Source organism: Marmota monax, unplaced genomic scaffold (assembly GCF_021218885.2).
Source record: "Marmota monax isolate L192 unplaced genomic scaffold, Marmota_monax_Labrador192_F-V1.1 WCK01_AAM20220418_F8-fsc00523, whole genome shotgun sequence".
In the NCBI taxonomy this organism is placed as follows: Eukaryota; Metazoa; Chordata; class Mammalia; order Rodentia; family Sciuridae; genus Marmota; species Marmota monax.
The window spans coordinates 8,526-140,837 of NW_026694161.1; the positions used below are offsets into that span (position 1 = coordinate 8,526).

The window sequence follows — 132,312 nt, forward strand, 5'->3', positions numbered from 1 at the left end:
ATGAATATGAAGGGAATAAAATATGAAACACAGATAAAGATCGAGTGGAGTTATTTATAAAAGAGAAAGTAAAGAAGAAAAACAGTCAACAAAAGGGATTATTTAAAAGTTATGATATATCCATATGATGGCATATTATAAAACAGCTTTTAAAAAAAGAAAATCGGGAAATGCTCATAATATATTATTTAGAGGAATACACTGGATATATGATGAGAGAAATAGTATGATGCTCTCTAAAAGGCATAAATATTCATGTTGACTGCCTTCCTCCACACCCTGGGCTCTTAAGGTGATGGCAGTCAGGGGGAGCAGCAAATCGCTTCTGTTATCCTGAATGCTTACCCAGACATAGTCAGTCTGAAGACTTACTTTTCTTGGGTCTGGCTTTCCCATTTCTGGTGATACTTTCCAAGCATGGGGCTGGAATATCCTGGGCAAGACAACATAATATGTAACTAAAAGATTTACTACTGAGCAATGTCTTGGACCAGAGTCAGCTGGGAAAGTGATAGGTCAGCAGAACCTCACAGCTCTTTTACCTGGTGTAAGTCATCATTTCCACTCACCACATCATCCTTGGAGCACAACACCCCTTTCAAATCCCTCCAAAACCCTCCCCATGGGAAAGCTCCCTGGACCAAATACCCTCCCATTGCTTACAATTGTTTTTCTCACTTGTGGTGGGTTTTTCTCATTATAATTATATAATATGAGACACTGGTTTCGAAAGTGTAGTTTCCTGGATCCACAGCATCATCTGGGAATTTAAATATTTGGAAAATTTTAGTAGTTGCTATGTTTTGGATGCAGTTTGTCTCTGAAGTGTTCATGGGTTGGAGGCTAGATCCCCAATGTAGCAGTATTAAGAGGTCATAGAGTCTTCAAGACGTAAGGCCTTGTGGAAGGTCTGTCAGTCATAAAGATATCAACTTTGGAAAGGATTAAGGTCTTCTTGAGTAGTGAGTTGTTTATTGAGAGATAAAGGAAAAGTTGTCACAAAGTGAAGACATCCTAGGTACTTGTCTTCTTGCGATTCCCCTTCCACTATGATGTTGTGATATAGTCAAGGGCAGCCCTCACTGAGGCCAAACAGATAGGGTTCTCTGATCTTGGACTTTCAGCCTCTGTGAGCTAAATAAGCTACTTTTCTATAAAACTACTCAGCCTCAGGTATTTTGCTGTACAACAAAAAGAAGACTTACATAGAAAATTGGTACTAAAGAATGGGGTGATAATGGAAACTTTGTATATAAAAATGTGGAGGTGGCTTTGGAACTGGGTAATGGGTGGAAGTTGGGAGAATTCTGAGAAGCAAGGTAGAGAAAGCCTGTATTTTTATAAGTAGAAATTCTGGGTCATTCTGTGAAGGGCTGAGAAGACAAGAGACTAGGGAACTAGTCTTGGATGGAAACAAGGATAAGCCACCCTTGTTAGATTGTTGTAAAGAACTTACTGCAATATGTACATGTCCTAGTGATTAGAAGGCCGAATTTAGGAGAGATGCTATGTGGCTGAGGCAACTTCTGAACAACAATGCATTCAGGCTGCTGCATGGTTATTATCGGCCACTTTTAATGAGCTTCACAGTAAGACTCAGTAGCAAAGGGAAACAGACTAAGAATTTGGAAAAGTCATATAGCTTGCTTATATAAATTAGAGTGAGAAAGCATGTTTGGGGAAGGATAATATGGCCAAATGACTAAATAAAAGGGATCCCTGTGCAATTGTTAAGATAATAGAAAAAAAAAAGGCTTCAATGGCATCTCAGGAACCTTTGAGGCTGCCCCTCCCACCAAAAGCCCACCCTCCCCAGGAAACGCTGAGGCATGCTGCATAGGCCTCTGCCCCATGACACCTCAGGATCATGTTTTCTGGAGTAGTGCTCTGAAGTTCCCAGGCATGGCTTATACCATTGCTGAAGGGAGGAAGTACCAGATAGTAGTGTCCATGTGTGCTAATTGTGCATCTGTGTAGAATGTAAGAGGTATGGGGTTCTGGTGTCTTCCACTGAGATTTCAAAGGAAAACCTGGGAAGCCAGGGAGAAATTGCCACAGAGGTGGAGCCACCACAGAGTCTCCATGGGGACAATGCCTAGTGGATCCATGGGGATCTCTGCAGCAGAGATACCAGAGAAAGAGCAGCCATGTGGGCTGTGACCAGCAAAGCCATGGGGGTGGGGCTGCTTGAACCCTTGGGGGCTCACCCCTACCACAATGTGGAGCTTCAAGATTTATTAGCTGGCTGTGGTGGCACTAGCCTGTAATCCCAGCGACTCAGGAAGCTGGAGCAGGAGGATTGCAAGTTCAAGGTCAGCCTCAGCAATTGAGTGAGACCCTCAGCCTCTTAGAGAGACCCTGTCTCAAAATAAAAAATAAAAGAGGACTGAGATGGAGCTCTGTGGGTAAAGTGCCTCCAGGTTCAATCCCCTAGTAGTACCCGCCCCCCCCCCCAAAAAAAAATTAATGTCTGCCCTGCTGGGTTTCAGTCTTTCTTTGGGCCAGTTTTTCCTTTCTACTTCTCTATTTCTTCCTTTTCACATAGGGATTTCGATCCTATCCTTGTCCCCCCACAGTATCTTGGAGTAGATAACTTGTTTTTGATTTTTATAGGCTCACAGCTGATAGGAGATCTCATTGAATCCCAGATGAGACTTTGAACTTTTAAATGATGCTGGAAGAAATTAAGATTTGGGGACTATTGGAGATGAAATGTTTTGTATTTTGCACTGTTTTAGGACATGAACCTTGGAAGCCAGGAGAGGAATGCTACAGAATGAATGTTTTGGGTGTGTGGTCTACACAGTTGCACAATTAGCACACCTGGACACTACTATCTGCCACTTCCTCCCTTCAGCAATGGCATGAGCCATGCCTGGGAACTCCAAGAGTTCATATACTGGAGACATAATGCCTCATGTAGCAGAATTAAGAAGAGATGAGGTCTCACAGGAGGTAGTTAGCAGTGCCCTCAGAAGGTATTTATTAATGTTTGTCTAACAGACTGGGGTTAGCTTTTAAGAGTGGGTTGTTATGAAGTGAGGCCACCTCATACATTTGGCTTCTTCTGCATATTGCTGGTTCCTTTTCCACTATGTTATAACCCAAGAGAGCCCTTAGCAGAAGCCAAACAAACAGAGCTGTACATTCTTACACTTTCAGCTTCCCAAACCGTTAGTCAAATAAGCATCTTTTTAAAAAGAGTACCTACCTTGCCCTAGGTACTTTATTATAGCAATGGAAAACAGTCTAATATATTAATTAACTATCTTTCTTTCCTTTGGAATCCCCCTCAATGCTATTTCTCACTCAATAATTTATAAAATTATGATTGATAAATTATACATTGCTTTTAATTGTATTGGAGACTTCTCTATGTGCTTTCCAAATAATTATATAGTCTTCAAAATCACCTTATGAAGTAGGTACTATTCTCTATTTTACAGAGGAGAAAATTATACACAGGGAAGATAAATAACTCACCCAAAGTCACACAAAATCCTTTAAGGAGAAATACTAGAAGTAAATATAAAGTTAACAGTGGTTATTTCTGGGTGTAGGATTACAGGTGGTGTCTATGTTCTTTTCTATATTTTCTAGAATGTGTATATATGTATATATAATATTTGTTATCAGAAAAAACATCCAAAATATTAGTGGAAAGAACTAAGGCAGCCAGGTGCAGTGGCTCATGCCTGAAATCCCAGAGGCCTGCGAGGCTGAGGCAGGAGGATCGTGAGTTCAAAACCAGCCTCAGCAAAAGTGAAGCTCTAAACAACTCAGTGAGACCCTGTCTCAAAATAAAATGCAAAATAGGGCTGGGATGTGGTTCATTGGTTGAGTACCCCTGATTTAATCCCCAGTAACCCCCCTCTCCTACCAAAACAAAACAAAACAAAACCCCCAAAACCCTAAGGCAGACATTTCAGAGAAGACCCTGAGTAAGGGTATGACAGAACAGAAAAATGAGGAATTATTATTTAAAAAACCTTCTCCTTCAGGTTTGGATCCTAGAAGCTCCTGAGTAAGTGAGGAAATAAAGGACCTCAGGTGTGAGCTCTATGAACATCAGAACTGGAAATCCAGGGAGAGCATGGCACTGAGCAATCTGATCTTTCAAATGCTGTAACAGGTTTTGAAACTTATTATCTTTGTAGGTAAGCACTGGGTAAGTGCATTTTATCACAGTCTGTACAGGTGACATTTGATGGAGCATAACCTAGCTCCCTGCATCCATGGTACAAGTGAAATTCAGCCATAAAATAATTCCCTGACTCATCTTTAATTAAGTGTACAATGCAGGAAAGGAATTAGTGTCTTCCAGTATATGGGAGGTATAGAGAAACAGCCCTACATTTTCAAAATAGCCCATTATTAACAATCTGTACCAAATCGATTGGTACCCACAACTCAGTCCTTAAATAAGCCAGACAAAAGCTGAAGTAATTATTTGGGGGTAAATTATTGCCATTTGGGAAATGTAATCAATGTTTTATTACAGAAAAAAAGGAGAATTTTTTTCTTAATTTCTCTCTTCACTCTACCTCTCCTCAGACCAATCTCCCTGCCAGAGGTCTAGAAGAATAATTTTTGTTTTTTGTTTTGTTTCCTCCCCTACCTTGGCCAGAGAGTTTCAGTCATTTGAATGCAGAAAGACAGGACACATCTTGTAAAGGTTTTACATTTTAATATCCTTTAATGACCAATAATGAATTCTTTATAGTTAATCTGCTGTTCTCGTGAAAACAATCTAGATGGTTAAAAAAATCAATCATTAATGAGCAGTAAATGACAGCTCCCCAACAACACAGCTGTATTTTTGTAAAAGTGATTAAACATTGTCTGCATTCATAATTGCATGGTTAATAAGAATGTTGAGCACCAAGTCAAGCATTGTTGCTAATGATGACAGATTATGATGCTACAAATGCTTTGGAGTTATGGGGCTAAATTTTCAAAGGCAGTCCTTGGAACAGAATGCACGCAGACCCACTAAGTATTCAATTTGCATGGACCATTACCAGGTTTGTGCATGGCATTTGGGAGCTTTGCAGTTGAGACTCTTTTGAAATTCTCGCCCATTATGACAGAAAGCATCTGTAATTAACAGTAACTGATCTCCCTCTGCCCAGCTTTGGTGAAAGGTGTAAAATGCTCTGTGTGCAGCCTGATGGAGCCCAAAGTCCCTTTGATGAAGAGGTCTGAAACCTGAAAGGAAGGTAAAAACAGCCCCTTGCGATGTAATACAGCCTTGAAGATAGGTGTAAATATCAGAGGCTTGCAAATGGGTGGGAGAGAGGACAAGTCATTCAGAAGGAGACTTGGTAAAGTCTCATCTCTGAGTTCCTATTGTAGATATTTGCTTTTCTCATTTGGGTCATATAATTAAATCACTAAATCTCAGGAATGCATTTACAGATCTATCTATTTGAGATTTTACATTGTCCTGTGGTTCACTGGGGATTGGTAACTGTGCTGAGGTGTGAGTTTTTGTTTTTAGTAACTATGGGCAGAGTGAGTCACTTGAGGATTGAGCAAGCCCTGCTTGTCTGTTCCTCAGTCTGTCTGTACTCTGATCAGATATGAAGCAATACTATTTATGAGGCTATACAGAGTCACAATTTATAAGGAAAACTATATTCTAAAAAGAAATTTATGAATTGTGTATTCTTGGAAATCTATCTCTCTAGAATGTTGAGGGTCTGTGGAATACGTGGAGATATTATATCTTGTGTTATTATTTGCTTATTCTACTCTTTATGGATATCATATTGAATTAGAATTCTCTAGAAAAACAGAACCAACAGGATATCTATGTAGGTATGATTATAAAAGGGGGATTTATTAGATCCATTTATACTACCAGAAAGTGGAAAGTCCTTTAATGACTGTCTGCAGGGTGGAAAGCTGGAGGAACCAGTAGCTGCTCAGTCCAAGAAGCTGGAGCCTCAGAACAAGAAGGATCAATGATGAAGCCCCAGTCTGGGACCAAACACCTGGAAACCTCCTGGAGAGTTGTTGGTGAGAGTCCTCAGTGGAAGAGTGAAGAAACTGGAGCCCCATGCCCTCAGGTGATCGCAGCAGCAATTGAAGCACCCACTTAAGGAGAATTGAGCTTGTGTCTGCTACTGATTCCTTGTTCTTCTACCTTTTTGCTCCATCCAGGCCCTCAACCTATTGGAAAGTGCTGCCCACATTTAGGTTGGGTATCCACCCTCAGCTTGTTGGCCTACATGCCAATCATTCCTAGAAACACCTCCTTGACACACCCACAAGCCTCTTAATCTTAGGCATCTCTTAATGCAGTCAAGTTGACAATTCAGATTTGCCATAACACTTAACCATGACTTGGCCTATAGAACAGAGAAAAATGTATATTATTTCTTTGATGTCTTCACAACACCTCTCAGCGTTTTTTTTTTTTTTTTTCTTTTTTCTTTTTTCTGCTTCATTCAGCCTTTGTCTGAGCAAGGGGTTATCGATGCTCATATTCTGCATAGAGTTAAACACATGGTTATAAGATGCCTGGATTTGAAATGACACCCTATCATCCATGGGTGACACTGTACATCTCCTGGGGCCTTGCTTTCCCATTTGCAAAACAGGAATAATATTAGTAAGACTTTGTTAGGATTACTGTGAGAATTCAGTGACGTATACAGAACTTCATATGTGCCAGATAAAAGTCGATTGTTCCTATCTCTGTCACTGCTGAGGCCATAGGTCTAGAGCTGGAGCACTTAAGTACTATAGCTGGGATCAGAATCTCTTTTACTGGGCTGGGTCATTTTGCAGAGATCTAAGGCAACAGGCATTGCCCTTAGTCCATGTGTGAAGTGGCTGTATCTGACAGTTACTTACATATTACAGGCTAAAATGTATTCCTCTTCCTACCCCTAGGAAGGCATAGTGTAGTCCAGGGAAAGAGGAAACATTCTGTCAGCATGGCAGCTGTCTCAATTAGAGGGTCTCATAAGAAGTGAAGTAGAGAAACACCATGCTGTATGTTGCATGCTGTGTGTTACTTGTGGATATTGCTGCACTGAACAAAACTTAGGATTTGCTGCAGCCCTATGGTAAGCTTCCTCTCTGGGTAGCCTCGGCAATGCCCTTCTCTAACCACTGCTGCTGCCCCCCGTACTCTCCTGTTTCCTGCCACTTACTCTTGTTAATATTGACTCCCAAGCTAAGAACAGGCTCTTTGGTCTCAGTCATGGCAAATCTCTACACAGAGAATCCACCTTCAAACCCAGTTCAATTCAGCACTACTTCTTGTAGTGTCACAGCAAGATTGATATGAATAGAATGGTACCAAGGGCTTAGTTTTAATTTTTTTTTTAACAACTTTGGTTCTGAGCTTCATGATCTACAAAAACAAGGAATGTGAAATTTACTGCTCAGGATTGTTGCAAGATTAAATGAGATAATGTAAGCTGTGGGAATTAGTAAATTTAGTTCTACAATATGGTACTCTTTTTGCTCACATGTTTTTGAATTTCTACATTTGCAAGACTTCATTCTGTGACATACCCACAGATGCCTGAACAAGAATGGTTTTGCATTGTCTTCTTGTTATGTTGCATGTGTAAAAAACCCACATCCCATGTTTCTCAGGTTGCCTCCTGGAGGCCAAGTGTTGATTGAATAAATACTGAGAAGCTAAATGAAGCTTAGACTCAGCTTTTTGGAGTGGCAAGAAATGTGGGGGTGTGACATATTGTATGTTCTGGGAAAGCTACCCAACAATACCTATCCTTCACAGCATGGCCTTGCCATTCTCTCCATCAAGAGAGAATAATAATTCTTTTCTTTTGAATCTGATCAAGCTCACAACTCCTTCAGCCAGCAGAGCGGAGGGTACACTGTGTGACTTTCAAGATCAGGTCATGTGACTTATTGAGGAGGGTCATCATCATCACATTTTGGAGTTTCCAAGTCACCAGGTAAGAAGTCCGGCAACCTTAAGGTTGCCATGGTGTGAGAAAGTCCAGGCCACACAGAGAGGTCATCAGACATGAACAAAGACACTGTCTTGAAAGTGGATTTTCTAGCCCCTGTTGTTCTCGCCTCAGCTGTCTGAGTCTCCTCATGGAAGCCCCAAGTATCATGGAATAGAAAAGAGCTTTTCTACTGTGTCCTGTCCAGATTCCTGATCCTCAGAACCCATGAGCATAATAAAATGGTGCCTATTTTGTGTCACTGAATTTAGGGTAGCTTGTTATGCAGCAAAGATAATTTGAACAAGGGATCACAATTTGACTACCAATCTTTTGAAGGTGACATAGACGAGGAGGGATTAAATGAATTATTTTCAAGCAAGAATTTAGTGGTAAGGCCATTCTTAAGCACTGGCTTTCTGGATTGAAGCTGTGCATACTCCTCTCTCTATTCACAGACCTTCCTAGACCTTGACATCAGCCCCGTTTGTATGGTTAAGACTTGGATTTCAGGCCTCTGGATTCAATAGGTGCACAATCTAAAAAGTATTCTATGCATACAGTTAGTTGTAAGGAAGTTAATTACATTGTAAGCCTGGAAGATAAAATTCTGTTGCAAACCTCAGGTTTTAGAAAGTTAATGAAAGCTCCTCCAGAAGGGACAGGGATGAAGAAATGGAAACGGAGAGAAATGAGACAGCTCTGCGGAGATTTGTAGCTTTGCAGGGGACAAGTTGGGAAATGGCCCGAGGGGGTGATAAAAATCAAGAGACACTGTGGTGAAGAGTTGAACGTGCTTCAGTTCTTTTAGTCAAACTGTGCTGACAAGAAGAGGGTTGATGAGCAACTTGAGCTCAAGTCTTACTTTCTACAGCTGGAGGGGAAGTAAGAGGGGGCAGCATATGGAGCAAAGGAGCAGAGGGAGTCAGCACGAGAGGAAGCTTGAGGAGACACGGGGAGCCCACGCAAAGAAACAGGGGAACAGTTGGCCTTAAGTGTCCAAAATAAAATCAGGAAAAATTGAAGACAGTGGGAGACGTCGAGAAGAATACAATAAAAGCCCGAACAAAAACTTCAAAGAGAACATTTGAGATGCAAGTTAAAGCAGTAAGGAGTATTTGGAAGAGCTGGGTCAAAATGAGGGTTGAAACATGTAGCATGTAAAAGTAGTGTATTGAGTAATTTTTTGATTGAGAGAAGATAATTTTAGTGAGAGTTTAAGCAACATGGCAAATTCTGAGTAACCCTCTTACAAGAAAACTATATTGTATTTCTAAGATTCCTAAAAATGCAGCTCAATATTTTTTTTATTTTTAGAGAAATTATATGTATGTAAACTTTAAAAAATGAGTTAAAAATTGGATTTTCTTGGATTCCTAGTAGAGAGAGATAACATAAAGTTTTAAAAGTCTATAATTATAAGAAAACAATAGAAATTTAGTAGAAGAGTAGGTATTGTGTTACTAATGCCTGTATTTGAAATCAAAGAAAGCCAGAAATACCAGGTGAACATTTGTCTATTCATAGACTGAAGCTCCTTCCCATATGTAAAGATTTTTCTGGGCTTTATATTTTGACTTATTAATGCTTTAAGTCTGAAGTCCTGATGAAGATGAAGGTGGTGATAATGATGATGATGGTGCTGTTGATGGTGGTGGTGATGGTGGTGATGGTGGTGATAGTGGTGGGGATGATGATATTCCCATATGCCACAGTTTTAAGTGTTCTACATACATTGACTAAGTTAATTCTCTGACAATAATTTGGAATTAGTTAAGTACCTTTAATGATGTCCTTTTGATGAATGAAGCACAGTTTGCTTTATTTCTCTTCCTTGTATCCCTGTCTATCTATTTCTATCTAATTGGGAAGATTGGAAAGAAAGCCTGTATCATGACCAGTAATAGAAAGCAGCCATCTGGATGGTCTTATTCATCCTTAAAGCCTTGTCAGCCCCACTCACTGAGGCTCTGCCAAAGAGTGAGTCAGCAGCATGTCTCCAGGCCCCGCACTCCCTGTGCACTTGCTTATTAACGGAATGATTGCTATTGTTAATGAAATGGTCGTTACTGAAGGAGAAAAGAACAGTATAAACCCATCTATGAATAGAGTTTTATTCTTTTGTTTAAGTTTTTACTTTGAAACAATTATAGATTCACAAGAACTTGCAAAATGTTACAGAGAAATCCTTCTGTATCCTTCACCAACAGTTCAGATCAATGCAGTTCTGAAAAGTTGCTTCCCCCAAAGGTAACATCATATATAACCATAGCACATTATGAAAACCAGGAAATGTGATTATATAGGTTGGGACATGCTCACTAGCATCACTAAAGTTATCTCTGAATGGTGGCCCACATAAGACACTAGCAATTATACTTGACTTAAATACATATCACTATTGAAACGCTAACACATCAACTCTTAAAATCTTGATATTGGGTAAAATTTAAGAAAGATTTTGTAATCAAGCTGCCTGAATTATGCCAGTATCAATTTCCTGGTTTGGCCCTCCATTCTCTGTTCCATTCTTTCATGCCCCTCTGCAAATACATTCTGTTCACCAACAACAGTAACACAATGTTTTATAATGTCACTCCTTTGTTGTTTCCTAGGCTTCATTCTCCCTACATATGAATTTTTGCCTGGATTTTCCATGTTCATTCTTCTAGACCAACCATTATCTCCTCTGAAGCTGTCACAGATAGGTTTCCATGGAAAGTCAAGACTAAGAGGGAACTAGGAATGGGAAAGCTTTATTGGGTAGCGCAAGTGAAAGGAGATGGGGAAGAAGCAGGATGGGGTTGGGGGGTCATTAGGGATCAATGCAGTTCTGAAAAGTTGCTGCCAGCACAGAGGGAACACTGAACAGAGTGCCCACCAGAGGGACTCTGCAGTGAGTATTAAGGGCTGATCCCAAGTACTGTGTCCCTGATCAACCATACACTAGGGATTACCATAAGAAGACTGCTTTGCTTAGTGATTGACTTGTGCTTCCCCAAGAATATTATGAAGTCGGTGATCAAGCTGAAGCAGATTCTGAAGAAAATCATAGCTAGAGGCTTTCAGCTAATTGTACTCCTCATATCTGAGTGGAATCTCTTTTGCTTGTTTGGTTTTTGGTACTGGTATTGAACCCAGGTGTGCTTTACCACTATTGAGCCACATCTTCGGTCCCTCTTATTATTTATTTAATTTTTGAGACAGGGTCTTGCAAAGTTGCTGAGGTTGGCCTCAAAATTGTGATCCTCTTGCCTCAGTCTCTCAAGTTGTTGGGATTACAGGTGTGCACCACCATGCCAGGCTAAGCAGAGTCCTTTTTTGAAGGGGGATATGAATAGCACATCCCCAGGGTTGGCATCATGGGCATGTGACCTATGCAGTCATACATGGTCAGAAGGGCCTTGCCCTTGGCTTAATTCCCTACTATCACTGCCTTGAAATTCTTAATAATTTTATTTTTGAACTTGCATTTTGTGGCTGGAGCTCCCTTGAGACTCCATTAGCAAATGTAGTATGTGTGTGAGCTGATAAGATAGGTGTAACATGCATGTACTCTGCTTCTTGTCACCTGAAGGGTGCCTCATTTACATGTAATATTACCAATGCCCTCTTTGAATGAGGGTTTTACATCTTTATTTTGCATGAGACATGCAAATTATATATCTGTCTATAACTGAACTCTTCTTGATCTAGTTCTGAATTGATGCCCATTCCCTGGTCTCACAATAGGTGTTCCATCTTCTATTGCATAATATATTACTGCATTTAATATGTTAATACAAATGTATTAAAATTATCATTCATATGCCTGTTCCATATGTGGTACTGATTTTATTTAGTATAATTCCAATCTTAAAAAGCATAAATGCCACTTTGAGTTGATTTTTGTACAGGGTGAGAAATATGGATATTCTGTCATTCTTTTACATATGGTTATCTAATTTTTCTAGCACCATTTGTAAAAAAAAAATAGTCTGTCTTTTCTCCAACATGTGTTTTTGGTACAATTTTCAAATGAGATTACTATGCCTATGCAAATTTGTCTGTGTCTTCCTTCTATTTCATTAGTCTTCATGTCTGAGTTTTTGTTTTATTGTTTGCTGCTGCTGCTCTTCCAAGTCCTCTTCCTCCTTCTTCAGTAGTGTAGAATGAACTCATGGGTGCTTAACCACTGAGCAACATCACCAGCCCTTTTTGTTTTTTTATTTCAAGACAGGTATAAGTTGCAGAGGGCTTTGTAAAATTGCTGAGGTTGGCCTTCAACTTGTGAACCTCCTGTCTCAGCCTCCAGAGTCACAGGGATTATAGGCAGGTGCCACTATTCTCAGTTTCATGTTTGTTTTTATGCCAATACCATGCTATTTTTGTTACTATAGCTCTGTAGTACAATTTGAGTTTGGGTATTATGATGCCACCAGCATTATTCTTATTGATCAGTATTGTTTTGGCTATTCTGGCTTTCTTATTCTTCCATATGAATTTTACAACTATCTTTTTTCTAGTTCTGTGAAGAATGTCATTGGTATTTTGATGGGAATTGTTTTGCATCTTTAGATCACTTTTGGTAAAACAGCCATTTTGACAAGATCAATTCTGCTATTCTAAGAACATGGGAGGTTGTTCTATTTTCTAAGGTGTTCATCAATTTTTTTTCTTTAGTATTCTATAATTTTCATTGGAAAAGTGTTTTACCTCCTTGGTTATATTTATTCTTAAGTATTATATTTTAATCTTGTGAGCTATTATAGATGGGCCAAAGACCTAGGAATTAGACCAGAAAATTGCAACTGCTAGAAGAAAATATAGGGCTAAACACTTCAATATATTGAGACTTCTAAAACTCAAGGAAGAAAACAAAGACTCAATAGTGGGAGAGCATAAAATTAAATAGCTTCTGAAAAGCACAGGAAACAATTAAGAGCATGAAGAGAAAGCCTATAGAACAGGAGAAAAATCTTTGCCAACTACTCTTCTGACCCAGGATTAATATTAAGAATATATAAAGAGCTAAAAAAGAGCAACAACAAATAGCCCAATCAATAAATGGTCAAATGATCTAAAGAGGTATTTCTTGAAAGAACAAATACAAGTGGTTAAAAATACATGAAAACATGTTCAGAATCATTAGCAACAGGGAAATGGAAACCAAAACCACACTGAGATTTTATCTCACTCAGAATGGCAAGCATAATACAAATAACAATAATTGCTAATAAGGATGTGGTGAATAAGGTATAATTATACATTGTTGGTGGGATTGCAAATTAATACAACCACTTTGGAAGGCAATATGGAAATTCCTTAAAAGGCTAGAAATGGACCCACCACATGACCCAGCTATACCATTCCTTGGTATATATACTCAAAGGATTTAAAATCAGCATACTATAGTAACACGGGCCCATAAATGTTTATAGCAACTCAATTCACAATAGCTAAGCTATGAAACCAACCTAGGTGCCCTTCAACAGATGAATGGATAAGGAAAATGTGGTATATATACACAATGGAATATTACTCCACAATAAAGAAAAATGAAGTAATGGCATTTGCCAGTAAATGGATGGAACTGGAGTCTATTATGCTAAGCAAAAAAAGCCAATCCCCCAAAACCAAAGGTAAAATGTTCTCTCTGATATGTAGATGCTAACATACAATAAAGTGGGGAGAGGGAAGAATAAGAATACATTCGATTAGACAAAGGGGAATGAAGGGAAGTGGAGAGGAGGTGGTATGAGAATAGGAAAGACAGTAGAATGAATTGGACATAACTTTCCTAGGTTCATATATGAATACACAACCAATATAACTCCATATCATGTACATCCACAGAATGAGAAATTAAACTCCATGTATGCATAATATATCAAAATACATTATATTGTCACATATAAGTAAAAATAACAAATAAAAAATTTGAAAAAATAACTATATCAGTAGGATTAAGTTTAGATATTTGTAAATAATACCCACAAATAATAGTGACTTTAACACAATGAAGTGCATCCCTCATGTAAAAGACGTCAGCAAATGCATATACTCTTTCTAATCACTCTGCCAGCCTCCTTCCATCTCATGGTCTCAGACAGCAATATGAGTTCTAGCATTCCCATCTAATACTCCAGGTCTCAGGGAGGAGGAAGGAAGGAAGATGGGACAATCCTTCCCTTTAAGAAAACTTCCTGAGAGATTCATGTGACATTTCTAGTTAGATCTGTCAAACAGGATTTAGTTATGTTTGACTGCAAAGGGAGGCAGAGAAATTATAGTATGTACTTTGAGAAGCAAAAACTATGAGCTCTATTTCTAAAGAAGAAAGGGAAAAGGGATATTGGAGGATAAGTAAGTGTCTGGTAATCACAATGAACTTCATTTACAGTAGAGTAGGAGATGGGTAGATTAGAGGAAGAAAGATAAAAGAACAGAAATGATGCATAAGTTCTTGGTATTTATGCTTTTTAAATTAGTGCATTACAATTATGCATGATAATGGAATTCACTGTGCCATATTTGCATATGAACATAATTTGATCAATCACATTCCTCAGGACCTTCCGGTTCCCTTCCCTTCTTCCTCCCACTGGTACTCTTACTCTATTCTACTGATCTTCCTTCTATTATTATTATTAGATTAATTATTACTTTACAATTGTGTATAGGAGCGGGATTCATTGTGGCATATTCATACAAGGACATAGCATAATTTGGTAAGTTTCATTCACTAGTGCTTTCCCTTGCCCTCTCCTCCTCCCTCCCTCTTGATCACCTTCCTCTATTCTTTTAGTCTCCATTCTATTTTTGTGAGATCCCTTTTCTTATTCCATTTTTTTTTCTCTAGCTGCCACATATGAGAGAAAACATTTGACCCTTGACTTTCTGAGTCTGGCTTATTTCAGTTAGCATGATGTAATTCTAGTTCCATCCATTTACTGGCAAACACCATTATTTTATTCTTTGTTATGGCTGAGTAAACTCCATTGTGTATACACACTACGTTTTCTTTATTCATTCATCTGTTGACAGATGCCAAGCCTGGTTCTATAACTTGGCTTTTGTGACTTGTGCTGGTATTAACACCGATGTGCTTATCTTACTACAGTACACTGATTTTAGTTCTTTTGGATATATAGCAAGGTTTTATTCTTTAGTGGCTGCGTTGTATAAAGGAAAGAATATAAATCTAAAGTTGCTCAGGGCTTAAATCTTAGCTCCACTTCTTACTATCTAATTTTCGACTACTTATTTGTCATTGTTTAATTCATTAGTAAAGTGGGCATAATGCTGTCCCCATTGCAGGGTCCTTGTTTAAATTAAGTAAACTGATATGCATACCTGGAAACTTCTTGAGAAGTAGTAGAGGTTCAGTACTTGTTCTGTTTTTTTATAGAACCAACAGTTCATATTTACAGATATTTGATATCAATCAAGTCATATGCTCTTAAAAGTTTTTCAGGTGAAGGTGAAATATTTTCCTGTGCATATAGAATGCACAGCTCTATTATGAAATGATCACAAGATGACAAGTTGGAAAACTAATTAAGAGATTTAGGCAAATGAGAGAGGGAAAAGTATCTGAAAGAGAAGCTTCTATAAAAATTTAAATTCCTAGACTCCCTCTGCAATACTCAGAATAATGACTTCCCAAAGATGCTCAAATCCCTGGAATGTTTAAATATGTTACCTTACACAGCAAGAAACGACTTTACCATATGGGATTAAGTTAAGGTCCTTGAGATGAGAAAATGATTCTGGAAAATTCAATGGGCCCAATCTAATCACAGGTCCTTGAAGATGGGGAACTTTTCAGATTGTAGCCAGGGAGGGAGATATGATGATGGAAACATGGTCAGAGAGAAAGAGCTATGAGCCAAGCAATGCTGGTACCTTGTAGAAGCTGGAGGAGGCAAGGAAATATATTCTCCCCTCCTATTTGCAGAAAGGAGCACAAACCTGCTCACACCTTGATTATAATCAGGAAACACAGAATTTTAAATTTAAAACACAAATTTTAAATTTGTCTTGTTTGAGCCACTGAGTTTGTGGTAATTTTGTTATAATAGCTTTCAAAAGGTGGAAAGTTATCCTTCTCCATTCTTTGCCTCCTGCCTTGAAAGTCAGATGCTCAGCATGGCCATGATTCGGCAGCTACATGAACTTGAAATGGTGAGATGTAACCAAACTCCCATTGGCTGTATTGCCTTCTATATTTTGAATAATGACTATAGACTGTTGGAGGAATCACAGCCATGGTCTTCAGACACCAGTTGGCAACTCTGGCAATTTCTTATGATAAGGGACTCTAATAGAGTCCCTTTGAAGACCAGCTATGGTAGGCTCCATTTGGAGTGTCTAACACTGACTTATTTTCCCATGGGTACCCCTCTTAATGCACTGATGAGCCCCTCACAGTCACATTCATATTGTAGAATTGCTCACTAGTCCACAGATGATTTAACCAGGGGAGCTTACTTGGCCCATCTGGACTGATCAGAATCTAAACTCTTGGGCTAGTTTAGATTGGATCAAAGGAGAGTCTCTCTCACCCTGGACCTAAACCTCCAAAAACTTATCCACTTGTGAAATCAGATCTGCCTCAATATCCTTTGGATCCTCCAGCACTCCCAGAGTCACTGTGTGGTCGGGGGCACAGCTATGGCTGATCCCTACTGTCGACCTGGTCTATAGGTGGTCTTTTATTTGGGTCCTGGGTTTTGAGGAAAAAAACCACTGAGGATGATTGGGAGTTGTTCCTGGTGAGACTACCTCTCGGCCTTGGGTTAATCTCTATGGGCTTTTGCCTCTCTATGGGCTTCTGCCCCTATTATGTATTCTCCAACCAATGCCCAAGTCTACAGACCCTGCCCCTGATGCTTACCCAGCAGTGGTGACGACCCCTTGAGTGTAACCATCCTCTCAGCTGGGTGATACTAGACACTGGGGGACGCCCCACCTCTAAACTCACCTCTTACATCACACCATGGGTGGGTCCTCATCCATGAAGCCACCACAGCTTGATTTCAGCCTTTGCATGTGGCTTGAACTGGGGTGAGGGTGGGGCTGAATGGTTTCTTCAATGGGGGAGCTATATTACAAGTACAGGAACAGGTCTGAGGAATAAGAATCTGAGGTAGATACACAGAGCTGAGCAGAGATGAGAGTGTGAGAGAAAGACCCAGAGGTTGGTGGACTTGATCATTCAGGTTTTAGTCAACGTTTTGACCTTTATCATGCCCCAGATTTCACGATTATAAAAACTGTCTTTTTTTTTTTTTTTAAAAAAAAGCCTTTTGGCTCACCGATGGAAATTCCTGCCGTCCAGCCGCACTACCACCCAGCACTGAGGGAGGCAAGTGTCGTCAGCCTCGAAGTCCCAGTGTATTTAGAGAGGAAGATGGCGGCGAGGGGAGTGCATTACCCCCGTGTGCTGCTTCACTGTGTGGGAGTATGACAAGTCAGGACGGCTAAAGGATATCTTGTTAGGAATTTCCAGCAATAGTGGGGTGCGCCGGAACCTGGAGGAAGGATTTCCATCGCATGAGGATCGGCTACGGGGACTCAAACGCGAGAGGTTTGTCGCACGGAGGGTAACACTGCTTATTCAGCAAATCGCCCCGCGGCTAGAGTCTGCAAGGCGCGCTGGGATAGAGACGCAGGGTTACAGCGCTGCAGTTTCTGCCAGACGCGCAAGCACCGCACTCAGGGCTGAATTCTGGGTTCGAGACGGGGAAGGAAGCGGTCCATCTCGGTTCTCCACACCGGTCAGACCACAGAGGAGGCCAGCAGCCACCATGTTGGTAAACTGACGTCACCACACCTGTTTTTGACTGACCGCAGCTCATTCAGCCATAGAACAGGTAATTTCAGGCTGCAATTCGCCTGCGGCTTGCAGACAGATTGCTAGGGTTCAGCGCCTGGGGGCTTCTTAAAATCTGATCTTATCGGAGTGAACACGGAGCGCGGGGCGGCCGAGTCCCGGCTCCCGGAACCGTCCCGGAACCGCCCTGGCTCCGGGCTGCGGAGCCTGCGGAGGCTGCTTCTTGGACCCTGCTAATATCAGAGCAAACACGAAACACCAAGAGGCCGAGTTCCGGCTCCCGGAACTGAGCCCGCGGGGACTGCTTCTTGGAGCTTACACTTATAGGAGCTTACACCGAGCACAGAGCGGCCGAGTTCCGGCTCCCGGAACCGTCCCGGAACCGCCCTGGCTCAGGGCTGCGGAGCCCGCGGAGGCTGCTTCTTGGACCCTGCTACTATCAGAGCATACACCAAACACTAAGCGGCCGAATTCCGGCTCCCGGAACTGAGCCCGCGGGGGCTGCTTCTTGGAGCCTACACTTATAGGAGCTTACACCGAGCACGGAGCGGCCGAGTTCCGGCTCCCGGAACTTCCCTGGACCGGGGCTAGGAGCCCGCGGAAACTGTGTCTCGGTCCGGGTCCTGCTGAGGGCAGGTCAGGACTCACCCATTGCTTGGGTTGCCTGGCAAGGGGAACGAAATGCTGCCATTCGCATAGGATACCAACATGGCAGAGATCTGATGTCAGCAGAAAGCGGTGGAGGAGAGATCTTCATCAATACCAGCGGTGACATAAGCAGTTGGTCTCCTGGTAAGGGGGGTGAGGCTCAGTCACCCGAGTCTCCTCAATTTGTCCTCGAGCCAGAGGGAAGGAGCCGGGCCGCCGCCAGCCCCCGGAGCAGGCCCAGCGGCTCGCCAGCGTGGTGACCGCGTGACCCCAATTGGAGAGGGGGCGGAGCGGAGCCGCCACCCACACCCGCCAGGTGGGCAGACCCACGACCCAGTAGTACATGGGCGTGGTAGGAGGGGCAGGGCAGAGCCGCCCTTCGCGCTTGCAAGGTAAACAGACCTGTGACAGCCTGGCGGGTCAGGCCCAGTGGCCTGCCAGTGTGGTACACACGTCACCCCAACTCGAGTAGGGGCAGAGCAGATCCTTATCCCACGCCCGGATCAGGCCCTGCCGGGGTGGTGGTCACGTGACCCCAATTGGAGTGGGGGTGGAGCGGAACCGCCACCCGTGCCCGCAGGGTGAGCAGACCAGTGATCAACCTGCAGATCAGGCCCAGGGGTCCGCAGGCGTGGTAGGAGGGGCAGGGCAGATCCGCCGCCCGCGCCTTCAAGGTAGGCAGACCTACAACAGACCGGCGGATCAGGCCCAGGAGCCTGCCGGCGGGGTACAAACACCACCCTAATTGGAGTAGTGACAGAGCAGAGTCGCCTCCCTTGCCAGGAACAGACCCAGCATCCTGCAGGCGGGGTAGTCACGACACCCCAATTGGAGTAGGGGCAAAGCAGAGCCTCCACTCGTGCCCGAAAGGTGGGCAGATCTGCGACCGACCAGCAGGACAGGCCCAGTGGCCTGCTGGTACGACAGACACATCACCCCAATTAGAGTAGGGGCAGAACAGAGCCGCCACCAGCTCCCAGAACAGGCCCAGTGACCTGCCGGCGTGGTAGCCACGACACCCCAATTGGAATAAGGAGAGAGCAGAGCCGCCGCCCGCACCTGCAGGAAAGATACGCAAGCAGTATGAAAAGACAAGGAAAGAAAGGACCACAAGCAATGCAGGTCAACGCAACTTTAGAAGAGGTAACAGCTGCAGCAGATGGAATGTCAGATAAAGAATTCAGGATATACATGCTTCAGATGATCTGGAGTATCAAGGAAGACATTAAACAGCAAAATCAGACAATGAAAGATCACTTCGACAACGAATTACGCAAACAAATCCAGGAAGCAAAGGATCAACTATACAGGGAGATAGAGGTTATAAAAAACAAGCAATCAGAAATCCTAGAAATGCAGGAAGCAATAAACCAACTTAAAAACTCAATGGAGAATACTACCAACAGAGTAGAACACTTAGAAGATAGAACATCAGACAATGAAGACAAAGTATTTCAACTGGAAAAGAACATAGACAGCTCAGCAAGACTGTTAAGAAACCATGAGCAGAACATCCAAGAAATATGGGATAACATTAAGAGACCAAACTTAAGAGTCATTGGGATACAGGAAGGTACAGAGCTCCAAACCAAAGGAATGAGCAGTCTATTCAATGAAATAATACAAGAAAACTTCCCAGACTTGAAGAATGAGACAGAATCCCAAATCCTAGAAGCCTACAGGACGCCGAATGTGCAAAATCATAAGAGATCCACACCTAGACACATTATAATGAAGATGCCCAACATACAGAATAAGGAGAGAATTTTAAAAGCTACAAGAGAAAGGAAGCAGATTACATTTAGGGGCAAGCCAATCAGGATAACAGCTGATCTTTCAACACAGACTCTGAAAGCTAGAAGATCCTGGAATAACATATTTCAAACACTGAAAGATAATGGGTTCCAACCAAGAATTGTGTATCCAGCGAAATTAAGCTTCAGGATGGAGAATGAAATTAAAACCTTCCACGATAAACAAAAGTTTAAAGAATTCGCAGCTAGAAAACCATCTCTTCAAAACATCCTAGCCAAAGTATTACAGGAAGAGGAAATGGAAAATAACAATGAAAACCAACAGTGGGAGGTAGGACAGTAAAGGGGGGGGGAAACAATCAAAGAGGAAAACAAACAATGTTTAGTAACAGAAATAAACAAATATGGCTGGAAGAACAACCCATATCTCAATAATAACCCTAAATGTTAATGGCTTAAACTCACCAATTAAGAGACACAGGCTAGTAGAATGGATCACAAAACAAGACCCAACAATATGCTGCCTACAGGAGACGCATTTGATAGGAAAAGACATACATAGGCTGAAGGTGAAAGGTTGGGAAAAATCATATCACTCATATGGACTTCGGAAACAAGCAGGCGTGTCCATACTCATATCAAATAAAATAGATTTCAAGCCAAAGTTAATCAAAAGAGATAAAGAGGGACACTACATACTGCTTAAGGGAACCATACACCAACAAGACATAACAATCATAAATATTTATGCCCCAAACAATGGTGCAGCTATGTTCGTCAAACAAACTCTTCTCAAGTTCAAGAGTCTAATAGACCACCACACCATAATCATGGGAGACTTCAACACACCTCTCTCGCCACTGGACAGATCTTCCAAACAAAAGTTGAATAAGGAAACTATAGAACTCAATAACACTATTAATAACCTAGACCTAATTGACATATATAGAGTATACCACCCAACATCAAGCAGTTACACTTTTTTCTCAGCAGCACATGGATCCTTCTCAAAAATAGATCATATATTATGTCACAGGGCAACTCTTAGACAATATAAAGGAGTAGAGATATTACCATGCATCTTATCTGATCATAATGGAATGAAACTGAAAATCAACGATAAAAGAAGGAAGGAAAAAGCATACATCAATTGGAGAATGAACAATAGGTTACTGAATGATCAATGGGTTATAGAAGACATCAAGGAGGAAATTAAAAAATTCTTAGAGATAAATGAAAACACAGACACAACATATCGGAATCTATGGGACACATTGAAAGCAGTTCTAAGAGGAAAATTCATTGCTTGGAGTTCATTCCTTAAAAAAAGAAAAAACCAACAAATAAATGATCTCATACTTCATCTCAAAATCCTTGAAAAAGAAGAGCAAAACAACAGCAAAAGAAGTAGAAGGCAAGAAATAATTAAAATCAGAGCTGAAATTAATGAAATCGAAACAAAAGAAACAATTGAAAAAATTGACAAAACTAAAAGTTGGTTCTTTGAAAAAATAAACAAAATCGACAGACCCTTAGCGATGCTAGTGAAGAGAAGAAGAGAGAGAACTCAAATTACTAGCATACGGGATGAAAAAGGCAATATCACAACAGACACTTCAGAAATACAGAAGATAATCAAAAACTATTTTGAATCCTTATACTCCAATAAATTAGAAGATAGTGAAGGCATAGATAAATTTCTTAAGTCATATGATCTGCCCAGATTGAGTCAGGAGGATATAGAAAACCTAAACAGACCAATATCAATTGAGGAGATAGAAGAAACCATCAAAAGACTACCAACTAAGAAAAGCCCAGGTCCCGATGGGTATACAGCAGAATTTTACAAAACCTTTAAAGAAGAACTAATACCAATACTTTTCAAGCTACTTCAGGAAATAGAAAAGGAGGGAGAACTTCCAAATTCATTCTATGAGGCCAACATCACCCTGATACCTAAACCAGACAAAGACACTTCAAAGAAAGAAAACTACAGACCAATATCTCTAATGAACCTAGATGCAAAAATCCTCAATAAAATTCTGGCGAATCGGATACAAAAACATATCAAAAAAATTGTACACCATGATCAAGTAGGATTCATCCCTGGGATGCAAGGCTGGTTCAATATACGGAAATCAATAAATGTTATTCACCACATCAATAGACTTAAAAATAAGAACCATATGATCATCTCGATAGATGCGGAAAAAGCATTTGACAAAGTACAGCATCCCTTTATGTTCAAAACTCTAGAAAAACTAGGGATAACAGGAACATACCTCAATATTGTAAAAGCAATCTATGCTAAGCCTCAGGCTAGCATTATTCTGAATGGAGAAAAACTGAAGGCATTCCCTCTAAAATCTGGAACAAGACAGGGATGCCCTCTCTCTCCACTTCTCTTCAACATAGTTCTCGAAACACTGGCCAGAGCAATTAGACAGACGAAAGAAATTAAAGGCATAAAAATAGGAAAAGAAGAAATTAAATTATCACTATTTGCAGATGATATGATTCTATATCTAGCAGACCCAAAAGGCTCTACAAAGAAACTATTAGAGCTAATAAATGAATTCAGCAAAGTGGCAGGATTTAAAATCAACACGCATAAATCAAAGGCATTCCTGTATATCAGCGACAAATCCTCTGAAATGGAAATGAGGACAACCACTCCATTCAAAATATCTTCAAAAAAAATAAAATACTTGGGAATCAACCTAACAAAAGAGGTGAAAGACTTATACAATGAAAACTACAGAACCCTAAAGAGAGAAATAGAAGAAGATCTTAGAAGATGGAAAAATATACCGTTCATGGATAGGCAGAACTAACATCATCAAAATGGCGATATTACCAAAAGTTCTCTATAGGTTTAATGCAATGCCAATCAAAATCCCAATGGCATTTCTTGTAGAAATAGAGAAAGCAATCATGAAATTCATATGGAAAAATAAAAGACCCAGAATAGCAAAAACAATGCTAAGCAAGAAGTGTGAATCAGGCGGTATAGCGATACCAGACTTCAAACTATACTACAGAGCAATAGTAACAAAAACAGCATGGTACTGGTACCAAAACAGGCGGGTGGACCAATGGTACAGAATAGAGGACACAGAAACCAATCCACAAAACTACAACTATCTTATATTTGATAAAGGGGCTAAAAGCATGCAATGGAGGAAGGATAGCATCTTCAACAAATGGTGCTGGGAAAACTGGAAATCCATATGCAACAAAATGAAACTGAATCCCTTTCTCTCGCCATGCACAAAAGTGAATTCAAAATGGATCAAGGAACTTGATATCAAATCAGAGACGCGCCGTCTGATAGAAGAAAAAGTTGGCTACGATCTACAGTCGGTGGGGTCGGGCTCCAAATTCCTCAATAGGACACCCATAGCACAAAAGTTAATAACTAGAATCAACAAATGGGACTTACTCAAACTAAGAAGTTTTTTCTCAGCAAAAGAAACAATAAGAGAGGTAAATAGGGAGCCTACATCCTGGGAACAAATCTTTACTCCTCACACTTCAGATAGAGCCCTAATATCCAGAGTATACAAAGAACTCAAAAAATTAGACAATAAGAGAACAAACAACCCAATCAACAAATGGGCCAAGGACCTGAACAGACACTTCACAGAGGAGGACATACAGTCAATCAACAAGTACATGAAAAAATGCTCAACATCTCTAGCTGTCAGAGAAATGCAAATCAAAACCACCCTAAGATACCATCTCACTCCAGTAAGATTGGCAGCCATTAGGAAGTCAAACAACAACAAGTGCTGGCGAGGATGTGGGGAAAAGGGTACACTTGTACATTGCTGGTGGGACTGCAGATTGGTGCAGCCAATTTGGAAAGCAGTATGGAGATTTCTTGGAAAGCTGGGAATGGAGCCACCATTTGACCCAGCTATTCCCCTTCTTGGTCTATTCCCTAAAGACCTAAAAAGAGCATGCTACAGGGACACTGCTACATCGATGTTCATAGCAGCACAGTTCACAATAGCAAGACTGTGGAACCAACCTAGATGCCCTTCAATAGACGAATGGATAAAAAAAATGTGGCATTTATACACAATGGAGTATTACTCTGCATTAAAAAATGACAAAATCATAGAATTTACAGGGAAATGGATGGCATTAGAGCAGATTATGCTAAGTGAAGCTAGCCAATCCCTAAAAAACAAATGCCAAATGTCTTCTTTGATATAAGGAAAGTAACTAAGAACAGAGTAGGGACGAAGAACAGGAGAAGAAGATTAACATTTAACAGGGATGAGAGGTGGGAGGGAAAGGGAGAGAGAAGGTAAATTGCACGGTAATGGAAGGAGACCCTCAGGGTTATACAGTGGAGGGGGTAGAGAGAGAGGAGGGGAGGGGAGGGGAGAGGTGGGGAGGGGGGAGGGTGGATGATGGGAAAGGCAGCGGAGCACAACAGACACTAGTATGGCAATTTGTAAATCAATGGATGTGTAACTGATGTGAATCTGCAATCTGTGTATGGGGTGAAGGTGGGAGTTCATAACCCACTAGAATCAAAGTGTGGAATATGATATGTCAAGAAATTTGTAATGTTTTGAACAACCCACAATAAAAAATTAAAAAAAAAAAAAAAAAAAAAAGAACAAAAGGATAAACTAGTTTTATAGAGCTAAATGGTTTAAGAAAAAACAAAAACTGCTGTGTAGAATTCCATTTATAGAATGAAGAAAACAGCATAAATATAAGATTGGATTATTTTTAGGCTAACTACCACCACATGTGGCAGATATTTGCTCTTAAATAGATGCCAACTGAACATATAGGTAGCAATTCAAGTTTAATATTTACAATTAAACTTGAACCTCATTCCAGATCTTCTCAAGTGAACAGTTATGAATGAAATAAATATTGTTTATTTAGAGGTAGAAATGAAGCAGTAAGTGATACCCTGAGCATAATGAAGAGTTAATGCAATTTTAGATAAACACTAAAAGCAATATAGTACAGTAGCTAGTGTGCTTGAGTTCTAGTACTATAATTTCAGTTTCATTCACTATGGTGTCTCTAAAGCATTGCTCCCCAATCTTCATGTCATCTACCTGGCACACACAGAGGAGGTTACTTGAGGCTAGAAGCTGACTTAGGCGCCCTTGCTACCCAGACAGTGATGGGATCAACATCTCAGTGTGCCTGTGATCCATCTGTGGCAACGCTCTTATGTCTTGGCCCAGTTTGGGGAGCTGTGACCTCGATACTCAAATTGTGATCTGTGGACTAGTCGTATGGGCACTCCTGGGAGCTAGTTAAAAATGCACAATCTTGAGCTCTATCCCAGACTTACTAAATCAGAATCTGTATTTTAACAAGATCCCTAGCAGATTCATAAGCACATTAAAGTTTAAGAAGTACTGCTCTAAGAAACTTTCAGTACTAAAATTCATGAACCTAAGAATGAATCTGTTTCACAGAAGTATAACCAAGAGCATATTTCATAATCTTATTAAATTTCATATTTCAGAGTAAAATTTAAGTTTATTAAAGCAGTTTGTTCATAATTTTTGAAAATAGACAAATGTTTGCTTCTTAATTAGAAGTGGGGAAATATATTTACCTGTTTGTATACCTGTCATAGATACATGATCTCCTCCACAGTTCCAAAGGATATCAGCCTAAGCACTTTAACCTCTCTGCACTGTCTGATCCTGTATGCTCTGCAAAAGATTAAAAACAAAACCAAAAAAAATCACATGAAGCAACTTTGGGTTCAAGAGATAGTTTTGGATATAAAAATGGAGTTTTATTAAAATTTTAATTAATTAAAAATAAATATTTTGTGTTTAGGGATGTTATATTATCCAGTAATAATGCAAAAACATAAATTCATAAAAAGTCTAGTTATTAAGGAGAAAAGTATGGTAGGAAAATATACATATCAACTTCATTTTTGTCATACATACTATCATCTAGTGTCTAAGAACTTCACAAATTCAACATTTTCTTTTATGGCAATTTTTATGAATGGATTGTTCTCAAATTATTTCATTTCTATGAAACTCCTCAAAATGTAAACTAATCCATAGTGACAGAAAGCTGATTACTGGTTACCTGGGGACAAAGGGATAGGGAGGGACAGAAAGGATTAATTCCAAAAGGATACAAGGGAAATTCTGATGGATATGTTTATTATCTTGATTGTCCTTGTGGTTCACAGGTGCAGATGCATCAAAACTTACCAATTATGTATGTTCAATAAGTCCAGTTTATTGTATGTCAAGTATGCCTTAATAAAACTGTTTAAAAGCAAAAACCATACAAAACAAAATATTACCTTGGGGAAAAACAGTGAATGAGCTGAAAAGTAGACAAGTGCAGATCTGGAGACCACATCCATAGAGGTATTTGTTCAGAGAAGATTCAGCCCTCTGTTGACTGGTACCCCAAGTAATCAGATATGGACCACAGTACACTAATTCAGCTCTAACCTGGCTGACTATGGTGATTAAAACTGTGGTCTGTTCCCTGAAGTGCTTCATAGCAGGCTTTACCAGATGTTCTGAATGAGGTCACCTGTTCCCAAATCCCTTTTATAATTGCTAAGTGAAACAGGGGCAAATCTCTACTGCCTATGTGCTTGAAAATGCTACTTTTGGGGGGAAATTAATTTTTGAATTTGTAAGGTTACTGTATCTATTATTATATTTGATGTTCCCTCTGTCTCCTTCACTCATTTCTCCTCACAGGGAGAAGATATGAAAAGATTATGAGAAGATATGAGAAGATACTAGACAGTATCTTGCGTCTTGCAAATCTCATGTTCCCAGAAGGAAACAAAGGCTCCTGCTTCCTCACAGCTGGGAGAAGGTGCCTCAACCTGCACAACTGTTAATTCTGGTAACTGGACTGGTCAGTAAGGGGATGAGGAAAAGACAGTCACAGAAATTGAGATGAAGCTGAGTCTCAGTGGTTCACTAAACCTTGATAGGGAAATAGTGACCATGAACCAGCTCAGCATGTTGATCCCTCTAGGTTTTATCATTAAAAGGGTTGTTGTGAGGAAATTTCTTCAAAGCAAGCCAAACCAATGTCATAAGCCCGATTATGATTACCAGCTTGTGCCCATAACTTTCTACCCTCAAGCAGCTGTCTGAACCTCAAGGTAAAGAACTAATAGCTCCTTAAGAACAGAGCTTCATCATAACAACTGAGTGGTTGCCATGGGTGCCTTGGAGAGGCATCGCCTCTGTTACAGGACAGATCAAAGACCTTGATTCAGACATTGCTCCTGCTGCTCGGAACAAGAGGATCTCTCCCATCCTGCAGCCTGGAGAAGAGGAGGGTGTCTCATAATCCCTCCTAACCTCCCCACAATGTATGTGAGCTCCAAAGAAATCAGAAGCGGATCTAAGATGTCTCTTGGATGTGTGCTTAGCCAGCTGTTGGTTAATGAGACAGATTCTGTTGGAATGCATGTCCTTTGATCTTTTGTACAGATAAAACTTTTATGCCTATTACTTTGTACCTATGCTTCATCAATTTCTTGGTTCAAAAAACAAGGATTTGTAAGTGATGGGTTATGCTTTTCTGCATTTTCTGACTCAATAACACATTGTGGGAAATTTTTTTTTGAGTTACCAAGTATGGTTCTATTGTATAGTGGCTATGTAACATTCCACTATGAAAGTGCACCATTATTTTCTTCTTTTTCCTACTGAAGGTAATTACCTTATCTCTACTTTTTCCCAGTACAAATATTTGCATATGTGTTTGCAGATACTGAGGCTTTTATTTTGATGGGAATTTTCAGGAGTGGAATTTCTTAGCCAAAAGGTTTTTTACCACTACACTTTCCTAATATCCTCCTTTACTGTATTTGCAGGGAAATGTGTTGTTCTCCTGTTCACATCCTCAAATAGTCCCTGTGACTTTTCTGAGCTCCAGGAGTTATTTCGCTGCACACCTCTAGAGAGGATTCAGTGGTCATCAGTTTCCAATTTCAAAGGTGGAACAGAGCAGGGCTATTGCTGACAAGTCAGTTTCTACATTGGGGCTCTTGTCCTTGTTCTTACTGATGGGAAACTCAAACTGAGCCTGTGCCCGCCTGGCCATCCAGTGAGAGCCATCACAGCAGGTGAGAAATCACAGGTGCCTCTGTATGGTCATCAGTGTCCTTACTCATAAGTCTGAAAGCAGTCATCTTTGAAATAAATTTATAAAATGAATCAATGAGATATTTATAATCCCACTAGAACTAACTATAGATCCTGTTTCCTTGTAAATAAGAAGTTCTAGGTTGCTTGTGGTGATTCAGCATGACATAAGTCTGTCTACATGAAAGTATGGTTGTCACAGAATTTAAAATGTGACTCCTATCTGAAGTTGAGGGTTGGTAACCAGAAGTAAACTTGAAACACTAGAATACATTAGCCTGATCCTGGGTAGTCTTGAGAAAAATAGATGTGTCTCTTTTTACCTGACTTTCAAACCTACATACTCACAGATTATCAAAATACCAGACAGTCTGGGACTTAGAATAGTTTGACTTATGATTTTTTTCAGCTTTATGATGATGCAAAAACCATATACATTTGGTAGAAATCATACTTTGAAATTTTAATTTTGATCTTCTCCTTGCCATGCAGGTTTATTGCAAATGCTGTCTTAGTACAAGGCAGCAGCAGCCAGCTTTGTCTCCTAGTCAGCCCTGTGATCACAGGGGAAACAACAAACACTAACACCTTGCAGTGTTCTGTGAGTTCAGTGGGTTTTTTGGATACAGGCATTTGATAAATTAAATGAGATATTCAATGCTTTATTATAAAATGGGTTTTATACTAAAGGCTAAGGTACATGTTCTGAGCATGCTTAACTTAGGTGAGGGTAAGTTATAATGTTCTGTAGATAAATTAGGTTTGTTAAACAAATTTTCAACTGTGATATTTTCAACTTATGGCAGGTTTACTGGGAGGTAATATCATTGTAATTTGAGGAATACCTATAATTTAAGATATATTTCTCCCCCTTCTGTCAGAGCAAGTACCTCAGATGGAGTCTACTTGTTTTAGATGCAACCTCCTATACCTGTAGAGTATATCTTTGAACATTGGGGATAATTTTTCATTTGAGCATTAATGACAATTTGAACTCAACTTGAACCAGGGCATGTCACTCCATGAATGTTAAATATGGAAGGAATGTCTTGCTTATTGGTCTGAAAAGCTGGGAGTGAAAATAAATTTTCTTTTTCCTTTTATAAACCAAAAGTTCTTGACCACCAGCATGCTGAGTTCCCTTGTGAACTGAACTGAAGGCACTAATTCAGTCAGTGTTTTGCCTATATCTTGATTCATTTAGCATTACAATCTGTATGCAATATTAGCTGGAACTGTTGTTTTCTCATGGATACAGGTTACCATGTGTGTGTGTGCACGCGCGCATGCATTCGTGTATGTGTATACACACATATTTATATATTTGTGTATACATATGAATATATACATATATGTGTGTGTGCGCATATATATATATATATATATATATATATATATATATAGCTTTTTTGTTGGCCATCACTATTATTAAACACTTTTTTTCTTTTGTTTTGGGAGGGTGGCACTGTAGACTGTGAACCCAGGGCCTTGCACATGCCAAGAAAGTGCTCTGTACTGAGCTACACTTCCATCCAGGTTGAATGGCTTTTAAACTTCTACAATGCAATATGTACTATTTTCTCCAATTAAACAAAATAAAAGCAAATCTCTCCTGATATTTGATGCTTAAATTTGATATAGATGAAAAATAAGACTGATTACAAAATTTTTACCACATTTTTAAGTTAGAAGCATTACATGGAAAGACTACAAGAAATTTTTTTTTCCATTTAGAGTTCTTCTCCTAGCTCTAGGGTTACACAGTTTCTTTCTGAATTCTATTTCAGAGTTAATGTCATCAAATATATTTTAAACATCTAACCTAAATACTCTTATTCTTGTTTTAGCTCTTCTAACTCTCTAGAGCAGGATCTATGATTTTGGGGGGGGGTCACATTAGAAATATGACGTACATAAGAGAATTATGAGTCCCCCAAACCAAGTCACTAGTGAGAGATCAAGCAGAAAGGAGAAAGCTGGTTTGAAGGTCATTTGTAGGACTTTATGTGCTCATTGGACAAGGAATACTAAAATATGATAATTAGATGTAAATTGAACTTCAACAGGAAGTAAGACCATATTTTATTTGGAGATTATCTCTCCACTGGGCTATTAAATGACATCTGGCTGGGCATGGTGGTGCATGCCTATAATCCTAGCAACTTGGGAGGCTGAGGTAGGAGGACATGAATTCAAAGCCAACTTCAGCAAAAGTAAGGTATTAAGCAACTCAATGAGAGCATAACTCTAAATAAAAATAATACAAAATAAAGCTGGGATGTGGCTCAGTGGTTGAGTGCCCCTGAGTTCAATCCCTAACCCCTGCCCCAAAAAATAAAAAATAAAAGATAAATAACTTCTGTTCCTATCCTTATAAAACTGTAACCAAGGAGTGAGATAGCTGGGTCAAATGGTGGTTTCATTCCAAATTTTCTAAGGAATCTCCATATTGCTTTCCAGAGTGGTTGCACCCATTTGCATTCAGTCCCGCAAGCAATGTATGAGTGTACCTTTTTCCCACTTCCTCACCGACACTTATTGTTTGTATTCTTGATAATTGCCATTCTGACTAGAGTGAGATGAAATCTTAGAGGAGTTTTGATTTGCATTTCTCTAGTTACTAGAGGTGTTGAACATTTCTTCATATATTTGTTGATCGACTATATATCAGCTCCTTAGCCCATTTATTATTGGGTTATTTGTTTATTTTTTTGGTGTTGAGTTCTTTATATATCTTTATATATCCTGGAGATTAGTGCTCTATCTCATGTGTGTGGCAAAGACTTTCTCCCACTCTGTAGGCTTTCTCTTCAGATTATTGATTGTTTCCTTTGCTGAGAGGAAGCTTTATAGTTTGACTCTGTCCTATGTATTGATACTTGATTTACATTATTGTGCTTTTAGGCAAAAAAAAAAAACCTTCATTCTTCATACATACCAGAAACATATTTGAGGTTTACAAAAGAGAACTGTCCTTTTTTGTGCCTGATTACTAAATATTGTGCTGTTGTTAAAATGTCCTTTGGCGGAAGTTGGTCACATGCTCAACTTAGATTCAAAGCCGAGATGTAGTCTGTGCCTGTGTATGGAAAGATCTGCAGTGTCACATCACAAGGGTGTGAAAGGATGGAGTGGAAATGTGTATCTGCCTATGGTCATTGTAAGCAGTTTATATCCTGGTCATGTATGAAATCAATCTTATGATTTTGTGAGAAGCAAAACATTTTTCTGATAAAGAGAAGCATTGAAAATGTACCTGTCACGAATGCATGAGAATTGGTAGCATGTACTGCACTTACTGACTTGTGGTTGAAAGTTAGTTGACCTTGAGAATAGACTCCACAGTCTTTGGTCCTGTTGAAATGTTTCTGTTGACTGTTATCCTTCATCTTTTCCTTTACTATACTAATGTGAGATGGACATTTTATTATGACTGAATGTGGAAACAGAAGTGTGTCTATACTTCTTTAGGTGTTTGCCAAGCTACTGTGAACATGGGGGTAAATGTTCCCAGTCTTGGGACACTTACTTGCACCTACACTCACATTCGCTATGTGGGAACCACCTGCCATTCCTGTAAGTTCCACTACCCACTGCCTCTCCTTTCTGTTCTAATGTCCCATTCATTATTTGGTACATATGTGTTTGTGTCTGTGCACCTATGTACCAGAAAATAAGAAGCAATAGTTTTTCACAGACTCATTTTTGGCTGGTTTAATTTGATCAATTTTATTTCCCAATGATATTAAAGTAGCTTCAAAAATTAATAGTATCAAATACAACAGCATAGGGAGAAAAAAAGTTAAAAAAAAAAGAACCAGCAAATGGAAAATAAGTGTAGTAAAATAAAATATAATGGGAAGTTAAAAATAAATAAACTGCAACCAGAACACACAGTGGGATATCTTGTTCTATTCCTCAATCTGAGCACACAGACAAGGTGTGGCCAGGATGTCAACATGAAGTTGAATGAGGAACACCTCAGAAGTACCAGATAGGGTGCAAATGTGGCAGTAGCTCTTGATGATGAAGAGAAAACAGGTAAACTTTCAGATCCTGTCCAGTATTGCTCTTGTTTGATGGCGAAGGAGATGGAAAGAATTAACACATCTGCAGAATTTACCGTATGCCTGCCCAGTTTTAGTCCTCTGCATATTTTAACTCCTTGAATCCTCAAAACAAGCATAGGAGGTAAAGTCATTATTACTTACACTTTGCACATGAGGGAGGAAGGAGGCTGAAGAGATTGACAGCAACTCATAGATCTGAACCTGGAGCCAGGGCTGCCATCCTGGCTGCCACCCATCTTCTTCCTCAAGAATTATTCTGTCAGTTTTCAAGCTAACAAAACTTTATTGACCACTAGGGGTTATTAGCTTCTAGAAGCATATGACAGAGCCCCTGAAATACTCATGTTTTTCTAATTATTGACTTTTATTCTGTTCGCTTTAGAATTTTTTTTTATTTCTTTGTTTTAAATTTGTGTATCAGTCCTGATGTTTGGAGTCCTGTCTCTACAGCACTTCCCCTCTTCTTTGGTCTTTAGAGGAGGAGCATGACATTTCAAGACTGTCTCCTTCAGTTCCTCCTGCTGGGGGAATACCACCATTGTACCATTAAAAACCCTTCCATGGACCTGGTGCATTAGTACATACCTGTAAGACAAGATGACACTAAGTTCAAGGCCAGCCTTGGCAACTGAACAAGAGCCACAACAACTTAGTGAGATCCTATCTCAAAATAAAACTATACAGGACTGGAGATATAGCTTAGTGGTGGAACACTTTTCTAGTATGTATAAGGCCCTGGGTTTAATACCCAGAACTGGGGGGAGAAACCGAACTATCCCATGTGAATGAATTCTATTCCCATATAAACTGTGAGATGTAATGCAGAGAATGTATCATCATAAATCTAACTTTGTAGGAACTGAATCCCAGGAATCTAGTGTCAGTTTGGAATGAGACCCCTGGGTTTCCAAATGTGGGAGTTCCACAGAGAAGCAAAAGAAGGTGACTCACCCCACTACATATCCAGTGATCAGTTCCATTTGTATGTCCACTTACTTTTACTTTTCTAGGTAAGAATTTGCTAAGGAAATCCTCACTTAAAAGGGACTGGACATCTGATCTCGGAAACTTTGGGCTAAGGATATGGCCACAGTCGCAGAGTTAGAACTAAGATGGTTTCTTTTACTCACAGCCTCTCCCATCACAGTAGAAAAGTGTCTTAGACAAAGCAGATACCTACTAAATGTGTTTGTTATCAGTAGCTGATCTAAACATAATTCCATGTAACACTGAGGAAAAATGAAAACTTGACTGATAAATGTGAAGGATCTTCCCTCTATGGCCCATGATTTGGTTTGTTAACTGATTCAATTGTGATTCTTCTAATGGTATACCAAAATAAAGTTGGATAATGCCAAATCAAAACCAAGTGATCATGGAGCCATTATTTTTTGGTGGAGTACAGGACAGGGATTGGAGTTCCAAGTATAAAATTAATGCATACATAAATTCCCATTTAGATTATTTTTTCCCAATCATTCTTCCTCTCCCTTTGTTCTTATAGGCAATTTGAACCCCAGCCCAAATGTGTGCATGCATCACTCTGGGCTATTTTCCTAGGTGGTTATTAGCATGTTTCTTTATTCATAGAATGTAAGTGGCCAAAATTCAAGCATGATGGGGGAGAATCCATGTTTTCTGTACTTCCATCAGTTGGAGATGGTATTAGTTGGACTCCTGATTTGGAGTTCTCTGATTTGACACATTGGATCATTCCTTTGTCCTCCTTATTCTGTGAGATAAAGAGAAAAGTAATTTCTATACTCATCCCTGGGTCATTCTTAACTATTTGAAATGAGGGGAATATATATAATGTTAAACTATATATATGTTATATATGTGTACATATATAATATATGCAGATACATATATTTATGCATATATAAATACACAGTACTAAATAAATACATACTATGTGTGTGTGTGGATGTATGTTTATATTGTATATATACACATCTGCATAAACATACAGAGAGACAGGGAGAGCAGTCACTGTGGAATGGCCTAAGTTTGTATTCTAGTCCTACTAGGATCTCTTGTCTTGATGTCACTTGCATAACCACTGCCCAAGTCTGTCTGTGTGGACACCTCATCTGATGCTTTTGGCAGCTATGGCCTGCATTTGAGGTTTTCCAAAGTGTTTCCTGGCAGCTATGGCCTGCATTTGAGGTTTTCCAAAGTGTTTTCCCATCAAGGCAATGTGTGACCCATACAGGAAATGTCATAGGTTGACTATTCATTTAAAATTATGCTAAATATTAATTAGGTTCACCATCTGGAGATTTTAATCACTTGCCTTGTACATAGCAAAACATTTATTGGTTGTGAATCAGGATAAATTAAAATGAAAAAGAGACAAAAATATTTTTTATTTCATTTTTTGATAATCATTTGCAAAGCATTTAAGAAAGTATCATTTTAAAATGAACTTAAAAATGGCATGAAGAGTTGCTGATGTGTACAGTTCAACTCATTGGAAAATTTGTTTTAACATATAAATTGTTTTAAGTAAGCAAAAGGTGTAATTACTGAGTAAAGTGTAAAAAAAATCAATCATCATTAGATAATAACAGTATTTAGGCAGGTTAAGCCAATGCACTTGAGATCCTTGGACTAGACTAGAATAAGTCTAATTTGCTTGATTTTGAAAATAAGGATGTGTAGGATTCTGATCACAGTGATACCCCAAATCTTTCACTCTGTGCCTCTGAATCTTCCTGCTGCATAATTGAGATGAAAGGACACTGTCCTAGAGAAGATGTGACCAAGAATAATGCAGGATGAGTCTTGTAGGAGAAAAGTTCCACTCCATGAGCAACATGGAGGGGCCCATTTTCTCAAAGCCCTCTGTAACACTGTGTCTTCTTTGTGTCCCTGTACAAGTGGTCATCTGAAGTCTACAAGCACAGCAGAAATTCTTCAGGCCTCTACTACATTGATTCAGATGGAAGTGGCCCTCTGGGACCAGCTCTTGTGACAGGTATGTTAAGCTCTTCTGTAGTAGTTAAATTCCTATGAGTGTTTGGTGTGTGCAAAACCAAAATTAAGAAAGTCAAGCATTTACTTAGTTGACATGCTTGTTTAGATGTGCATTGTGATTACAATGTAATGGCCAAGAAATATTAAGAAAATGTTGGAAAACAGTTAAAATGTGGTATTGAAGGACAGTTTGGGTGGGTATTTTATTATTGGTCAGAAAGTTTACTTTTGTTACTGTTGTTTTGATGCCAACACTTTGAATGCTTTGGTTAATAATCCACTAATATTCCTTTAAATATTACCTTGTATTTGATGTTCTCCTTTTAAAGTTTTTTCTTTGCCTCTGAGAGTTGACAATTTGATTGCCATCTGTTTTTGTTTGTATTTCTTTGGATTCATGATATCATGACACATTGAATTTTTTGAATTTCAATATTCATTTTCTCCCCCATATTTAGGAAGTTTATAACCACTATTTCTTTTTTTTAAGAGAGAGAAAGAGAGAATTTTTTAATATTTATTTTTTAGTTTTTTGGTGGACACAACATCTTTATTTTATTTGTATATGGTGCTGAGGATCGAACTCAGTGCCACGCGCATGCCAGGCGAGCGCACTACCACTTGAGCCACATCCCCAGCCCACCATTATTTCTCTAAATAAAAAAAAAATGTGGTGTTCAAAAGGTTGTGTCCTTATTTTCTGCAAATGTCCTTTCCTTGTAAAATAATAACTGATACATCTTTGCTTACTAGTCTAAAAGGAAAAAGGATAAATGAGTTTATTACATCAATAAATGTGAAAGACTTCAGTGAATCTTTACTATTTTTTTTTCTATAGTGATGGAATGGAGATGGAGCTTGCAGCTTCACATGTGCTAGGCAAATGCTTTACAGCTGAACTTCATTCTGAGCCCTCTATTCACTTTCTAGATTAATGAAAATGTCCTCTTTACTTTCTTTTGAACCTTTCTAAAATATTTTATTTCATTCTCTGGATTTATTGAGGTATAACTGACAAATAAAGTGATATGTACTTAAAATATACAACCAGACATTTTGAAATGTGTAAACATGGTGAAATGCTTGCCCTTGTTAAGCAATTAGCATAGTTATCACCTTATACCTTTTATAATTCTTTATTTCATTCTTTCTTTTCTTTGGTGAGACAATTGAGAATTACTCTCTTAGTAAATAGCATCTAAACACTACAATGCTGTTATTATAGTCACCATACTGCATATTACATTATCAGAGCTAATTTATTCTTCATATCTGAAACTTTGTACTCTTTGACCAACATCTCTCCATTTCCCCCTTGCTCACGCCTGGAAACTGCCACTCTACTCTGAGTGTCTTATTTAGATTCACATAAGCACATGAATTTTTCTGGAAGATAATAAATGTTTCTAAATCATACATACTTCATGTAACCATGTATTCATGTGCAACAATAAGTAATACCTAGAGAACCAGTTATAAAATAATTGTGTGGTAGAGAGCAATAAATATATGTTGTACAAAAATTCTTCACTCTTCCTATTTGACATCTGCTTCTATAAGTACAGGAGCTCAGAAGGACTAGTGGATGACAACTAACCTAACTTAATTGGTGTGAGCCATTGCCTCTTTGAACGTACAGTTCTTGTCCATTCCTCTGTAACTGTATCTGTGTGTTCTTCTCCTCCTCAAAATTCTTTTTTTAAAGAGAGAGAGAGAGAGAGAGAGAGAGAGAGAGAGAGAGAGATTTTTTAATATTTAATTTTTATTTTATTTTATTTTTTAAAATTTTTTTTAATATTTTTTTTTTAGTTTTTGGTGAACCCAACATCTTTATTTTATTTTTTATGTGGTGCTGAGGATCGAACTCAGTACCCTGCACACACCAGGCGAGCGCGTTACCGCTTGAGCCACATCCCCAGCCCCTAATATTTAATTTTTAGTTTTCAGAGGACAGAACATCTTTATTTGTATGTGGTGCTGAGGATCGAACCCAGTGCTGCACACATGCCAGGCGAGCGCGCTACCACTTGAGCCACATCCCCAGCCCCTCAAAATTCTTTCACCAACCAAAAAGGAACAACCCTTCTTTGGGGAGATGTTTCTGTACTACCCTAGTGGTATAGAAACAGGTATTTTAACCTCTGCAGAATTTGACACTGCACATTCTGAGATAATGTTCAGAAAAATATCAACCCTAGGTGATACTAAGGTAATTATAAGTTAGCTATAATTTGGTATTCCTGTTATTACTACTATTTACTGCCCTGATAAAGTTGCAATTTTGTTTTGCTGTTCTTTCTTCCAACAACAACAAAAAAAAAATGCCACAGCCTTACCATGAAATGAGACTGTTGAACAACAAAGTACAAATGCTCAGAACCTGGCTAGGTTGCCTTAATAGTATAACATGTCTAGAATGATAACTTTGGATCTTTAGGTGCCTCTTGACCCAGTCTCTTCATTTACTAAACATGGAAATTGAGGCTCAGAGAAATTCATATTTTCTTTTCTAAGATTATAGATAATAAGCCATACTTTTCTATTGACAAAGACATGGTGTTCTGTCCATATCTAATTTTATAAGTGTATACACAGTATTCTCTATCAACAAATGGTTTTGCTATAATGCCATATGGAAAGTTGAAATTCAAAGGGTGACACTAATAATAATACCATCTGATGTTAACTGAGAATTTGGGATATGCCAGGCCTGGAAAGAGATCAAGCACATATGAGACTGTCTCAAGAAAGCAGAAATCCTTCTAAGTGTAAAAGTAGACAATCACATGTATGAATGAGCAGACCCTCATAATTTTTTTCAAAGTGAAATGACTAACCTTTGAATGTCCATGGAAATGAGGCTGTACTGAACAGAAAGCTTTTCAGGAGAGAGCTGATGAGTGATAGTGATATCTAGGTGCATCTCATAGCATCTACCTGTGCTGAAAATATTCAGGTAAATCATGGAAAATCTCAAGACTCCAGAATTATGACAATAAGGGCAGTCCTTGAATGGCCCTAATATAAATACTAATTTAGAAGGACCCCACGTGTGGGGACATGACAGGTGTCACCCCTGTGCTTTCCCAGGGCTCTGGGGTCAGAGCTGGGATCTGAAGGCTATCACTTAGAGCCTGAAAGCTATCACTAATTGCTGATACCCTTCAACTCAGTAAGGCACAGATACCAAATCATTCTTGGCTTTGATAAATGGACAATGTGGTGGGGCCCAGTAGCTCTGAGATTTAGGACAGAGACAGGAGTGGGTTGACCAGTGTCTTTATGTGAACATGAATGTACATGATCTAGTTCAATTTTCTGTTTCCTCCTGGAGTTTTGTCATATGAAATATAGGATAGGGCTTAGTTGGAGAAGGTACCTAGGAAGTCCTCAGACCTCTGCCATCTTTGAACATCTTTACTAATTCAGAAAGCTCAGTGACTAGCCCTAGGTTGCCCAGAAATGTGTGGTGGAGTTGAATTATTTTGTTAAATTGGGTGAGTAAATTTTTCTAGGCCTCCATTTTCTCATCTGTAGAGTAAGAGTTAAGCTGAATAAAGGATAGCAGCTGGTGTGGGGCTGTATTTCTCAAAGGCACAATACTGGGACCAACTTTTCCTTATAGATACAGGATAGCTGCTAGTGATTTTATTATCGAGTCTCTGTTAATGATTCTGAGCGCAAGTTTTTGACCAGTTCTTCATCTTAAGATAGAATATGACAAGTTACATCATCTGAACACACTGCTGTCCTAGCCTTCTCTAAACTTGTACACACCTTCTCCATCAGAGGAAATGTAGGCAGGTGGCTTCATTTCCAAAGAGGTAATGTGTAGAAATATATTGGGCTTCTTTTTTATATACCTTTTTTTGAATCAATTCCCAAAGTGACAGAATCAATTTCCAAGATTGACAGATCCATCAATTTTAAAGACATCGTATTTTTTTAATGAAATATTTCTTCTTTCTTTTGTGGGAGGTGTACATGAGCATAGCAGGTATGCTTTGAATGTATGTTTGTCTGAATGCATAAAATAAACATGTTTCTTTGTCATCAAGCCACTTTTTTTCCTGTAAATGTTCCTTACATAACTCGAAGGTTTATTACTCGGTGTAGAAAGTTTCAAAAATTGGAAAGCAGACATACTTTAGCAGAATAAACAGAAACCAATGGATGTTGTATGATACAGGATCAGTGTTGTTATTTATATCTGGCTTAATCAAACCAAACCATCAAGTTAAATTAGCTGCAAGTTTATTTGCCTGAACTTTAGAGAGTGGATTAGGAGCCGCCAGTGGTCATCCTGTATGAGTGCAGATGAAAGGGGCTTCAGTGAGTTGGAGGAACATGTTTTCATGTGGTGGGATTTGAGGATAGTTCAAAAATCCTTTAAAAATTTGTTCACAGTTACAATCAGTTTCTTCAGTCTTAATTTGCTATTCAGACTACAGAGCAGCTATTTGTTGTTCTAAGGTGTTTTTCTCTTTAATTATTTGGTCTGTTTGCTCATCCTTGAAAACTAAGAACAAATTATGTGATCTCAAAGTTCTCTGATAGGTAATATTTTTTTGAGATTTGTGAAAGTAATGTGTTGTGGAAATGGTGTGTCTTACTTGGGGTCTTTTAAATAATATCACTAGAAAGGGCAATCATTTAAATTATGATTTTTTTCAGAAGAATAGTTTGAGAGATTATTATCAGTCTTCTCCTCTTCTGTATGAAGGTATTTTTAACATTTTAACCATGCAAGATCATAAATCTTTCGCACTGACCACTAGTCTGTATGATATGTTTAGGCACATCATTTTTTATATGTCAAAAACCATGCAACTAAATGACAGTATGGCATTGTAATTGATGAGCTCCTAAGCCTCACACAGTCTTCTCCCTATTTTCTTTTACACTGGTAAATCCTTCTGCAGGTGGGGTAGGTAATCACAGAAACTAAATGCCTAGCTCACTTAATACAAATTTTCCAGTGAAAATATGATTAAAGGGGAAAAAAGTAACTATGGAATTCAAGTGGCTATGGGAATGTTCACAGCCTCCTTTAGCCAAGAGAGAGAGAGAGAGTGAGATAACCTCTTAAGTCTTTTTTCTAATGCAATTGAATATAAAATGGACATTAGTCCTGCTAAGTTCAGTTTATTCCAGTTCTTACTAGTTTTGGGATATTTTGTAACCTTGCTCTTCACAGGCTTTGAGCCAAAGCTCTTTGCCCTGGCCATTGGAGTTCTTGGATTTCTGATTGTATCTGCTGCATTTTAGGCCTGTGTAAACAGCAGTGTTGCTGAAAGATTTGTCCCTTGCTACATGGTATGGAAGATGAGCCAGGCATTGGGTCTCCACAGCAGGGGCAGTGTCCTGTGGGGACTTATCAGAGGGATCCTTGCAATATTGTTTTGGTGTTTTAATCTTGTTCATGTAGAAGTGATAGCATTACATTTGTTCATATAGCAGCACAAACTCTGCACAGCTATTTTGTGTCTTCAGTAACTTGGAATGTTTCTATACAGAGAAAAACTCATCATTTTACCAAGTTCACATTACACAGAGGTGGTCATGTGACTTGGTATTATAGACAAGAGTTAAGGCAACTTCAAGTCTCCTTTATACCACTGAAATATAGTCCCTTTATACTGTGTAAGCTTTTATAGGTTTATGATATAAGATGAATTGGGGGGAAAGTGAGAGAAGTCAAAAGTTTTTTCTTCTGTAAATATTTTGGAAGGCATTTTAATTTTTTCTAATTGTTTTCATTAAGAAACAAGAAATATACAGGTAATATAACAGAAATCTGTCAGAACTTTGCAGCTGACATTTGTGTCCCTATGGTTATTACCAGGAATAGATATATTAGATGTTCAAATGTCTCATGTATTTTAGTGTTGGCCACAGAATGAGTTGCTGATAGCTTTTTGGTCAGTTTTAGTCAAAAATATTTATTTTAGGGCTGGAGCTGTAGCTAAGTGGTAGAACACTTTCCTAGTATCCACAAGACCCTGAGATTAATTCAGCACCTCAAAATAATTACTTTATATTGTGTTTCATGATCATATAGCCTTTTTGTTCCTTAGATGTATCTGTTATACATATATTTAATTATTCCAGAAAAAAAGATACTCACTTCAGAAAGGACTATGATTATTCAAAAGATAAATATTCATAATTTGTGGTATTAGATCACAGAAATTCAGAAATGGACCCTTTTGTAATGTTGACTAAATTGTCAAACAGATTTCACCAAAGATAATTACTGCAAATATATGGTAATGTAAATTTCAAATTTTAATATTGGTATCTTAAGAATTCCAGTTATGTTGATCTTAATCTCAAAGAGATCTGGTGATTAAAAAACCTTAATTAGGATAAGAGATGCCTCTGATGTTTATACTCATTTCATCCTAGTCATGTTCTGCTTCCTCCCTCCCCACCCCTTTCTGCCCACAAGACCCTGAATGGACTTGAGTGCAGCATAATGGCTCCCTCCTGAGTCAAAATCTCTCATGGGAGAAAGCCCACAGCCTGTGATTTTCAATTACATGGCTTGCAGGGACCAACTCCAGGCTGTAATTAACCAGGTGGAGCACTGCCAACAGGAGCTGGTTTTCCACTGCAGGAAATCAAGACTTTCAGCTCACCTTGGTAAGTCATCAGCCATTGCAGACTTTACTTCCCAGGAGCTTTCAGGAAGCAGCTGTAGATTCATGAGACTCCTGTATCCACAGCACGAAGGTCACAGCCTGGAAAGAGCAAAAATGCTTTTGCCTGGGGACAAAGAGCCAGGGCAATAGTTGCTCCTCTTTTCTGAAAGCTGTGAGTGGTCTGAAGTTTCTTCCCAGCCTCATTTGGGGAACTGAGTAATAAAGACCTTCTGATAAGGCCCTTGGTATGCAGTGTTCATGCACTATGAGGGGCAGTGTTGCCTCTCTTGTGTTTTATCTCAGAAAATATTGCTTACAGAATGGCTTAGTTATTTGAAGGTGATTATTCCATGAGATTCTCTCTCAGACTGAATGCAATTAGTGTTCTGGATACTTGGTAATTAGAGCACAGAGTTAGTGTTGTATAGTTCTTTCAGGACTCCAGGTAATTCTGTGGGTGCCTGATTATTTATTTTTAGTCTAGCCTGTAAAATTCTATTATGAGTTTTATATCTTCTTTCTTTGAAGCCATCCAATTTGTGAATATGTCAAACTCTGCTGCCTTGATGAAACCTCATTGGTTTTCTGGAGGCTGGTCTGTGTTCTCTGAGGTCATATTTAAAGTCTGTTACTCAGCAGCTTGAGTTTGGTGTATCCTAGGATCTTTATGAATTTTTAGAAGTAAGATACCCATCTCTCTAAGATTTAGTAGTGTAGCATCTATAAAGCATGTGAAGTAAATGCTGCTTATTCACAGCTCTGCAGTGTGTTGGATTTATAGTTACTGCTGGGAGTCTTAGTACTTATTGTTAGTTCTGAGAGGCTTAGTACTTATTGTTAGTCAATTGCTACCACATAGATCACTGAACTAAGATTGTATATTCCCAGAAGAATGAGAAAGTTGGCTCCTCGAGAATAAATCAATGCTATAGAACAATCAAAGTTGGGTCACTTAAACAGAGAAAATGAGGTAAATTGAGTAGTTTTTTTTTCTGACTATTAGTTAACAAATAACAGTCAAAAAGAAAAAAATCACCCAGTGAGTCAGGGAGTCAAATTCATGTGTCTCCCACATGTAATCTATTCCATAAGTGGAGCAGTGCCCAGATAGGTAAAGAATTACTGCATGAAGGACCAGTGTGTTCCTAGTGATTTGCAAGTGTTTGTTTGATTGTTATCATTTCTATGTACATATTTAAAACAACAAGAGTGACAACCAAGTATTTTGTTGGGCTTAGGAGAAAATATAGACAGAGAAAAGAATTTTAAATTTGTTAAAGAAAATAAAGGCAGTACATTATACACACTCAAAATATATGAATTTTTTACATGCTGTCTTTGGAGAATTTTTAATAGACACTTAATTCAAACAAATTCAGTTACAGACCCATGTATCTCCAGAAGCTCTAAACTAGAGATAAGATAGGCAGCTACTATAGCCTAAAATTCCTTCAAATCCCTGCACTAATTGGCTTTGTATCATCAATCAATGTAAATAGGTGTGCAGAACATTGGATGCTACTCTTGTTCAGAAGGAGTAATGTCAACCAAAGTCTCCAACTGGAGCCTTCCTTAGAATGCTGCAGAGTGAGAACACCACAGGATGACTGTGATATAGGGAGCAAATAATGTCAGGATAGATGGGCAGATGACATTCAAAATATAGTTCCATTTTATTTCCAGAAATTTTTATGAAACAAATTCTCAGGAAGTATTGGAAAAACAATACCTTGAATAATCACAAGAGGAGACTCAGGAACAGCAAGACTAGAGCCATAATTTAGCGATTTTTTTTTTTTTTTTTTTTTTTTTTTGCGCAACTGGCCTAGAGAGGAAAGGTTGGGCACCAAGAAGGTGAATCTTTATTAAGATTCCAAATAAAGAGCCAAGCCATGCCATAAAGGAAAAAGAATTAAAAAGAAAAAAAAATGTGTCTCTATGCAATTTTTATCACACAATAGGGAATGTCAGTGTTATAAAGATGCTTTTTGTCTTCCAGCATCTTCCAGGTCTCTGTTTTAGAGTTTCAGGGGCACAACCATGGGTGGCTGAAGAGGAAGTGTGACAGTGTTGACACAGTGGAATAGTATTTAATCGCCACATTGTGAAGAGAATCAACTCAGGGCCAACATACTTGAGGAAGTAGAGCAGTATTCCTTGTCCATTGATACCTTTCCTATTTCTCTTCATTTCAGCCTCTGATTCCTTTTGATATCTTTTTAAATTATTCTCCATAGAAATCCTCTTGGTGAAATAAATCTTGAATGGAGTCAAAGGCATTCTGTACCTTTAAAAACATTCATTAATTCTTAATTTATAAATAAAATGATGAACTCCAATATAAACACAAAATTGTTCATTTGTATATAAGGATTTCTTTGCTGTTCAATCTATGAAAGAATAAATATGGAATAATTATGTTTTTAAAATAGAACTTTAGAACATATATACCAAATATGTGTTAAAATATCTGCTCCCTAGGGATAAGTTTGCAGCACATTTTAAAAAAGGAAAAAGGTGGTTGGTACTGATTCTTTGCACATGCTTCAGCCACTGGTCCACAACAAAGATGTTGTGTCTGCCAAAAACTAAAAAATAAATATTAAAAAAATTCTGTCTCTCTCTCTCTTTAAAAAAAAATTGACTAAAAAAAATAAAAATAAAGGTATTTTGTCCATCTACAACTACAATATTAAAAATAAAAAAATAAATGCTATCATACTTAACATATTTGCATATGTTAAAGGCCACACTATACATATTAAGTTATTTCATGATAATACACTATTAATATAACATTAATAACTAAATACCACAGGTATATAACATGGATTTTGTTATGTACAGTATAAAAAACCACAAGGCAGCCACATTATCCATTTTTTAAGCTATAATATGGATATTATATCAGTATTGAGGGCCACAAGGCAGCAAGCTTTAATGTTTTTGATGCTGTATTGTGGATTTCATATGAGTATAAAGTCCATAGGGCAGCTATGATGTCATTTTTATGTGCTATAATTTGGATAACATCTCAGTATGAAAGGCCACAATGCAGCTATTTTATTGGTTTTTGATGCTAATTTAATTTGATGCTAGTACTGAAGAGCACAGTCCTGTAAACAAATTGTTATTTTAGTACGAATGTCTACAAAACATCTCTTTTCTTAAATTTGGATGCTATAACATGAATATTATATTAACATTAAAGGCCTAAGGGAAGCTATAGTATTAATTTAACTTGCTTCATATTGATAACAAAGTACTACTAAAACCAGGATAAGTTATTAAATTATTTTTATTTGCTAAAATATGAATATTTCATCAATATCAAAGCCATAGAGAAGGTATTGTATTAGTTTAGATTCTGTAGTTTGGATACTATATTAATATTAAAGACCACAGGAGATCCATAATAATATATTTAGAGGTCACAGTATGAATATTATATTAATACTATAGCCATATTCTAGCAGTTACATTAGTTTATAGTACTATAGTATGGATATCATGTTAGTATTAAGGTCCACAGGCAGGTATTACATTAATTTTATATACCACAATATGGATTTAATATTATATAATATGAAAGGCCAAGAGTACATGTTATATTAGTGTTAGATGCTACTACATGAATATTACACAAGTACTACAGGTCACCATGTGGTTATTATATTAGTATTAGTGGCCAAAGTGTGGACATTATATTAATCTCAAAGTGAACAAGGAAGCTATTAAACTAGTGTTAGATGCTTCAGTATGGATATTGTATTAGCATTAGAGGCCACAGTGTGGACATTATATTAACATTAAAGACCATATGGCAGCTGTTATATTAGTGCTCAAGGTCATCTATGGACATTGTACTAGTATCACAGGCCACCTATGGACACATTAGCATCAAAGTTCACTAGAGATAATGCATTAGCATTAGAGACTGCATATGGATGACACATTGGCATTATATCACCACCATATCCATATTATTACACAGCCAAGTCTGGGAAGGTGGTGTGCACCTTCTGGTAGTCACTGGAGCTCAGCACAGGATGCTGCAGTTCAGTGGTACACATGAACTCCATTCTAGCATTCCTGAGAAATGAATGATATTCAATACTGTATTTGGTTTATTTAAGACCATGATTTTGTAAATTCAAACTGAAATGAAATGTATTACCCATGATTTTTCAAATAGTGGTGTTTGAACAAGTTTTTGAAAACTAGATTAAATGAATTAATGTATACACAAACTGAAATTCCTACAAAAATTGACTCATAATAGCCCAAAAGTAAAATTTGAGAAAACTGAAAAATTTCTAGAAGAAAATCTATGTAATCTTAGACTTAGTGATGAAGGTGTTCTGGTACTAAGGATCAAATACAGGCCCACATACATGCTGGACAAGCTCTCTAATACTGAGCTACATCCCCAGCACTTGGTGATGAGTTTCAAGTCACAATACCAAAAGAAAATGGATAGAAGAAAAATATTGATAATATGGACTTTATAAAAGTATTTACTATTAAATATTTATTTAAGTGGGGGTGTTGCGTGCCTATAATACCAAGTTCTCAAAAGGCTGAGGTAGGAGTATTGAAAATTTGAGGCCAGACTGGGATGGATTGTAGCTCAGTGGTAGAACATGTGCCTAGCATGTTTGAGGACCTGGATTAAATCCCCAGCACTACAAACAAAAAATTAAACTTTTTATATTCCATGAGAAAGAGAACAAAAAGAAAAGTCATGCAGGGACATAGCCATATCAATGTTTATAGCAGCACAATTCACAATAGCTAAACTGTGGAAACAACCTAGATGCCCTTCAGTAGATGAATGGATTTTAAAAATGTGGCATATTTACACAATGGAATATTACTCATCAATAAAAGAGAATAAAATCATGGCATTTGCAGGTAAATGGATGCAGTTGGAGAAGATAATGCTAAGTGAAGTTAGCCAATCCCAAAAAAATAAATGATGAATGTTTTCTGATATAAGGTGACTGAATCATAGTTGGGTGGGGAGAAGGAGCATGGGAGGAATAGACCAACTCTAGACATGGCAGAGGGGTGGGAGGTGAAGGGAGGGGGCAGGGGGTTAGCAATGATGGTGGAATGTGATGAACATCATTATCCAAAGTACATGTATGAAGACATGAATTGGTGTGAACATACTTTATATACAGAGATATGAAAAATTATGTTCTATATATATAATAAGAATTCTGATGCATTCTGCTGTCATGTATTTAAAAAATAAAAGCAATTTTAAAAAAGATTAAAGGGGCTGGGGATGTGGCTCAAGCAGTAACGTGCTTGCCTGGCATGTGCGGGGTGCTGGGTTCGATCCTCAGCACAACATTAAAAATAAAATAAAGATGGTGTGTCCACCAAAAACTGAAAAATAAATATTAAAAAAATTCTCTCTCTCTCTCTCTCTCTCTCTCTCTCTCTCTCTCTCTCTCAATAAAAACAAGTCACAGATATATTATTTACAAAACACATTTCTGAAATGGAATTTTTATTCAAAATACACAAAGAATTGTTAAAAGCCAACAACTAAAAACCCAAATAAAATTGGCAAATATCTGAACAGACACATGACTAAAGAAAATACAAAGATGGCAATAGTTATTCAAAATGATGTTCAGCATTACATATCATTAGAGAATTACAAATTAAAATAATATGGAGTAGCATGGCATAGCTATTAGAATAGCTACACTCCAAGAAATGGCAGTGCATCAACAGCTGCAGGATGCAGGACACCAGCACTTTCAGGCATTTCTGGGAGAATATGTGGAACAGCCACTTTGGAGGGCAGTGTACCAGGTCTTTCCAAAGCAAAAGAATTCTAATCTATGACCCAAAATTTTGCCGATAAATTATCTGCATTTAAATAAGTACTCTGAAAAATCATGTCCAAAAAAAAAAAAACAGGATGTCATTATGCACAGCAGCTCTGCTGATGCCAATCAGATCAAAAATCAGAATGTCCCTCCATAGCTGAATGCACAATCAACATAGAATGTAAAGAATGAACCGTGAACCTACACAGAGACACATATGAATCCTAGCTGGTGTGCTACTAAGTGAAATAAATCAGGCTGAAGAGGTATGACCCACCTTTTTTGACATTCTAGAAAAGTCAGAATTACAGTCAGGATATGCACAGAATGAGGCCCAAGAGGGTTCCTAGTACAGGAGCCTCTGTCCACATGGAGTTGGGGCACACAACCTTCCCTGTGCATGGAAGTGTTCAGCAACTCAAAAACTCCATAAGTCACTTTTTTTATAGAGAATTTGGTGAAAAAAATGAATTAAATCATATAGATATGATGTATTATTAACTTAATCTCCAGATTCTTTCCCCAAAGGATGGGGCAGGGGACTGAAAGTTCCAAGCTTTTAATCATTGCTTGGTCTTTCTCATGACCATCCTACAACCTGAAGCTGCCCTAGATCTCAATAAGAATCCTTATTAGAGCAGAAGATCCTTCTCCCACCCAGGAGATTCTAGGCAGTTTAGGAGTTTTGTGTAAGGAACCAAAGTCAAAGTACAAATGTTAAGACAAAAGATTATTTTCATACCCTTATTACTTGGGGAATATGAAGGTTTTAGGAGCTCTGCACCAAGAACTGAGGACAGAAACCAAATGTGTGTTTCTTATTATGTCAAAATAGTACATATAAGTCATAAAAACTATAATATAATAACCTATAGTATGGAACAATAATGAATTAATTGCTCGTAACTGAACGATGAATTAATTAAATGGCAGAAGCTAGGAGCCAGGTTTCTCACAGCTGGAGTGAAAAGTTACAGATAAGCAAGGAGTGAAGGCACAGTGATCTATATCATAATGGATAAAAATCCACTTACTGCAGATAAGTATAAACTCATGTTTATCTTAGTACAAACACAGATGGTTCCATATAAACAAATTTATAATGGGGGGGGGTATAGATTATAACACACATACACTTCCTTGCATTGTCAGTTGTGAGGGTCAAGATACAATGAGCACATTCAGCTGCCAGATCAAAGCTTTTAATATCACTTTCTAATACAAGGAGCCAGGGCTCTTTACAGAAGTGGCTGATACTAGAGCTGAGACAGTAATACATGAGTCAGGGTAATCTTCAAGTATAAGAGAGGAATTTGGGTCAAAAACAGAAAATATGTTAAAAGACAACAGGAGGCAATGTAAAAAACTCCCAATGGCTAAAGCAGGAATGAATTGAGCAACAAAATACTAAAGAATTTGATAATAAACAACAGCTTAAAGTAACTATCCAGACATCTACACTGGACTGAACACATAAACAAATGGGGTCACCTAGAAACCTCTTGTGCAAAAGAATTCCAAATGATTGAGGTAGATGCTTATCCATCGAAGAGGTGGAGCTAACTCCCTATTCCATAAGTATGGGCACTGCATAGTGATTTCCTCCAGAAAACACAGATAATGAGGAATGTAGAGAACAGTACCTTCACAGTGAGAAACTAGTGAAAGATACAACCTCAGCCAATTGAGACAATCAGAGCTAACATGACATTCACCTTGAGGGCATGAGATAACAAAGCAGTTCTCCACCTCTCTGACCTGCTTCCCCCAACCCACAAGCCCAGTCTAAATATAAAAAAATAAGGAAACCCCAATGGAGAACAATCTTAAAAAATACCTGACAGGTTTTCCTCAACACTAGCAAGGTCATTAGAACAAGGAAGGTGAGAGAAACCGTCACCCAAGAAGAGTTATGGAGACATGATGTCATGTGAGGTCCTGGATGGGGTCCTGGAACAGGAAGCAGCAGAACTGAGAATCCAAAGGAAATACAACTTCAGTTAGCAGTAACATACCAGTATTTGTTCTTCAGGAAAAATCATCTAAGATGTTAACACATCCAAGATAGTACACATAAGTCATAAAAAGGGAAAAACCAGTTGAAGCTACTGGGGAAATCTCTGCACTTTGAATTTCTGTATAAAGACAAAACCACTCTACGGGCTGGGGTTGTGGCTCAGTGGGAGAGCTCTTGCTCAGCACAGGAGAAGCCCTGGGTTTGATCCTCAGCACCACATAAAAATAAATAAGTAAAATAAAAGTATATTTTAAAAAAAGATAAAACTACTCTAAAATAAAACCTTAAGACATGGTCATATTTTTTCAAACATCTACTTGTTTGATTATTTATACAGTTAATTACAGGTAACTGACACTCAGCCAGTTCTATATTTTATTACGAACACAAAATTAAATAATTTATGATGACACAAAATTAAATGATTCAAATATTTAATTCAAGATATGTGCCTGTTTTATATGTTTTATGTTGAACTAATAACACAAACTTATTGAAGTAATGTGCAAACTTATTATATTTTTATACTTCCACTAGGTCCTGGGTGTGCCTTCTAAAAACCTGATCATTTTAGAGAAAAAAAAATAACATTTTAGACACTATTTCAACTTATGGCTAAACTTTCTCAAAAGAATGACTGTTTAAAAAAAAAGTTCCAAGGGCTGGGGATATAGCTCAGTTGGTAGAGTGCTTGCCTTGCATGTACAAGGCCCTGGGTTCAATCCCCAGCACCTCCAAAAAAAAAATTGGGGGCTGGGGATGTGGCCCGGGTTCAATCCTCAACACCACATACAAACAAAAATGTTGTGTCCGCTGAAAACCAAAATAAATAAATAAATATTAAAAATTCTCTCTCTCTCTCTCTCTGTCTCTCTCTCTCTCTGTCACTTTCTCTTTTAAAAAAAAAAAGTTCCAATGATAAATTGCCTCACTGTGACTTTGGATCCCTTATCCCAAAGAATCCTTGTCTTTATTTTGTTTCTATTCATACTCTTGGGCATAATAGAATCAAATAATTGCCACTGGGACAAATAGTCAAAGAAAAGAAAAAGGCAAATGGAAATTGCAACCACCACTAGTGATGCCTCCCAAGCAGAAGAGTTTAAAAGGACACCAGCATCCATCTCTTCCATGATGTTCTGCAGGAAGTGGTGAGCCCAGAGGAGGAGCCCAGGAGTGACCTTAGATGCTGCTATGCTGTGGGAAAACACTGTACCTTCTAGAAGCCCCAAACTCTTGTATGATTCCAAATTTAGTTTAATTTCTAAGTGATTTTATCATCTCTATATCCTATCATGAAGCTAATGATAATTAAGCTTTGGGGCTTAGTAAAAGACTGCTTGCCCAGCATGTAGGAGACCCTGGGTTCAACCCCTAGCACCACCAAAAAAAAAAAAAAATGAATGAATGAATTTTTGCCTCATTTGTATACAAATAAAAAATGAATAATCACTGCTCCTTGGAAACATGTTGACCTAAAACACAGTTCAGACTATCAGAATCAAAATACTCTTCTTACTATTGTGAACTAGCACAGATAGCACAGCTAGACTATCATGAACAGCAGTGTCACATAGTAAAGTATGTTCACATTAAGCAAAGCATCAAAACAAAATAAAAGCTTTATTAATATTGAAAAAAGAAAAATGAACATAGTTTAGCTTATGAAATTATTAATACTTTGGAAACTTATTATACTAATATCAAAATCCTCCAAGACAAGCCAAACACTTTGACACACACCTGGAACCCTGGGTACTTGGGACACTAAGGCAGAAGGATCACAAATTTGAGGCCCTCCTGGGCAATTTAGCAAGAAAAAGGGCTTGGAATGTATGTAGCTAAATGCTTGCCTAACATGTGCAAGGCCCTGGGTTCAATCCCCAGTGTCAAAAAATTCTCAAGACAGACATCTGATCACAGACAATCATAGCAGGTGTAGAACAGAGCAGAAACCATTATGTCAATCTCCTCAAAATAATTAAACTAAATTAAATTAAACTGGGAAGACATGGAGGATTTCCTCCTAACTAAAGACATTGCAAAATGATACTAAAATAAGAAAATTACAAATCAATCAATTAGAATAAAAAAGCTTGGACTGGTACTTAGAGATCTCCAGATGGAAAAGACCCCAGTATCACCAGGGTTTACAGCTAAGTGTTACTTGACCTTCAGCAAATTCTGATTTTATTTCGAATGTTTATGATCTAGAGAAAAGAGAAAGAGGTGACTTTCCTAAATTAAGTTTATAGTATATCAAAGCCTGATACAATCAAGACATTTCATTCAATGTAAGATGTCAAAAATGTTTATACAACAGACATTACAAACATACTGCCAATTAGTTCACTGAGGGTGGCAGCAAGGGTAGGGGTGGCAGCGGGGGTGCCCCCTTGTCTTGGCCCAACAGAGCTGGGCCTAGAGGAGGGGTGGGGTCTAAATGAGGGGAAGATTATAGGGGGGTGGGGTCAAGAGAAGAGGTGGGCCTGGAAGAGGGCAGGACCTGAAGGAGGGGTGGGAGGGTCAGGTCCTAGAGAAGGGGTGGAGTCTGGAGGAGGGTGAGGCCTGGAAAAGTGAAGGGTCTGGCAAAGTGCCAGGGGCCTGAATAACAGCAGAGCCTGGAAGAGGGACAGGGTCTGGAGGCAGTGGGTCTGGAGGGATTCTGTAAGAGGAGGCTGGAGGAGGGTCAGAGGGACCACAGATGGTGAGGAGCAGCGGCCTTGATGGTTCCTAGCTCAGAGCCCTTCAATCTACAGCCTTCCATCACCACATCCCACCAAAGGGAAACAAGCTGGAGCTGGGTGGAGGCAGTGACAGCCTGCCTGACCAGCCACCCACCATCACACTAGTCACCAGCAGCCACCCTGAATCTGGAGACAGTAGACCCTGGGCCATCCACCACCTCTACCTGCTCTGTACCAGCTGGTCTAAAAGTGCTATGGAAGTGTCAGGTATTCATTACATAATGCTAAGAGGAGAGGAGCCAGATATGGTGGCCCATCTATAATACCAGCTGCTAGGGAAGCTGAGGAAGGAGGATTGCAAATTTGAGCCAGCCTGAGCAATTTACCAAGATCATGTCTCAAAGAAGAATCAGGGATATTCACTGGTAGAGCATTTACCTAGGATACATGAAATCCTGGGCCCAATTCTCAATACTGCAAAAGAAAGAGAATGCATTGTTTTTTAAGCCCATTTCCTTTTATTCTACCTTCTATGTCATTTTAATATGTTTTTAAACTATTTTATTTATTTACTGTTTTAATGTGGTGCTAAGGATTGAACCCAGTGCCTCACACATGCTAGGCAAGTGTTTGCCACTGAGCTACAGCCCCAGCCCATGTTAATGCAGTTTCATGTTCATGAACAATGAACTATTTGGAAAAAGCTATAGAGCTCTTAAAAACTAAAATGTAAAGTACTATTTGTTATAGATCAATCAATCCAACATAAAGAATTTATAAAATTAAGGTGTAAGTCAGTGGAAAAGCTTGATTGGGCTCACAGAAAGCTGACTTTGGCACAGACACCAAGTTCCTTAACAAGACCCATAAAGTTCAAAAAAATAAAACTGACAGTAAGTGGGAAAACTTCAAATTATAAAGCTGCTGCCCAGCAAAGGAAACAGGAGCAAGAAGAGAGCCCTTTGGAATAGAATAAAATCTCTGCCAGCTACTCTTCAATAAGGGATTACTATTCAGAATGGATAAAGAACCCAACACACTTAATAAAAAATTAATAACTCAATAAATGGGCAAAAGAACTAAACAGACACTTCTCAAAAGAATAGCCAACAAATATATGCATTTTTGTTCTAACCAAAAATAAAAATTGTTCTAACCAAAAATTCACTGAGATTTCATCTCACTCCAGTTATAATGGCAAACATCAAGACTACTAATAATAAGTGCTGGTGAGGATGTAGGGGAAAAGTACACTCACATGTTCGTGGGACTGTAGACTAGTGCAACAACTCTGGAAAGCAATATTGAGATTCCTCAAAACACTAGGAATAGAACCACAATATGACCCAGCTATCCCACTCCTAAGTATTTATCCAAAAGAACTAAAATCAGCATACTATAGTGATATGGGCACATTAATGCTTATAGTAGCACAATTCACAATAGCCAAGTTATGGAACCAGCCCAGGTAGGTGTTCATCAACACAGGAACAGATAAATAAAATGTAGTGTATATACACAATGGAGTTTACTTAGACATAATGAATTAAATTACAGCATTTGCTGGTAAATGGATGGAACTGAAAAACATCATGCTCAGTGAAATAAGCCAGACTCAGAAAGGGTCAAATGTGTTGTCTCATATGCAGAAACTAGAGAGAAATAAGGAAATATAAAAGGGTATGATCCCATGAAGATAGAAGATAGGTCAGTGGAGTAGACAAAGGGGATAGAGGAGGAGGAAGAAGGAGGGATGGGAAAGGGAGGAACTGAGGAACAAAATTAATCAAATGATTCTATGTACATGTATAAACAGACCACAATGAATTTCACCTTCATGTATATCTATATAGCACCAATCTAACAAAACAATAAATATATAGAATGAATACCAGTAAAGGAGGGGGAAAGGAGAGGGAGAAAGAGAAGAAAGTAGAAGTATTAGGGATGAAATGGAGCAAATTATAGTTCATGCATGTATGCATACATCAAAATGAACCCCACTATTATGTATAACTAAAATCTGCTAATAAAAACATTTTTACAAGAGGGAAAATATACAATTAAACTGACTTTATCAACCAAAAAAAAAAATGTGGTGTTTGGTTCCATGAAAGCCTTGAAATAAATTTTTAATAAATTCTGACTGTGTTAGAAATAATATATTTACTTAAATAACTTTGTGGGCTTAATATATTTACTTTTATATTTTTTCAATATTTTTTCCTGCTACTTTAATACTGCAAGACAAAAAGAACCATTAAACCATTAAGAAAACAAGTAATGCAGTGTGCTGGGGCCCCCCCTCTCATCAAGATCAGGACCCTCCCTGAGAGTTCCTCCTTCCTCCCTGCCAGGTTCCCCAGAAACCACCCCTGGATCACTATGTTAAGATGATGAGGGTAACAGCCTGAGGAAGGAGCACTTCTGCACAGTGAGCCTGGATGAAATAGTGAAGGAAAAAGTGAGTTTAACAGACAGGGTGCCCTTAGGTCTCAGGCCCAGGACAAAGCTCTCTCCACATCCTCTCTACCTTTACATAACCTGCCACCTGTTCATCCAGAAGCTTCTAGAACATATCCCTGAGGCTGGTCTGAGGAGAAAGGAGCTCTCTGTGGCAGGGAAAGAGGCATTCTTAGAGACATGACCAAGGAGGCTCCTGAAGCAAGGTGTCTCCCTCAGGTTGCTCTGAGAAGAAAACCCTGGACATCCTAGAAACAGGTCACACAGGGGTCCTGAAGCCAGGTACCTCTCTAAGACTGCTCTGAAAATAGGGGAGCTCCAGGCATCCTTAGAGACAGGACCCACAAGGGTCCCCAAACCAGGAACCTCCCTAAAACTGCTCTGAGCATAGAGGAGCCTTAGATGTTCCTAGAAACATGACCCATGACCCACCAGGGTCCCAAGGCTAGGTGCCTCCCTCAGGCTTCTCTGAGCAGAGGGGAGCTCTGGGTGTCCCTACAGACATGATCCACAAGAGTCTCCGGGCCAAGCACCTCTCTCAGGCTGCTCCAAGGAGAGGGGAGATCCAGGCATCACTACAGACAGGATCCACAAGGGTCCCCAGGCTAGGCAGTTCCCTCAGGCTGTTCTGAGGAGAAGGGAGCTCCAGGCATCCCTAGAGACATGACCCATGAGGGTCCCCAGGCCAGGCATCTGCCTCAAGCTGCTCTGAGGAGAGGGGAGCTCCAGGAGTCCCTAGGGACAGGACCCATGAGGGTCCCCAGGCCAGTCGCCTCCCTCAGGCTAATCTGAGGGGAGGGGAGCTACAAGCATCCCTAGAGACAGGACCCACAAGGGTAACCAGGCCGGGCATCTCCCCCAGGCAGCTCTGAGGAGAGGGCAGCTTCAGACATCCCTAGAGACAGGATCCATGAGGGTCCCCAGGCCAGGTGTCTGCCTCAGGCTGCTCTGAGGAGAGGGGAGCTCCTGGTGTCCCTAGAGACAGGACCCACGAGGGTCCCCAGGCTGGGTGTCTCCCTCAGGCTGCTCTGAGAAGGGAGTTTGCCCCTCCGTGTGGGGTGACGCATCATGTCAATGAGCCGGGGCTCTCCAGGGTTGGTCCTTAGGAGGGAGCCAGATCTTGACCCAGAAGGAAGGGGATCAAAGATGGCAGTGTGGCCACGCCCCGTCGGCCATGCCCAATGCAGCGCGCTGCTCACTGCTCATTGGCATTTCTGCTCCTGGCTCCAGGGTGAATCTCAGCTCCCTCTTCCACCCTCAGCTATTACTAAATAAAATTTGTTTCCACTGCTGTAATTAGGTCTGGCTGTGTTATCTGTGGCCCACGAGGAGTGGAATCTCAGGAGAGGAGAAAAGAGTATTGTAAGGACAAACGAGGCAAGGCACTGAAGACAGCAGGAAATAGTTTTATTTGGCTGCAGCCAGGGTCAGAGGGCACAGCTTTTGCTATAATCAATAAATCCCCTGAACCCTGAGTTCAGGAAGTTTCAGAGTTTTATACCCAGCGTGTAAGGGGAGGGGCTCAGAAGTTCACAGTCTGCAGAAGTTCACATAAAAGCAGCTTTTTCTTTCACTGTTCTTGGCAAGTTAACTCTTCAAGGACAACACTTGAGAAGGGGAGAGCTTTTTCTTGAAAGAATTCCCCACGCAAAGACACTTGGCCGGGAGAATTCCAATTTTATTGCAAAAAGCTGTGTGCTTATATAGAACTAAGGGGGAGATGATAGGGCTTAGATAAATGGCAGGCAACCCGTTTATTGGCAAGTTCTTTCAGATATCAGCTCCGGAGCCCAGGAATTAGTTCTCATTGGGGCTAAGGTTCCCTGCCAGCAAGATTTGAAATTGGCGCCGGCGGGAGAGTTCACACGGGCGGGAACTTTTCGCGCCACTGCAGAAAAGAAGAAGGTAGGAAGAAGAGGTCCTTTAGGCGCCATGTTGGGGTTTTTCTCTGGGGTATGGCTGCCATTTATACTTTTCCCAACACTTCTCCCCTTTCTTTCCTCCCCCTGCCAGCTGTTACCATGGAGCCCATTTGTAACTTATCTTAAAAATGTAGACATCTTTTGAAGCCCCAGCTAAAGGCCAGAGGCCTTGATTGCACATTTCTTCAAAGTACTATACTGGATATGTTTGTGAAAATCTAGTAAGGGGGTGTCCAGCACCTGAAGTTCTGGTATCTTCTTGGCCAGTGGCCAAGTAAACAGGGCGACATGAAAATAGGAAGTTTATCTACAATGGACTCTTTTGCAGGGACTCTTTTGCTGACAGTCTTAAAATCAGCCATGGTGAAGAGGGCTTTTCTGAGGAGAAAGGGGGTGCCACTTCAAGAGAGTCCGGAGAGGCCCTCTCCACACCCCAGCCCTGCACTCCACCAGGCCAAGCACTGCTGCAGCCAGCAACCAGGCCTGCAGTGGTGCTGACAGATGCAGGTGACACTTCACTCATGTGCCCAAGGACAGAAGGCCAGAAACACACCACCACAGAGGTTCTTGGGAAGTGTAGTCTTTGAGACAGAGGAACATAGCCAGAGACTGTCCCATTTTAGAATCAGAGGTTTTAAGAAAAGCTGTTACATCCCAGCCCAGGGTGACCATTGTAGGGGGTTAGGAGAACCTAAACTCAGACCAAGCCCCCAGAAGCTTCTGGGAGCTGCAGGCAGCATCCACCTGCTCTGGAACATTCTAGATAATTCAGTCTATCTTGCTTTCCCAGGTCTCACCATGGATGCCTCCGGGAGCTGCAGTCTACACATTCAGAGTTCCCAGGGATTCTGGACAGTATAATCTAGTGCTCTGCCCACCCAGTCTTTGTCCTGCAGGACCATGGAAGCTGTGTGCCTCATGCTGGCCCAGGCAGTGGTGGTAGAGTCTGGTGTTCTACCCATGCAGTCCTCACCCCAGAAGCCTAGGGGCTGCAAGTAGCACATTCACCCTCATACACCCAGAATTCTGGGTCTTCCAATTGTAGTTCTCATTGCTCTGAGGCTTTTTTTTTAAGCACATGTTTTTTTTCTTTTCTCCCTTCTCCTCCTCCCTAACAAGATTAGGGAAACAATGTTATCTTTTTCTTCCCCTAGTTAATTGCCCTTGAACACACCCACTATAGGAAGGAGATGCCTGCTAAGGATCTGGGAAGTGAACAGCTCCGAAATTAACAAGTGAATCCTAACAAGCCATCAGGGTGGCCACTCCCCATAGGAGCACAGAGGCTGAGAAGGGCTTCCTGCTTCCATCCAATCTCTTGCCATTACCAGGAGGTCCAGTTGAGCCAAGACTCAGCTCCAGGGACTTTAGTCCATTTCCCCCAAAATGAACATGATGTAGCTAGTGTAGTCATAGTTCTAGAACTTTCATGACTGAGCCTGTGGCGTGCCGGGAATAGAAGAGTGCTCCTCATGCAGTTCGTGCCTCTGACCATGACCAGCTGTTAGGATGGCCTTAGGCCTGAGCCTAAGCAACTCCATTTTAAAAACACCAGTTTGAAACCTGCAGTCTCACCAGGCAGCACCCACAGATCCCTCCAGCATGGCCTCAAACAAGTTACTTCCCTTCACCTGATAAACAGAGTGAAGCCCCTGGCTTCTGATCAGGCTGTTCTGCCTGATCAGAGAGAAAGGCGAGAAGATCAGGGTGGAGACCACCAGACCAGATGTTTCTGACCCCAGGGTAAATGATGTCACTGAGAAATCTAGTGGTAGCTGATAAGAATTAAAAGGGGGATCAAAAGCCCCCAAATTTAATATAAAAGATAGAGCAAATGAACAGGGATTCAGCCAGCCAAAACAAGGATGCACTCAAGTTGGAGAGTCACTTGGTCTGGACCCTGGTGAGAGCCACAACTTCTCCCTATGACCCTCTCCTCAACTGGTCATCCACGCCAGGAAAAGCCTGTCTTGGTTCCGGACCTGGTCACCGCGGTCTGAGTGAGTGTGCATTTGCTGGACTTAAAGCCTAAGGTTTAAGACATTTGAACTTAGCATGCTGAGGAAATGTCTGTCATTAGCTTATCATGATTAAGTGTGTTTTGCAGTGCTCAGAATTAATCTAGAATTGTTTGCTGTGAATTAATTAATCTAGAATTGTTTGCCGTGAATTGATTATTGCAGTGCTTAGCATTAAGGATTGTCATTTTCTTGATTAAGAACCTATAGAGTAAAATTATATTGAGTAATTTGAGTGAATAAAGCATTGAAAGGGGCAGAAGCGCATGGACATTCTTTATTTCTCCCCTCAACTGCATAAGTTGCAATTTTGCCCCCTCGTGACACCAGCTCCCTCAAAGGTATCTCCCTGCTGGGACTCTGCACCCTGCTGGCTGCAGGAAGGTCCACAGGCCAAAGCTGGGATGTGCCACAGACTTTGTGTGTTTTCTGAGAGGGCCGAGGGCTGGCACCTCCTGTTAGCAGCCCAAGGCACAGTAGTCACTGCCTTCACCCTGGGAGTCTGGGGGAGCTGGCCTGGTGGGGTACCCAAAGGCCCAATCCTCCTATTACAGGCAGGCAGTTGACTGTTCTCCTAACTCCACACATCCTGCTAGTTGCACACCCACTGAGCCCAAGGCTTCTGAGAGGCTAGGACCAATGCCCTCCTCCCTCCCCCAGGCTTGAGGATTGCCTGAAGCATGCAAAGTCATAGGTGAGCAGTGTGATGGCCATCCAGATACTGGACTGTGAGGCTTCTTGCAGGTGTTGACACAGTCCTGAATCAGCTGTGAGCTGGCTCCCTGGGTCCCTATCCAGGTCTGGAGAAAGAGTATAGGGAGGAGGGAAGGGCTTAGGCAGCAGGTTCAGAGCTCACTCTGGGGCAGCTACTTTATCCTGGGCAGGCCCAGCCTTCCTCCTTCTCCAGGAAGCTCTCCTGCCATCCACATCCATAGGCCAAGAGCACCTGTGCCCAGAACATACATCAGCTTGGCATTGGCACAAGACCTTGAGTGCTCCCTCAGTGCTCCCCAACCTTGAGCCCTGTGCTCACAGCAGCCTGAACCAGGGTAAAGATGATGATAGGTGCTATGGACAAAGCTAACCTCTGAGAGCACACTGTAGTGCTTTCCAGAAGCTACAGAACCTAGGCACCCCCTACTGAACCCCACTTACACACAAGGCAGGAAATGCAGTCAAGATCCTCTCTGGGACCACTGGAAGCCCTTACCTCCAAAATGAATCTGTTCCCTCAGTAGAACAAGGAGCTTCCACCAAATGCACCACACACTACACACCACACCCTCCATCTGCTTCCTGGAGATCTGACTTGTAGCACCATACCTATACCCCCACCCCACCCCTGGAGTCTGAATAATGCCTGGCAACTGCTATGGTTCTGCAGTGAAGGGGTCAGTGCCTGTCACTGGGATGGCACAGTCCAAGGGCCAAACACTTCTGCCTATTCAGCCTGTCCTCTTGACAGGACAGCTCCCTGAGCTCTTGACAGTCACATCCACTGGCTTGGGGAAGAGAAGGATTCCCTCCAGAGCCAAGTGCCCAGTTTTGAGCTACAACTTATACTCTTGGACAACAGAAAACTGGACTCCCTATTGAGAGGAAAGGGGGTGTTTTTGCATACTAAGCTGGAGACAGTGTGAAGGGGACATCCCTGTCCACAGGGTGGAGCAAGACCCTGGCACATCAGGAGGAGAGACCCTGAGGAAGAGCAGGATCAGCTTGGCCTGGACCCTGGGGAAGGAAAATAACACTGAGAGGGAAAGACAGAGACCACCATGGGAGGTTTTCCTCTCCCCACCTCCTCTTAGGGAGCATGAGCTGCCAACCCATCAGCGATGGGGGGGTGGGGGGCTACAAAGATGATCTGACGTGGCCCTCCAGGTTGCTCTCACCTCCCTATGGCCTGTGGGAGCCCAACAGGCCCACAGCGGAAAAATACACGGTACAATCATGTGCAGTGGTACCAGGGAGTTACCCAGGGGCCCAGAAGGGGCCAGGCACTTCATGGTGTCCACCAAAGAAGGAGTCAGGGGTCCTGTTAGGGCCACATAGGGAGTACAAGACCCTTCCCCAGAGCCACAGGACAAAGACCTTTGGGAGGGAGGAGGTGAAAAGAAGGAAAGAGATGGGTGAGTGCAGACAGCCCACAATATGCACCTTGAACTGAACATTTCCCTCAGTAGCAGAGCAGACAGATTAGTCCAGAGAAAGTTTAGTAAAGTTTAGTTTTCCCCTCAAGAATGGAACTGGAGCTGGGGCTGGGCTAGGGCTCAGCTCACCTTCCCTGACCTACCAGGGCCTAGCCCCTGGGTTTCACCTCAGGTGTCACCACTCAAGTCCCAGCCTCTCTGCCTAAGACACTGGCAACTCCCTCCATGGTGTTCTGTCTCCTCACCCTCGCTCAGTCAAATTACCCATATCTCAGTGGTCCATTCTAAACACATGAATCAATTGGCATGGCATCACATGCTGCGCTTTTCCAGTGCTCTAAGGAGAAGCTGACATCCTCTCCATCCCCTTCTGCCCTTTGTAAAACCCTCTCATTCTTTCCACCATTTGTCTGCAGCTGGACAGTCTCCTCCCCAGTCCCAGATAAGTCTCCTGTGACCTCATAACCTTATATGTGATACATAAGGTGTGGGGGCTTATCTTGCTCTCTGAGGCATTTGCCAGGACTGAGAAGAGGGTCCTGTGCAGCTCAGTTGCCCAAAATAGCACTTCCATACAACATGTGAACAGATGAGAAAACCAAGGAAAATCCCCAGTGCCAGGAGACAAGGACCTCAGGTTCCTGAGTTTCAGGGACTCTGTGTCTCTCCACAGTTGGTGGAGACTAAGCTGGCTACATGTTCAGCTTTACCACAGCACCCCCTTTTCTCTTCTCCCCTGTCAACACAATGGCCCAGTATGGACACTTGAAAATCCTACTACATTAAGGACCAGACAGTGGAGAGGGAAGGAAAGGAGTAGGGGGGTTGGCCCTGTGTCCCAGACACCGCATACCTACACATGCACAGACTGATATGCCCACACACATACACACACACTAAAACATGCATACACTAAGACATTCACATGTACGTACTCACGTGCACATGCTAAGACATTGTGTGTGCATGCACTGATAGACAGTGTAAAGGCTCATGCACACACAGTAGCCACCTACCTGGGTGACAGCTTGAACAGGAGGTAGGTCAGGCCAGTCAGAAGGAGAAAGCAGGCACAGCAATAAAAGTGCTGTCTAGCCAGCTCAGGATAGGACCAGGAGGCCTGTAGGCAGGAAAGAAGAGATTCCCCCCAAGCCCACCTGACAAAGGGCCCCTATTAGTTCCCTGGGCCAGAGGAAAGAATTTGGGATGGCCTCAGAGGTTAGTGCAAAGCCTGCTGAAGTCCCTGGGATGAGTCTCACTCTCAGCCCACCCCTCCATCTGCCACATCGCTGGTGGTCAGGTCGTTGAGCCTTCCCAGCACCACTGTGCACAAGGGTCAGCCTCACCCTCACTAAGGAGACTGAGTACTAGCCTGGCTTAGAGTTCCAGATCACACTCACTCCCAGTGGTAGCCACTAGATGCAGGCTCATGCTCAGGGTACGTTTCCCCTTGCACATCTCAGACTGCAGGAGAAGGGGCCTCGGGGTGGAGTGGAGAGGTGGGATGGACAGAAGAGTGGAGGTCAAGGCTGTGGAGGAGCAGCAGCCATGTGGACCCACCTCCTCACTGGGGCAAGGGGAAGCACATAGATTGGCTCCACTCACCCCACTGGCCCCCATGATGCTCCTCCTCAGTCACGTCGTCCTCCAGCATGGCCATCCACACACGCAGCCTGGCCACACACGTAGACCCAGGGTCCAACTTGTTGGCTTCAAGGATGAGCCAAGTCATCCCCACAATGCAGTCCTTGTGCCAGGCCAGTTGCAGAGCCAGAGGCAGTGAGCAGGCACTTAGGTGTGGGGCTGGGTCCAGCTGGAGAGTACACACAGCAGGCCAATCACACACACACACACACACACATGTGAACACTCACACACAGACACACACCTGCTCACAAAACACAGGCACACACACAACTACAGGCACATTTCACACTCACATGCTCAGACACCCACCGCAGTGCACACACACATGTAGACACAAAGCACAGGCACACTCATGTACAGTCACAAACACACAAACACATCCACACATATGCATTCTCATGCCCTATTGTGAGTGTGTGTGTGTGCGTGTGCATACACACACACACACTGGCATACTTGTGTACATAGGGATGATGCATATACACACACTTCAGCTTCTGACCCCCTCCCCATCTCACTATTCACTGCAGTCACTCTGGGAGAGAAAAGACCCTGGTAACCAGCCAAAGTGTTACCTCCCAGGCCTCTTCCTGTCTCTTGAGGGTCAGCTTATAGCTGAGAAGCATGGTCATATGCCCCAGGGCAGGACTGATGGTCCAGGTCAGAACACAGGAGCAAGAGCTGATGTTGCTGTGCAGGTTAGAGGGAGGGTCCAGCTTCATTGAAACACAATGGATATGTGAGGCCTTCAGGACACTGAGATCTGGAGCACTAAGATTCCTGAGATGCATGGTGAAGCCTCTCTCAGACCAGGGGAGTCACCGGAAGACAGGGATAGAACAACTATCCTAGCCCCTGTAGCAAGGTGGTTTCCCAATGCTGCTCCTCTTTCCTGCATACTCTGCTTCTAGACTCCTTCCTGCTCTGACTGGAGTGCATTCCTAGTGATGTGAACCCAACTCAGCCCCCACCTCAGCTGGCTCTGCATCTTCATCCTCTGCCCAAACCCTGGCCCTGCAGTAAGTAGCCCATGGCCATCCCCTCCCAGGATCATCTGCTTCCATCCCCAGGTCTCCCTTGGCAAGGATTCAAGACCACAGGGGTCACAGGCTGAGGGTCTTGCCCTCACCCACCAAGCAGCAAGACTGGCCCTGGGAAGGCACCCCTGCTCACCATGTCTCCTAGGCAGGTACTGTGGGTCCACCAGGCTGACCTGCTCCTTGCCAGAGACACAGCAGTGGGGAGTGATGGTGAAGTTGTCAGAGGGCAAGAGCACCTCCTCAGGGGGCAGCTCCAAGGTGCAGGCACTGCCCTGGAAGATGCATTTGTGCTTGCTTCCAGGTGCCGGGTTGCTGGGAAGGCCAGGCATCAACACCAGGGTGAGCTGCTTCCAGGGGGGCTCTACTTCCACCCCAACCTTCCCACTCAACTGGTGAAGAGGAGCCAGGGGCCCGAGCCAAGGCACATGTGTGGGAAGACAAGTGGCAATTGATCCTGAAGATGTTATTGGTGAGGCAGGTGAAGGTTCCAATCCATGACCCTGGGGATGGGACCATTGGAGCCTGCACCAGGTGCTTCAGGGCAGAGCTGAGGCAGGGGCAAGGGAGGGTCTGACAGCTGAATCCTAACAAGGCAGTCTCCAGAGAATGACAAAGGAGAATCTGTCAAAGGCATGTCTGGGGGACCTGTGGGCAATGGTCTCAGTCCATGCACACAGGGAAATCAAGACCAAGATTAGGGCACAAGAAGCCTAGGGTCAATGGGACCCCAGATGACAGGTCCTAGCAATCTGGGCCCTCACTATTCCCCAGGAATTCTCCCACTTCCAGCCCCTAGATCTCCAGCTGCCCCACCAGACACCAGTGCCCAGTACTCACTTCCTCCTTCATCAGGGACAGAAACTCCCCAGCAGGCACAGGTACATAGCAGGAGCCAGTTTCCCAGATCTCAAATCAGGGCCTCACTCTCCAAGGTCCAACCTGCAGGGGACTAGACTGAGAGGCCTTTTCTAGGCACCCCGCTCTGGGTGGGAAGTTCCATGGGAATCTACCTAGCAGAGGCACTGAATGGAACACTACCTTCACCATCACCATTTCCCATGAAAGAGACCAGGCACCTGTAAAGAATAACAATAGCAAAGAGGAAACAGAGACAAGATGCAGAGGCAGGGAAGGTGGCAGAGTGGCTGGGAGACCAAGCAGCCAAACTTTCTTTATAATCAATAGGTTATATTAGGTCATTAGTACCATAACCACATTATTGTTTAGAGTATCAGTAAGGTTGCTTATTTTGTAATTACACTTCACAGTTATAATATGCAATGTTAGGAGCTTTGTGCAGTTCTCAAGAAAGTCTATTGTCTGAAGTTACTGTTAGGCAGGCAGATCCAGGAGCACCAGAGCTTGGTGAAACATTGTAGTTATCAAGCAAGTAAATGTCTTTATTCCCAGGAGTTATGTGCCTAAGATTAAGGTAGAACTGATAAGACTCCAGCATAGAGGGCATTACTATAGCAACTCGGCATACTATGCCTTTGCACAGAAACTTTCCTAGGCACCAAGCATGCCACAGCCCTGAAGTCATCAGGGACCCCAATCCTAAACACAGGACTCCTACAGCTCCCTTTTTTTTGTTTTTTAAGGCCTTTTTGGATTAATAATATTTGTTTTTTGCTTAATGCTGGTGGAGTCAAAAAATAATAAGGTAGACATTGAGAACAGCAAGCACAACATAACAATCCCAGCATTAGTAAATATCCACCTATGAATAATTGTTTGACCCAAGTAAAGTTGGGTAACCATGAAGTAAGCCAATCTAATAAATCTAAATCTCCATTATCTTGTCAGACTTCAGCAATGATATCTTTAAAGTAATCTAACTTCTTTGAAATAGAATTACTGTTATCACTTAAATTAAAGCAACACATATTATTGAATTCCTGACATCCTTATAATGTAATAATAAAAAATAATCAATTGTAGCCTGATTATCAAGTATGGTTTGATGGTGTTGTTTTGTTCTACATTAAGCATATTAATTGCCATAGAGATATGCTTTTTTATCATAGCACAGGCCAGTTTTTTAGTTGTTTTGGAAGCCCTAACAGCTAGTCCAGGGATACTCACTAAGGAAAATGTTAAGTTTTGCCTTAGAGAGAAGGTTTACTGAATTATCACAGTTTTTTCAAGGGGAATAGACCTTTATAGATACATTGCACTGGATGGTGGCCTATTAAATCCTATGGGGATAGTAAGAACACAGTCTGCTAAGACAACAATGAATACCATGAGATATTTTTGTAGGTATATAACAATTTTAGCCAAGTAAACCCAGATATTATTGAATTTTGGAAGTCAAGGAGTCTGACTGTACTGAATTTCCACAGCTGGGGTACAACAACAGAACAATGTTATCATAAGACTAAAGCATTTACAGAATTTTGTTTGAGTTTAGCAATCAAAGAAGTAATAAGTCTTCTGGAGTACATTTTAACCCCATTTGAACCAACAACTGTGGAGCTGATGTTAGACCAGGATGCAAAGAAAAGACTCCAGTTAAAATCAAATTAAAGCAAGCTTATTATTTCCACTGGCTGGGCTGCCTCTCTCACCAAAAACCATGGGAACAAGACAGCACTGCAGCTTTCTTCCAGCCCAGCTTTATACTCTACTCACTTCCTCCCTCATCAGGGACAGAAATTCCCCAGGAGGCACAGATACTCAGCAGGAGCCAGTTGCCCAGAAAGTTACACAAAGGGGGTTACAGATAACAAAACTCTAAAGAGCATAATACAAAGGCTAGTTTACATTTTTGCTGGCCCTGAGATCAGAATTTATGAAGGTCATTATAGCCTCAGAGAGGGTCATTATCTGGCTAGGGAAGGCCAAGATTTGTGAGGCATCACTAAAGTTTAGAGAGAGCTGCTATCTGGTCAGAGAGAGCCAGGCATGGGTGAGTTCAAGGCACAGGCAGGCATTCCAAGCAAGTTCGGAATTTGTAGTAATTTATAGTAAAGCCAAAATTAGCTTTTCATGGCTTTGTGGCAAGATGTCTCCCAATTTTAAGAGGGAATCAGGCTGGGTCTATCACTGATGTTGTTAATGATTTTATATCCCCCCAAGTCACTGGAAGTCTAGTATCTTGGGATCCTCTTTCAGTATATTGTTTATTTTGAGGAGAGTGATCATGTGGGATTCTCCTCATCCACAATCAAACAGAACTTGGGAATCAGGTTCCTGATCTCCATTTATAATTGATAAATCTCACACATCAAGCTAGAATCCAAACTGGTCCTGTTGGTGTAAGCATAGCAGTCTATCCTTTCCCCTGTGTGATCAGAGGCATAGGATCTTGTTGTCCTTTGTCTGGTAGAAACCTATATATTACATAAATTTTTGGTGATGGCTGTTTGGGAATAAAATGTCTATCTAAAACAGATAACCAATTGTGATAACCAATATAAACTTTGTATTGCATGTTGAGTGCATTAACTATAAATAAAACAACATCTAAAGCATTATTAATATGAGAGAGGCTAGATCCCCTTTCTTTCCTTTTTTTAAGGCAAGTTTTAAGAGTACGATGTGTTTGTTTAACCAAAGCCTGTCTGGTAGGATTATGACAAATTTTATGATTTAAAATTATATTTTATTGATTACAAAATTATGTAAAAGCATGAGATATACATGTAGGGCATATCCATTTTTAAATGAATAGGCTTGTCCATGGTGGCAAAACAAAGTAATAAATGATAAATGTAAATAGATACCTCATTAGACTTTTGGGCACCAGCCCAGATGAACTTAGAAAGAGCATCAATAAAAATGTGAGGAAAGGAGTAAGGAGTCTGTGGTTGTGGCTCAGTGGTAGAGTGCTTGCCTAGCACATGCAGGGTACTGGGTTCTATCCTCAACACCACATAAAAATAAAATAAAGATATTGTATCCAACACAACTAAAGTAAAATATTTTTTTAAAAAAGAAAGAAAGAAAGAAGTAAGAATGAAAAAGAGGGAAATGGGTAAAATTCATTTGTCAAAGTGTATTAGAACATAGGACTTGTGTATTTACAGAGTTTTACATGGGGTCCCGAAAAGTGGGGACAGTTGTTGACTGTAGCATGAACTGTTAAGAAGAGATGGAAAACATTTTTATTAGTGATCAAGCATTTTGATGAAGAAATCCATAGGATTTTACAGTATCTGAAGATAAAGGACAAAGGGATTTTACAGCTTTATCTGTATGAGCATTACCTTCCATCAAATGTCCAGGAATCGTGGTGTGGCTGTGTATATGAGAGAGGAAGATAGAAGGCATATGACACTGTAAAATAGTTTAAAGGGTTAAAAAAAGAGATAGTAAGTTGGAATCCAAATGAGGGCATAATATAGATATACAAATACGAGGAACAATTTTAGTTATAGAATGAGAATCTGTAATAATGTTTAAAGTAGTAGAAAATAGTCTCAGTGCCAGGACAATTGTAGCTAACTCAACCTGCTGTGGAGAGATTTGAGGTAGGGTATAATAATTAGTCAATTTATCATTAATACGAACAGATATTACTTTTCTTTGTTTACTTTTATCTGTATACACCTTTAATCCATCTACAAGAGGAATGTAGAAATTAAGGAAGAAAAGAAATGTATAACCTTGTTGTAGGTACAGATGAGGCAAGGCACCGAAGATAGCATGAAACAGTTTTATTTAGCTGCAGCCAGGTTCAGAGGGCACAGCTGCTGCTGTAATCAATCACTCCCCTGAACCCCAAGTTTAGGTAGTTTTAGAATTTTATACCCAGCATATAAGGGGAGGGGCTCAGAAGTTTACAGTCTGCAGAAGTTCACATAAAAGCAGTTTTTTCCTTTCTTTCACTATTTGTGCAAGTTTCAAGAACAACACCTGAGAAGGGGAGAGCTTCTTCTCTATATTTCTTCCCAGCCAGTGGCAAGTAAAACAGGGCAAAACGAAAATTGGAAGTTTACCTACATTAAACCCTTTAAAGAGACTCTTTTCCTGACAGTCCTAAAATCAGCCATGGTGAAGATTTCTGGAGAAGCCCAGTTAAGACTTTTCTATGGAGAAAGGGTGTGCCACTACAACCTGATATAACAAAGATAATTGTCCATCATGAAGCATGTGGAAATCAATTGGTGCTAAAAAATGTGTTAATACAAGGGCTGGGGTTGTGGCTCAGCAGTAGCATGCTTGCCTAGCATGTGTGAGGCACTGGGTTAGATTCTCAGCACCACTTACAAATAAGTGATTATAAAAGTCCATCAACAACGAAAAAAAAATTTTAAAAATGTGTAAATACAACTTGATAGTAGAGAAAAAATTTAAGTATTGGAGATATAATGTGTTTTCATAAGTAAGGAATAAAACATGAATGTCCATGTCTATTAAGTATAAAATTTAGTATGGTCATCATACTAAATTAATTGAGTATACATGTCAGTAAAAGTCAAAATATCATAGACACCATTTGACCCAGCTATCCCACTCCTTGGTCTGTACTCAAAGAACTTAAAATCAGCATACTATTACAGCCACATCAATGTTCATAGCAGCTCAATTCACAATAACTAAACTGTGGAAGCAAATTAGATGCCCCTCAATAGATGAATGGATAAAGAAACTGTGGTATGCATACACAATGGAACATTCTCAACATTCAAAGAGAATAAAATTATGGCATTTGCAGGTTAACGGATGGAGTTGGAGAATATCATGCTAAGCAAAGTAAGCCAATCTCAAAAAACCAAAGGCTGAATGTTCTCTCTAATAAATGAATGCTGATCCATAATGGGGTCAGGGGAGGCATGAGAAAAATGGAGGAACTGTGATTGGGCAAAGGGGAGGGAAGGTGGTGAGGGTGCATGGGGGCAGAAAAAAATGGTGGAATGAGTGGACATCATTACCCTAGGTACATGTATGACTGTATATATGGTATGATGCTACATCATGTACAACCAGAGAAATAAAAAGTTGTACTGTAATTGTGTACAATGAATCAAAATGCATTCTTCTGCCATATATACCTAATTGAAATAAATTAATTAATTAAAAAATTGGCTAAGAGTTACAAGTGTGGATTATGACTGCATGAGCCTTAGAAAATAAGAGTGTACAGCAGCCAACACATGAGCTGTCAAACAGTGTTAGGCGTGTGTTCATATGTACAGAGTTATGTATAGCAATCGCTTTACTTAAGTGGACATGTAATTGACTCACCTTTTCATTATTTAGCAATTTTGTACAAAAATAGTAATTAATTTGTAAACCCTACCAGAATATTTCCTAGCTGGTTTGTAGTTTTTTTAAGAATGTCACCTTGTTTTTGTATTTCATGTGGTTCTTGTTTTCATATGTGTGGATCTATAAATAGAATTGTAGTGTTTAAAGCTTTAGCTTTTGGGAAAGAGGAAGGAAGAACTCTGCATGCCAGGGCCAAGAGGGGGTGCAGAGCATCTGGAGGAAGGGGCCGTACGGAGCAGGTCAGGTGGTATGTGTCAGGGTGAGGGGGTTTCTTCATATGGGGTATGCCATTTTGTAAAAAAGGAAGTATTTCTCCCAAGACTTGGAGTAGGCAAATTACAATCAGTTTAGCTTTGTGTTCTACACTAGTTTACAAAAGAAAACATGTAATATAATGTTAAAAAGAAAACACCAACAACACAAAAGCTTTTATGATGGATTTTGTAAATAGATTCAATACGGGTGACCTGTTCTCTAGCTGTGATCTTACCACTTCAAATAGATGTAATTTGAATAAATTTTGTATGGTAGAGGATCATTAAAATGATTTTTTTAAGAGTTCAAAAAAAGAGAGCACCCTAAGAAGACCCATCTCTGACAGCCACCTGGGAGCTCTCCTCTGCACTAAGCTCTGTTCTTGGACCATTCAGCTCTTACTAATTCAATCCTTTTCACCCCATGAGCAGGGAAGTGACTTGCATAGTCATCTAGCTTTGTCCTGAAGCCTGAGCTCTTCAAAAGAATCAAATGTTTTATATTGAGGTAATTTCAGTTACACACCAAGTTAGAAATGGCGATGAGAGACCTCTGTGCCCTTTACCCAGCCTTCCCTGTTGACCTCTTGAAACCCTGTGTTGTGGCCTCATCAGGTGCTCACAGCTGCAGTCAGGATGCAGAAGGCCTCCAGTGCTGAGGGCCACTCCTGTCTTCCTCTTGTTGTCACCTTTGCCCCTCACCAGCCTTGCCACATCCTTAACCGCTGACAGCCTTGATGCTGCCCTCCGCTGTATCATCTGATCATCTCACCGGTGTTGCTTGACTAGACTCAGGCAGTGTGTAAGCTTTTGTATTTTTTAGTGTGAATTTCTGAGGAATCATCCAAACTCCTGTGTGGTGAGCTGCTTCTGCCGTTTCTGCAGATTATGGTCGCCATTACAAGATGACGCTGGCTCCGCTGTGGTCTGTGACAAACAACTCCTTATCTGGGAGAGTTGGCACATGATTTTTCACCACCCTGTACACCACCCTGTGAGAAAGCTCCACGCGGCAGCTTTGCATTGGGGCTTGGGATGCTTTATTAAGGCTGGGAGGGGCATCCGGGAGAGAGAAGAAGAAATATCCAGGGCCTGAATAAACTGTTGAAAGAAGATTCCCGAGTTGCGTCTTCCTTGCGGGCAAGGGGTCGCGACACTCCTGTGTGTTGACAATTTATTTTTCTTTGCTAAGTGTTGTCCTGGGCCTTGGATGCACTAGTCTCTTGGCTTGACCATTTGCTCACTCATCTTAGTTCAGGAATCCCCAGGATGTTGAATGACCTCCCTTTATATTATATTCTCTTTAATCAAGTCTTCTCAATTCTTTTGCCATTCTCTGAAAGGACTGTCTGTTTTCATCATTGTAGAGTTTTAAGAATACCTTAAACACTCAAGGTAGTAGTCCTTTGCTCAAAGTGTGGTTTGCATTTTCTTTTTCTTTCTTTTTAATGTGGAGATACTGTGGATTAAACCTGGGGCACTTTATCACTGATCTACATCCCAGTCCTTTATATTTATTATTATTATTTTTTTGAGACGGGGAGTCTCACTAAGAGCTGAGGCTGAGGTGATCCTCCTGTCTTAGCCTCCTGAGTAGCTGGGAAGACAGGCATGGCCACTTGCTTGCATTTTCTCTCATTCTCTAACTTGTCTTTTTATTTTTATTTATTTTATATATTTATTTATTTATTTATTTATTTTTGGTATTGGGGATGGAACCCAGGGGCACTTAACCACTAGCCATATTCCAAGCCTCCTTTTTTAGTATTTTATTTTGAAACAGGGTCTCAATAAATTTCTTAGTGTCTCACTAACTTGCTGAGGCTGGCTTTGAACTCATGATCCTCCTGTCTCAGTTTTCAGAGCCACTGGGATTACAGGCAAGCATCACCACGCCCAGCTGTAACTTGTCTTTTTATCCACTGAACTGGTTGAGCAGAAGTTTACCAGTTTATTAATTTTTCCTAAGTAGACACAGACCATCTAACAAGTCTGTGGCTTCTAGAAAGTGGCAGAGAGGACAGGGATTCTCCGTGAGCTGAGACAGCCCTCAGGTTCTCTTTGGAGGGAGAGCAGGTACCAGCTGAAACCAGATGTCAGGAGAACCTTTTGCCCTCCCTGTGCTCAAAAAGGAAACAAAGAAATGTGGATCACAATGAAGCAAAAGGTGTTCAGTGATATCTCCTCAGACTCTTCGATCCCACCTCCACTTCCCAGGGCACCACCTTCTTCCTCCCTCAGCCCTCACACTTGCTTCCTGTGGGCCATCCTCAGGGAAACCCTCCTGGGTCCTCCTCTGTCCAGCCTCTGTAGTTAGTCTTGGCCCTCTTTCCTCTGTGATGACTGTTGATGTACATTCCAGGGCTCCTCTACACCCACCTAACAGAAGACAGGTGTGGGGGGAGTGGTGATTCATATTTGGGTTTTGATAATAGGTTTCTTTAAGGAATGTTAAGACCACTAGGCTCCTCTCCAGCCTGCACCTCCTCAGGCTCACTAGGGAGAAGCTCCTTCTACCACACATCAAGCCCCTCTGGCCCACTCTTTGGAGCTAGACTTGAAACCTGCTTTGAGCTCAAATTAAACCTTGTTCCTAATGTGAACTTCTCCTCAGTTGAGGTGCTGCTGTTGGGGAGTCCAATTTGCCAGAAATGTCTCTCTTGCTTTTCCTGGCTTGTCTCATTCAGACCATTCACTTTCTGTTCATCTAAAATTATATACAAATCACCATATTCATTAACAACACGTGAAACTTTCTTACAGAATTCTAAAACAAAGGTAAAGAAGCTCCTTATCCTGATGACACAAGATTGCAAAATAATTATATTGAATTGTGGGACTTTGTCCTTACTGAAGGAATGGCAAAAAAAAGTAACTTAATAAATAATAACATATGATGTTTGCCTTTGTTGCTCTAAGTTGTTCTATTCTTTAAAAGATGCAGATACACTTAGTTAAAACATTAACCTACTGTTTAGCTGTGAGTTTTAACAGAGTTCTTTTCATCTACCATTTCTTTTGTCTATTTGTTTGCTTTAGTTTTTTCTTATGATGACAACAGAGGTGATCTCCTCTACTTCACTGCTTTTTCAGATATGGAATGGAAGAATTCCAGGATTACCTGCTGTTGGGATGCATGCACAGTTCACTTGTCTGCCATCTGACCACAAAAGGATTGGTATCTGTGTTTGTTTAGTCTTTATTCCTCCAGGGGAAAGGGGATAGACATCTAGGGGGCTGTACAAGCACAAATTGCCTTCTTCCCTACTCTAGAAGATTGCTTCCTCCAAAGACCTAATTTTACCTGAATTAACCATAAAGGGTACAGAAATCTGCAGTATGTTTCCTGATGGAACTAAACGACTTGGTTCTACAATCCACGCTGTGCCCTTCATCTTTGAAATGTATGTCTTTCTGGTACTTCAGATCAGTAGCCCTGGAACTTCCCCCTTAGTTTCAGGCACATGCACCCAGCTTGGTAACTCACTGCTTTGGCAGACTTCTTTTGTGCTTAAAGGTTCAACTGCCTCTAATTGATAGAAAATGGAATGTCCTATACAAATTAATTGTGTTCATTATTCTAGGATTATATCCACAAAGAGAAAGGCAAATGGCTAACTAGAAATAAAACTCCCACACAAAATCTGAGCCTTTAGCCACCTGGCCTCTAGTTGTCAACTTGAGCCAAGGGCCAGCCCTTTGCATGCTCTTGTGCCAGCTCTCCTCAGTCACGTGGGTTCTGATGCCACCTGAGGCTTGATTCTTGGTCTCTCTTTGCAGTTCCATATCAATTCTCTAAGTCCTTGTAATGACCATTATTTAAATATTTGTTTTAAGCTGCTGATTTCCAAATTTGTTTCTTCAATACAATGACCATTCTCAAGTCTAGATTTTATATCCATCTATTGTAGCATGTATCACATTTAGAAAATAGTTATCTCAAAATTAAACTAAAGCAAACAAATAATTATCTCCTTAAAACTGTCTTCTCCTTAGACCTTTCCTAAAATAACACCTTAGAAAATAGTCATCTCAAAAAAGCTCAAGTAAATAAATAATAACCCCCTTGAAGCTGCCTTCTTTTTAGACCTTTCCTATTTTTTTTTCTTTTTCTTATCCAGGTAAAATATTATTTGTGTTCTTAATACCAAATATAAATGTATTTAATTTCAGTCTCAACAAAATGTAAGCTCTATTGAGAGATTCATTTGTTTAATTTACTACTGTTGTTCCCACAATTATAAAAAGGATGGTGTTTATGAGAGATCAACAACAAGTACTGAAAAATTCAGCACATAAATGAATGCTTGAAAAAGAGGCTATGAAGATGGAGGAAAAAAGAAAAAGTGAGAATTTACAAAAAGTACCTAACCAATCAAAATGTCAAGAAGATCCATATGGGGGGTGGGGGTTTGGGAAAATTGAATGAAGTATACATTATGAGAACATAAACATGGGTGTACATGAGAGAGTACTCCTTGGAGACTGTACAAAGGAAGGGGCTGACACACAAGCCCCGCTTCCTTAGGATTGGGACCTGAGGAAACACAGATGAAAACAGCTCAACGTGGCACCCTGCGCAGCATGCACTGACTGACCTGGGAGGCACTGGTGCGGGGCTTCGCCTACTGTCCACGGCCCAGCACCTTGCTCCAGCTTGAAGATCACCTCAGGTTTTGCAACGCAGTGCCCTGTTAACAGAAAACAGTGAAAGATTTGTGCCAGGCTGCTTGTCAGGTGCACTTAGGGATGACACAGCCTCTCAGGAGCTGTGCAACGATGAGTGTCTCACTCACATTCTTATGGTCTGGAACAGTGTACTGGGGCAGAATTAAACAGCTGGAGAAATAATTCAAGGGATGATTTTTAAGAAAACTGAGGAGACAGAAGAATACAGATGGACAATAAAAGAAGTTAGAAACACACGTTATGATATGTAGAAGAAATTGGACAAAGACATAGATGAAATAAAAAAGAACCAATCAGAAATCAGAGGAAATAAAGAAAGAATTCAGTTAATTAAATACAAAATTACAGTTCAAAGTTTCAATAACAGAACTAGAATCAGAAGAAAGAATTTCTAGGGATGAAGACAGGTTTTGATATAATCTTGTCAGCTAAAAAGAATATAAATTTAAAAGAATGAAGAAAGCCTTTAAAATTTAGGGGACATCATAAAGCAAGGAAACATTTTCATTATAGGTGTTTCCAAAGAGAAAGGAAAAGATATTTTCTAAACTTATTAAATGAAATAAATGCTGAAAGCTTTCAAATTATGATAAAGATGTGAACATCCAAGGCTAGGAAGATCAAAGAATTTTAATAAATTTGACCAAAAAAGATCCTCTCCAAGGTATATTGAAATCAATCTGTTGGTAGAGTACTTGTCTAGCACATGTGAGGCACTGGGTTCAATCCTCAGCACCACATAAAAATAAGTAAATATGCATTAAATAAAATAATTTGAGATAAGCAAATAACCAAAGGATCAATAAAATGAAGAGTTGATTTTTAAAAATAAAATACAATTTACAAACCTTTAATTATACTAACCAGGAGAAAAGATCCAAATAAATAAAGCAATAATGAAAAAAACAGATGTTACAACTAATACAACAGCTGAAGATCCCTACGGAATATCTTGAAAAACCACACACTCATAATTGGAAAATCCAGAAATGAATGAATTTCCAGACACACATAACAACCAAAATTGAACCATAAGGACCTAGAAACCTTAACAGAACAGATGTACATCAGGAACAGACTTCCAACAAACTAAAGCCCAGGGGCAAATGGCTTCACTCCTAAATTTTATCAAAAGTTTACAGAACAACTGTCAATTCTTCTCAAATTATTTGGAAATATTGAAATAAAGGAAAAATCTTCCAAATGTATCCTATGAGACCAGCATTGCCCTAATATCAAAACCTGCACAAGAACACAAATAGCCTGATGACCATAGATTTAAAATTCTCAGTAAAGCACTAGCAAATTCAATCCATCAGCACAGCACAAGGTTTAAAAATCATGACCCCATGTGAACCACAGGAATGGAAGATGGTTCAATATATGAAAGTCGATACATGTAATTTCATTGCAAAATTATTATGGTCTGTAACAGTGTACTGGGGCAGAATGAAGGATTAAAAATCATATATCTTGCTGGACATGGTGGCAGCCTATAATCTCAGCAACTTGTAAGGCAGAGGCAGGAGGGTCTTGAGTTCAAAGCCAGCCTCAGCAATTGAGTGAGGCCCTAAACAACTCAGCAAGACCCTGTCTCTAAATAAAATACCAAAAAAAGGGTCTGGGAATGCAGCTGTGTGGTTATGTGCCCCTGGGTTCAGTCCTCAGCACCAAAAAAACTCATATATGTCAACAGACCCAGAAAAAGTATTTGATAAAATTCAACACAGTTCTATTATAAAAACCCTTGAAAAGCTAGAGATAAAAGTAATGTTCCTGAACACAGAAGCTGCATATTAAATCCTAACCCACATCATACTGAACAGGGAAAGCCTCAGATTGTTTCTGGCAGGATCTGGAAGAAGGCAAGGTGTTGGCTTCCATTGTTCTTCAAACAGGACTGAACACATTTACTCAAACAGTAAGAAGAGAGAAAGAAAGAAAGGGCATCCAAGTAGGAAAGGAGGAGGTTAACTAATTATTAGCAAACACCATGAATTTGTATACAGAAAAAACAGAGATTTGTATACAAAAATTCCTCCAAAATAAAAAAAACTATTAGAACTGATAAATGAATGCAGGAACTGATAATGAATGCAGTGGTGTCCTCAGTTGGATAGTACAAAGTCAACAAACAAATATCAGTAGCCTTATTATACATCAAAAACAGAATTGTTGAGAAAGAAAACATGAAAGAAATCTCAATTACAATAGTTAATTTTAAAAAAACTACCTTGGAATAAATTTAATGAAAGAAGTGAATGATCTCTACAACAAAAACTTCAAAACACTGATGAAAATAAATTAAGGAGGACACACAAAAGAAATACATCCTATTTTCATGTATTGGAAGAATTAATATTGCTAAAAACCCTTAATACCCAAAGCAATTGACATATTCAATGTAATCCTCATATAACTTTTCTTCACATAGCTAGAAAAATAGTCTTAAACATCATATGGAAGCACAAAAGACCTCAAATAGTCAAAGCACACTTAAGCAAAAACAACAAAGCTGGAATCATTCTAATATCTGTCTTCAAAACAAACTACAAAGGGATAATAATCAAAACAGCATGGTGGGTTGGGGTTGTAGCTCAGTGATAGATAAGAGTATTTATAGCAGGTGTGAAGCACTGGGTTCACTCTTCACCACAAAAAAATAAATAAATAAAATAAAGATATTGTGTCCATCTACAACTAAAAATATTAAACCACAGCATGGTACTGGCATAAACAGACTCCAGACCAATGGAACATAACAGAAACCAATATTAAACCATTATTAAGATATATATATATATATATATATATATATATATATATATATATATATATAAAATCTCCAACTGATTTTCAGCAAAGTAGCAAGAACATATGTTTAGAAAGTAAGCTCATCAATAATTGTGGGAAACTGATCATCCATATGCAATGTTAGACCCCATTCTCACCATACAGAGAAATCAACAAAGTGGATCAAACACTTAATACCTAAGACCTGAAATGATTAAACTACTAGAGGAAAATACCAGTGAAACACAGGCATTGATCTTGCAAAAAAAAAAACAACAAAAGCAAAAATTAACCAATGGAGTTTACAAACTAAACACTGCAAAGAAAATATTTGCAAAATGACAAGGGATTGCCTTCTGGAAAATATAAGAATCTCAGACGTTTCTCAAGAGAACTGCAGAAGAACTTTTAAAATGTATTATCTACAGTGAAAGTTCTTATGTGTATTTAATGCAGGAATGCATTTAATATTAAGAACTATCCAGAGTGGAAGCTCAAACTATCTAGAGTAAAAATTTAACCTACAGAATGGAAGAAAATATTTGCAAACTATCTGAAAAGGGATTAACTTCTGGAAAAAATAAGGAACTCAATTCAATGGCAAAAAAAAAAAAAAATCATATAGTTAAAAACCAGACAAATAACCTGAACAGGCATTCTCAAGAGGACACACAAATACCCATGAGCACAGGAATAAATGTTCAACACCATAATTACCAGGTGAAAGATCAGAACCTAAACAAGCCATCATGACACCACTTTTAGGTGCTCATTATTAAGACACAGAACAAAAAGCTGGCCAGGAGGCACTGAGAGGAAAACCTCCACACTGGTTCTAAAAGTGCAAACTGGTGCAGCCACTATGAGAAATAGTCTGCAGATCCCTAAAACCTAGAAACAGAATGACCATATTTATAGCAGTATGGTGTATATGTATTCAGGGAAAACTCATTCCTTGTTTTGAAGAGGAACCTGCACTTGCACATTTACTGTGGCACTGCTTACAAAATCCATGATAGGTTATCAACTCTGATGTCCATCTTAGATGAATGGGCAAAGAAATTGTGATATGTATGCACACGGGACTGTTATTCAGTTTTTTAAAAATGCATTTGCAGGGCTGGGGATGTGGCTCAAGTGGTAGCACGCTCGCCTGGCATGCGTGCGACCCGGGTTCGATCCTCAGCACCACATACAAACAAAGATGTTGTGTCTGCCGAAAACTAAAAAATAAATATTAAAAAATTAAAAAAAATGCATTTGCAGCAACATGAATGGAACTGGAGGACATTTATGTAAAGTAAAATAAGTCAGGCACAGAAAAACAAATACTGCATATTCTCATTTATTAGTGGAAGCTAAAGTTTATCTCAAAGATACAGAGAATGGTGGTTACTGGAGCATGGAAAGGCTGTGTGGGAGGGAGAGTGGAGAAGAGATGGTAATGCATGTGGTGGTAATTACAGGTGCACCTGTAACAGGAGGTGGCGCATACCTGTAATTCCAGCAGCTTGGGGGGCTAAGGTAGGAGGATCACAAGTTCAAAGCCAGCCTCAGCAAAAACAAGGCACTAAGCAACTCAGTGAGACCCTGTCTTTGAATAAAATTCAATAAAAAGGAAGTTGGGGGACTGGGATGGTGGGGGGCACTGGGGATGTGGCTCAGTGGTCAAGTACCCCTGAGTTCAATTCCTGGTACCCAAAATTAAAATAAATAGATAGATAGATAGATAGATAAAAATAAGATAATAGTAGTATTAAAATTTAAAAATGATTCCTCTAAATACTGACAATGAAATTGCTTCTAATAAGATCACTGGGGCATTTCACTCACCCAAGGACACCAGGCTGCTGTAGGTCTCCAGCATCACATCCCTATAGAAGGTCCTCTGAGCCTCCTCCAGGTCCTGCCACTCCTCCCAAGTGAAGTCCACAGACACGTACTTGAAGGACACCATCCCCTGTAATGGAACATGTCTCCTCAACCCAAGCCCTCCACCCTGGGTCAGAACAGAAATACAGAATTCACTATTGTGTGAATGTGTGTCTTACATATGTCTTTTATAAGATACAGCTTGATTTGTATTATGGGAGAGGAAAATACCAATAAAAATACCTTGTCTTTGTATTAATTTGGTAATCCTACATCACTATTATAGAATTTCCTTTATAGATTTAGAAGTGTCCTTGTTCACAGCAGAAACGTGATGAAAAAAGTTCTTTTCCTAAAAATAGATAAATCTAGTGTAAAGACTTCAATATGAACACATACTTGAAACACTGTGTTAAATAAACTAAGCCACATATTTGTAGAAAGATAGGGTGGGGAAGAAGAGGAAAAGCAGATTGTTCCATGTTCCCAGCATGTATTTCACTTAAATGAATGTGTCCTGGCCCTGGAATCAGACTGTGAAATTACAAAGAACCCACGCCAGGCTAACGGAACTACAGTGGTGTCAGTCTAGGTGAGGCTGCCTAGGCTGTGACATGTGGTAAAGGCAGCAAGTGTGTCGGGGACTGACAACCTAGTGATGTGAATATAAATGTTTTGCCTAATTCCAACAGTTAAAATCTCATGTGCTCACTCTTCTTAGAAACTACTGATAGATTATAAAGTACTCTCACAGTGGGGGATGGAGGGGTTGGGGTTGTGGCTGGGGTTGTGGCTCAATGGTAGAATGCTTGCTTAGCATGTGTGAGTCACTGGGTTCGATTCTCAGCACCGCATATAAACAAATGAATAAAATAAAGGTCCATCAACATCTAAAATTTTTTAATTAAAATACTCTCACAGGCAGTCTTGTATTTTCATTCTAGATTAAACAGATCTGCATTTTTGAAATGTTCCCCTAAAGAGAATGGAAAAACTTAATAGGAGAGTCAGAGAAGAAACTGGTGACACATGACCACCTATACCAGGGAACAGAGCATTAAGAATGCAGCATAGAGAACTCACCCTAGAAAAAGAAAAAAGAAAGGAAAAAGTAGAAATAGAACACGGTACTAATTTTAGCTTGGAAGTAAATGCCTACTGCAAAAATAGGCATTTACTTCCAAGCTATCTGTACAAGCAGCTGTGTAGACCCAGACTGGAAAACACAACAATGGCCATGATGGGCAGTCTGACCTCAGACATGCTGTGTTCGAAGTCCCTGTGATCAGATGTGTAGGGGTGCCCACCTGGTAAGTGGATGCATGGTCCACAACTCAGAAGAGAGGTCAAAGGTAAATATAAAAATTCAGAAAGCAGCAAGACCTCAGGGACTGCTGAAGCCATCTAAGTGGATGAAATGGCTTGGAGAAAACCTAGAAGTTGAAAGAAGAATTTGGTGGGAAGATAAAGACATGAGAACTGCAGAAGAACATTTAAAATGTATTTCTGCATTAAAGCCAAGTTCAATATTAAGAAATAAATTAATGTATTTCATCATACACATAGCTCTGTGGAAAACCAAATGTCACCCATTATAGACTCTGAGGAAGTGTCTTTAAAAATAATATCCCACTTGTAATGAGCACCTTCAATATGATGGCATGACCTGAATGTGAACATATGTGTCTTAGACCCAAGGCAGCATGACAGTTCAAGTGGACACAGGGAAGAGAAGCATTCTCCATCATCACAGCACTGAGTGCTACTTGAGAGGCATTCATACAAACAAAAAGGGAAAAACAAAAGTGAAGATTGTAAAAGAATCTCCTGAAAAGTGACTCAAAATAGTAATATTCAATAAAGTAGAAGACTATATATACCACATATTAAAGTCTGTATGTATGTACAACATCCATAAAATAATAAAAACATCAAAAAGAAAAATCTTCCAGCAAGACAACAAAAGGTAGGCAAGTGGATGAGAGGAGAATAAAAATGGAAGATGAAAAAAAGCAAATAAAAAGACATTCATAAACAGTAAAATTGTTCATAGGGATATCAGTGTTCCCTAAGCCAGTCACTGTGATTATCTCATACAAACTACACACTTGTAGATGCAAACAAGTTGATTCAAAGTTGCTATGAGAAAGTAAGCAGGCAAACACAGATAATGTATGATAAGCAATCTTTGTGTCCCTTCCTGCATCAGCGGCTGGGACTCCAAGACAAATACCACAGACTGAGCTGCTCCAGTGGAACTTGGTTCTGGCAGTTCTACAGGCTGGGAACCCAGGTCCAGCAGCCAGCTGATTCAGTTCCTGGTGTGGTCTCCTCCTGGCTTACACATATCCTTTCCTGGAAGAAGAGAGAGAATTCCATCTCCTTTCAACACCATCAATCCTATAACCCACTTTGAGGACTTCATTTTACCATAACTATCTCCCAAATGACATCTCCATGAGAAATGGAAAGTCTGTTGGTCCATTTTCAAAATACAGTATTTAGCCTTGAATATAAATTCGGGAGGTAAGAAAAGCAGCAGGAGAGAACAGAATGGAAAGTTACAAGCAGGTAACACTAGAGTGTGGACAATTCACAGTCCCTTTACAGATAGGAGGTGAGGGGAAAGGGCCTGCTGAAACAACAGAGAGGTAAACTGCAAGATGCACTCACCTTAAGAAGGCTTTCCAGCTACAAGAGAACAAAGGGAGGTGGGGGACAATTAAAGACGCATTTCTTTAAAAAACTCAATAGGAGACAGTAAAACCTAGGTGATGGCATACCCCACAGTTGGGGTGCAGGGGCAAGGAGGGGCTTGTGTACTAAGGGATAAAATGCTTATTGCAACTGCTCTGGGTGTGCCTGCTCCCTCAGACACCAGATCCTGCAAGATCATCATTAAAGTCTTGCTTTCTCCACACCTTTGTCTCTCAATCCATTCTTTGGGTTTGGACAGGTGAGTGTGTTTCTCACAATCTCCAAATACAATCATATTTGGGTTTAGAATAAGATTCCCACATAGAGGGGGGCTGGTGGGGGTGGGGCACGATTCTTACATAGTATTAACTGTGGTGGTTTTCTATGACAAAGGATTACAGATCCCCTCACAGTGAAACTCAAAGATCATTTATAATCTTCCATTTGCCTTGGTTGGCCAATGGTGTATAAATGGAAGTGATACATGCTAAGCTATGGCTTGATGTGAAATGTCCCCCCAAAATTCATATGTTGAGGGCTTTGTCCCTAGTTCAGCAGCATTCAGAGGTGAGGTCTTTGGGAGGTGATAGGATCGTGAGGGTTCTGCCTCATCAAAGGATTAATCCATACATAGATTCATAATGTGAGAAACAGAAAGTTTGGTGGTCCACTTTCAGAACATAGTACAAGCCTTAATTGGTAAGATCCAATTGTACCCATTTTAACTTTAGCCCTTCCCTTTGCCCACCCCAATTTTAAAATTAGCCAACTGATAGAGTATAACCCAGACCTCCTCCTATCAGGGCAAGGGGGGACACTGTTGGGAGTCTCCCTGAGAACTCCCCGGACCTTTCAAACATGGCGGTGGGCAAATTGCCAGTGGGCGGCTAGAACTCCCTGGGCCTTTTAGATAAAGAGCCCCTAATGCAACATGGCGGCAGGCAAGTTGCCAGTGGGCGGATAACAAGTTGTTTTGAAAATTTTCTAGTTGGTCCTCCCGTCTTCCGTGATCATGGACAGCTCGTGCCCCCCATGAATCTTATGCAGGGTGGACGTGCGTGCACCATAGGTGATGATCTGACCTTTACTATGATTGGCCCCGGGAGCTTCCTGGTTTAAGATAACTGACTCTCACTTTCTATATAAGCTAGAACCAGCTTGCAGTAAAGTACTTCATCTTTGTCACTGCTATCTGTGTGTGTGCATTTTAATCTCCGACGACGAACCTTGGCCTTTCAGACACTGTGTCAGGGATAAAAGCAGGCGGACTGCCCGCCCAGCACTTGCCCACCAGGTTTGGTGGCACACCCTTCTGGCAGGAGTAGAGTCTGCCATGCCCATCTACATGCCTGAATTCTTGTGGCACCTCGGTGTTTCTAGCAATGACACATGGGCTGCTGGAAAGTAGTAAAACCTTAACAGGTGGGGTAGTTGGGGAGGCAGGTCACTGAGGGTATAACCATGAAGAGTATCTTCTGTCTCTGTGCTTTCTCTCTGCTTCCCAGTCACCCTGAGGTGAGCAGCTCAGCTCAAGCATGTACTCCCACCATGACACTGACTCACCAAAGGCCCAGAAACAACAAAGCCAAGTGAACTACAATTAAAAAAAAAAAATATTTTTGTTTAAAAAAGAATTTTTATGGCTTTTTTTTTGGTTTGTTTGCATGCTGGGGATGAAACACATAAACTCATAGACTATAGGCAAAACCACTATACCACTAAGTTACATCCCCAGCCCAGAATAAGTAGTTTTGTTATTATTTTTTAACCTTTATTTTATTTATTTATTTTTATGTGGTGCTGAGAATCGAACCCAGGGCCTCGCACGTGCTAAGTGAGCACTCTACCACTGAGCCACAGCCCCAGTCCCTTGTTATTTTTTGTGAATAATTTTGTACAATTTTGGTATCACTTCACTATTGACTCAAAATGAGATGAGAACTGCATCTACTATTCATGTTTTAGAGCACTGGGGAAGAACTAATATTACATCTCCCAGTGTTTGGTAGCATCCTCCAATGTACTATAACAGGGACATGAGACTTCTTGGTGTGCAGCCGATAATTATTGCTGATGAAACCCTCTGTACTTGTGATAGGTCTCTTCACATTATTTTCTATCTTGTGTCTAGTCTGTGTTTCCAGATACTGGCCCATTTCATGTGAATTACCTAATACAATGACATAATCACACTGTTCATATTACTTTTCTCTAAATATAATCTTGTTTTTCTAAGGGAGATAGTAACATCTCCTGTGTAATATCTGAATTTACCTGAGTCTTCTATTTTTCCCTGGTGTTTTGCCTTTTGAAAAAGCTGAGAGGTAAAAGGTATTTATGAATTTTGTCATCTTAACCTTATTTATTATCCATTGTTCTCTTAATTTGAATTTTTTTCTTTCTTTTTTTTCCTGATTTATCACCTGGAGTCACATTAACCCATTACAGCTTCACTGCCACCCAACTTCTTTGTATTCTAATTAGCAAATATGTTACATTTCCATATGGTATAGGAAGAAGAGTATGTTTTATTTGTAATTTCATACTATTGCTTTCTAGCTCAGTTAAGAGTAAAAAGAAGAAACTGAGCGTTACACTGCCTTTTACATCTTCATACATCCTGGAACCATTCCCAATGAATGCACATGACTGGCTGTTGCTGCTGTTGCTCTGTTTAGCAATTTCCTGTCATTTTGCTGGGGGTTGGGGGTAGATCCACAGAGCTCTTCACAGGGCATGCTGGAAGTCCTAGAATTGCACAAGCTGACTGACCTGGGAACTATGTTTGTAATGGACACTAGGCAGTGATGCATCAACTCGTAAACAAAGTTAAACTGAACCAAGTGATGGTAACCTCTGAATAGTTCTGTTACTACCTGTGAGCTTAGTGGGCTTTGCACATGCTGTGATGATCTGGGTGGCTAAAACTTAAGTTTTTTGCTTTGCTTTAAATTCTCCAATTGTCATTCTCATGTTCACAGGGAAATGCTGAAACTGTCTGAAAATAATTCACAAAACTGTTAAATATCATAAAATTCTGCAACTGCTAGTTGATATACCATATGGTTAGTAGAAAATGCTAAAAGGTGTGCTGCAGCACATGCAGATGTGTGCTTTCTCCTACAAGTGTCCCTTCCCTGTGTGCCACGTAGCCCTAAGTGCGAGTGTTCAGTTGTGCCAACTTAAAACTGAAGATCTGTAGGAAGAAGTCACATCGGGTACAGCCTCAGCACCAGCTACAGCAACAGGACCGTGATTCTTCTACTAACCATTCCAGCTGCTGCTCTACTTGAGAGAGTGCTGCCAGCCTTGAGGAGTTAAGAGGAAAGCGAAACTTGCAGTGGGGTTTGAATGCCACTTTTAAAGAGCACAGGTCCTCTGATGGCCCCGGCTCTGCCCCTCAGCCCAGCTGCTGATTTGGAGGACAGACCCCATACACAGGGACACAGCCCCAATTAATTTAAGCCTTGACTCTCGATTCTTCTGCCCCAAGTATTTCCCAAGTCCAAGAGAACTCACTTGGCTCATTCACAGGGAAGGCAATGTGGCTGATGGCAACTGCCACATGAGAGGCAGAGGTGTCAGCTTCCCATGGCTCAGGGGATCACTGAGATGCCTGCAACCTGGACCCTCAGGGACTATTCAGAACCCAGATTTCTCACAGTGGTCCCCAACTCAGCAGCACACCTTTCACTGCCTTTTCCTCCCTTCCTGTCTCACTTTTCCTACTTCCTTGCACCTCCTCTTTGAGATTACTTTCAAAAATACCCTCCTTACACACACTTCTACCTCAGGTCTTATAGAGTATTTGCTCAGTAAAAGGTGACTCTGATGATTCAGTCCTAATCCCCAGGGAAATGTCTGGCTCAGTTTCCTCCACTGCATTTGTGGCTCTTTTGATTAGTAGATGTTATTTCTGAGCAGCATGCTCAGCTCTTGGAATATCATTTTCTTCATTTCTCAGTTAAAAATAAGGACTTATACTACATGATGTTGTGAAGATAGAAAGAGGTGTATGATACATCTTCTGATATAGTAGATGATGTATGTATGTTCTATTAAATTTTTAGTTTTTTGCTTTTTCACATTGTTATCAAACTTTCAACCAATGTTGCTAAATCAAATGGATATAAATGAAGAAAAATAAAATTCTGTCCCTATATACCTCACAAAATAATCATAGATTGAAGGCAAGAAATAATTAAAATCAGAGCTGAAATCAATGAAATCGAAACAAAAGAAACAACTGAAAAAATTGACAAAACTAAAAGTTGGTTCTTTGAAAAAATAAATAAGATTGACAGACCCTTAGCCATGCTAATGTAGAGAAAAAGAGAGAGAACCCAAATTACTAGCATACTGGACGAAAAAGGCAATATCACAACAGGCACTACAGAAATATATAAGATAATTAGAAATTATTTTGAAATGTTATACTCTAATAAAATAGAAGATAGTGAAGGCATCAATAAATTCATTAAGACATATGATCTGCCCAGACTGAGTCAGGAAGATATATACAACATAAACAGACCAATATCAAGTGAGGAAATAGATGAAGCCATCAAAATATTACCAACCAAGAAAAGCCCAAAATGATATACAGCTGAGTTTTACAAGACCTTTAAAGAAGAACTAATACCAATACTCTACAATCTATTTCAGGAAATAGAAAAAGAGGGAATACTTCCAAATTCATTCTACGAGGCCAATATCACCCTGATTCCAAAACCAGACAAAGACACCTCAAAGAAAGAAAACTTCAGACAAATATCTCTAATGAACATAGATGCAAAAATCCTCAATAAAATTCTGGCAAGTCTAATACAAAAACATATCAAAAAGATCATGCACCATGATCAAGTGGGATTCATCCCAGGGATGCAAGGATGGTTCAACATACGGAAATCAATAAATGTAATTCATCACATCAATAGACTTAAAGGTAAGAACCATATGATCATCTTGATAGACACAGAAAAAGCATTTGACAAAATACAGTACCCCTTTATGTTCAAAACACTAGAAAAACTAGAGATAACAAGAACTTACCTCAACATTGTAAAGGCTATGTACGCTAAGCCTCAGGCCAACATCATTCTAAATGGAGAAGAACTGAAGGCATTCCCTCTAAAATCTGTAACAAGACAGGGATGCCCTCTCTCACCACTTCTATTCAACATAGTTCTTGAGACACTGGCCAGAGCAATTAGACAGATGAAAGAAATTAAAGGAATAACTTTAGGAAAAGAAGAACTTAAATTAGCACTATTTGCTGATGATATGATTTACTTAGAAGACCCAAAAGACTCCACCAGGAAACTTCTAGAACTAGTAAATGAATTCGGCAAAGTGGCAGGATATAAAATCAACACCCATAAATCAAAGGCATTTCTGTATATCAGTGACAAATCCTCTGAAAAGAAACTGAGGAAAACTACCCCATTCACAATATGCTCAAAAAAATAAAATAAAATAAAATATTTGGGAATCAACTTAACAAAAGAGGTAAAAGATCTATACAATGAAAACTACAGAACCCTAAAGAGAGAAATAGAAGAAGTCCTTAGAAGATGGAAAGATCTACTTTGCTCATGGATAGGCAGAGTTAATATTATTAAAATGACCATACTACCAAAAGCACTATACAGATTCAAAGCAATTCTGATCAAAATCCCAATGGCATTCCTCATAGAAATAGAAAAAGCAATCATGAAATTCATCTGGAAGAATAAGAGACCCAGAATAGCTAAAGCAATTCTAAGCAGGAAGAGTGAAACAGGTGGTATCGCTATATCAGACCTTAAACTATACTGCAAAGCAATAGTAACAAAAACAGCATGTTACTGGCACCAAAACAGGTTGGTAGACCAATGGTATAGAATAGAGGACACAGAGACTAATCCACAAAATTAAAACTATCTTATATTAGATAAAGGTGCCAAAAGCATGCTCTGGAGAAAGGATAGCATCTTCAACAAAAAACTGGAAATCCATATGCAACAAAATGAAATTGAATCCCTTTCTCTCACCATGCACAAAAGTTAACTCAAAATAGATCAAGGACCTAGGAATTAGACCAGAGACTCTGCATCTAATAGAAGAAAAAGTAGACCCTAATCTTCATCATGTGGATTTAGGCCCCAACTTCCTTAATAAGACTCCTATAGCACAAGAATTAAAACCAAGAATCAACAAATGGGATGGATTCAAACTAAAAAGTTTCTTCTCAGCAAAAGAAATAATCTGTGAGATGAATAGAGAGCCTACATCCTGGGAACATATTTTTACCCCTCACACATCTAGGGTATATAAAGAGCTCAACAAGATAAGCACCAAAAAAATAAATAATCCAATCAATAAATGGGCCAAGGACCTGAACAGACACTTCTCAGAAAAGGACATACAATCAATCAACAAATATATGAAAAAATGCTCATCATCTCTAGCAATCAGAGAAATGCAAATCAAAACTACTCTAAGATACCATCTCACCCCAGTAAGAATGGCAGCCATTTTGAAGACAAACAACAAGTGTTGGCAAGGATGTGGGGAAAAAGGTACACTCATACACTGCTGGTGGGACTGCAAATTAGTGCAGCCAATATGGAAAGCAGTATGGAGATTTCTTGGAAAACTGGGAATGGAACCACCATTTGACCCAGCTATTCCTTTTCTCAGACTATACCCAAAGGACCTAAAAATAACATACTACAGGGACACAGCCATATCAATGTTTACAGCAGCACAATTCACAATAGTTAAACTGTGGAGCCAACCTAGATGTCCTTCAGTGGATTAATGGATTAAAAAATGTGGCATTTATACACAATGGAATATTACTCAGCACTAAAAAATAACAAGACCATGGCATCTGCAGGGAAATGGATGGCATTAGAGCAGATTATGCTAAGTGAAGTTAGCCAATCCCTAAAAAACAAATGCTGAATGTCTTCTCTGATATAAGGGGGGGGGGACTCAAAATGGGATAGGGAGGAAGAACATGAGAAGAAGATTACCACTAAATAGGGAAGAGAGGTGGGAGGGAAAGGGAAGGAGAAGGGGAATTACATGGAAAATGGAAGGAAACCCTCATCGTTGTACAGAATACATGTATGATGATGTGAGGGGGAAAAAAAGAAGTGTGTCACATTAGATTGGGTAGACAGAAGTGATGGGAGGAGAGGGGAGGGGAAGGGGGGATAGGAAAGTCAGCAGAATAAAATAGACACTAGTATTGCTGTGTGTATATACGTGACTGTATGACCAATGTGATTCTACAACCTGTACACTCAGAAAAATGAGAAATTATACCCCATTTGATTCAAAAAAAAAAAAAAAAAGAACTCAATCTACTTTATTACTGCATAGGCAAGGTTTTTTTTAATGATATTTATTTATTTATTTTGCATTACAATTCTTAATATACCATTATACAATAATTTATCATCTCTCTGATCATATATAAGGTATGTATATCCTGTTACTGGGCAGACTCATCTGAGGGTCACATAACCCAATGAGCTAGCAACATGCTTAGGAGTGGCGACCCATGGACTAAAAGGTCAATGGCAGAAAAACAGCAGGAAAGAAACAGCTGAGCACACAAGGGAAGCCAGGTTACCATGGTGATAAGGCTGAGCATGGGTTGTGTGCCAACTGCAATATCTGGGTTCAGCACTCAGAGTATGAGTTCCTAACATAGGCTGCTTTCCAACTTATGGGCCCAACAAGGTCATATCAACTTATTAATTATGTAAATGTACATATTATTCACAAATGGAAAGAATGTAGTGAATATTATTTTTAAAGTTCCCATAGCTTTTCTGATCTTTGGTCTTGTGAGGCAGTAGCATGAACTTTGAACTCGGAAGCAATACCCTAAGGCAGCAATATCCAACACAAATAAAATGGGAGGCACTAGTATTCACATTAAAATACTAAAAGAAAAGATAAAGTTGATTGTAATAACAATACATCCAAAATATTATCATTATAGTATCAATATGTAATTATTGTGAAGTAAATATACTTTTGCTATAAATCTTCAAAGCTCACTCTATTTTAAGCCTCCTGCACATGTCAGATCAGAGCAGTCACATTCCAGCTTTGAAAGCTGACTCCTCCCCTGAACTCAGGGAAGTGCAGGACTTGAAGCTCCATTTCATGCCACAGGTGATGAAACACTTTTACCTACCAATATTTCTTCTCAGGGTCAAGAACAGGGAGAGACAATGCCCTGACAGATGGCAGGGAACTCCACCAGGAAGCCTCCAAAGGTATATCATTCTACCCATTTTCTGCTGGGCCAAGGCCCATCCCTCTTGCAGAGATGGGAGAGCAAACAAGGGAAGAGGAGGGAATCTCATGTCTTTAGATCTTCCCAAAGCCTTGACCTCCAGAGTTTAAACAGATTAAAGCAAACTTATTTTGCAGTTCAGCCTTGGACTTAATTGTCAGGCTACCAATGTGTGTTTCTCCTGTAGCATGGGGTACTGTATAAGCTTAAGCCAAATCACATGCATGCAGTTCTACATGTATGTCTGTGTAACTCAACAGTATCTACCAAAAGATTGAACTTTAAATTATGGAAACAGGAAATGACCTTGGCAATGTGCTTTTACTGCTGCTTCCATCAAGAGACAGAGTCTGTTTACCAAACCTTATTTCTGGGATGGCCGTATTTGCTACAACTCATACAAAGCTGTGATGACAAAAGTGTATCAGTATGGTACCAGGGCTCAAAATGTCTCGAATGCTTTATCTTTTTCTTTTAGAACCCTGCAATCCATGAGAACGATCCCACATTGGCCTACTGGAGGATGAGATATCAAGGGGAGAATAGGTAACCCAGATGACAGCCAGATCACACTCTGAAGCTGAGCCATCTAGCCAGCCATCAGCTAACCACATACAGGAGGAGGAGCCCAGTTGAGCTCAGTATAAATTGCTGACCACTGGTTATAAGCTAATATATTTTTGGATGACCTATCATCTAGTGATAGATAAACTAATAGCCAGTGATAGGCAGGATGCTAATATTCAGTGACATGTTGATTACAAGTTGTCTGGCAAACAGTGGGTGTCTTATAGATTTTCTGTTCCCTCACCTGTGGTATGAAATGGAGGTCAAGCCCTTCACCTCCCTGAGGTCAGGGAGTTATAGCTCAAAAAGTTGGAATGTAGCTGCTCGGCTGGACAGTGCTGGAGCCTTACAACAATGTGAGATTTGAAGACTTAGTAGCAAGACTTAGTATATAGATGTCACAATAATTTTATGTTAATAACAATGATAATATTTTGGATTAAAATATGACAATTTCATCCTTTTTTGATACTAGGGATTGAACTCAGCTGCACTCAACCACTGAGCCACATCCTCTACCCTATTTTGTATTTGATTTAGAGTCAAGTTCTCACTGAGTTGCTTAGTGCCTCACCATTGCTGAGGCTGGCTTTGAACTCGAAATCCTCCTGCCTCAGCCTCCGGGGCAGCTGGGATTACAGGCATGCGCCACCACGTCCGGCAATCCTCTTAATTTTTAATACAAAAATCCAAGAAAATTTTAAATTATTTGTATTGCACATAGTTTCCTTAAGTGACTGTTTCCTTCAAGTTCCTCCTCACAAGAATAGACACCAAAGTTACAGGAAATTTAAAAATTATTTTCATTGTACTCTGTCCATTTGTGAATAACATATGCATGCACATACAATTGATAAATGGAGATGATCTTACATACAAGGTTAAAAATGCAAATGTACCTGCATAGTAGGGGGAATGGAAAGATCCAGCAAAGAACGTTATTTTGGCCTCATTCAGCTGAAGGTTACCCATTCCCTCTCACTCAGGGTATAAGAAGGCGGGGTCTCAAGCTCTATCCAATCAGGGACACGTGCATGAGGACTGTCCAATCAAGCACATTTCTAGAAAGGAGAAGACAGGATTTCCTAACCTCGCGGATCTTGGTTCCGGGATTCCGCCATATTGGAACCCGTTCTTCCGCCAGGGAGGCCTCGGAGGCTCTGCCCGGCCCCAGTCGCACTGTCATCTATCCCGAGTGCGCGAGCCTCCCCGGAAGCCGGATATGGTGAGTGTGCGGCGGAGTTCTGAGACCGGCGGCGCCATTCGGGAACCGCGCGCTGGCTGTGGCGGGACCCGCCTCCGGGCGGAGAGCCCAGCCTCCTGCAGGCCGAGTCCTCTGGGGCGACCCGGGCATTACCCGCGGCCGTGGGTGGGCTGGGCGGCAGCCGCAACCCAGGGCTCCGGTCCCTCTCTGCGTGGCGACTTCGGCCCCACTGGAGCCCACTGTGCAGTTGGGAGTTGTCCTCTCAGGCTGTGGGGTGAGCTGGGCAGCAGCTTGAACCGTGGTCTCTGGTCCGGTCTCTGCGTGGAGACTTCAGCCCTGCTGGAGCCCTCCCAGGCGGATGTGAGCCTGCAGCCCCGTGTGTCTCCCTCTATACACTGTGGGGAGGACAGGATGAGGGAGAATCTTCACTTTGTGTGTGGGGTTCCTGTGTTAGAGGACCTCTGGTCCTTAGGGTTCCCTTCTTTACCCCTGAGAGATCTTGCTTTTCTACAGAACTTGAAGATACTACCTCTGATATGTTCAATATCTTTAAATTTTTGTTTAATGAATTTGGGTTTCCTTTACTCTCGTTTTGTAAAATTTGCCTGTGCTTTTGCTTTTTTAATTTCTTTTTTTTTTTTTTTAATTTTAAAACATGCCCGTGTTTTTGTTTTTGAATCTGGCCAAGTTGCTTGTGAGCCTTGCTGTGTTACTGATGCAGGCCTGGAACTTAATGATCCTCCTGGCTCAGCTTCCTCTAGTTGCTGGAATTACAGGGTACACCACCAGGCTACATTTTGCTTTTAAATCTGTGGAATTTTTGTGTTATGATATAGGAACCAATTGTTATTATTATTATTATTATTATTATTATTATTATTATTATTATTATTATTATTTTGATTGGCAGTGCTGAGAAATATTGAGGTATAACAGAGAGCTACCCTTCCAGGACCTCTGAAATAAAATTGGCTTCCGGATAAAATTCTCATATGGATTAAGTGCAGATATGTTGTAAAGTAGGAGAGTGACTCTTAGGCCCGAAAGATTAAACTCTGCCACTGGATAAAGGGGATCTGTTTGAAAATCAAAGTATGTGGTACCAAAGTCGGAAAGTCTTAGAGGAAAATGTAACATTGCCCATCCCAACACATAGAAGAAGATGGGCTGGCTTAGTGAGTTCACCATCTGGAACTGAGGCAGGGGAAGGTGGAACAGGCAGTACCTGACCATTGGATGCATTGTTCTAACTCAGCATTTTTTTTAAACACCTTTATTTCACTTATTTATTTTTATGTGGTGCTGAGGATCGAACCCAGGGTCTCGCATGTGCGAGGCGAGCGCTCTACCGCTGAGCCACAACCCCAGCCCTAACTCAGCATTTTCTAAAATTGCAGGTAGAGTTGACTCTGGGGAGCTGATGATTACTTATAATTGAAATAGAACGCAATGCAAAATAATACATCAGAGAACTTCACACGTTGAAAGATAAGCTTTATTTTGTTTGAATGTCTTTGAAATTTTCAAGGATGCATAGGTGTGTACTAGGATGATATAAAATGTATTTCTTACCATGGGCTGCCTTCCAAAAATACCTTGAGCCTCAAATTGCTACTAACTCATTTTCCCTATGAACTGCCTTCATTGTGTTGTCCCTTGTTTACAATACACACATCTGCCTACGAGAAGGAAAGGGCCAGTCTTAATGAGTCTCATTTCTTCCCATGCCTGTGTGTGTATATTCGATATCTTCTTGTATGTCCTGTGCTGCAGTAGCCCACTGCTTCACAGCGCCAGGCCTAGAATAAAGATCTCAGCATCAGTGTATCTGCCCATATTATTCCGACAGAATCGGTGGGGGTGGAGTTACTATGAATTAAAAGTTGAAGATGGGTTGAATGAAGAGGAGACTAGGGTACCTAAAACTACAGAGGCAACTAAGGCCAATTCAGATGTCCAGCCAAAAGTGCTGGCTCCAACTATAGCAGGAGCTTTTTGTTCTCTTTATTCCAGAACTTCCTATTTCATCGCCTTCCCCTCAACTCTGACTGTGCCTCTCCTTTCCTTCCCCTAAACCTTCCTACCCCCTGCTTTGACCTCATGTGTGGTTCACATGCAGCATTGGAACTCCAGGAATTGCAGGCTGGGATCCGAATCCTTCAGTCTATTCAGAGCCCAGATTCTGGTTCTTCCTTCTCACTTTTGGGTTGTCAGACTGTCTCCCATCTCCTTTACTTCCACATTCAGTTTTTCTGCTTGTCATTATGTGGCCCCCAGGATGGTGATTTCAGGTAGAGTTAATGATCACCTTGGGGCAAATATTAAGAAGGCACTAAGCAGTTAAGAAGGAAATGATGATCAAGCAGAGGTTAGAGTTTCTCCACTTGCTTTTAAAAGGTTGAAGGGGGCACTTATGCTTTCTTATAAAATCACCTCTGTACAAATTGAAGTTGAATTTACATGACTCTTTTTCCTAGTGCAACAGTATATTACAGATTAAAACCATTCTTTGCCAATTTAATGACATCTGCTTTATCTTTCACAGAGGATTATTTTATCACCTGTTTACAGGCTGGGAGAAGGGACTATTGGATTGCTTTGAGAATGCAGAGGTTTCCCGGTATGGGTCCAACGTTCATGCTAAGTATTGAAAATGTTATCATTTCACCCAGTCTCCACATCTCCAAGCTCCCTGAGAGTTTGGCAGGACCAGAGGACTAGCCATGTCCAATGAATCACTCCAAGGGAAGCAGGAATGTATCAGTATCCAAGCTGGATCATGATTCAGTGTTATAGGCTGGGGCCTTCTGCAATACTTAGGAAGCACTAAGTGCCCCCTTTCAAAACCTGATTCTTGTGGTCAAGTCAAGAAAGATTTCAGACATGTCACTCAGAGTAACAGGTATAAGTTTAATAAGGGTGGGAAAAAGTAAAGGACACACACTCAAGGGAGAAAGTTGGGTCCTCTCAGAAAGGAAAGGGACAGAGTGCCTCTCCTTCCCTCCAGTTTTATTGGGGGTTCCGGGAAGTTTCCAGAGAATCCTACCCATCCAGGTTTACCTCTTGACTTTTGACTAAGCAAGATGACAGCAGAGTTTCAAGTCCACACTGCCATGACAATTCTGGGTCACTTTGTCCTATGCTGACCAGTTCTAATCGGAACCTGTTCTTACAGATTTTATGGTTAAGGGCAATTATTCTTAGCTTCCTGAGTTCTGGGATCTGATCTGTGTGTAGGTCACAAAAGCCTCCCCCTTCAAGCTAACTTTTGTTATTTTCAGCATTTGGGGGCCTGCATATAACAGGTAGTTTGCTGAGGAAGATAATAATACTCTCAACTTGAGCCAGGCAGGGCTATAGTAAATTGCTTCATAGGAAAGAAAGCATGTGGGCATCAGCAGTGGACCCAGTTTATAGAATTAAGCCTTTAACTTCTTGTTCCCAGTGCTCATGTTTGTCTGTTCCCTATCAACACCACTACCAGCATAGGTTCCTCTGTCACTCAGGGAAGCACCATATACCCCAAGTTGCTCTACCTGAGGAGTCAGTCCTCTGAAGCCACTAAGAGGGCATTATTTTTTAATGGATAATAATTGGGTCAAATTGGGTAGGTCTTACAATTGCCTTAGCTTTGCAGAGCACATGGAAGAGAGCATGGAGACATGCTGATGTGACATGATGAAAGTGTTTGTTTCACAGAGATGACCACAAAAACTCGCAGTACAGAGTTTCTGAGAGAAGGTTTAGGAGGGAATAATATACGCACAGAGTTAACTGACATGTATATACCCTGGGGTTTGAAGTAGATACGGTGTTCCACATGGGTTGTATGGGGAAGAACATGGGTATGCAAAGGATAACAGGGGTAACAACTGGGATGATCTCGGGCTTAATGGAGCTGGGTAAGGCTCCAGGGTCTGGTAAGAAACACAAGTATGGCCCTCAATCCCGACATGGTTCCGTCCTCTGCTCTCTTGTCTGGGTTTGCCTGTGTCCAATGAGCTCATCTGGTTTGGGATCTCTTAAATTTTCCCTGTGCAGGATATCAGAGGCAGTGTACGTGGCTGTCTTCTCCCCATGTCTCACTCTTTTGGGTCTTCCACCACCTACTCTATTCTGCAGTCCCAAGGTCCCCTCCCTTCCATCATTCTCCTGTGCATGGAGCTGCTTTTCCTAGTTCTGGCAAGCACTGGATGAGGACAGGTTCACTGGAGGCTCTGCCACATATGTGGGGTTGGAAAAGCTCGCCTGTCTTCACACTTGAGGGCTCCCTCAAAACTTAGAGAAAGCAAGCACAGGTCACCATAAGCTAGACCAATCTCTTCTACAGCCTCTGGAAAGAGTGCGGTCGTGTTAACACTGGTTTAGTGCAGCATCACTCATCCAGATGCACATCAGCCACCCCAACGAGAGTGTAAGTTTCTGTTACTTTAACCGTTGTGTTTGTGATGGTTTCTCTCAACAGCAGAAGGAAACCCAGCTTCCTTGCATCTTAAATCTGTGACCATTTGCATCATGCCAATGTAGCCAATATCAAGTGGTAGCAGTCAAAACTGTGCAAATCTGGAAAACTATTCTGTCAGCAACAGCTTGACAAGGTGACCAATTCAGTCTGATTGTAGAAGTCACGTACTGTGATTCTTTCCTCCTTAGCAGCAACCTTGGAATGTAAGGTACCTGGTATACTTTGTGGCTGCATGTGGAGATATTCTCTTTGTTTTAAAGTACTTCTGATAACTGTTGCCTAAACAGATCTTTTCTAAGCTAATAGGCATGCATTATTATCTACAGTTAAACAATTCTGGTTTACATATGGGGAAGGATATTACTATCAGAAATTTCATACTTACTCTTGGAATTCGTTTTGGGAATGGGGTGATCTTTATAGCTCCTGTCTTCTCTTGATAGTTGCACAGTTTGCTGCCTGGTTGTTCTGTCATCTCATGTGTCAGGTGAATGTGTCAGCCTTAGAGTCCTGTCCTCCCTTTTTCTGGCTTATAGGGGCTAGTGTCTGGCTGAGGTTCCCACCAATATCTTGGAATTGGTTAAAGTAAGGGATGTTGTGATTTGCTTTGTTCTCTTGGTGTCTTAGTTTCGTTTTTCCTCCAAAGAGACCTGAGGTAGAAGTGTGTATAAGGAGGGCTGAGAATGTAGCTCTGTGGTAGAGCTCCTCTAGGTACAATCCATAGAATGAAAGGGAGGGGGAATCGGAAGAAAAGGAGAAAAAATATAGAGAGAGATGAAAATACTTAAAAAACATAAGTGAACAGAACCCATCAACATATGACGATAAATATATACTGTCACCTAGTTTGTTCATCCCTGGAATATTCGATGGATTAGTATCCAAAAATCATTTAATATAATAGTCTATCAGTACAATTTTTAACATATCACCTCAGTAGAGGGAGACAACAGGATGACAAAATTCAAAACCTATCATGATGATTCAACAATGTAGGAAGAAAAGGTAACTACTCAAGCTGAAAATGACCTCATAAAATTCCATAATCAGTATTACACTTTATGGTGAAATCTTTATATTTTTTTTTAAATTAAAATTAATTAGAATTAGGGGCTAGGGATTTGGCTCAAGCGGTAGCGCGCTCTCCTGGCATGCGTGCGCCCCGGGTTCAATCCTCAGCACCACATACAAAAACAAAGATGTTGTGTCTGCCGAAAATTAAAAAATAAATATTAAAAATTCTCTCTCTCTCTCTCTTTTTAAAAAAAAAGAAATTAATTAGAATTCAAACCAAAGATCCAGCAAGTTTTTTTTGTGTTTTTTTTTTTAAGTTGTAGATGGACGTAACTTTATTTTTATGTGGTGCTGAGAATCAAACTCAGTGCCTCACACCTGCTAGGCAAGCACTTTGCCACTGAGCCACAACCCCAGCCCCCTTTATATTTGTTTTCTAAGATTACAAAAGATAAACACATGCTCTCACATCTGTTCTTAATTGTACTGGAGTAGTAGCCAGGACAAGAGGAAAATAATTCTAAGATATATAGACTGGAAGAAGAGTACTAGGATCACATATGTGCAGGTAACAAGTTTAACAAAGTAACAAGACACATAATCAATGTATGATATCAGTTGTTTCTGTACACAAATAAAGAACAACCCAAAAACTTAGTTTGGGAAATAATTCCAGTTATAATGATATCAAAAAGAATACTTAGGAATAATTTTTTTAAAAGATGTGAGAACTTGAACTTGAATAATAGAACCTGTGGCTTGTGCTGAGAGCACCTGGTATCCTCCCTGAGCCACCATGTCTTGCCTCTGAGGACTTCTCCTTTGTAGAGTAATGAGAGGGGTTGTATTATTATCCTTTCTGTTATTACAAACTGGCTCAGGGTGAGGTCTGCACACATAAGTGTATTGCCATCTCCAATTCTGTCAATAGAAGAACCAGGCCCACTAAGTAAAGGAACAACATCCCATATCCCAGAGGTGCTGCCAACTCCCCTCACCAAATGCCATTTACCTGTTTAAAAGATCCCCGGGTACCATACCCATAGATGCTTAAGAGAGAGATCCAGGATCCACAGCTCTGAGGAAGGGAGATGAGAATTTGAAAGTATGAGGACAGAAGCCTTTGAGAGGATCCAGGCTGGGTTCCCTAGATCTATGGAAGAGTTGGGGTCATTTTAATCAAGGGAGACAGAAGCATGTGAACAATGCAGTGCATATATAGGAAAAGAGCCAGCCAGGGACAGACATTATGCAAGAGTCAAGCCTCTCACACCCCTCCCACAAACCTCATTCCCCTTTCACTAAATACCACTCAATGCACACATCACCTCCGACTGCTCAAGCTGGGCTTTTCCCTGCTTGAGGAGAAACTTCATTGTCAGTGGAACTCTGAGAAACCCCATGTCCTTGTCTAGTTTGTAGCAGAAGCCACAGAAGGAATAGTTAGGGTAAATAATGTAGACACTGGAAGTTTAAACATGCAGGTGGACTGTGGAACACAGCCATATTACCCTGCCATTTATTCCATTATTTTCACAAGAGCAGTTTTTCTAACTGTATTATAATCCAAGGAAAACTCAAATTAGTGGGTTTGGTAGAGATTTGCCATTTTCTTGTTTGTTAGCAAATCTAACATTTTTCATGTTTTGGCATGCATCTGTAAAAAGTAAACATGGGTTCTGTGGTAGTGATACTAATATGAGTACTAAAACAAAGCTGGTTTTTAATGTCATTAAGTGTCTCAACATCCAGATTTCCTTATTACTATTGCAACATCCCAGGGTGTTAAACCAGATTTAATAAGGAATAATAATTCCACCTGGCTGTTACATGAATAATTGACCCTTCTTGGTTTATTAGGACCTGGTTTCCTACTAACAGGACACTCTATTGGGAAGATAACAAAACTTCCTGTTCCTAATGGAAGAGCTCGGAGTTTTGTAGGAAATACGGTGATATCTCTGGGAGAGGTCCAGGAGGGAGGAGGACTCTTCCAGGTTCCTTCTGTGTATGTGCAACTCCGTTCAGTCTACCATCTCTGCACAGAAATTTTTTACTGTGTGGCTCTCCCTAGGATTCTCTGCAGACCAAATTGAATTCTGTGTCCCTGAAGATAGGTGAAAGTTGGAAGACAAGCCAGGGGCTCCGAGGAACCCTAGGGTTTCAGATAGCTGTCAGGAAGGGTGACATTGGTGTGGGATTTTCAGGTCTGGGGATGATGAAGTAGCAGCTGCACATGTTTCAAATTAGTGTTTTGCCAGAAAACAGTTCTGGGAGCATGCTTCCAGACATACAAAGTCTGGCTCAGAAACTCTGGAATAGTGTGGTTGAGTCCAAGATGAGGATGATGATGGGGTTTTGAGCCTGGAAGGTGTGCAGTGTGAGTTCACATTCTAGCTCTGCCACTGCAGGGTCTTCTCATAACCTGACTGACACTCAGTTCACCCATATGTAAGATGAGTGTATTTTTATTACTAGTGAATGCCACTGAATTCCCAGAGAAGCAGTTGTGAAGTGTCCTAAGCAAAGTTAGTATTTGTGGGAGTTTTATTGTTGTTTTTGTACTAGGGATCAAACCCAGGGCCTCGTATATGCCAGGCAAACACTCTATCACTGAACTATATGCCAGCCCATCATGTGATTTATTAATGTCTCTGGCAAGAAAATTTTGAATCTAATCCCGCATTTCATAGCCTGCCTAGCACTCCTGGTGTGAGTTTAGGGAGTTCATAGAAGACCTCGTTTCCAGGGACAGGGAGTTCTACAAGGCATATTGGGGTACTGGATGGTGGCCCTGTTTTTCTTTGGAACAAAGTACTCCTTGTGTAGTATGAGGTAGGAGGCTTCATGAATAGAAATTCCACCCTAAAGAATATCCTTGCAACTTGAATCCTCTCTCTAGCAGCCCAGGCAAAGGAGATTAAGAAAAGAGAAGGTCCTGCTTTGATGTGGACCAAATAATTATTGATAGTACCACCTAGTGTGAATAAGATTTGAGCAATACTACCTCATCCAGAGGCTATCAGAGACAGGATGCTATTTGGAAGTTCTGGATAACTTTCAGAAGAGCAATTTAAGGTGGGCTGTGACCATTAGGGAAGGGCCTAGCAAATATTGCTTATTCTTGGGACAGTGAGGGTATGCCTGGGGTGGAGGGACAGCCTGTCCTGTTTGGCAAATCCTATCTACATTGCTCCATAACACTTCTATAACTTTACTCTGTCCTCTTTATGTACAGAATTAAGTTCCCAAACCTCATCTTCACCACATTGTTCTCTAGACTTAGTGGTGTTCCCTATATCCTGGTGGTTCTTCCTAGTAATTCAGGAAGTTTGCCAGCATCTTGCTGGCTGATGAGAAAGGTAGAGAAAGTTGGATTTGTGGTAGTAAGTGAACAGTACCAGGTCTCATGTTTTGTAGGTGTCGGGCATCTTGGCTTTTTGACTAGTGTTACCTATTTTGCCACAATGAAGTAAAAGCTGTTGTTTTTGAGATCAGTTTCAGCAATTTAAAACAAATTTTATTTTAGAAGATTTTTGCCTTGAACATGCTTATCCTTTTAATCCCAGTGGTTTTCTGTGAATTGTATGAACCCAAGAAGATAATGCAGATTTTTTTTAACTTAATGCCTATAATCTATTCTTGAAATTCATGAGTGCTACAGCCAATAGGGGCCTATTTTTTCATTATTTAAAATGGGAAATTAAGCACAATTGCTTTTACTTCTAGTTTCTTAAAACAGTACACTAGCAACACATAAGTGATAAGATCACAATATAAAAATGTAGACATGATTGCCAGTTTCTCTGTTTGATTCCCATGGCCTCAGTGCCTAAGTCTTGCTGAGGTCTCTCTGGTTAATATTTATTGTGCTTATGAAATCACTCATGTGTGATTGTGAAGTTCTTTTAATTATTTTTGGCATATCATTAAATTATTTCTCACTGCTCTACCAGTATGTTAAAAACATTGAATACGGGGCTGGGGATGTGGCTCCAGCGGTAGCGCGCTCGCCTGGCATGCGTGCGGCCCGGGTTCGATCCTCAGCACCACATACAAACAAAGATGTTGTGTCCGCCAAGAGCTAAAAAATAAATATTAAAATTCTCTCCCTCTCTCTCTAAAAAAAAAAAAAAAAAAAAAAAATTGATTACTATAAGATTACAGGTATCTGTTCGTTACATAATGTATCACCAAAATTTTTCTGAGCTTAAAAACAAAATGGAAGCCTGTCATTTGTTCATGATTCTGTGCATCAACATTTTGTGCTGGATGCATCTGGGCAATGCTTTTGCTGGTGTTGACTGGGATCCCTAATGAAGCATTAGTCATCTTGTCCCTTAAACGACTGGCTCATTGAAGATGGCTTTACTCTTGTCTGCTGGTTTGTGCTGGCCATATGTCTCCAACAGATTAGCTCCAGGCTCCTTCACAAAATGTCAGGCAGGATTCTAAGAAGGCAAATTTTTTTCAAAAAGAATTTTTATCACATTTATTATTGTCCCATTGGCCAGAGCAACTGAAATGGTGAAGCCCAGAGTCATTGTGGAAGGGTTAGGGTTAATATGGAGATGAAGATGCATGGAGACACACCCTAGGGAGTGGTACTCAAAAAAGTGTACTATAGCAGATGCACAATATTCCCATGCTGTCTTTCGGAAAAGACAATAGGTTGTAAGATGCATGCTTTCTGTGAAATTTAAATATGTAAAATTAAGAGATGTTCTAGCAGAAACACTAATACAGAGTGCTACATTATCCATCTGTATTGTTGGGAAAACAGTTAACACTGCCTAAGTTTTGTTGTGTAACTTAAATTTTAGTGATTACATAGTGTTTCTTTCTTTAGTTTCATTAAACATTCATCCTTAAAATTTTACATTATTTCTTCATGTTAACATTATTACTAAATCAATGGCAAATGAGTATTTTCATTAACCTAAGGATAAATTGTATGTTTAATCTCTACCAATAATAGAATTGCTAGTGTTCCTTTAACAAGATATTTTCAATAATTCTCACATATAAGGGACTACATTCATAAAAGGAGGCTTTCTTGTTATTGGTTTTTAGATTTTTTTTTCTTTTTTTCTTTTCCACCAGCTACTGTGTAGAGATCTTTGTACAACAGAACCTAGGATCAAGGCACACCAACTCTCATGATTCCTTCCATTCACCTTGTCTTCCAACTGTAATTCCGTAGTCTCCTGTCTGTCTCCAGGAACAAAGAAAATGAATACCACTGTGGTAAGTTATATTCCTCAGCTTGTTTTAGTGTATTTTAGGAGCTTTTACTCCTTAATTCAAATGGGATTAGAATCAAATAAATTTAACATCGCAAAGAAGATAAAAGTTGATATGTTGATAGAGCCAGATTATAAAACCTTGGAGCCATCTGAACTTCATGCAACTTGGTTTCTGATCTTTCTGATACCATGGCCAAAAGACCTATTTTATATGGCTGGAATTGACACTAAGAGGAGAACACGCTAAATTCTCCTGGTATATGTAATCTAAAACAGAGGCTTGCGTAGATGTTGACAGTGCTTCACTGCCAGACTGCAGTCACAGCATTCTGCCGTATTAGAGAATCTAGTGCTAAAACAAATCAATTAAAACAGTTTTCTGGAGTTGCTAAAACCATGTGGTCCCACACAGCTTTGGAAGACCTAGAATGTGTGGAGGACAGAGTCTGGTACAGGGCTTTAAATAACTGCCAGTACATTGCTACATTGTCTGTGTATGTAAGTCATAATGCAGAGTGTCCAAAGTTGTCTTTTCTGATAAATGTGTCTAGTGCTCATTTGCACTCTAACCTACCCCTCCTTAGTCTTAGTTCAGTTTTTCAAAAGTTCACCAGGAACTTAAATGGTAGTCAACTCCATAGCTGTTCTTGTATCTGCCTTATTCAAGTCTTCTGTCATGACCTTATTCGTGCTTTTTTCTTCTTTTTCCCTGAATTCTGTTTTTTTCTCATTAACAAAGATTATCGAGGTGTTTTGTCCTGTTCCTCATTCACCTACTCTGCCATTTTTGTCTTATTGAGCCCTGTGGTATTAGAAGTACCAGGGTACCTCAAGGAATCAGACACATACTCAGAAGTAGCTGGGCAAGGCAAACTTTACTTCTGCAGAAGTGTGTGCTACTGACCAAAGTCCAATAAGCAAGCACAACTTGGTGGGCAGTCCACCTGTTTTTATCCCTAATGCAGTACTGCCCCTTGCTCTGGCAGGAGGAGCTCGGGGTCATGATCTATGCAATTGTGGTTAATTTTAAAATTGGGGAAGGTAAAGAGAAGGGTTAAGTTAAAATGGCTATGATTGGATACAGATTGGGAAGCTCCAGGTATTTAGATAGATAGGCTACAAGTTGCCTTTCTTATACCAGTTTACATTTAAGGCTAAATACTGTATTCTAAAAATGGACCCCTGGACTCGTATTTTGCACACTGGTTTGAGACTCCGACATATTTCTCTGTTGCGTGGACCTCTTCCCCAGCCTTTAAAGCAATGGTTCACTTACTTGAGGGCCCCTCAGGCTCTATGAATCTTAAGTGAAACCACATCCTCCATTCTTCCCTTCTATATGGTATTTCCATCAGCTACACCTGAAACATCAAAGGGAACTTTGCCCTGGTTCCTCCCGCCCCTCTCTGGTCTTGGAGTCATCAGTTGTTCTTACTGGAATAGTCAATATGCTGGGTATGGATTCTGTATATAACACTCTGCCAAACTACCATCGGTGGACTTAGCAAATGCTCACAGTTACGGTTTATTGTTATGAAAGGACCCACTAAAATTGACAAGAGACCAGCACATATAACAAGTTCCAAGAGTCCTTTTGCATGAGCTTCAGATTATTTTCTGTCAGTGGAAGCCTGTTGTCTTTGGCTCTTTCTCCAAACAACAGTGTCCTGTAACAGCCATGGGATAGTAACAAGAAGGCCATCGTACCCAGGCCCATTTCAAAGTCTTTTTAGGATTCAGTCACATTAACACCTTAGTCTCCAGTACATTCAGAGTTCAAGCTGATATCACATGACTCAAGGCCTGTCCCCACAGATCACATTGTATGCTTGGACTGTCTGTGTGTCCAAAGGCTTAAGGTGAACAAACATTCATACCAGCCAAGATACTCAGGGACAGAGAGAAATTCCCCGGATCTGGGCAAAGGCAGAACCTTTCTTTGGGAACAGTTCTTCACTATATAGTTTGTGACCTGTAGACAGGGCTTCTTGGTTCAGCAGGTTCTCAATTTTCATCACATTTGGAAAATGTTTCCTGTGGTTGGATCCATGGGTGCAAGGCACACAGACACAGAAAACTCCCTCTCTCAAGGTAGAACCATGAGGTTGGTCATGTTCTCCCTACTTCACAGACTGTGACCTTTTTAAGCTGTTGGAATTTTGTTAATTCTTTTAGGTGAAAAAAATGCATTGCAGTGTATTTTTAATTTGTGTTTTCAATTTTTGTCAGAATTTGAGCATGTCTTCATACTTTCAAAACTTCATATCTATGGAGGGTGGGGAGTGCCATGTCAGTTTGGGCTCCTTACTTTTCATTGAAATGCTCACTCTTTCTCTGTTTTTTATTATGAACATAATACTAATTATGGGGAAGGTAGGTTTTATGTGATGTGGCTTGTTTTTCTTTTGGCTTTGCTGTTTGTTTTTCCTTTTGTCATAAGAAGAAATGTTTTTATATTTATACTCAGGTTTCTCAGTTTTTAGTTGATGCTGATAAAATATCCTTTCCTAACTGAAGATAAAAAGCAGAGTCATTTCATCATGTAATTCTTTTACTTTTTTATGCACTTACTAAATAAAGGTACCACTTATTAAAGTGCTTATCTGTTCATCCCATGGATTCCCTGTGAGTTTGAGTTGTCATCCATACACTAGAATGGTCTTCTCTAATTGTTGCTTTTTTTGTGGGTTTTTAGAATATCAGGGGCAGTGACCTAGATTGTGTTTTGGTAATCGCAAATTATCGAAGGATCACACATTTCCTGTGTGCATCAAATCTCTGTGGCTATGACAGCTCGACAGAATGGTGTTTCTGGAGCATTCTGACCATAATGACTGGAAGGAAAAGAGCAATGAATTAAACACCAGCTTTTACTGCTCATCAGAAGTGACAGTTCACTTCTACTGACATTTCCTCGGCCCAGTGTGAGGTTTCTCTCCTTGCCAGAGTTCCTTCATCATGAAAGTGAGAATATACAGTCTTTTCTCAAAAACAGCAATGAGAAACATATGGGCTGGCATCACAACATCTGGAATTCCTCTCTTACACGTTTTTCACTTCCTCTTTTTGTCACAGACACCCCTGTAGTCCCAACTGTTCAGCACTTTGCACTGAAAGTCCAGGATCTCTGACTGAGGCCATGTCACCCAAATGTGAGCTATCATGTTCCAGGGACTTGTGACCTAAAAAGAAAAGTTGCAGTCTACTCTGTACCTAGTATACGAAGGTGGTGGGTGGGCAGGACAACAATAAACTGGAGGGGGGAACCACTAGAGACATCTCCATGGCATTTGAAACCCTGGGTTGAGTCCCCTCTACCAAGAGTGGACACCTTACTTCATGAGGCCTGGATTCTGCACCCAGGGACTCCCAGACACTCTTCTTCATGGCAGCTCTCTCTGCTTCTGTAATTCTTCTGTCACCCAGTTTGGTCTGTCTTGATGAGTGCCTTTAAATCTGTTATGTTCAAAGGTAGGGTGCCTTTTAGTTTTGGGTTTGGTTTTAGTTTTTTGTTATTGGTTGGTAGTGGGGTTGGAACCCAGGGGCACTTTAACACTGAGCTATATCCCCAGTCTTTTTATTTTTTATTTTGAGACAGGGTCTCACTGAGTTGCTAACGATAGTCTAGAACTTCTGATCCTCTTGCCTCAGCCTCCAAGTCACTGGGATTACAGGTGTGCACCTCTGCACCCAGCTTGGGTGCCCTTTAGACATACTTACTGTTCATATCATTAAAAAGCCTTTTGGGGGGCTGGGGATATGGCTCAAGTGGTGGCGTGCTCACCTGGCATGCGTGAAGCACTGGGTTCGATCCTCAGCATCACATAGAAATAAAGACATTGTGTCCACCTAAAGCTAAAAAATTTTTAAAAATTTAAAAATTTTTTTAAAAGCCTTTTGCCTTAACCCACCATCAATTTTTCTTCAGTTTGATTGGTTTGGTGGTAGTTTTGTTTTTTGGTACTGGGGATTGAACCTGAGGTGCTTTACCACTGAGCTGCCTCCCCCACCCTTTTAAATTTTGAGATAGGGTTTCCATAAGTTGTTGTTGTTTTTGTGTTATTATCTTGTTGAATGTTAATTTATTGAATGTTCTTACTGGAATAGTTTTGAGGATACTCTTTTTTGTTTTTAGGTATAAATTACAAGGGTATCATCATAATCTTTCTCATTTTTGAGTTTCTCTTTTCATTTAAATTAATTAGTACTTTTCCTACAGTGGAAAATAGTCATAGTGAAGCAGCAACTTCACCCTTTCTTGCTTCCCTGGTCATGCTGCCTTTTAGGCCTGGAGATTTACATTTATCATGTTAAAAAGAATGTCCTGAGTTCTGTTATTGAGGGTCTTAGTCATTATCTCTTCCCTCAATTTTAGTTTACACTCAGCTCCTTTCTAGCTGTTGCCCAGACACCTTGGAAGTAGACTCCCATTTCCACTCTAGGCATAACAAATAAGCACCAAATTCTACTCCTGATTCTGTTTTTGTGTCCCCACACCCGCACTGCCCAGCTCTCCCTTGAGTCCTTCTGCATTCTCCTTTCACCACACACCTTTTCAGGTAACTTACAACGTTTTTACTGACCCCTCATTATTTGCATGCTGTGTAAGAAGTGGGTGATGCTCACTTTTATGTGGACACTAGTATATCTTTTGAATTTGGGAGGGAAATATGACTATGTACTTTAATTTGTAAGTGATTTGCCAACAGTGGGCACATGAAATTTAAGGCGTTGGAATGGTGCTAGGGGTTGAAATGCAAAAGCACCCTGTTGTGAGTTATCTGAACACATTTCACTGGTCAACTCACACAGGAATATTCACCTGTATATGTTGTTGTTTGTAGTTCCATTAACCTGCATGTTTTGTGGCTTTCACATCTTGACTTCTGTTGCTTCATATTCATGAGAATTCAGGTAGAAGATATAACAGTGAAGTTCAACCTGGTAACAATCTGGTTTTGTCATTTTCTATTTCTTTATCGCCCTGTTCTATGCCGAACATGTGGCTTAGTTCAACTAACACATTATCCCTAGTATGTGTTTATGTCTTCAGACTGGATTCAGCTCTTTTCAGGAGTAGAATCGTATTCATCCTGTTCTTGCTAGGAAAAAAAGAATAGTTATGAATCTATAAGAATTCTTTAATAGTATTTTTTTTAATTACAAGACAGGGTCTCACTAATTTGCAGAGGCTAGCTTTGAACTTGGCAGTTCACGTGCCTCAGCCTCCCAAATTGCTAGGATTACAGGTGTGCACCACCACACACAACATAAGTTGCATCTTACCTAAGATACTTGTTCACACACAAGAGTGAGCTCCATATTCCTTTTCTGACCCAGGGTGGAAGGCTTGGGCTAAAGAGACATGTACCATTACAGGGGATGGTGTCCTTCGAGGATGTGTCCGTGGACTTCACCTGGGAGGAGTGGCAGGACCTGGATGATGCTCAGAGGATCCTCTACAGGGATGTGATGCTGGAGACCTACAGAAGCCTGGTGTCCTTGGGTGAGTGAAATGCCCTGGTAATCTTACTAGAAGCATTTTCTTTGTCAGCAAATATAGGAATCATTTTTAAGTTTTAATATTACTATTATGTGTTTTTAACTGACATAGTAGTTGCACATGTTTATGGGGTAGAGTGTGACATTTCAATACAGGTATATAGTGTATAATGATCAGATCAGGGTAATTGGCAAGTTCATCACTCACATATATATCACTTCTTTATATTGGGATCATTTAAAATTCTTTTTACTATCTTTTTTATTTTTATTTTTAGTTATAGATAGATACAATACCTTTGTTTTATTTATTTTTATGTGGTGCTAAGTTTTGAACCCAGTGCCTTAAGCGTGATAGGCAAACACTCTACTCCTGAGCCACAATTCCAGCCCTTTACTAGCTATTTTGAAATGTTCAGTTAATTGTTGTCAACCATAGTTGTTCTTCTATGCTACAGAATATTAGAAGTTATTCCTCCTATCCTAAAGCAACCCTGAACATACTAACCCACCTTCTTTCCCCTGTACCCTTCCCATGCTCTGGTAAACACAGTTCTCTCCACACATGGGAGAATATGCAGGATTTGTTTTTCTCCTCCTGACTAATTTTAGTTAACATAATGTTCTTTAGTTACATTCATGTTGCTACAAATGATGGAATTTTGTTTTCTAAATGTGTATGTGTATCGAGTTTTCTTTATCCTTTCATCTGTCCATGCATACCGAAGTTGATCCTCATCATGGCTTTTGTGAATAGTACTGCAGTAAATGTGCTAAGCATAGTTTCAGCCACGCGACCAGCACGCTAGCTTCATAATAGAGGTTCGAAGCATAAAAATTAACTAGTGAGTTTTAAAATTAAAGAGACATAATTCTCATTTCCTTATTTGCCCAGCCCAGAGACAGCTCCTCCTAGCTCCTGCCTCCAGCCACCTAATGTGGTGGTGAGGTTAACATGAGAGGCCAGCGAGAGAGAGGGAACATGCCAGGGAGTGAGCTTTTATTGGGGAACAAAAAATTCAAGGGAAAATTCCATCCAGTGAAGGTCGAGGGGTCCAAGGTAAGGGTCATTGATTGGTCTTCGGATCAGTGGTCAGGCACACCCTCCACACGGACAAGCCCTCGCACCTGGGACAGGGTGGGGAAGGCTCTGACACAGCTGTGTCTAAGCACCTCTCATCCAGCCAGGGAGGTAACTCAAATCACGTGCGAGAATGGCTTCCCACAATAGTTTTCTCTTCAAAGCACTGGGTTCGCCTCCTTTGGCTATGGGCAACTGACTGTATCATGTGGTAGTTCTATTTCTAATTTTTTGAGAAAACTTCCTACTGGTTTTCATAGCATCTCTCTTTCTCATTCCCACCCACAGCATGGGAGAGCACTTCTTCCTCTGTATCCTACAGGCCTGTGTTACATTGTATCATTTTGATAATAGCCACGCTGACTGCTGACTGCAGACTGCAGTGCATTAATGCCTCCTCCAGGTTCTGATTAGAGACCTGGAGGTTTAGTCATATACTTGTGGATTGTTTGTGTTCTCTTTTGAGAATGCCTATTCTGGTCATCTGTTCAGTTTTTAATTGGTTTATTTCTCTGCTGTTGAATTCCTCATATATTCCAGAAATTAATGTTTTTGGGGTAAATGGTAAATATTTTCTGCATTAGATGCATTGACTATACACTCTGCTAATTGTTTTTTTGTCAGAAGCCTTTTAGTTTGACATAATCTTTTGTTGTTGTTGTTGTTGTTTTGGTGCTGGGGATTGAATTTGGGGACAATTGACCACTGAGCCATATCCCCAGACCTATTTTGTATTTTATTTAGAGACAGGATCTCACTGAGTTGCTTAGCACCTTGCCATTGCCGAGGCTGGCTTTAAGCTCGGAATCCTTCTGCCTCAACCTCCTGAGCTGCTGGGATTACAGGCATGCACCACTGCACTCAGCCTACTTTGATATAATCTAATTTATCAGTTTTTGCTATTTTTGTCTGTGCTTTTGGGGTCATGTCAAAAAAATTTTTTGCGTAGGGCTTGCTGGTGCATGCCTTAGTCCCAGCATTCAGGAGGATAAAGTGGAAGAGTCAGTCCAGCCCAGGAGTTTTGAGACCAGCCTGTGCAAACATAACAAGATCCCATATCAAAAAACAAAAACTTTGCTTCGATCAATGTCCTGAAGTGAAATCCCCTGTTTTCCCTTTGCAGTTTCATAATTTCAAGTCTTAATATTGAAGTTTTTAATATGTTTTGTGTTGATTTCTTTATGTGGTGAGAGGTGGGGTCTAATATCTTCCATCGTCACGTGGATATCCAGTTTTCCGAGCATTTACTGAAGAAAGCTTCCTTTCTCAATATATGCTTATGCTGCCCCTCGTGAAAATCAGTTGGCTGTAAATATATAGATTTACTATTGGTTTCTCTCTCATGTTCCATTGGCCTATTTGTCTTTTCTTATGCCAGTATCCTGATGTATTTGTTATTGTCACTTTGTGGTGTGTTTTGAAGACAGCTTTTATACTAATTCCAGATTTGTTCATTTTGTTCATAATTGCTTTTACTATTCAGGATCTTTTGTGCATCCATATAAAGTTTAGAACTCTTTTTTCCCAGTAAATGCTCTCCCAATTTATAACACTGGTTTGTCCTTCTCTGTGCATGTGTGCGCACACGCGCGCACGTGTTTGTCTTTAATTTCTTTCAGTATTTCATAATTTTCACATAGAGATTCATCAGTTGCTTGGTAAAATTTATTCTAAATGTTTTATTTTTCAGTAGCTATTATGAATGGGATTGTTTTCTTGTTTTTTAATCTCAGCAGTTTCATTATTGTATTTTAAAAACTACAGATTTTTATGTTGATTTTGTTCCCTGAAATCATACTGAATTCATTTATTTATTCTAACAGTTTTTTTTTGTTGGAATCTTTAGGTTTTCCTGTAAATACAAAATCATGTCATTTGTATATAAGGACAGTTTGACCTCCTTTCTGATCTGCATGCCCTTTATTTTGTTCACTTGTCTTATTTCCAGTACTATGTTAAATAATTGTGGTAAAAGTAGACCCTTTTCTTACTACATATTTTAGAGGAAACAATTTTAGGTTTTCCCCATTCATTAAGATGTAGGCTGGGGCTGGAGTTGTAGCTCAGTGGCAGAGCACTTGCCTAGCATGTGAGGCACTGGGTTTGACTCTCAGGACCAGACAAAAATAAATAATGAATTGGGGGTGGGGATGTGGCTCAAGCGGTAGCACCCTTGCCTGGCATGTGTGCGGCCCGGGTTTGATCCTCAGCACCACATACAAACAAAGATGTTGTGTCCGCCGAAAACTAAAAAATAAATACTAAAAAATTCTCTCTCTCTCTCTCTCTCTCTCTCTCTCTCTCTCTAAAAAAAAATAAAATAAAATGAATAAATAAATAATGAATAAATAAAATAAAGGTATTGTGTCCATTAAAGAAATAAAAAGATGTAGGCCATGGGTTTGTCATATTTAGCCCCTATGGCACTAAGGTATATTCCTTCTAAGTTTTTGAGAGTTGTATTAATAAAAGGATGTTGAATTTTATGATCTTCCTTTTTGTGTCTGTTGAGATATGCATATTGTTTTGTGGGGTTTTTTTGCTACCCCCAAGTCTCCTCTCTGCCCCTCCCTCCCCTTTGCCCAAAGTTCCTCCATTCTTCCCATGCCCACCCACACCCTGCCCCATTATGGATGAGCATCCCCTTATCAGAGAGAACATTTGGTCTTTGGGTTTTGGGGGTTGGCTTACTTCAATTAGCATGATATTCTCCAACTCTATCCATTTACTTGCAAATGCCATAATTTTATTCTCTTTTAATGCTGAGAATGTTCCATTGTGTATGTATACCACAGTTGCTTTATCCATTCATCTATTGAAGGGCATCTAAGTTGCTTCCACAGTTTAGCTACTGTGAATTGAGCTGCTATAAATGTTACGTGGCTGCATCACTATAGTATGCTCATTTTAAGTCCTTTGGATATAGACCCAGGAGTGGTATAGATAGCTTGGTCAAATGGTGGTTCCATTCCCAGTTTTTTAAGGAACCTCCTTACTGCTTTCCAGAGTGGTTACATCAATTTGCAGTGCCACCAGCAACGTATGAGTGTACCTTTTCCCTCACATCCTTGCCAACACTTATTGTTGCTTGTGCATATAGTTTTAATTCTCCATTCTGTTGATATGATGAATTACATTTATGGATTTGCATATATTGAGCCAGTGTTGCATCCTTGGGATAAGTCACATATGATCATGGTGTATGATCTTGTGTCCTCTTTAATTTTATTTGTTAACATTTTGTTGAGAATTGCGTTCATGTTCATCTCCTTGGATTATTGGTCTTTAGTTTTGTTTTTTTGTTGTTGTTTGTTTATTTTTGTTGTTGTGTCTTTTGATATCAAGGGTAATGCTGTTCTAATTTATTGAGTTTGGAGGGTTCTCTCCCTTTCAAGACTTGGGAATAACTTTAGAATTCATGTTAGTTCTTCTTTAAAAGTTGACACAATTTACCAGTGAAACTCTCCAGTCCTTCCTGGGCTTTACTTTGTCGGGAGCTTTTTCATTCAGGATTTAGTCTCATTGTGAATTATTAGTCTGTTCAGATTTTGTATGTCTTCGTGGTTCAATTTTGGTAGGTTGTATGTCCAGCAAGTTATCCATATTTTCCAGGTTTTCAATTGGTGTATAGTTGCTAATAGTCCTTTGTGTTTCTGTGATTTCACTTTAAATGTGTTCTTTGTCATGTCTATTGTAATTTATTTGAATCTTCTTTCTTCCTTGGTTAGCTTAGCTAAAAATTTGTCAGTTTCATTTATCTTAAAAAAGAAAAGAAAAACTTTGTTTTATTGGTCCTTTGTATTCTTTTTTTGTTTGTTTTGTTTTCAGTCTCAATTTTTTTTATTTTTGTTTTGTTTTGTATGGATGTAGGTACTTATTGCTGTAAACTTCCCCTTTAGTGGCATTTTTGCTCCATAGTACTGATTTTGTACCCATAGGTTTTGGCTACTGTGTTTTTCAAATTCATTTATCTCAATAAATTCTAAAATTTGCATTTTAATTTCTTTCTTACCAATCAGTCATTCAAAGAATATTTAGTTCCACATATTGGTAAAATTTCTAATGTGTATTTTATTGTCAACATCTGTTTTTTTCCATCATAGTCAGAGAAGGACACATAGCATGATTTTAATTTTTTTTAATTTGTAGAGACTTATTTTGTCTCCTAACATTTTATCTACCCTAGAGAACATTCAATATGCTTATGAGAAAAATGTATATCTTTCAGCCATTGGGTGAGATGCTCTGGAAGTGTCTGTAGGTTCAGTTTGTCTGTGGCCTGGTTTAACACCAGTATTTCTTTGCTCCTTGATTACCCAGACGACCTGACTGTTGAAGTCCCCATGTATACTGTATTAGCGTCTGCTTCTCCTTTTAGATCTAGTAATGTGTGCGTTATAAATGATTGCTCCAACATGGGGTGTATGTGTCCTTACAGTTGCTGATTCCTTTATCACTGTGTAGTGCATTCTATAATGCAGATTTAATATGCTTTGTGTGATGCAAGTATAGGTGTATCTTCCTCCAAGTGGTTCCTGTTTGCAGAGCATATCCTTCTCCACCCCTTCACTTTCAGTCCCTGTGCTCTGCCCTTGTGAAGTGGTTTTAAGGCAACATATCATTGCATCTAGTTTTCTTTTTATCCCTTCAGTCATCTCTTGGGAAATTTCTTCTTTTTACACATTCAGGGTTATTACTGATATGTACAGACTTACTCCTGTCATTGTTATTTTCTTTCCTGGTTGTTTTGAATATCCGTTTCATTTCTTCCTCTCTGGTTAATTCTCGTTTGGTGATTTCCTGTATTGATAGGGATTTATTCTTTTTCTTTGTATGCTCTGTACTCTGTGTGTCTTGATGGTAGTTATCATCCTTTCCCTTCTAGTGTAGGACTCCTCCTCCCTTAAGCACTTTTGTACATCTGATGGTGAAGAATTCCCTCAGCTTTTGCTTGTCTTGGAAAGTCTTTCTTCTTTATTTCTGAAGGATAGCTTTTCTGGGTACATAGTCTTGGCTAGCATTTTTCCCCCCAGAACTTTCAATGTTATCCTGTGAGGTTTCTGTTGAGAATCTACTGCTTCTCTAATGGGGGCCTCTCTTTATTTATTTATTTATTTATTTTTTTTGTAGGTAACTTGATGTTTTTCTCTTGCAGTTTTCACAGTTCCCTTTGTCTTATAGTTTTGACAGTTTTACTATAACATGACTCAAAGGACCATTTTTGCTAAAATTCATAAGGGAGTTTCCTGGACTGAATGCCCATATGTTTCCCAGATTAAAAAGTTTGACAAGTTGTTTCATTGCATATATTTTTTAAATGTCTGTCTATTCTCTGTCTGGAATACCTATAATGCAAATTTTTGCTTTCTTTATGATGACCAAAAGTCTTAAAGGCATTCTTCGTTTTTCTTAACTTTTTCTTTTTAAGATCCGACATGATTATTTTAAAATACCTGTCTCCAAGATCAGAAACTGATTCTTCTTTCTGATCAATTATGCTGTTTACGCTTTTAGCTGACTTGTTTGCTTATGTTTTTCCCTTTCTTCTTTCTAATTTTATTGAGTTTTTTATCTCCCCTGATTTCTGATTGGTTCTTTTTTATTTCATCTATGTCTTTGTCCAATTTCTTCTACATTTCATAACGTGTGTTTCTAACTTCTTGGTATTGTCCATCTGTATTCTTCTGTCTCCTCAGTTTTCTTAAAAATCATTCATTGAATTATTTCTCCAGCTGTTTAATTCTGCCCCAGTACATTGTTCCAGACCATAATAATGTGAGTGAGATGCTCTCACAAAGTGTTTAGATCAGTCTCATCATTGCACAGCTCCCGAAAGGCTGTGTCATCCCTAAGTGCACCTGACAAGCAGCCTGGCACAAATCTTTCACTGTTTTCTGTTAACAGGGCACTGCGTTGCAAAACCTGAGGTGATCTTCAAGCTGGAGCAAGGTGCTGGGCCGTGGACAGTAGGCGAAGCCCCGCACCAGTGCCTCCCAGGTCAGTCAGTGCATGCTGCGCAGGGAGACCAGAAGGAGAGCCCCACAGACACCAGCCACGTTGAGCTGTTTTCATCTGTGTTTCCTCAGGTCCCAATCCTGAGGAAGCAGGTCTTGTGCTTCAGCCCCTTCCTTTGTACAGTCTCCAAGGAGTGCTCTCTCATGTACACCCATGTTTATGTTCTCATAATGTGTGCTTCATTAAATTTTCCCAAACCCCCAACCCCCATATGGATCTTGACATTTTGATTGGTTACTTTTCTTTCCTCCAGTTTCATAGCCTACTGTTTCAGGCATTTTATTCACATTATTTCTTTAGCACTTGCTAGTTAATCACTTTATAGGCAGTGTTTTTTTAAACTGTGGGGATAACAACATTAATGAAACAAATGCATCTTCTCTTTACATTTTGTTGAGGAAAAAAATATAACACATGTATATAATATTTGGCAGTAAGAGCCACAAAGAATATTTTATTAGGATGAGAGAAAGAAAAACATGTTGTTATGATTTTAGAAACGTAAAGAGAAGAAAGTTTTAAGGAAATTGTCATCCCTTGGACTCATTTTGAGATGATGTTTTCCAAGTTTGGTATATAAAACATAGGTAGATGTAAAATCTAGATTTTGAGACTGGTCATGAGTATAATGGAGATACAGATTTGGAAATCAATAGCCTAATGCTAGTATTTACATCATAGTTATTCAGGTTGTCACCTAAGGAATGGATAAGAAAATCAGAAGAGAGGTCCAAGGCTGGAGCCTTGTGCACCACGTCAGGACTCATGAGGTGAGGAACACCCAGCATAAAAGTATGCAAATTGATAGTCCTGGACTGGGAGGACAACCGGGAGACTTTGGGTCTGCAGGCCAAGGGAATCAGGAACTTCATGTTGAAAGGCTTCAGTGTCTGTTGGGAAATGGAATTTGTACTTAGCCTTTACCCTTCATGCTGTGGAAATCATTCAAAGACAATAGATTTGTACAGGAGACTCTCTTTTCTGTGAAAGTAGAAGACGGCTGAACCTCCAAACACAAAAGCCTACAGAAGCAGTGAGCTGCCAGCCAGGGTACATGTGCCTGGGACTGGGAGAGGATGCCATTAATGTTGAGCCAGAAAGGCAGTAGCAACAACTGATACAAACAACATACATTTCAAAGATGGCAGGTTCAGCTTGGTTTACTGAGCCAAATCCTTTATATTCCAGCAAGAAGATGGATTGGAGCTTCCTGAGAAGCATAGATACATTAGATTAGGAATTAAGTGGAAGCTGTCTTTAGTGTGGGAAGGGTAACTTGAATTCTTAAAACCCCAAAGGTTTCTACTACATTTCCTTAGGGAAAAGTAAAAACTAAAACACAAAGATAGCAGTTCTTTCCTAAACTATATTCCTGCTCAGGTGAGAGACAGATCAGCCATGCCTGCATGATGTAAGTAGCTAACCCAAGAAAACTTGGCCACTAAAAACCTGAAAGAGAAGCACAGCAGGGTGGAATTATATCTACAAATGTTGTAAGAAAGAACTAGAGAAAAAGAACAGAACAAATAACAGATGAAACCAGTGAAACCTTCAGCTAGGCATTCGGTGAGTGTTTTAACCAAATATCTTCCTACATTTCAGAAGAATAAAGTAACCTCAAGCAAAAAAGTAACATGATAGATACTAAAATTATTAATTATAATTTTTACATTCATTAGGGCCAAAACACTCATAAATCACAGTTATTTTGCAGTTTCACGTCATTAGGATAAGAAGGCACTTCTTTGTGTTTGAATTTCATAGCAAATGCTCATGTGTTTTTCATGAATATTGTTCTTTTTTGTATCATTTTAGATGTCCAGAAAGTGAATGGCCTGAATGAGACCAGCCAGGAAAAGCAAGAGAGGCATTTCTGGCAAATTGTACTCCCCAACAGCAGCACCTCAACTGAGGAGAGGTTCACATTAGGAACAAGATTTAACTTGAGCTCAAAGCAGGTTTCAAGTCCGGCTCCAAAGAGTGGGCCAGAGGGGCTTAATGTGTGGCAGAAGGAGCTTCTCCCTAGCAAGCCTGAGGAGGTGCAGGATGGAGAGGAGCCTAGTGGTCTTAACATTCCTGAGAAGCCCCCCAGGCATCCTGATCAAAGAAGTCTACTAAAGGTTCAAAGTAGGCAGCAGCAGTTCCATCACGGTGGACAGGGGAAATCCTTCACAGTGAAGGCATTGTGGACACTGAAGAAGCTTCATGTGGGAGAGGCCTCCAGCACACTCAGTGGAGGTGGAAAAACCCTGGATAAGGTGGCACTTACTGCCCAAGAGATGACTCAGGTAAGAGAGAAAACTTCAGAATGTAATATGTGTGGGGAAACTTTCTGTAAAAACTCTAAAGTCAATGCACATAAGAAAATACAGAGAAGACTGAAATGTGATGAATGTAGTGGTGGCAAGAAGCTATTGGTTAAGAAGCCATACCTTACGAAACTCCACAGGTCACAATCAGAATCAGAGGGAAAGCCCCATACAGTCAATGAATGTGAGAACTTTTGTCAGAAGACACGACCTACTGGGCACCAGAGGACTCACAGAAGAGCAAGACCCTTTGAAGGTTACGAATATGGAAAGCACTTTCCCCAGAAGTCACACCTCAGCAGGCATCAGGGAACTCCCATAGGGGAGAAGCCCTATGAGTGCAGTATGTGTGGGAAATCCTTTTCCCGGAAGTCCCACCTCAGCAGGCACCAGGGCACACACACAGGCGAGAAACCCTATGGGTGTAAGGAATGCTGGAAGACGTTCTACCATAAGTCGTCCCTCACGATTCATCAGAGAACTCACACAGGTGAGAAGCCCTATGAGTGTAAGAAGTGCAGGAAAAGCTTCTACTGTAAATCAGATCTCACTGTGCATCAGAGGACTCACACGGGTGAGAAGCCCTACACGTGTGAAGCCTGCAGGAAGACTTTCTACTCTAAGTCACACCTCACTGTGCACCAGAGAATTCACACGGGTGACAAGCCTTATGCCTGTAAGGAATGCAGGAAGACTTTCAACCGCAAGTCTAACCTCACCGTGCACCAGAGAACGCACACGGGTGAGAAGCCCTATGAGTGTGATGTGTGCGGGAAAACCTTCTATCAAAAGTCCCACCTCAGCACGCACCAGGGAACTCACACAGACGAGAAGCCTTATGAGTGTGAGCACTGCAGGAAGGCTTTCCTTCACAAGTCATCCCTCACTGTGCATCAGAAAACTCACTCGGGCAGCAAGCCGTACACCTGTGAAGAGTGCAGGAAGACATTCCTGCATAAGTCTTCCCTCACCGTCCATCAGAGGGCTCACACAGGCCACAAGCCCTATGTCTGTGAGGACTGCAGGAAGGCTTTCTACTGCAAGTCACACCTCACTGTGCATCGGAGAACCCACACAGGCGAGAAACCCTATGAGTGCGGCGAGTGTGAAAAAGCCTTTCACCAGAAGTCATACCTCAGCAGGCATCAGATGACTCACCAGAATGAGAAGCAGTATGAATGTCAAGAATGCAGGAAAACTTTCTACCGTAAGTCATCCTTCACTGTCCATCAGAGAACACACCTGGGGAAGACGGCACGAATATGATGTATATGGAGAGCTCTTCCACCAGGCATCAGAAAATGCACACAGGGGAATCCTCCCACAGTGAGCAAGTGTGGGGACAGAGTTAGCGAGAAGGCACATGTCAGCAGATGCCAGGGATGCCAGAGAGAGAAGTCCCCGCAGCAGGCTCTGTGGTCCCCAGAATCCAGTTCTCTCTGGGGTGCTCAGCCTCCAGGGGGCGCCTCTCCTGTGTGGGCCCTGGAGCTGAGTTGCACAGCAGAATGTGTACCTGTGGCAGTCATTCCCCACAGCCCAGCCCAGCCCAGCCCAGCCCAGCTCAGAACTTCATCAGGTTCTGCTCCCTGAGTTCTCATGCATCCTGGGCCTCATGTGAGCATGACATACCAGGTGGCTGGCCTTGAGAGCCAGAGATACAGGCACTGGGACTTAAGAGAAATGTAATTTATTGGAGAGAGCAGAGGTCTTTCTACTTGTATCCCAGAATGCTCCATTCTTATTTCACATGAGCAAGAAATACTCTGTTGGACCAGTGCATGAGCTATTTGCATTTCATTGCAAACCCACTGTAGTTAATTCACTTTATAAAGTTTCTGAGAGAAGTTACCTCTCTTTTTATATTGCAAAAATTCCCACATGAGAGAAACCTGTACTGTCACCTTTGATTCCCAAGTCAGCTTATGGAAAATAGGAACAATCATATGGAAAAATAACAAATGGAGAATGTCTTATCAGGCAGGTAACTTTCATGAACACTTTATGAATAAAGTAAACCTTCATACATTTCTTTAACTTGTAAAAGCTTTTAACACACCTGACTTTTTATGTATAAACTTTGTAATGAAGGAAATTATCAGTATATGTAATTTGTATGTTAATTTTCCAATGAAAGTGTTGAATATAGTATTGGAGATTATTTTAAAATATTTGACTATATACCAGAAAATACTGCCTGTCAGAGGGTCCTTATCATTATGTACAGAGTCACTGCAGTTGGAAGGAGGCAAGCAGGTGGCATAGCAAGATCCCATCTCAAAACAAAGAAGCAGATGGATGCTGACTAGGCTTACATCAGGAATGCCATAGAGGCTACTCAGGGCCTTTCTGAGTTACTGTGGCTGGCTTTGAACTTGTAATTCTCCTTCCTTGGCCTCCTCAGCAGCTGGGATTACAGGAAGGCCTGTGCCACCTCACCCAGCCAGGGGGTCTCTCACATTTCCACTGTCCCTAGACTCCGGGTCCCACTGCTCTCCTTCATTTCCTGAAAGTTAATAAGACTGCTCTGGAAGGCAGGCAGATCTAAGTCCATCAGAAAGCCCCCTGAAGCATTCCTAGTCCCATCCTCACCACCCTCATGCCAGGGTCAGGAGATCAGACAGTGTGAATGAAAAGGCCTTGGACTTGCATCCAGCTTTGGGCTCTGTAGAAGGGACCAGGGAAACTGAAGCCTCAAAGAAACAGTGCCCATACTGTTGTCCACATTGGACCTTCCTGACTTTGGAGTACCCACCTGAGTCTCCTTCCCTGTGCACTGCCTGAGAGGCACACAGCCCAGCTTAGCCGCTGTCCTGTACTTTTTTCCTCAGGCAGCCCTTGATCTTCTCCATGAGGAGAGCAGGCTGGTGTCATGTGCAGGCCCAGCGCTCACAGTGGGCAGGCTTGTGTGGTGTCTGTGAGGCTCAGGGAGGATGTTCCAAGCCCTGAGACCTGAGAGCAGGCTAGTGTTATGTACAGGCCCAGCAATCACAGTGGGCAGGCTGGTGGGGTATCTGTGAGGCTCAGGGAAAAGGTTCCAAGCCCTGAGACCTGAGGGCTCTGTACAGGCTCCCTAACCATCAGGATCCTGTCCTGACTCCTGCCACATCGCCCCCAGTCACCTCCACCATGGATCCCAGCCACACCTCACCCAAGTCACCATGAGCCAGCTCGCCCTGCTCCTGCCCAGTTTCTTTGCTGGAGGCACCTCTCCTAGCCACAGCAGAAGGGAAGAGCTGAAGGAGAAAGCTCACCTGCTCTCTTGATCTGGAGGCCTCTCCCCACCTCAAGGCCCTCACTTGCTGCTGCTTTTTCTTCTGGACTGCCTGGGGTTCATCCCTAGGGGGTCCAGGTTGAGGTGCTCCACAACCATGGTCAGAGAAAAGGTAATGAAAATTCCCTGCACTGGTTAGTACTTGACCCTTGACTGTGGGCCCTGGATAAGTGGGTGAGCCAGGTACAGTGATGCTCCCAGATCCAGCACTCGGAGTGTCACCTCAGGCTGTGGCCTGGTCTCTCCAGCCTGACCTCATCTGGAACCTGTGATGTGAACTCACACCTGCCTCACGGTGCCACAGCCCTGAGAGTACCAGTAGCAAGCTCTCTCGCATGTTCTCCCGCCTAAACCTAGTGCCACACGCCATGCCTGCACATCAGGGTCATCAAATACCCATTTTCCAGATGAGAATCAGAGACGTAAAGGAAAACGGTGACTTCCCTCCCCTAGGAGTACATCCCATCTCAGCTATGTTCCCCCCATACCCTGGCACCACTAACTACAGTCCCATCCTCTGAGCTCTCGAGGTGTGTGCAGGGCCCAGGAAGGCACAGCCATGGTAGGAGAGGGGCAGGGTGTCCCAGGCAGGATAAATGGCCCCTACTGTCCTCACCCCAAACAATCTTCAGAAGCAGGCCCTGAGGCCATGTTCAACTTCACCTCCTGAGGGAGTTTGCAGAACGGAACACTCCCTCTCCACTCAGGAGGTGCTCTCCCAAAGGGCCTGTTCTCACTGAGGGGGCTGAGCTGAGGTTTTACTCTTTGACATGGAAATGTCTTAACATCTGGTCAGGAAGGATCCACTAAGCATGCACAACCTCACAGATACTCTCATAAAACATCTGACAATTGCATTGCTGCTAACGGGTCATCAGTGTAACAGTCCTGGGATGGTTACCCAGCAAGTCACCTGAGAAATGACCAGTGGGACCCTTGTGCTGATTCCTGTATGGAGCAACCTCCCCGCATGTCCTCCTCAGGTGGCCCTCACAGGTGGAGGGGCCAGTGCAGGAAGCATAGGCAGACACTCTGTTTTCCCACTGCAGGCTTGTACACAATGGCTGATGCCCCCCAAGGAGAGGGTTGTGCCCTGTGGATCCTGCCCCTGGGTGTCTGGCACTCCCTCTTCCACTCACTCATTCCGCAGATACTCTCTGCCCTGCTTTGAGTCCAACACTGTGCTTCCCCAGCCATCCTGACCCTTGTGAGTTTCCCAGGTGAGCTCAGGCCCACTGTGTAAAGGAGGAAGTACGGCCCTGGGGTAGGCAGGGAAGGTGGGCACCAAGAATCACTCATTTTATTGTGTGGGAGGTTCACAATTTCAGGAAGTGTCAGAGATTGATCAAACTGGTGTATAGATTCAACTCCATCCCTAGGAAATCCCAGGGAGGCTTTTTGGTTTTATTATTGCAGACTTTTACGAGTTAATTTTACAATCCATATTACTCCATGATGGCCAGTAACAAGTATTGTCAAGGATGTGCAGACAAGGAGACCCTTGGGGTTTGGGAATGAGAATGGGGGCACTGTGAGCACGCTGTGGAGCCCCAGGTGGTTTGACAGGCAGTTGCCCTGTAAGCAGGCAGCTCCTCGGTTGGACTGCATCCTGGTTGATGGAAAGGGCAGGCACACCTAGATCCTGGGAACACTGAACAGCAGAACTCTTCAAGCAGCCCACAGTGGATGTATTCCAGGGGTTCATGAGCTGAACAGGTGAGTTTATTCCATCCCAGAGGGAACCTGAAGTCTGTCAGCCAAAGGAGAAACTAACTGGTCCACCACAGGGTGGGCTCCTTCAGCTGACAGACTTCAGCTCCCTCTGGGTTGGAATCAAGACCCACCATGTGAATAGACCATAGTGGGTGGGTGGCTGGGCTGACTGTGGGTTTCACATCCAAGGCAGTTGTGGTTCTCTCCCTCCCTGGGGCAGGAGGCTGGCACTCTCCATGCTTGGTGTTGTTAGGTGGTGTGGGCACCTGCTTCCTCCCTGCTATATTCAACTGAAGCAGGCAGAGGACCTCTCACCCCATTTCCTTAGCCCTTGTGGAGGTGGTTTGGTATGAACAGTTCTTCAACTAAAAGTCTTTGGGGAGTTGATCATCAGTCTTAGTGCCATCTTGCTCTGCATCCTCTGACCTATTATTTATTTCCTTCCACTAGTGTTGGGTTGGTTTGCTGTCTCTCCTGGAACTTGAGACCAACATCAGCCTTTTATTTTGAGTCAGGCTTTGTTAATGCACCACGTATGGCTGCATTCTTCCCTCTTGGTACTTCTTTGAGCATTCTGTGAGTTTTCACATTTTCACATGTTGTGTTTCTGTTGTCATTTGTTTCAGCACACTTACAATTTTCCCTTTTTATTTTGTCAATGGCCTGCTATTCATTCAGTAGCATGTTAAGTTTCCATGAATTTCTATAGCTTCTTTTGATGTTTATTTATAGTTTTATTTCATTTTGGTCAGAAAAGATATACAATATGATTTAAATTGTTTTGAATTTCTTGAGTCTTGTTTACTCAGCCTTACCCAATGTTATGTGTTAAAATAAGACCAGGAAGTTCACAATTTTATGAAGTACTGTCATGTTCTCATGATGCCAGCTCCCCCGACTGGGCAGCAAGTCTGTCCTGAGACTTCCCTCCAGCTGGAACCCCGGGTTTGTGGACTGGTGGAGTTGGCTGGGTCTTCCCCTGGAAGGAGCAGACCCTGGATGACTAGCCAGGTCACAGTTGCTGGGGGCTTGTTGCCCGTTCTGTGTGCTGTCCCTAGTCTCCAAGGCTCCCAAGGTCCAGCCTCTCCCTCCCTCAGCTACAGTTCTCACACAGTCACCTACCTCAAGATGCAGCTTATGCACCTACTACCTTGGTTTTTGGAGGAGGAGGGGAGCTTGCAGTTTCAATTAGGCCATCTTGGAACTTGTGATTTTTAATATGCAGAAATGCTTTTATTTTCTCCTGGATGAGTTCTGAGTTAGTTCCTCAAATTTTCCTCCAGTTCACGAATCTTCTCTTCATCGGTGAAGAAGTCTGCTGCTTAAGTTTCCTATTAGGTTTTAAATTCAGTGAGATTCAAGACAGTGGATTAGATAGAGGAAGATTTCGTTCCTAGTTGCTCCATGTCTTGGGATTCAAGCAGCATGAATACTGCTGCTCCGTGAGATGGGTGGAAGGAGATATCATTGAAATTCATCAACAGACAATCTTAGAGACTCAGAAACAGGTACACTGAACAAAGGACAAGAAAGAGTACAAGGGAGCCAAGCCAGATGTAGAGCCATGGGGCACTGGTTCACCTCAGAGGAGTGGGCTAGCACACAGAAATATGGGGACTGATTGGCCTGGAAGCACCTGTTGATCAGAAAAGCAGCTGAGCTTAGCTGATCCAGAGCCTACACAGTGAATTGGTCTTTGGAAAGTACTCTCAACCAGCAAGTGGAGAGCTGAGGTGGGGAGCCACCTGGGCAGACCTTGCTGCATCCTGCTGCTGAGAGAACCCAGGAGACCAGAGCACACATTCATTCTCCTGAGCACCCACTGTGTGGCCAAGGGTGTACCACGCAAAATGCGAGTGAAGTGGGCACAGAGAAGGTTGTACCCAGGGGCTCAAGTCAGAGACACAGTGGGAAGCCCAACTCACTCTCCCTTTGGGTCTGAGGGCTCCTGTGGCCAGCTGAAGAGAGACGGGAAACTGAAAAGGCAGGTGTGAATGCCCTGGGGGACTAAGCCCAAGGCCTCACTGTGGCCAGCAGAGTGTGGAGGACTGGCTCCCTGCCCCAGGAGTAGGGTTATTGGGGGGGCTCCTGAGATGGAGACCCCAACAGAGATCAGCAACTGCTAGGCCCTAGTGGTGTGTTGATCTAATCTCTCCAAAGGTGGTATCACCCAACAAAGCCCCTGAGACCTCTTCCTCCTCTTTCTCCTCCTCCTTCACTAAGCCCCAGCTGCAGAAATCTCCACTTAGAACACTGTAGCAGCAGCAACACACTGGGAATGTTCTATCTGATCTGTCTAGACAAAGGTCTAATGAAAACAGCCCAGGCCATCCTACCTTATCCTGGACAGAAGGGGAGATGAGAGCCTTTCAACCCACCTCAGCTTCAGGCCACTCCATCTGGCAGCTGGGTGAGCACCAAAAGGGAAGTTAAGAACTCCTAGCTCACCCCCCATCTAAACACAGCCCAAGGAAAAATGGAAAGAACAAGGGGCAGAGGCAGTGATCGATATCCATTCTCATGGAAAATTTTTACCACCTCAGTGGGAAAATTCTTTCATTTTTCATTAAGAATTTTCCTCCTTCTTCTCCTCCTCTTCTTTCCCCTCCTCCTCCTCCTTTTCCTCCTTTTCCTCCTTTTCCTCTTTCCCCTCCTCCTCCCCCTCGACCACCTCCTCCTCCTCCTTTCCTCTTTCCCCTATTCCTCCTCCTTTTTCCCCTCCTCCTCCTCCTCCTCCTCCCCCTCCTCCTCCTCCCCCTCCCCCTCCTCTTTCCCCTATTCCTCCTCCTCCTTTTCCTCTTTCCCCGCCTCCTCCTCCTCCTCCTTTTCCTCTTTCCCCTACTCCTCCCCCTCGACCACCTCCTCCTCCTCCTTTCCTCTTTCCCCTATTCCTCCTCCTTTTTCCCCTCCTCCTCCTCCTCCTCCTCCCCTTTCCCCTACTCCACCTCCTCCTCCTCCTCCTCCTCCTCTTTCCCCTACTCCTCCTCCTCCTCTTCCTCTTTCCCCTACTTTTCCTCTTCCTCTTCCTCCTTTTCCTCTTTCCCCTCCTCCTCCTTCTCCTCCTCTTCCTCTTTCCCCTCTTCCTCCTCTTCCTCTTTCCCCTACTCCTCCTCCTCTTCCTCCTCTTTCCCCTACTTCTCTTCCTCCTCCTCCTTTCCCCTCCTCCTCCTCCTCCTCTTTCCCCTCTTTCTCCTTCTCCTCTTCCTCTTTCCCCTCCTCCTCCTCCTCTTCCTCTTTCCCCTACTCCTCCTCCTCCTTTTCCTCTTTCCCCTCCTCCTCCTCCTCCTTCTCCTCCTCCTCCTTTTCCTCTTTCCCTTACTCCTCCTCCTCCTCCTCTTCCCCCTACTCCTCCTCCTTTTCCTCTTTCCCCTCTTCCTCCTCCTCCTTCTCCTCCTCCTCCTCCTCTTCCTCTTTCCCCTCCTCCTCCTCCTCTTCCTCCTCTTTCTTCTTCACATTTTCTTGCTGTGATGATTGGCTTGTGGATATATATACGCATACATATCTGTTTCTTTTTTTTTTTCATTTTTAGTGACAGTTTTCCTTGACTTTTGAAGATTAAAGAATTTTGTTTGTTGGTTTTGCTTTTGATTGCTTGTTTCTCTTATTTCACTTTCTCTCCTTTCTTCTGCTAACAGCCAAATTCTATTCTCTCTTTCTCCCTTTACTTTGCTTTTTTTTCTATTTTTTAAATTATTCTTTGTAGCATCACCTGCTACATATTCTCTACTTTCTCTCTTTTCACATTTTGAGCATTCTAAACTTTCTTTTACTTTCCTATCACATTTTATTTTCTCATAATAAACTGTGTTTTAAAAACCTTTTAGAATCATTTGGTTTATGTACCTTCTGCCCCCACCATTCATTTGCAGTTATTAGTATGGTATTTGGCACCAGATGAATGGGGGAAAAATGTAGTGGGTTTATTTAGCCATAAAGAAGAATGAAATTATGCCATTTGCAGGAAAATGGATGGAACTTAAGAACATTATGTTAAACAAAATAAACCAGACTCAATGTCACGTGTTGTCTCTCATCTGTGGATGAGAGGAAGAGGGAAAAGAAAGGTGGGAGAGGGCGGAGATCTCATGAAAATCAAAGGGAGATCAGTGGAACATAGGAAAAGGATACATAAGGGAGGAGGAGAGGGAAACAGAAATACTGGGGGTTGATAATGGCCAAATCGTATTATTGTGTCATGTGCATATATGGATATGTAACAGCAAATCCCACCATTATATGCAACTGTAGTGCACCAATAAAAAAAATAACGATGAAGAATTTAAATCATGAAAAAAATAAAGTCAGTGACAATAAATTTCACTTCTCTAGCCTTTATTTCATATTCATCTTTTGGATATATTTTCTCTTTAACATATGGCTTTGAAAACTCATTTTAATTCTTTAAATTATGTACTTTCTCTGTTAGTTTATCATGATTTATTATTGTTTCTGTTGTCACTGCTGATTTTCTTCTTGCGGGTTTTTCCTTACTGGTTAAATGGGTCTTTAGTAGGTCTTACCTCCCTGCCCTGCTGAGCCAGGTCAGCCCTGGATTATAGATGAGCTTATGGTAGGAACTTTGTGTGTTTGGGGCCTCCAAGTTCTCTCTTTGGGTATCATAGACAGAGATGATTGATAGATACAAAACAGACAATAGGTAGGTAGGCATAGATGATAGGTAGGCAGATGTAGATTTAGGTAAAATACAGGTATAAATGTAGATTTGTAGACACTGGTGATGTTCAGCTCCTCAGCTTCTGGGTAGCGTGAATCTGAGGCTGGGCCTGGCATTTTCATTTCCCAACCAGGTATCTTTATTTTCCACACAGAATCTTCCTGCCTGCCTCCTAAAGAACTGGAGGAGCTTTCTCTGGTCTCTGCTGTGGGTGGGTGCTGAATGTCCCCCACAGGCCCATATGTTAAAGGTTTGGTCCTGCGTGGCCCTAAGGAGAAGAAGTGGACACTTTAACGGGGCCTCACCCAAGGTCTTTGGTTCTTGGGGGCTGCCTGGTAGGATCCAGCCCACTACTCCTACTCCTTCTTTCTGTGTCCTGGTGATGAGATGGGCAGCTGACTCGAGGAAGTGTCCACACACCACAGTCATGGTGATGAGCCAGTCTTCTCTCAGGGCATGTTGATGGTTTCAGATGTTTTGCTGTGGTGATGGAAAGGTGATGAACACAGTCACATTCACAGTGTGGACAGTCCATCCTTGGCCTGAGAGTGGTGTAGGTGTCCTTCTTCCAGCTGTCAATCTAATCCTAGCCCAACTTATGATAATGGCAACTGCAACCCGCCTGTCAGACTGTCTGCCTGTCCCACCCAGCCCAGGGATGCTGCAGCCCCTGTCTCTGCACCTGAGTTCCTGCTTCCTGCTCTCAGCTTCATCCTCACTCCTCTGAAGCTGCTTCCCCCTCAGTGTTGACACCTACAGATGGCCCTTGATTTCTTTCAATCTCCACTATGAGTTTTAATGCATTATTTATGAGAGTTTTGCATATTGGGGAAAATTTCCACATCTGTAAAATGAGAACAACAGGGCCATTTTCAAAATCAAGGTGACAGTGCATATAAAATATGGAGCACTATACCTGGCTTGTCACTGATTTCTAATGATAACAATGGCAATGATGACAAAGATGGTGTCATCTCCAGCCCCACCTCTCAGACTGTTTCCTCCATCTCTACCTAACAGACACCTACCTGTGATACAGACCAGGTATCCCCCATCAAAGAGACCCCCTACCATAACTGTAGCATATAAGTTTCTCTCTTGATCAACAAGATCTTTACAGATGTCAGCAGGATTTCTGCAGACAGCACTGTGGTTTGAAGGTTCCTTTTCCTTGTAAGTGCCTGGTTTGCAGACTAAAGTTGTGATGCAGTCTGTCTCAAAGAGAGCTTGTTGCTATGCTACAGATACTATCTCTGTTTTCTTGGTAAAAACTTGTGAAACCTCTGTCTAGCCTAACCCATTGTCATGTAAACACCCCACTGAATATAAATCCAAAAGAATTTCCAGACTCAGGGTCCAAAGATGCTTAGGTATTAGCCCTTCTGGACTGCTGTGGCTTAAATAAACCTACTCCCTGAAAATTCCTCGGTGTCCCGCCTCATCTGTCCAACATCACCTACTTTTCAGGAGTGTCTTGAAAAATGCCCCTGGACCCTCCCATGAATTAGTCACTGCCCCTGGTTTCTTGCAGCACCTTCTGTGAACTTGGTCTGTACAGCTTGGACGTTTCTGTGAGATGTGGTAAAGTAAGTCTCTGACATGACACTGACAGCCCAGGGCATACCTGTCAGCCGAGCATGTTCCCCGGGAGCAGGATCTGGTTTGCAGTCTTTGCGCTGCTTCCAAGCCACCCCCAGGGCCTTTTCTCTGCTGGTCTTCACCTGTCCACCTCCTGGCGATTTTCTACTCTTTACTCTGTGAGGCTGGGTTCCTCTCTTTTGCCTACTCCTTTACATTTTCTCTGTGTTTTCTCCTTGTTTTTACCTCACAGTGCAAGTGCTATTTCAGGAGGTTAGTATCCCTCACCCTGCTTTAAGGACTGGAATAATGGGGACCTTGCAACACTTAAGCTATGAAATGACCTGTCTGGTTTCAACATGCATTTGGCTCAATTGAAGCAATGGTGAGCCATGGTGATAATAAAAACAAAACCAACTCCGATATTGAAAAGTCCTTGAAATACATCCACGTCATTCTTATTTTACATGGGTTTTGCCTTTTTACTTCATGACTCTTACTTTTATTGAGACAGGACATCAGTGCATCCATGGTAGGTGCAGTAATTGAAAACAGAGATCCAGGCAGCAAGTGAGATTCCTCATCCTCAGCACCCTTCACTCCAGTCCAGGGAACAGACATTCTCTTGGTGTTAGCTGAAACACAGACAGCCCAGGTTCTTGCAGAAGATACTGCAGATCCACATTATTTCCATTTCCTTTATTTATCTGAGGCCTATAAAGATTAATATGAAACATTAATTAGTCAAATTGACTACATATAGCTTTTATTACAACCGAATCTTGACTCACAATCAATTCATTGCTTTTGATTCAAAAAGCTGAAGGATGCTTTAGTTTTAAATTTACAAGGACAAGTCTTGGCCAAAGGAAACAGCTGCTAGAAACTCAGCCAGATGTGGCCCTCTGGTGGCTGTGCTTGGGAAATGCGGCTCCCCTCCTCTAGTTGGCAGGGCTCTGTTGAATCCAGCCATTCATTGTCTAGGGTGCCTGTAATCACATCCAACCAAAGACCTAAAGCAGAGTGGTTCAAGAAGAGAATCCTGAGGTGAGTGGACCAGACCTGCTGTCACTATTTCCAGTGTGTGACCACCTACAGAGGAGAGAAAATGCTAGAATTCCTCAAGGACATTACGTTCAATGTGCTGAAGAAACATAGAAGGAACCAGAGCTAAGGAGGAGGGAGAGGAGAGGAGAGGAGGGGGAGAAAGGGAAGAGGAGGAATAGGAGGGGCCAGGGCTAAGGAGGAGGAAGGAGAGGAGGTGGAGAGGGGGTGAGGGGGAGAGGAGGACCTGAGGCTAGGGAGGAGGAAGAGGAAGAGGGGTCAGAGCTAAGAAGGGGAAGGAGATGGAGGAAGAGGGGCCAGGTTGGAGTGGGGAGGGCTGGAAGAGGATCCAGGATCCCTGCAGAGGGCACCCAGAGAGAGCTCACAGGTCTGTTTAGGGGAAGTTGCTGGGAAGGGTTCTTTTTTCTTTTCTTTCTTTTTTAAAAAATTAATCTCATCTTGAGTGGGTAATCATGTACCTTTTTAAAAATTTTTTTCCTTTTTTGATTTTTTTCCTTATTCTGTTTTATCCCTGTTTTTCTTTTTTAAAAAAATAGAATTGAAATTCACATAGCATAAAATTAACCACTTAAAGTATAGCATTCCGGGGCATTTATGACACAATGTTTTCTACCACTGTTGTAGGGACAAATGAGGCAAGGCACTGAAGACAGCAGGAAATAGTTTTATTTGGCTGCAGCTAGGTTCAGAGGGCACAGCTTTTGCTGTAATCAATCAATCCCCTGAATCCTGAGTTCAGGTATTTTCAGAGTTTTATACCCAGCGTGTAAGGGGAGGGGCTCGGAAGTTCACAGTCCGCAGAAGTTCACATAAAGCAGCTTTTTCTTTCACTGTTTTGGGCAAGTTAACCCTTCAAGAACAACACCTGAGAAGGGGAGAGCTTCTTCTCCCCTTTCTTTCCTCCCCCTGCCAGCTGTTACCATGGAGCCCAGTTGATAACTTATCTTAAAAATGTAGTCATCTCTGTGAAGCCCAGCTCAAGGCCAGAGGCCTTGTTTGCACATTTCTACAAGCTACTTTACTGGATATATTTGTGAAAACTAGTAAGGGGGTGTCCAGCACCTGGAGTACTGGTATCTTATCGGCCAGTGGCCAAGTAAAACAGGGCAACAAGAAAATAGGAAGTTTTTCTACATTGAACTCTTTTGTAGAGACTCTTTTGCTGACAGTCCTAAAGTCAACTACGGTGAAGATTTCCGGAGAAGCCCAGTTAAGACTTTTCTGTGGAGAAAGGGGGTGCCACTTTACCATCTCTGATTTCAAAACATTCTCAGCATGCTCAAGTAAAACTTCCAAACCACAAAGCAGCTGCACTCATTTCCACTTCCACCTCCTGCCCAGTCCCAGTCCTTGACACCCAAAATTAATTTTTGTTGGCTTTCTGCCTCTGTCCTTCTCTCTCTCTCCTTCTCCCTCCCTCTCTCCCTCTCACCCCCATGTCCCTCTGTCTCCCTCCCACCCTCCCCCATATCTCTCTCTCCCTCCCTCTGCCTCTGTCCCTCTCCCTTCCTCTCCCTCTCCCTCCCTCCCTCTCTCTCTCACCCTCTCACCCCCAATGTCCCTCTCACTCCCTTCCACCCTCCCCCTCCCCCATGTCCCTTTCTCTCTCCTTCCCACTCCCTCTCCTTCTCCCTCCCTCTCTCCCTCTCTCCCTTCTCTCCCCCTCTCCCGTGTCCCTCTCTCCCTCCCTCTCTGCCCCTCCTCCTCTCTCTCCCTCTCCCTCTCTCCTTCCCTCCCTTGCCTCCCCCTCCCTATCTATCTTCTTCTCCCTCCCTCTCTCACTCTCCCTCCTCCCCTTCCTATCTCCCTCTCTCCTCCTCCCTCCCTCCCCTTCCTCCTCTCCCATCTCCCTCTCTCTTCCTCTCCCCCACTCACTGTTTCTCTCCCTCTACTCATCTTCCTCTCCCTCCCTCTCTCCCCTCCCCCTCCCCTTCTCCCTCTCTCTTCCTCTCCCCCCTCACTCACTGTTTCTCTTTCCCTCTCTCTCCCTTTCCCTATCTCCCTCTC

At 41.0% G+C, this 132,312-nt stretch overlaps 3 protein-coding genes, 1 non-coding gene and 1 pseudogene across 11 annotated transcripts in view; 3 read left to right on the top strand and 2 right to left on the bottom strand.

The window, feature by feature from the left end:
• The first annotated feature begins 50,517 nt into the window (after positions 1-50,517).
• Trnaa-ugc (transfer RNA alanine (anticodon UGC)) lies at positions 50,518-50,590 on the top strand. The gene has a single exon. It is a non-coding gene; the product is annotated as a tRNA-Ala (tRNA).
• Positions 50,591-62,657: 12,067 nt separating this feature from the next.
• On the bottom strand, positions 62,658-64,840 carry LOC124107626 (interleukin-9 receptor-like; annotated as a pseudogene).
• Positions 64,841-68,426: 3,586 nt separating this feature from the next.
• On the bottom strand, positions 68,427-92,288 carry LOC124107624 (zinc finger protein 39). 3 transcript variants are annotated; one of them, XM_046465795.2, is made up of 5 exons: positions 92,067-92,288; positions 81,838-81,959; positions 79,566-79,692; positions 74,849-74,941; positions 72,488-72,957 (listed from the first exon to the last, which is right to left on the bottom strand). In XM_046465795.2, exons 3-5 carry the CDS (start codon positions 79,687-79,689, stop codon positions 72,764-72,766), a joined length of 411 nt encoding a protein of 136 aa, XP_046321751.1. In that variant the 5' UTR covers positions 79,690-79,692; positions 81,838-81,959; positions 92,067-92,288; the 3' UTR covers positions 72,488-72,763. The 3 variants fall into 3 exon arrangements, with proteins under 3 accessions (XP_046321750.1, XP_046321751.1, XP_046321749.1); XM_046465794.2 differs by lacking the exon at positions 81,838-81,959 and having other exon boundaries at positions 68,427-72,629; XM_046465793.2 differs by lacking the exon at positions 81,838-81,959.
• On the top strand, positions 92,255-120,148 carry LOC124107623 (zinc finger protein 39). Of its 6 annotated transcripts, XM_058585974.1 has the most exons (6): positions 93,256-94,991; positions 96,837-96,969; positions 102,954-103,097; positions 108,476-108,602; positions 115,584-115,676; positions 117,510-120,148. In XM_058585974.1, the coding sequence occupies exons 3-6, from the start codon at positions 103,083-103,085 to the stop codon at positions 119,267-119,269; spliced, it is 1,995 nt and encodes a 664-aa protein (XP_058441957.1). In that variant the 5' UTR covers positions 93,256-94,991; positions 96,837-96,969; positions 102,954-103,082; the 3' UTR covers positions 119,270-120,148. The 6 variants fall into 6 exon arrangements, with proteins under 6 accessions (XP_046321745.1, XP_046321748.1, XP_046321747.1 ...); XM_046465789.2 differs by lacking the exons at positions 93,256-94,991; positions 96,837-96,969 and adding an exon at positions 92,255-92,392; XM_046465792.1 differs by lacking the exons at positions 93,256-94,991; positions 96,837-96,969 and adding an exon at positions 92,420-92,645.
• Positions 120,149-132,087: 11,939 nt separating this feature from the next.
• The window catches only part of LOC124107635 (putative butyrophilin-like protein 10), a 9,838-nt gene continuing 9,613 nt past the window's right edge, over positions 132,088-132,312 (top strand). Inside the window, exon 1 of the mRNA XM_046465810.2 lies at positions 132,088-132,312. This exon is cut by the window's right edge and continues 989 nt beyond it. The gene's annotated coding sequence lies outside the window, so the exon portion shown is untranslated.

Excerpts from the sequence above, each read along its gene's own strand:
- LOC124107624 (XM_046465794.2), bottom strand. Across the intron at positions 74,942-79,565 it reads CAGCAGCCTGGTGTCCTTGG|GGCACTGCGTTGCAAAACCT; the intron begins GTGAGTGAAATG and ends TTCTGTTAACAG. Across the intron at positions 72,630-74,848 it reads CCCGCACCAGTGCCTCCCAG|GTGGGTGTAGAGGAGCCCTG; the intron begins GTCAGTCAGTGC and ends GTCTTCTGTTAG.
- LOC124107623 (XM_046465789.2), top strand. Across the intron at positions 108,603-115,583 it reads CAGAAGCCTGGTGTCCTTGG|GGCACTGCGTTGCAAAACCT; the intron begins GTGAGTGAAATG and ends TTCTGTTAACAG. Across the intron at positions 115,677-117,509 it reads CCCGCACCAGTGCCTCCCAG|ATGTCCAGAAAGTGAATGGC; the intron begins GTCAGTCAGTGC and ends GTATCATTTTAG.